The 126,345-nt window shown below is 48.9% G+C and overlaps 2 protein-coding genes and 1 non-coding gene across 5 annotated transcripts in view; all 3 read right to left on the bottom strand.

Annotated features, from left to right (window-relative positions):
• Nucleotides 1–1,462, bottom strand: part of psmc3 (proteasome 26S subunit, ATPase 3) — a 51,115-nt gene extending 49,653 nt beyond the window's left edge. Inside the window, exon 1 of one of the 2 annotated variants that reach the window (XM_038807321.1) lies at nt 1,245–1,462. In XM_038807321.1, the coding sequence (XP_038663249.1) occupies nt 1,245–1,310 (66 nt within the window). In that variant the 5' untranslated portion in view covers nt 1,311–1,462. Of the gene's footprint in view, nt 1–1,238 lie in introns of both variants that reach the window. The other variant, XM_038807320.1, reaches the window with a different exon arrangement.
• A 30,769-nt stretch (nt 1,463–32,231) lies between these two features.
• mtch2 (mitochondrial carrier homolog 2) lies at nt 32,232–105,977 on the bottom strand. Of its 2 annotated transcripts, none has more exons than XM_038807318.1 (13): nt 105,819–105,977; nt 85,068–85,152; nt 81,230–81,354; nt 69,906–69,932; nt 66,850–66,906; nt 50,799–50,856; nt 50,660–50,711; nt 49,004–49,063; nt 47,601–47,700; nt 44,180–44,227; nt 43,044–43,111; nt 41,817–41,892; nt 32,232–32,621 (listed from the first exon to the last, which is right to left on the bottom strand). In XM_038807318.1, exons 1-13 carry the CDS (start codon nt 105,903–105,905, stop codon nt 32,535–32,537), a joined length of 930 nt encoding a protein of 309 aa, XP_038663246.1. In that variant the 5' UTR covers nt 105,906–105,977; the 3' UTR covers nt 32,232–32,534. The 2 variants fall into 2 exon arrangements, with proteins under 2 accessions (XP_038663246.1, XP_038663247.1); XM_038807319.1 differs by having other exon boundaries at nt 81,248–81,354.
• Nucleotides 35,337–35,468, bottom strand: LOC119972027. The gene has a single exon (XR_005461966.1).
• Nucleotides 105,978–126,345: the final 20,368 nt, after the last annotated feature.

Genomic DNA, 126,345 nt, shown 5'->3' with positions numbered 1-126,345 from the left:
CTATCTATCTCTCCTCTCTCTATCTATCTATCTCTCCTCTCTATCTATCTATCTCTCCTCTCTCTATCTATCTATCTCTCCTCTCTCTATCTATCTATCTCTCCTCTCTCTATCTATCTATCTCTCCTCTCTCTATCTATCTATCTCTCCTCTCTCTATCTATCTATCTCTCCTCTCTCTATCTATCTATCTCTCCTCTCTCTATCTATCTATCTCTCCTCTCTCTATCTATCTATCTCTCCTCTCTCTATCTATCTATCTCTCCTCTCTCTATCTATCTATCTCTCCTCTCTCTATCTATCTATCTCTCCTCTCTCTATCTATCTATCTCTCCTCTCTCTATCTATCTATCTCTCCTCTCTCTATCTATCTATCTCTCCTCTCTCTATCTATCTCTCTCTCTCTATCTATCTATCTCTCCTCTCTCTATCTATCTATCTCTCCTCTCTCTATCTATCTATCTCTCCTCTCTCTATCTATCTATCTCTCCTCTCTCTATCTATCTATCTCTCCTCTCTCTATCTATCTATCTCTCCTCTCTCTATCTATCTATCTCTCCTCTCTCTATCTATCTATCTCTCCTCTCTCTATCTATCTATCTCTCCACTCTCTATCTATCTCTCCTCTCTCTATCTATCTCTCCTCTCTCTATCTATCTATCTCTCCTCTCTCTATCTATCTATCTCTCCTCTCTATCTATCTATCTCTCCTCTCTCTATCTATCTATCTCTCCTCTCTCTATCTATCTATCTCTCCTCTCTCTATCTATCTATCTCTCCTCTCTCCCCTCTCTATCTCTCCTCTCTCTATTCCCCCCTCTATCTCTCTCCTCTCTATTCCCCCTCTCTCTCTCTCTCTTCTATCTCTCCTCCCTCTCTATTCCCCCTCTCTATCTCTCCTCCTTCTCTATTCCCCCATCTCTCCTCCCTCCCTCTCTATTCCCCCTCTCTATTCCCCCTTCTATCTCTCCTCCCTCCCTCTCTATTTCCTTCCTCCTATCTCTCCTCCCTACCTCTCTATTTCCTCCCTCCATCTCCCCCTCTCTCTATCCCCCCACCCTCTATCTCTCCATCTCTCTATACCCCCCTGTCTCTCCTCCCTCTCTATTCCCCCTTTATCTCTCCTCCCTCTCTATTCCCCCCTCTCTATCTCCTCCCTCTATCTCTCCATCTCTCTATTCCCCCTCTATCTCTCCTCTCTATATTTCCCCCCTCTATCCCCTCCCTCCTCACTCTCACCTCTACCTCATCCCACACGGATCTGTCGTTCAAAGACGCCATTTTCCTGCCGCCGCCGTTGTTATCTTCCATTCCGATTCGCACTTTCACCACTCCCGCTGCGCAGCCGCACTATCACTGGGCCCCGTTGAATTGGATGGCTGTCGGCAGCGGAATTCTCTGCGGAACTGTATTACCCGACCCTGCCTGGCACAGCCTCCGCCGCCTTCAACTAAACCCACTTCTGGTCGCTGTCGAATCTGCGGCACCAAGCTTCACCCATTTGACCTGATGAATCACGTGGTGTCGGAAAGTGCTGAGTGTTGCTGCGGCCGCCGCCATCTTTGTGCTGGGCAAAGGCGCGGGGCATGACGGGAGGCGGCTGAGCTGTCAAATCAGCAAAGTGATGTTGCTATGCTCATGTAGGAAATTAGCAGCCAGTTTTCATATAGCAAGATGTACAAATCAGATAAATGATTAAATAGTCTACTTTGGGACATGTTGGTTAAAGGTTACGCATGAGACAAAGTATTCTTGTGTTTCCAAAATTAACTCCCTTTTGTTTTAACATAGACATAGATCGGTACAGCACAGAACAGGCCCTTCGGCCCTCGATGTTATGCCGAGCAATGATCACCCTACTCAAACCCACGTATCCACCCTATACCCGTAACCCAACAACCCCCCACACCCTTAACCTTACTTTTAAGGTCACTATGGGCAATTTAGCATGGCCAATCCACCTAACCCGCACATCTTTGGACTGTGGGAGGAAACCGGAGCACCCGGGGGAAACCCACGCACACACGGGGAGGACGTGCAGACTCCACACAGACAGTGACCCAGCCGGGAACCGAACCTGGGACCCTGGAGCTGTGAAGCATTTATGCTAACCACCATGCTACCGTGCTGCCCTCTGGGGTTAAAGATTCAGTAACTGGCTCCTGCAAAGGTAGAGGCAGCCTCATATCCAAGAAAAAAACAAGTTCAGGAGGCCCAAGAAGGTACATCCAAAAGAAGTTTAATTTGACAACAGAACGAAAGGCCACAATGTGGCTGATCCTGTTCACGCACCGCGGTCCCAGTGTGGGCCGGCTTTTATGTGGCAATTTCTATGAGCCCCAGTTAATGGAGCTCCGCCCACTAGCGGGGAAGCTCTTATTCCGCAAGCCCCCAAGTCTGTGTCCGAGAGATTATATCCCGCCCTGATCCCTGGCGTGCCATCGAATGGCACAGAAAACCCGATTAGGAAATATTTATTTTCCAAGTATCATGAATGTTGCCAGCACCTATATTAACACTGCAATGAGGTTACTGTGAAAAGCCCCTAGTCGTCACATTCCGGCACCTGTTCAGGTACACGGAGGGAGAATTCAGAATGTCCAATCCACCTAACAGCATGTCTTTCGGGACTTGTGGGAGGAAACCGGAGCACCTGGAGGAAAACCACGCAGACACAGGGAGAACGTGCAGACTTCGCATAGACAGTGACCCAAGCCGGGAAACAAACCTGGGGCCCTGGCACTGTGAAGCCATAGTGCTAGCCACTATGCTATCGTGCTGCCCATTGTCCCCATATGGGTGACGCGATGGCAGAGTTGTTGGCACTGCTGCCTCATGGCACCGACGACCCAGGATCGATCCCGGCCCTGGGTCACTATGAATGTGGCATTTCCACATTCTCCCTTTGCATGGGTCTTATCCCCAACAACCCAATGATGTGCAGAGTAGGTGGATTGGCCACGCTAAATTGACCCTTAATTGGATTTTCTTTTAAAAATAAATAAATAAATAGTTCCCATATTTTCCAATGGTACCGGATTGGCAGTCCATTCCCTTGTGGAAAACGGAAGGGGAGCAGTAATCAATAATAATAATCGTTATTGTCACAAGTAGGCTTACATTAACACTACAATAAAGTTACTGTGAAAAGCCGCTGGTCGCCACATTCCCGCACTTGTTCGGATACACAGTGGGAGAGTTCAGTATGTGCAATTCACCTAACAAGCACGTCTTTGGGGACTTAATGGAGGAAACCGGACCACCCGGAGGAAACCCATGCAGACACGAGGATAATGGCAATGCCCTCAAGCTGGTACCTTTACAGTCATTCCTCTCCATCCGCCCCGCATAGATTCCGTTCCTCTATGCCACCCCCGCACCGTTGCAATATTTGCCACCTAATAATATTAGGGTAATGCAAGACCCTCTGATTGTCTAGTCCTTTGTGAAAAAAAAATACTGATTTGCGGGGTCCTAGGGGCAGCAGGGTAGCATGGTGGTTAGCATAAATGCTTCACAGCTCCAGGGTCCCAGGTTCGATTCCCGGCTGGGTCACTGTCTGTGTGGAGTCTGCACGTCCTCCCCCTGTGTGCGTGGGTTTCCTCCGGGTGCTCCGGTTTCCTCCCACAGTCCAAAGATGTGTGGGTTAGGTGGATTGGCCATGCTAAATTGCCCGTAGTGTCCTAATAAAAAAAAAAGTAAGGTTAAGGGGGGGGGGGGGTTGTTGGGTTACGGGTATAGGGTGGATACGTGGGTTTGAGTAGGGTGATCATGGCTCGGCACAACATTGAGGGCCGAAGGGCCTGTTCTGTGCTGTACTGTTCTATGTTCTATGTACCTTCCCAATTAAAAATCTTTTAACTCCTGTAAAAAAAGGAAAGTGGAATGCACTGAAACAAAAACAGAAATATTAGGAGGATATTCACTTTAATCGACAGGATCCTTCAGTCAGCGGGGGGGGGGGGGGGGGGGGTTATCCCATCTCTTCGGGTCCTCCTTCAGTGCTCTAACCAGGACCCCAAAATTTAGCTTCTGTAATGAGACCCAGTCGTGGGCCACCCAGACTCCCAGGTAACGAAAGTTGGATTTTCCCAAAGCGATTGCTCAGGTCCGCTCCCCTTCCTGGGGGATTCACAATAAAAACATTTGCTTTTACTCAGGTTCAATCTGTACCCCGAAAAGGAGCCAAAACGCTCGAGCAGTTTCATTCCTCCCTCTCCTCCTGTTCCACTATCGGGAAGGCCAGACAATCTAAAAACCCGGACATTGAGGGCATCCTCTGGGGGTTCCGACTCATACAAGTGTTGGGATAACACAGGCTGCAACCCGATGCAGCTTTGACCAAAAGATAGTCCAGACTTTGAAGTAAGTTCAATGTGACTTATTGAACCATTAGCACAGTTCTCTATGAGTTCGACTCTCCTAATCTTGCTATAGTAACTCAGTCTAACTAACCAGTCTTCTCTAAGCCAGTGCTTCTCAAACTATCTGATGTGGCGTACCGACAGTTTTTTTTTCAATATGCCAGGGACCGGTGAGCGAAACAAGCCAATCCAGCTGGGGGTTCGGGAGGGGGGGGGGGGGGGGGGGGGGGAATGTGAACCCCCAAAAATATTTTTGAATCGCCCCCCCACCCCCCCCTCGAGGACAGAGCTTGGACCCCCCCCCCCCCGCTCAGCACGGCCCGAGGACGGAGCTTGGACCCCCCCCCCCCGCTCAGCACGGCCCGAGGACGCAACCCCCCCTCAGCACGGCCCGAGGACGGAACCCCCCCCCTCAGCACGGCCCGAGGACGCAACCCCCCCCTCAGCACGGCCCGAGGACGGAAACCCCCCCCCTCAGCACGGCCCGAGGACGGAAACCCCCCCCCCTCAGCACGGCCCGAGGACGCAACCCCCCCCCAGCACGGCCCGAGGACGCAACCCCCCCTCAGCATGGCCCGAGGACGCAATCCCCCCTCAGCACGGCCCGAGGACGTAACCCACCCCCCCAGCACGGCCCGAGGATGCAACCCCCCCTCCGCTCAGCACGAGGACGGAACCTTGGAACCCCCCCCCCGCCCCAGCTCAGCACTCACCTTTGCGCTGTATCAAGTGTGAAAGTGTTTCTTTTCTGGGAGTACACCACGTACCGGCAGACGACGGCTCGCGTACCGGCACCGGTACACGTGTAGAAGTGGATTTCATTTGGAACTTCGCTGATAGGGTTAATATAACAGTTCTGAAAAGCTCTGTGAAAGAGATGTCAACAGGTCAAGGGATGAAATAAAGGGAGTGTGTCTGACCGGCATCTGTGAAAGCAAAGATGTCAGAAGGTTATGGGATGGAATATAGGGAGTGTAGCTTGGCTCCATTTAATGGCCTGACCCGCATCTGTGAAAGCAGAGAAGTCAAAAAGGCAAAGAATGGAATGAATGGGAACCGTTACTTTATTGTAGAGATAACGTAATTAAGCTCGTTTGACCAGTTGGAACAAATAAACATTGAAATGTAAAAGGAAGGGCCTTGGAATGAGATAAGCCAGATGGCCATGGGATACAAAAACCTTTGTATTAATATTGATAGTGACTTGTGCTAATGATTATGTCAAAAATAACCTCCCGACCTCGAAGAATAATTCCATATATGTACATGTTCTGGATCCTTGCCAAATCATAGGTGTATCTAGGAATTTAAGGGGACCACCCCTAAGCTGTAAGATGTATAAAGATACCGTCCTTATTCTGGGATTTTGGCACTTCTCGAAGGTGGTTACCCGACTGCTTAGAGATTTGTCCCGGCCGTAAATAAACGAATATTCGTTACTGACGTGTTCGAGTGTTTTACTTCTGGACTGACGATCAGATACGTGAAAGCGCAATTCACACACGTACCACACTTTGAGAAGCACTGCTCTAAGCCACGTGGTGGGTGTTGTTGTGACTTTCTTTCCTATACTCTTTTCTCTGTCCTTTCTGTGGCTCTGTTCCAATTATGGCAATCAGTAAATTTATCTTCTTTCTATGTTATCTATGTTCTAATGCTTAGAGTCGCCAGGTATCGAATGATACCACCATAAGTTTCAACCGGCTATCGATCAAAGAGCCAAACACCAGTTTGTTAGTTCAAGGTCAAGGGTACTTTATTTACACACAATTAGTCATGCAACATAAACACTACTAGTTAACTACACCTATCGACTAAGACAAACTGTACTTAACTTCGGGCACGCGGCTTAGGTCAGAGAAACAGTGGCCGCTGTTCGATTCTGGAACTATCGAGTCTGTAGAAGTAACTGCTGCTCAGCTGGGCTCATCCGTCTGGTAGCGGACGTTGAACGTGGATTTGCTTCTGGTGTTGCTACCCTTGGAGATGGCCGTGACCGGGGTACCAGGACCAAGAGAGAGCGAACATATGGCGAACTCTTCTTCTTATACACAGGGATTTCCGCTCTTTTGGGCGGTCCTTCAATTTGTTCCCCACTAATTGGGTGATCCCTGATCACTCCGTTCGATTCCTTAACCAATAAGTGGGCGGGTGCCTGGATGGCTGGGCATGTCCCAAGTGGTCACTGACCCCGTTGTTTACATTTCCCTTGAACAGGGAGTGGCGCTGAAATGTCCGGGACTTTCCCGGTTGCTCGAGTACCAGTCCTTTGTTTTGGTGAAGATGGGCCATCAAATGCTAATCGGCCCCATCAAAATGCTAATTGGACGGAGTTTCAATACCGTCTGGATTTCTTGCTGCAAATATGCATTTCAGGCTCTGAGCCTGCCTGAATCTTGACTTGTCCATTTTACCCGCTAAGCTTTGCGAGTTTCTCTGTACCTAGTTGGAAGTGGCCATCCCAGATGGCTACAGTGTGAGGTTTCTGATCTGCCCCTGTCCTACTCTCTAAGTGTTGCCTGTGGTAGTGTCACCTCTGGGTGTCTTGACTGCCCATTGGTCGTGTCCTATTCTATGTGTGCATTAGCTGTATGTCTGCATGTCATGACATCTCTGGTGCTCCCTCTAGTGGTTACTTAGTCATAGCGTATTTACATTAACCCCTTGTGAATTTACAGTGATGCATATCACCACAACAGGTTCCGAGAGAAAGATTCAAACGTCCTGTTAACCTCGTTTGGGGTGAAGACCAGTTTACCTCTCCCATCCCTAACTTGCATAATTTCCCAAGAGGCCAACTGCCGTCTCAGTTGTAGCAAGCCCTCCACAAATATTGCATCAAGCGCACCATCCTGTCTGTGGCTAGGAGCCCAACCTCCACCTGCAGCTTCTTCCTGCTATGCAGCAATTCTGGTGTCCGATTGATCGAGTATTGACGGTCCACCTCTAAGATGGCATCCACCATCCTCTGCCTTTCTGCCCTTTCGCTCTTTTGCTTATGTGCTTTAAAGGAGATAATCTCCCTTCTAACAACCACCTTCAGTGCCTCATAGAGCATTCAAGGGCAAATCTCCTCACTCCTATTAAAACTCAAATATTCCTTGCTGACGGAAGAGATCCTCTCGCAAAACAGCGAAGTATCATACCTCCAAAGGGAGCACTGAGCAGAACCAAGCCAACCATCATACGTACATAGTGCAGGGCATGATCAGAGATCACCATTGCCAAGTATCCCAACTCCACCATCCCCGGCAGCAAGGACCTACCGACTACAAAATAGTCAATGCTAGAATAGGCCTTGCAGACCTGAGAGAAGAACGAGAAATCTCTCTCCCCAGGTGTAAAAATCTCCAAGGGTCATGAAGGGCAACAGAGCCTTCATCATCCCAGACGGTCTTAACACCTTAGACCTCGAATTATCCAGACGGAGGTCCAAAATGCAATTAAAATCCCCACCCGTGATCAGCTGGTGTGAATCCAAATCCGGGAGCAGCGACAGGAACCTTATTAAACAGGTTGTGTCATCTCAATTTTGAGCGTACACACTGACCAGTACAACCAGTGCACCAACTAACAGCCCACTGACCATGTCATAACTCCCATTCGGGTCAATCAAAATCCTCCTGCTGAAAAGGCTACCCTCCTGTTGATCAGGATCGCAGTCCCCCGGGCTATGCCATCGAACCCTGAATGAAACACTTGCCCCACCCAGCCCCTCCGGTAAATGGATCACCACATCAGCCCTCAAAGTTTTTTTTAATATAAATTTAAAGTACCCAATTAAGGTGCACGGTAGCACAGTGGTTAGCACTGTTGCTTCACAGTGCCAGGGTCCCAGCTGGGGTCACTGTCTGTGTGGCGCATGCCCGATCCACCTAACCTGCACATCTTTGAGTTGTGGGGGTGAGACCAACGCAGACAAGGGGAGAATGTGCAAACTCCACACAGTCAGTGGCGCGAGGTCGGGATCGCACTCAGGTCCTCTGCGCAGTGAGGCAGCAGTGCTAACCACTGCGCCATCGTGCCACTCAGCCCTCAAAGTCATAAGGTGCGTAAACACCCATAATCTCTCAACTGGGCCACTCAACCCTCTCACATTCCACATGCCCAGCCAAATGGAGGGACATCCACCCCTCTACCACTGGAGTCAGTCATTCCCGTCTCATGAGGTAGTCCAGCAACCCTTCAGGAAACGTCGACACTAGACCCACCCAAGATGGCCGCCAACTCCCCCAGTACAAATCGAAGAAGAAAAGTCACCTTCAGAGAACTAAATCTCCTTCCCCCCCGCCCTCACCCTCCCTGCTGTAATGTTCTTGTCGGAAGGCCTGATTTATATTACAAGAGCACTTGTAGCTAAAGCTATGAACAATTTATTAACATTAACTGTGGGTCAAATATATACAAAACAACAGATAAATAACAGTATGAACATGTACAAGCAACCTCTCTCTTCCAGCTCCGAAGTCAGTCTGAGGTCACCTGACTCTAACATTCACATTTTACTAATGAGACCCCTGTGGTTAGTCGGTGAATTATAACACAACCATGATGTCACTACATCTGTCGAACTCTTTGCCACAGAAGACTGTGGAGGCCAAATCACTGAGTGTCTTTAAGATAGAGATAGATAGGTTCTTGATTAATAAGGGGATCAGGGGTTATGGGGAGAAGGCAGGAGAATGGGGATGAGAAAATATCAGCCATGATTGAATGGCAGAGCAGATTCGATGGGCCGAGTGGCCTAATTCTGCTCCTATGTCTTATGGTTGATCTTCTCAAAGTTTAACCTTGCTGCACAGAACTTGTAGATTCAATGTTCTCCATGACATTGTCACACTCAGGAACTGCTGAACTATCTGACACTGCAGCTGACGTTGATTCTGACATAGATTCGTCATCCATCATGTTGTTGTGAAGGTCTTCTCTGGTTTTCAAGAACGCACATCTTCTTAAAACCAACCTTTCCGGACTTCGGTGGCGGTGATGTGCTGAGCGGACGCACATCAGGTGGCTCTCCTCCCAGTTGTACCCAACACAGTGAATTTCTTTGAATTTTTGTCCCAAAAAGCCATCTAAAACTCCCCCAAACATAAAAGGCACGAACAGCAGTGAGGGGGAAGGGAGATGCCGGAAAACAACAGTTCAAAGGGATGACGAGAAGGCAGAAGCAGAGGAAAGGGGCGGGAGCAATGGGCAGACGGACCAATGGCCCGACGCGGGGCGGAGGCCCAGGCGAACCAGGAGAGGGGAAGATCGGCGACCCGAATGGCAGAGCAGGAATGGACAATGACATACCCCCGCTACACCGGGGGGGGGGGGGGGGGGGTGCAGATGGAAGAGCGTTTTAAAATAGGAACTGACCGCTATGAAGGAAGCGATCAAGACAGAGTTCAAGGTGATGGTGACGGAAGTGACAGTCACCCTTCAGCGCATGAAAGACGGCCTGGGATGGAAGGTGGAGGCCCAGAGGAAGACCTGGAGAAGACATCGACGGACCAGAGCGACAGGATCGTGGCTCTGGAGGCCGAGGTGAAGAGGTTGGTGGTGGCCCAGGGAAACTTAAAAGGGAAGGTCAAGGACTAGGAGAACAGGTCCAGGCGGCAAAATGTCCACATTGTGGGTCTGCCAGAGGGGATTGAAGGAAGGGACCCAACGGGCTACATCACCAAAATGCTGGGCAACGTAGTCGAGAGGGAAAGCTTTCCAAACTCCCCAGAATTCGACAGGGCACAGAGGTTGCTCCGGCCTAAATCCAAAACTGGGAAGCAGCCCAGAGCGATAATTGCAAAGCTGCACCGATACCAGGACCGGGAAAAGATCCTGAGGTGGGCCCGACAGACCAGTCATGTTCGTGGGAAGGGCACAGAATGCGGGTCTATCAAGACATTGGGGTGGACCTGGCAAAAAAGAGGGCGATATTTAACAGAGCGATATCGGCGCTCTACAAAAATGGGGTAAGATTTGACATACTGTTCCCGGCTAAACTCTGGGTAACATACCAGGGGAAGGAATATTACTTCGGCACCCTGGCGTAAAAATGAACAACCTGGAGGGAGAACAGACGCGGCAGCGGTGAAGGCGGTAGGAGGGGGGGGAAAAAGAAACAGAAGAAAGGGAACGAAAGTGGAGGATGAACCAAAACAAGGACTGTAATGTGGACTGTATTTTTTGCGCAGGATTATGCTGCCTCGTTTTTGTTTCGAAGCTGGGAAACAGAGAGAAGGAAGTGAGAATAGAGGAAGCAGGTAAGGGGGCAAGGTAGGGGATGGAGACAGGTAGGCAGAATGGGGCCAGGACAAGATCAGCACAGGGAGGGGAGCCACCGTACTAGCAAGGAAGGTTAGCATGGGAAGGCAGGCAGTAAGGGAGGCCGAGGCACACCTCTCAAGGGAGAGGAAGCGAATGGCCAAAGGGGAGGGGACAGGGCAGAGAGGGAGAACACGGGGGGAGGGGAGATGGGGGCCAGGGAGGAGGGGACGGGGGGGGTGGGTATATGGGGACGGGGGGATGGGCAGAACAGAAAGGGAACAAAAAGACAGGAAAGGCTAAGTAGCGAGACAGACACAGGGCTCGGTGGGCATGGAACAGGGCGAGGAACCAAGATGGCACCGCAAGCAGCCACTCAGGAGGGCCCCAGGCAAAGAGAGCAGGGGCCCAACCCCATGCTGAGTGTGCCTTAATTAGAAAAAATGAATTGGTTACTCGAAATGTATTTTAAAAAAGGATATGTACCTCAAGTCGAAGCCTTGAAATGCTACTTCGGATAGTTGTCAGGAAATGTACGTCATGTTGAAGCCTCGTTAATGCTACACGAGTTATTTTTCAGGAACTGTACCTCATGTCGAAGCCTTGATTTAAAATAAAATTTATTGGAGGCATTTTCAAATATATACACAAGGAAGAAACAACACAAAAACCAACTGGGGCAACAGCAAACAACATCCTTACACACACCCCCAACCATCTCCTCCCCCCCCCCCCACACCCCCACTCAACTCTCTCCACCCTGCCCCCCCCCCCCCATTTTTAACCTTTAACCCAACCTGAATTTAAAATCGAAACCCCCCCACTGACAACTCAATACTCCTTAAAGAAGTCGATGAACAGCTTCCACCTCAAGGTGAACCCCTCCACTGCATCCTCATGGCGAACTTGACTTTCTCCAAGTGCAGGAACTTTACCAAATCACTCACCCTCAGCAGCACAATCCGTCTCCGGAGGCAAAGGCCAATACATAGGCCTCTCTCCCCGTCTGCACTCCTGGATCCTCCGAAACTCCAAATATCGCCACCTCCGGACCCGGAGCTACTGTTATCCCCAAAATCTTCGACATTATGGGCCAGAGTCTCCCGACTAAGTGTCGACGCCGGAGTGAAAACCGGAGTCCTTCACTCCGGCGTCGGAAGCCGCTCCTCGCTCCCTATTGTCCCACCTCTGGGGGGGCTAGGAGCGGCGCCGCGTCATTTACGCACGCCAGGCCTTGGCGCCACGTGAAAGCGGCGCTGTGTAAATTACGCGGCCGGCACCACGTAAATGTCACCAGCGCATGCGCGGTTGCGTCCTCCCCGCGGGCGCCCCACAAGACATGGAGGATTGATCTTGCGGTGGAGCAAAAGAGTGCGTCCTTTAGAGACGCTGGCCCGCCGATCGGTGGGCACCGATTGCGGGCCAGACCCCTTCTGAGCGCCACCCCGGTGCTCGATGAGATGAGATGAGACGTAGCCTTGCACACAATGAGAACGCATTAACCTTCCTCGAAGCCTCATTCTACACTCCAGCCCCCAGCACTCCCCCCAGCTCCTCCTCCCACTTCTGCCTAACCTCCTCCAAGCTCTTCAACAGCTCCTCATGTATCTCTGAGACCTTATCCTCTCCTATTTCCTCCCCAGACAGAGGTTTGTCCTGCAGCACCAGGGGTGACAGTGTCAGAAACAAAGGCACCTCCCTCCTCATAAAGTGTCTCACCTACAGATACCTGATCCCATTCCCCTCGGTCACTGACACGTTTCCTCCAGATTTGCAAACATCCCTCCAACAAATAAATCCCTAAAGTATTCTATCCCCACCTGCCGCCACCCCCGGAACCTCACATCCAACCCCACCGGAGAAAACCTTCAATTGTCGCCCACAGGGATACAGCCTCCATTCTAAAATGCTGCTGGCCCTGGTTTCACACCCTCAACACTGATATCACCACAGAGCTCGTGGAGTACCTGACCAGTGAGAAAGGTAGGGGCGCCAGCAATAGTGCCCTCACACTGCTCCCTTTACATGAGGTTGCTTCCATACTGACTGCTCCTCCACTGCCCATTTCCTAACCATTGCAATGTTTGCTGTCCAGTTTGCCGCAAGTTCAGCAATGTTAACCCAATAACCCCCTCCGCAAACTACCCACCCACACAAACCTCAAAATCATCCCATTAACCCTCCAAAGAAAGGACTTGGACAAAAGAGCGGGAGGTTTTGAAACACAAACAAAAACTTCAGCAACACCGTCACCTTTACCATCTAGGGCAGCACGGTGGCACAGTGGTTCGCACTGATGCCTCATAATAATAATCGCTTATTGTCACAAGTAGGCTTCAGTGAAGTTACTGTGAAAAGCCCCTAGTCGCCACATTCTGGCACCTGTTCAGGGAGGCCGGCACGGGAATTGAACCCGTGCTGCTGGCCTTGTTCTGCATTACAAGCCAGCTGTTTAGCCCACTGTGCTAAACCAGGGCCGAGGTCCCAGGTTCGATCCCGGCTCTGGGTCACTGTCCGTGTGGAGTTTGCACATTCTCCCTGTGTTTGCGTGGGTTTCAGCCCCACAACCCAAAGATGTGCAGAATAGGTGGATTGGCCACGCTAAATTGTCCTTAATTGGAAAAAATGAATTGGGTACTCTAAATTTCTAAAAGAAAATCTTTACCATCTGGACCCGAACGGCCTTTGGCAGTGGCAGCACATCCCACCTCTTAAAGTCCACCTTCACTTCACTCCCTCCACCAACCATGCCAAGTTCAACTTATGCAGCTGGGCCCATTGCTTCGGCATCTGAATCCCAAGGTAACAAACACCCGTTCCTACCAGCCAAAGTGGAAGCTCCCCAAACCCCTCCCCTCCCTGGGCATTAATTGGGAATTTCCTCACTTTTCCCTATGTTCAGCTTATACCCCGAAAAGAGGACAAATTCCTTCAAAATCCCCATGATCCTGTCAAAGCTCCCGACCAGATCCAAAATATACAACCAGCGATCATCTGCGTAGAAAGGAATTCTGTGCTCCACCACCCCTCCCTCACTCAATACCCCTCCACCCATCCCCTTGAGACCCTATGCGCCCTTACCAAGGGCTAAATCGCAAGGGCAAAGAGCAGCGGGGAGAGCAGACACCCCTGCCTCGTCTCCAGTGCAACCCACAGTACTCCGAGCTGACCTTGTTAATCCGAACACTCACCTTAGGCACCTTGTAGTAAATTCAAAACCAGTCCACAAAACCCTGCCCAAATCCAAACCGTCCCAGCATCTCGAATAAATGCGCCCACTCCACCCATTCAAAACCTTTCTTCACGTCCATCGCCACAACCACTTCTCGGCCCTCCAAGGAAATAATAATGACATTCAGTAACGTCCCCATCTGATCCTCACTTATCAGCCCCGGCACACAATCCTCTATCCACGTCAGTAACTTTGTCAGCAGCTTCGCATCTACAGTCGACAGTGAAATCAGGCGGTACGACCCACACTGCACTGTGTCCTTGTCTTTCTTTAAAATGAGTGATATCAAAGCTTGAGACAACGTGGAGGGGATGGGGCAGCTCTCCCCTCACCATCGACTCATTAGACATCTCGACTATCATAGGCCCCAGCTCCGACCCAAACGTCTTGTAGAACTCGGCTGGAGCCCAATCGGACCCGGGGCCTTCCCCGTCTGCATCGACCCCACGCAATCCATTACCTCCCTTAGCCCAATCGGGCCCCAAGTCCCTGCACCTCCGCCTCCACCACTCGCAGGAACTCCAGCCCATCCAAAACCCGCCTCATACACTCATTCCCACCACAGGAGGCTCCAAGCTAAACAATTTCCAATAAGAAGCCTTAAATATCCTATTCACTTCCTCAGGCTCTATTACCATCTCTCATACCCCCGCTATCTCTCATCCTCCTAATTTGCATCACCTGTCTCCTCAATTGATGCGCAAGCATCCTGCTGGCTTTCTTCCATATTCGTATCCTGCCCACCTGACCCAGCGCAGCTGCCCCATCGCCTTTCCCGTGGACACAAGTCCAAACTCCGTCTGGAGCTTCTGTCTCTGTCTATCCTTCAACAACTCCTCCACATGCGCCGCTGAGTACCTGCGGTCAACCCTCAGAATGGCCTCTGCCAACCTCACCCTCTCAGCCCGCTCCACCCTCTGCTTGTGCCCGGATCGAGATAAACTCCGTCTTTACCATCTCCTTCAGCGTCTCCCTCAAAGTGGAGGCAGAAACATTCCCCATCTTATTCTGCTCCACATAATTCAGGATAGTCACCCCTATCTATTCGCAAACCTCCTTATCCGCCAATAACCCCACATCCAAGCTCCACTGAGGTCGTTGGGTCTCCCTTTGCCACCTGAAAATCCACCCAATGTGGCTTGAGGTCAGACACCACGATCACGAATACTCCGATCCAACCACCCCTACTAACAGCACCTTGTCCAGGACAAAGAAATCAATCCTGATTTTTTCTCTATCTGCATATTAAAAGATGTTTGCAGGCTGCTTGATAACTTGAAAAGAAATAACTGTTTTCTGGAAGGAATTCAAACTGCTGTTTTGGAAAAGAAACAAGAGCATCCAAACCAGGTCTTGAGTTCTGTGTGCTTGGCCACACCTTTGAATAGGGGTTTCAGCTTTATGGGATGTTGTTATTAAATTGAAACAGTTAAAGGAAGTTAGTAAGTGTTATATATAGAATACTGTAGCTGTGTGGGGTATTTATGTTTGTAGTAGATAAAAATGCTTACTGTGTGTGTTTATAAAAAATCTTAACTAAATTTGTAGAATAAACTTTGTTTTTGATTAAAAGTGCTTAAGGCCTCTGCTAGAAACCACCTGAAAGGCAGGCCCCAGTGCTCACTGTAACCAAAATCAATAAACAGTTGTAGATCGGGTGAACTCCATGATATACTTTGGAGTTTTCTAAACCCTGGCCCATAACAAATTGGGGGCTAGTGGGATAAAAGTCTATCTTTCATGATTGGGTTGGCTTAGTGAACGTAAAGACAGTGAGGGGTGAGCATATTTGTATTTGCTTTTTACATGGTGTATTCCAGTTTAAGTAGGGAGTGTGTTGTGGACAATGGCTCTTTCAGAGGCTCAGAAGTTTTTGGGGGTGAAGAAGGTCACACGCAGTACCTTACAAACAGAGACTTAAAAAAATGGCTTTTAGATTTGGCAAAAGGCAGTTAACATTGACTGACAAAATACGAAAACACAAGGAAATTGCAGTGGTAGCTGAGCATTTAAAATTGCCTGAGACACAGTCAGAATAATTGGAAATGGCAAGAATTCAATTACAGGTCAAGCAGCTTGAACATGAAAAAGAATTATAGCAGCTTGAATACAAAATGAGGGATAAAGAAAGATTAGCCCTAGCAGAACAAAAAGAAAGAGAAAGGGAGATACAGATCAGGGGAAAATAAAAAGAGAGAGACTTTGAACTTGAGAAAATGGCCATGAAATGTGACAATCGGTTAAAATTGGTGGATGTAAAGAGAGACTTACAGTTTGAGGATAGTGATGAGGATAGTGAGAAAGAGCGTTATAGAACATAGAACATAGAACGATACAGCGCAGTACAGGCCCTTCGGCCCTCGATGTTGTACCGACATGGAAAAAAAAACTAAAGGCCATCTAACCTACACTATGCCCTTATCATCCATATGCTTATCCAATAAATTTTTAAATGCCCTCAATGTTGGCGAGTTCACTACTGTTGCAGGTAGGGCATTCCACGGCCTCACCACTCTTTGCGTAAAAAACCCACCTCTGACCTCTGTCCTATATCTATTACCCCTCAATTTAAGGCTATGTCCCCTCGTGCTAGCCACCTCCATCCGCGGGAGAAGGCTCTCGCTGTCCACCCTATCTAACCCTCTGATCATTTTGTATGCCTCTATTAAGTCACCTCTTAACCTTCTTCTCTCTAACGAAAACAACCTCAAGTCCATCAGCCTTTCCTCATAAGATTTTCCCTCCATACCAGGCAACATCCTGGTAAATCTCCTCTGCACCCGTTCCAAAGCTTCCACATCCTTCCTATAATGAGGCGACCAGAACTGTACGCAATACTCCAAATGCGGCCGTACTAGAGTTTTGTACAACTGCAACATGACCTCATGGCTCCGGAACTCAATCCCTCTACCAATAAAGGCCAACACACCATAGGCCTTCTTCACAACCCTATCAACCTGGGTGGCAACTTTCAGGGATCTATGGACATGGACACCGAGATCCCTCTGCTCATCCATACTACCAAGAATTTTACCATTAGCCAAATATTCCGCATTCCTGTTATTCTTTCCAAAGTGAATCACCTCACACTTCTCCACATTAAACTCCATTTGCCACCTCTCAGCCCAGGTCTGCAGCTTATCTATGTCCCTCTGTAACCTGCAACATCCTTCCGCACTGTCTACAACTCCACCGACTTTAGTGTCGTCTGCAAATTTACTCACCCATCCTTCTGCGCCCTCCTCTAGGTCATTTATAAAAATGACAAACAGCAACGGCCCCAGAACAGATCCTTGTGGTACGCCACTCGTACCTGAACTCCATTCTGAACATTTCCCATCAACTACCACTCTCTGTCTTCTTTCAACTAGCCAATTTCTGATCCACATCTCTAAATCACCCTCAATCCCCAGCCTCCGTATTTTCTGCAATAGCCGACCGTGGGTTTTTTTTTTTTAATTCAGACTTTATTTTAAAGAAAAAAAAAAATACATTTTCTGTACTGCTCAGAACTGTTTACAATCATCTAGTCTGCGAATAAGGTGCTTTGGTCCTCGTGACAATATTCGGCTCCAACTATTTAATTTCCATAAAAGCTCATTTCCTGCCAAGGACACAACATTGAAAAAAGACGAACAGAGGGCTTCACTTTGAAAAGTGAAATGCAGGAATTCGGACAGATAAAGAAGCAGCTTCATTGACGGCTGGAATGTGAATACGCGGACACTCCGCTAATCTGTACGGCGGATCCAGTGGGTCCGAGGAGGGGGGGGGTCAGGCCGCTCTCGCTGTTGGAGGCGGGAGATTAGCTCACCTATCCACTTGCCCACAGTTACTTCACGGACGACTTGAAAATGAGAACGACTGCAAAGAGCAAATCGGCTAGAGATTGCTTTCTCCCCCATCTCGTTGACTTAACAAATACGGAGTCGGCTTCTCACCAGACTTCCTCCATGCACCAGACAGCTGAACAGGGTCCACATGGCAACCACAGCTGACATGTTGGGGGGGGGGGGGGGGGGGGGGGGAGAAGAGAAATGAACCTTCACCTCCCATCCCTGCAACACAGCAATCTGAACATCTCAAACTGCTGCTTAACCTTCTCTCACAGGATCGCCTCCCTAACTGGGAAAAGATGCCAACCCAATAACCACAACACTCTTTATATATTAACCTCGATCTTGCACACAATCAAACCCTGTTTCACATCGTTTAATAATTCCACTGACTCGGTTCGAGTCTCCCCAATCCTGTTGACATCCCAGTGCAGCACATGAATTTAAAACTCTGCTTACACCAGAGAGATATCGACGGTCTCCCCCCCCCCCCCCCCCCCCCCCCGTTATAATCAAAGGCTTGGTGGGGATCTATTTAAATATGTCCAAGCATTGCCAAAGTTTGATGATAAGGAGGTAGAAGCCTTTTTTATTTCAATTGAGAAGATAGCTAAACAAATGAAATGACCACAGGACACGTAGATATTACTGATTCAAACAAAGCTGGTAGGGAGAGCTCGTGAAGTGTTTGCATCACTATCAGATATGAGGAGGTGAAAAAATACATCCTAGGTGCGTATGAACTAGTGCCTGAAGCCTACAGACAAAGAACCTGGTCAAACATACATGGAGTTTGAAAGAATCAAACAGAGTAATTTTGATAGGTGGACAAGGGCTTTGAAAATAGACCAAACGTATGAAGCTCTTAGAGAAATAATAATTTTGGAGGAGTTTAAAAATTCAATTCCTAATGTAGTGAGAACTCATGTGGAAGAGCAGAGGGTTGAAACTGTGAGATTAGCAGCAGAAATGGCGGATGATTATAAATTAGTTCATAAATCAAAGTTTGGTTTCCGACATCAGTTTCAGCCTGTGAGAGATAGAAACTGGGGAAAAGAGAAATACTCAAGTGGTAAAGGTGATCTGATGGGAGATAATAAGGAGAGTGTACCTAAGATTAAAAAAGAAATCCAGAAGGGTGGAAAAGAAATGAAAAGTTTCAAATGTTTTCACTGTAATAAACTAGGCCATGTAAAGTCACAGTGTTGGTGGTTGAAGAAAAGCACTGGGAAGGCTGATGTGGTAAAACAGGATAAGACAGTGGGGTTTGTTAAAGTGGTAAAGGAAAGCTCAAGTGAAGCGAAGGAGGTGCAAAAGATTGTACAGCCTGATCAAGAGGTGATTGATCAGAAGGGGCCGATCTTTTTAAATAATTTACCTGTGTGGTAAACTATAAAGTTTACTCATGTGTCAAGGAAAATTGAACGTCAGCAGTAAAAGGGGGGGGGGGGGGGGGGGGAGAAGGGGGGGGATGGGGAAAAGGGAGTGTGGAAGAAAACAGGAGGCATGGCAATGTTAGATAAGGAGTAAAACAATTTAAATCAACTGTGTACCATCCAGAATCGCAGGGAGTGTTGGAACAGTGGCATCAAACATTAAAGACAATGTTGAGGGCCTAATGTCAAGATTATTCAGAGGATTGGGATAAAGCAATTCCATTCGTACTGTTTGTAATTAGAGGTTGCACCTAATGAGTCAACCAAATTCAGTCCTTTTGAACTAATTTTTGGTCATGAGGTAAGGGAACCACTTAAATTGATTAAGGAAAAATTGGTGAGTGAGCAGTCAGAACTTACTTTATTGGATTAAGTGTCAAATTTCAGGGAACGATTAAATAGAGCAGGTGAATTGGCGAGCAAAAGGGGCAGCACGGTAGCATGGTGGTTAGCATAAATGCTTCACAGCTCCAGGGTCCCAGGTTCGATTCCCGGCTGGGTCACTGTCTGTGTGGAGTCTGCACGTCCTCCCCGTGTGTGCGTGGGTTTCCTCCGGGTGCTCCGGTTTCCTCCCACAGTCCAAAGATGTGCGAGTTAGGTGGATTGGCCATGCTAAATTGCCCGTAGTGTCCTAATAGTAAGGTTAAGGGGGGGAGTTGTTGGGTTACGGGTATAGGGTGGATACGGGGATAGGGTGGGTTTGAGTAGGGTGATCATTGCTCGGCACAACATCGAGGGCCGAAGGGCCTGTTCTGTGCTGTACTGTTCTATGTTCTATGTGTGTCATGTGAATATGCTTAAAAGGTACTTTGAAAGGGAAGGAGAGCAAAAGGAGGAGGTTTTAGTGATTCTAACTCAAAGTGAAAAAGCAAATCCAGATGACTCTGAATTTGACATTCCTCAAATTAAATTGGAAAATGAGAATGTTCTTAAAAATTGGGATAAATTGTTGAGTTACCTTCCAAACTGACCTAAAAAAGTTATTAATATCACATGGGCAAGTTTGTGGAGATAAGTTGGGAAGTACTAAAAAGGCTATACATGAGGTGGGAAATGCTGTTCCAAATAAACAGCATCCATATAGACTTAACCCTTTAAAATTGGCATAGGTTCAAAAAGAAATTGAAAGTATGAGTAAAAATGGCATAATTGAAGTGTGTTGCAGCCAATGGAACTCACCCATAGCGATGGTACCAAAACCAGACGGTACCCAACGGTTGTGTGTGGACTACAGAAAGGTTAATGCAGTTTCAAGAACAGACTCTTATCCTATTCCACATTTGGAGAATTGCATTGAGAAGTTGGGACAATCAGCTTTTATCACCAAACAGGATTTACTTAAAGGTCACTGGCAGGTACTGTTACCCGAAAGGGCGAAGGTGATTTCAGCTTTTGTGACTCCAGGTGGTATTTACCAATTCAACGTTATGCCATTTGGCATGAAAAACACCCCAGCCACATTTCAACGGTTAACTAACAAAGTTGTTTCAGTATTACCCAGTATTACGACGATCTGTAATTTTTAGTCAGACATGGAAAGATTTGAAGCATCTGATGGAGTTATTCGATTGACTTCAGAAGGTGGGTTTGGTGGTAAACCTCTCCAAAAGTGAATTTGGAAAAGCCCAAGTTATGTCCTTTGGCCATACAATCAGACAGGGACGAATGGTCCCACAGGATGTGAAAACAAAAGTTATTTGGGGAGTTTCCAATACCCTCAACATGATGGGGAATAATGTGATTTCTTGGCATGAGTGGATTCTACCCAAAATTTATGCTGAATTTTAGTAACGTGGTTGCTCCACTGACGGACCTACTGAGGAAACGTCGCAAATTCCAGTGGACAGTGAAGTGTCAACAGGCATTTGAAGGCCTAAAGGTTGTGTTAACCACTGCTCCTGTGTTGAAGAATTACAAGAGGCTTTGTGATTGGATTGAACTAAAGTACTCGACCTTAAAGAAAGATGTCGAGGCGTGGAGAAATAGATGGATCGTGCAGAGACCTTCTTGTTCAAAGGGACTGTCAATCGAGAAGGATTCCAGTTGCAGGAGTACGAAGAATTAAAATGGACTGTATTATTATCAATGTTTGTGTGTTTATTTTTGTTTCAAAAAACTTATATTTATTGTCAGTTGTTCTTATTGGAAAAGAGAAAAGGTGAAAAATAAAACCAACTTTGAAGTCGATGGTTTATTTTTTTTCTTGGGGCGAGGTGACATGGGAGTGTCTCTTTAAGAAATGTTTCTGTCTTATCACATGGCTTCAGTGATGTCATTGTGTGGGTGGAGCTGGACTGTGGCTCTGGTTGTTTTTACTGTTGTTTTGAGTTTGAACTGGTTTTGTTCTGCACAGGTTGAAAGAAGGTTTTTAATCTATCTGCATTTTAAAAGCTGTTTCCTGACTAATTAATAATTTGAAAAGAAATAAATGTTTTCTGGAAGAAATTCAAATCTGCTGTTTTGGAAATGAAACGAGCATCCATACCAGGTCTTGAGTGCTGTGTGCTGGGCCACCCCTTTGAAAAGGGTTTTCTGGTTTATGGGATCTTGTTATTAAATTGGAACAGTTAAAGGGGGGAATTTATTAAGGGTTACACATAGAGTACTGTAGCTATTTATGTTTGTAGTTGATAAAAATGCTTACGGTGTGTGTTTATAAAAATGTTAACTAAATTCATAGAATAAAGCTTGTTTTTGATTAAAAGTGCGTAAGGACTTCCGGTGGCGGCGATGCCTGAGTGAGCCGCACATTCGGTGGGCTCTCACTCCGGCGGGGCTTAGCAGCTGATTCCTCGCGATAGCGGGACCACGGGGGCGGCAAAAAGGCTGCCGTGAAAGAAGAGGAGAGCGGGCTGCAGCGGTTGGATTCGTGGGAGGCCAGCAGGTAGAGGAAGAAAGAGAGAGAGAGAGAGAGACGGAGGCAAGGAGGAAACTGACCTGAAGGGTAAGATGGCGGACCCACGGACCTTCCTTCCTCCAGGACAAGGAAAAAAAGTTTGGAGTCGCTGAAGAGGGACAGCTTGGACCCACTTCAGATGCCCAGAAGGTAAAATTTAAGGAGCTGGGCGAAGGAAGGCGGCAGCGAAGGCGCTGAGGAGCGGGCTGCGGCATATGGAACAGCGGGAGTCCAGAAGGCAGAAGAAGAAGGAGAAAAAGGGACAGAGACAAGGACCTGAAGAAAATTACCTGGGACCTAAGATGGCGGACACACGGACTCAGCAATCCAGCAGGCGCTGGATAACATGCTCCAGGTAATGAAATCCAGTTTTGAAGCGCTGAAGCGGGACAGCTTGGACCCAATCCAGAAAGCGGTGGATCAGCTGAACCAGAGGCTGGATGCACAGGATGTTAAAGTTAAGGAGCTGGGAGAGGCGGTGGAGGAGCAGGCGGATGCGCAGACGGTTGCAGCGCTAGAAGTTGACAGCCTGAAAGAGCGGCAGAGAAGACTGCTGGACAGAGTGGAGGAGCTGGAGAATAGAGTCCGCAGGAACAATCTGAGGATGGTCGGCCTCCCGGAGGGGGCTGAGGGAGCTGATGCTGCAGCGTTTGTAGAAGACCTGCTGAAGCAGTTGATGGGGGCCGAAGCCTTTCCGCGACCGCCGGAGCTGGAGGGGGCACACAGAGTGCAGGCAAGGCAGGGGCGGCCGGGCGGACCCCCCCGCCCGATGGTGATTAGGTTCCACAGGTTCGTGGACAAGGAGCGGGTGCTGCAGTGGGCAAAGAGCGCCAGGAGCAGCACGTGGAACAACAGTGTTCTCCGCATTTATCAGGACCTAAGCCAGGAGGTGGCTTGGCGGCGAGCAGCCTTTAAGAATGTCAAGGAGGTGCTGTTCAAGAAGCACGTGAAGTTTGGTCTGCTGTTCCCAGCTCGGCTATGGGTCACGCACCAGGGTCAACACCACTACTTCTCCGAGCCCGAAGAAGCGATGGATTTTGTGAGGGACCTGGGGCTGGTACCGAAAGGAGGCCCCAAGGACGCGAGTTAGGGCCCGAGGATTTTTGTGGGAAGGAACGCCGAATGTGCCTGGGCTGCTGCTCAACGGTTTGCTGGGCCAAAGGGGCCAAGCGGAACATTTGAGACTCTTTCCTTTGTTCATGGACATTGGTTTGGGGGGTTAACCCCCCCCCCCTTAAAAAATTTTTTGGGGGGGGGGTTTGTTGTCTCTCTTGTTTCTTGTGGGGTGGGGGGGGGGGGGCGTTGGGTATATATTTTTGTGCTTTTTCTCTTCTTTCTGTGTTTTTTTTTTCTGTTTGGTTTGTGCTTTTTGTGCAGCTCGCGGAAGACACTGGAGCCGGCTTGCCCCAGTGGGTGGGAGAGGGGGATGGGGCGCCGGGGAGTGGGGAGGAGGACGGGGAAACAATGGGAATGAGACAGGAAGCCGCCGGAGTGTTGAGTCACCGGGCTAGCAGATTGGCTAGTCAAGGGAGTCAGATGGGGGGGAAGTTACAGCCAGTAGATGGCAGGGGTGGGGGTATCGGGGGATGGGGTTAGGGGGTTGTTCTACTGACGGGAGAGGGACTTGAAATAGGCACTGGAAAGGAGGTCGAGGGTGGAGGCAGCCAAAGGGCGGGCCAGGAATGGCGCGACGCACGGGCCAGGGGCCGGCCCGAGAAAGGCTATGGCTGACCGGCGGGGTGGGGGGGGGGGGGGGGGGGGGTGGGATGTGCCCCCCGACCAGGCTGATCACCTGGAACGTCAAGGGACTGAATGGGCCGGTTAAGAGGGCGCGGGTGTTCGCGCACTTGTGGGCCCTGAGCGCGGACGTAATTATGTTGCAGGAGACACATCTGAAAGTGTCGGACCAGACCAGGCTAAGGAAGGGCTGGATTAGCCAGGTCTTCCACTCGGACTTGGACTCGAAGTCCAGAGGGGTGGCAATCATGATCAACAAGCGCGTGCAATTTGAGGCAGAGGGCATATCCGCAGACAGGGGGGGCAGATACCTGATGGTACGGGGCAGACTGGAGGGGAGAAGAGTGGTGCTGGTGAATATATATGCCCTGAACTGGGACGTGGACTTCATTAAAAGAGTGCTGGGTAAGATCCCGGACCTGGATTCTCGCAGGCTAATAATGGGAGGGGACTTGAACATGGTCGTTGACCCGACTTTGGATCGGTCGTGTCCCAGAACGGGTAGACTCTCAGCAATGGCAAGGGAGCTGAAAGGGTTTATGGAGCAAATGGGGGCAGTGGACCCCTGGAGAGATAGACAGCCAACAGGAAGGGGCTACTCGTTTTACTCGCACGTCCATAAAGTATATTCCAGGATAGATTTCTTTGTACTAAGCAGGGACTGTATGGGGAAGGTAAAGAACACGGAATACTCAGCAATTACCATTTCAGACCATGCCCTGCATTGGGTGGACCTGCAGTTAGGGGGAGGGAGCTATCAACGCCCGTAATGGAGGCTAGATATGGGACTGCTGTCGGAGGAGGGGATCTGCGAGAGGCTTCGGAAATGTATAAAAAATTACCTGCATGTAATGACACGGGGGAGGTCTCAGCGGCGACCCTGTGGGAGGCGCTAAAGGCAGTAGTGCGGGGGGAGCTTATTTCAATTGGGGACCACAGAGCCAAGGCAGACCGGGCAGAGATGGATAGATTGGTCAGGGAAATGGGTCGGATAGATGAAGAGCACGCGGAGTCCCCGGGGGAGGTTTTACTCAGGGAGAGGCAGAGACTACAGGCGGAACTGGGGGCACTATCCACGAGCAGGGCCGTGGAACAGCTTAGGAGGGCGAGGGGAGTGGTGTACAAAGGCTAGCAGACTGTTAGCGCAGCAGCTCCGGAGGAGGGAGGCGGCCAGGTAAATAGGTAGAGTGAGGGACGAGGGGGGTGCAAAGTGGAGGACCCGGCAGAATTGAATAGGGTATTCCGGGACTTCTATCGTAAGCTGTATACTTCGGAGCCACCGGAAGAACCGGAGGGGATGAAAAGGTTTCTGGACGGGTTAACATTCCCAACAGTTGGTGGGGGGCGAGTGGAAGAGCTGGGGGCCCCGATTAGAGTAGAAGAGGTATTGTGGGGCCTTAAGGCTATGCAGTCGGGGAAGTCCCCGGGGCCGGATGGATACCCAGTAGAGTTCTATAGGAAGTTCTCTGAGCTGGTGGGCCCGGTCTTGGCGAGGGTTTTCAATGAGGCAAGGGACAGAGGGACCCTGCCGCCGACAATGTCACAAGCCACCATATCTCTGATATTGAAGCGGGGTAAAGACCCAGAGGCATGCGGGTCCTACAGGCCAATCTCCCTGATTAATGTAGACGCCAAGCTCCTGGCAAAGGTACTGGCGGGTAGAATGTTGGACTGTGTACCGGAGGTGATTGGGGAGGATCAAACGGGGTTCATGAAAGGTAGGCAGCTGGCGGCCAATCTGAGGAGATTACTCAATGTGATAATGATGCCCCCGGCGGGTAGGGAGGTGGAGGTAGTGGTGGCAATGGACGCCGAGAAGGCCTTTGACCGGGTGGAGTGGGACTATCTATGGGAGGTGCTCGGACGGTTTGGGTTCGGGGAGGGATTGGATCAAATTATTATATCAGGCCCCGAGGGCCAGTGTCAGGACTAACAGAGAAGTGTTGGAGTACTTTAGGTTGTACCGAGGGACCAGACAGGGCTGGCCGCTCTCCCCGCTGCTGTTTGCGCTGGCCATAGAGCCGCTGGCGATTGCGCTGAGAGCCGCAGAGGGTTGGAAGGGGATGGTGAGGGGCGGGGTTGAACACAGGGTTTCTCTATATGCAGACGACCTGCTCCTGTACGTGTCGGACCCAGAGCAGAGTAGGAGGGAAAATATGGCGGGTAGTACCGGTGGGAGGGGAGTGGGCTTGTGCAATATGTTACGATGGAAGTATTGAAAGTACGTGGATGTTTGCACATTTTTGCCTTTTTTTGCTTTCTTTCTGATGATGTCTGTAACTGTTTATAAAGCCAAAAACTACCTCAATAAAAATTGTTTATTTAAAAAAAAAGTGCTTAAGGCCTCTCTCACCCCCTGGATTACCAGGTCATCCCGAAGATCGCTATCTCTTGGCTCGGGACCACCTCCACCCACAGCACCTCGGACACCATGTCCGCGAACCTCTGTGAGAACCCCTTCAACCTTGGACATGCCCAGAACATGTGAACATGATTCTTGGGCCTCCTCGCACACTGCCCACACCTATCCTCTAACCCCTCAATCTACTCAATCCTTGCTACCTGCATAAGTGCCCTATGTATTACTTTAACCGTACTAAAATCTACCCCCCACCATAACCAACCAATGTGAGTCCAGGTCAGGAATCTTCCATAACACCCGCCTCATAAAAACGACATAATCCCAATTCAGCGCATAGACGTTTAACAGAACCACAGACATCCCCTCCATGTTTCCACTAACCATTACTTATGTCCCCCACCCCTGCCCCCTGGAACGCCCACAGTGCTTCCCACCTCGAACACCATCCTCTTATTAACCAACACCTCCCCCCCTTCATATCTAGCCTCGAATTAAACACCTGACCCACCCATCCCTTCCTCAACCTCGTCTGCTCCCCTATCCTTAAGTGTGTATCCTGTGAAAAGGCCATGTCCATCTTCAGACTGCTCAGGTGCGCGAATACACAGGACCATTTGACCAGCCCCTCACATTCCACATGGTCAGCTTGGTCAGGGGGCACCCTGACCCTCCCCTGCTGATCAGCCATATCCTTTTTGCGCCAGACCCCAGTCCAGGTCACGCGACACTCCAAGCCCACCCTCGGATGTACGCCATCATTGATCCCTTTCCAAATGCGCCATACCAGTAACAGCCTTGTCAGCAACTCTCTCCCGCCCCTCCCACCCCAACAAAGAACCAGCCCCACCCACCCTGCGTATGCCTCCTGGCAACCCCATTTCACTACTGTTAACTAGTCCGCCCAGCTAGCATGGTGGCCCCTGCCCAAGACCTCTAACCTCCTACAGTTCCCCTCCCCCTCCAACCATACATCCCTAAAGAGTAACAAGAGATGCACTCACCATCATTGTGTCCCCATGAAAAACCCACCTTCCAAACAACCCACCGTCAAAAGCTTTAAACACACAAACTCCTCCAAAGTTCAATGTCCTCACACCTCCCATTCCATTGTCCCTCACAAACTCCTTTGCCTCTTGTGGTGTGCCGAGATCATACTCTCGATCCTGAAAGTGGAGGAGGCGGTGGGACAGCACGAGGAGCAGTTGGCCTGGTTGGTGGCTGAAATGAGAGTGATGCGGGATAGCCAGAAGAGGCTGAGAGAGAAGACGGAGGATTTGGAGAATCGCTCCAGAAAGCAAAACCTCAGGATTGTCGGGATGCCTGAAGGCATTGAAGGTGTGGAGACAAGCGTGTGTGTGGCTAAGGTACTGGAGAGATTGATGGGCCGCTGGAGGTTGACCAAAATGACCCACCGGCAGGCCAGGTACAATACTTCAAACATCACCCCCTTTTTAAAGAGGGCTGCTGTAGCATGGTTAAACACGGTTCTCCTCTTCGCCAGTTCTGCTTCCAGGTCCTGGTACACCTGCAGCTCGTTCCCTTTCCAAGTACATTTCCTGATCTACCTCGCCATCGAAGGATCTTTGCCTTGTCCAGAAAACGGTGCAACCACAACACCATCGCCCTCGGCGGCTCGCCCGCCTGATAAGTGCCAATCAAATGCCCACTGCCCCATCAATCTCTCCAGCACCTCAGCCACCAATGAGGCCAACTGCTCCTCGTGATCCGTCACCACCTCCTCCACTTTCTGGATCATCAGGCCCTGGGTTTCCAGCCTCTGCTCCACTCGCTTGATCCCCGACTTAATCGCTTCCACCACCTTGGCTAGGTCTTCCAGGGCCTTTCCTCTGCTGCCGAAACTTTTCATTGAGGAACTCTATCAGCTGCTTCGTCAACCATTGGGCAGGTAGAGCAGCCACCTTGCCCTCCGCCATCTTATCCTGTGGCGCACCACGAAGACTCTCCTGTTCCAGCAGCTCTTTTTTTCTCATTCCACTCCTAGTCTGTTGATCCATCCACCAGCCACACCAGAGGAGTAAAACCTTCCCCAGGCACCCCTCCACCTCTTGCTCTCAAATACTTCACCCTTCAGGCGGGGAAAAGCCAGAGAAATTCCACCTTGGGCGGGAGCCACCAAATGTACAACTGTTCACCCCATAGTCGCCATCGAAGTCCCCAGGTCCGGAATCTTTGTCAACACCTGCTTCAAAAGCTCCACATTGGGACATACTTATTGACCAGAGCCAGGGACTCCCCCTCCAACCTCCCACTCACCATCACAAATCTACCCCTAAGGACTGCCATTATACTTCCCACTTCAAAAGCCACTCTCTTATTAATCAACACTACCACCCCCCCCCCCACCCTCGTCTTCATGTTGAATGGAATACCTGCCCCACCCCCCCCCCACCCAGCCCTTCCTAAACCTCGTCTGGTCCCCTACCTTCAAATACGTCTCCTGAAGAAACACCACGTCCGCCTTCAAACCCCTTAAATGAGCGAAAACATGAGACCTGTTAATTGGCCCATTCAACCCCCGGACGTTTCAAGTAATCAACTGAGTCGGGGGGGGTGAGTCAGAGAGGCCCCTCCCCGATTAGCCAAAGCCAATATTTACCCAGCTCCATGCCTCGCTCATCCTCTGGGCCTCCCCTATATGTCTGCCGCCATCTCCCCTTAATCAACTGCACCAACTCCACCCATGCCAGCATCCCCCACCCCCCCAAAACAAAAAAATAAACAACTGACTCCAATCCCTCCCCCTCCACGGATTGTCCACCCATTGCACTCCCGTTAACTAGCCTGCCTGCTAGCATGGTGGCTTCTACTCAAGACAACTGTCTACCCCCGACTATCCCTCACCCACAATTTCCCCCCAAATAATTGAATACACTTACGTAATCCACACCCACACCAAGTACAACAGACCGCCCGGCGTACTCACCCGCATTTCACATACTGGCACCTGGTTCTGGTGTGCATCCCACAGCAAGCAGCACCCAGGACTTCATTCCTTTCCTGTAGAGGACCACCTTGACCCTGTTGAGCCCTGTCCTTGGTTTGACCAACTCCACAGCCAAGTCCTGATAGATACACACCATATTTCCTTCCCAGGTACATTCCCTGGTCTCCTTCGCCCACCTCAGAATCTTCTCTTTGCCCAGAAAATTATGCAACCGTGCCAAATAACCCAAGTAGTATTTAACCGGGCTTCGAAGACTTCCGGTGGCAGCCATGGAGTGAATGGTCACGCATTTGGTGGCTCCAGCTCGAGGTGGAATTGTTCGACCCTTTTCACCCTTAAAGGGGTGGTGTGGTGGTACAAAGTGCTGCTCCCCACCTTCGGTCCCAATGCCTTGTACTCCCAATCCACCTCAGGAGGCTTCTCAAATATCTTCCCTACATACTTTGTTGCCTGCACTTCTTCAATCCTCTCAGGCAGCCCCACAACCTGGAGATTCTGCCTCCTGAAGTGATTCTCCAGGTCCTCCACCTTCTTCCTCAGCCACTTCTGGCCCTTCACCACGAGCACCTTCTCCGCCTCCACATGACCAACCACTGACTCCTCCACCTACTGGAGTGTCAAACCCTGTGCCTCCAGCCTTTGCTCCTCTCTCTACAACCACCTTGATCAGCTCCGCTCCGCCACTGTAAGCAGGTCTTCCGAGGCTTCTTGCCTCCGCTGCTGGAAGTTGGCATTCAAAATATCCACCAATTGCTTGGTAGGGGCCACTGGGCCAGCAACAACGTCCCAGACCTCGCCACCATCTTTCCTCTGATGCACTTTGAAAGTCTTCCCAGCCAGATTCTTACTTGTTACACTCCTCATCTGATGAGCCATAAACCAGCCCCACCGGAGAATTCCTGTCTCTCACTGTTCATGAACTTTGCACCAGCAAACATCCCCTATGTCAGATGAAAAGGGTCAAACAATTCCACCTTGAGCAGGAGCAATCAAACGTGCGACCACTCACTCATCGCTGCCACCGGCAGTCTTCAAAGCCTTGTTAAATACTACTTGGGTTTTGTCAAGATCTGTACCTTAAGACTTCGAAGCCTTATTCATTGTACATGCCTTTATTGGGAACATCACGTACAAGCCTCGTTAATGCTACTAGTGTTCGTTGTTGGGAACTGTATCACACTCATGAACCTTGTTAATGTTACATGGGTCAGTTGTCAGGAACTGAACCTCATTTTGAAACCTCATTAATGCTACTTGGGCTATTTGTACAGAAGAAGGGCATGTGAATTCTTTGGTGTGGTCATTCGAAATGTGTACCACGAAGTACTCATCCTGTTTCAAGCCAAACCGTTTATGATTCTCACCTCCGATGACGGTCTAGTGTGACAGCACTGAAAGACTTTGCATGATGCCTTTGTGTGTTGCTCCCAATGCCTATTGTGGTGCGTAGCCCTCTATTCATCAGCGAATCCCCTCCTCCACATGATTCACAAATTATTTTTCCTCTGTATTTCATTTATTATTCCTCCTTTTAAAACCAGCTTTGTATAACCCGCTGCTGCTACTGTGTCTTTAAAATATGTTGCACAAGAAGACCTTTCCCCAACTGCTTAGCTTCTTTTTCCCCTCAATTCCCGAGTAGCCCTTTCCTGGTTGCTGGGCATTTGTATTTGAAAATCACAGATCACGTCATTATGTGCTTGCTGCCCCATTATTCCCATTCCTTGTAGAGGATCTGGTCTGTGTCATTGAGAAACAGGAGTTTGCAATAAGAATAATCACATGTCTGAAATGCCACTTCAAACCCTAATTTATATTCTCTCAATGGACATTGCTCATCATCTTCATGGAACTAATCTTTTTGTATGGAGTGGGCACTTAGTGACTGCTGATCTGCTTATATGGGTAGATGTAAACGATGATGGTATTGGTTCCTTGCAGACATAAATGAGGACTGTTCTCTAGCCCATTCCTCCCTTCCGACTCAGACTGTCATGTCAGCTTGAAGGGGAGCAAAATGCAAGCTCCAGGAAGTGCAGAAATTCTCTCCTTTGTACTGGAATCAAACATTTTAATTTGCTCACAATGTCATTTTTCTACACTGAACTTAGCAGGGTAACATTCATGGAACAAGCAAATGGTTTGGTGTGAGCAGACTCTGTACAGCATGGGGAGTAGTCACCGTCAGAATGACATTGTACAAAAAAGTGACGGTGCCGCATAAATCTAGACTTTCAACACACCTGCGTTACTGGTCTTTGTAGCACGGCCTCCTTTAGAGAGGAACCAGTGCAGAACTAGAGACTTACAGCACTACCCCCTGCTGGTAGTCAACAGTCTTTACAGAAAAGACTGTCTCAGGGGGGCGCCAAATATTCACAGCAGCTGGCTCCCCATCTGGTGCTGACTGATTTGTCTCGGTTACAAGATTAGGGGAGGGGAAAAAAGCAAATCAAATGACGCACAGAATTGAGGAAACGTATGTCCTGTCACACGGTCGGTCCAACAGGTACATGCACTGGCCGGCTCATTGCCGGTGACGATCACAATGGCCCAGGAGGAATGGTGGGCTGTGCCAAATTAGCCATTTGCAGACTGCGGTTGGTGTGAGGACCTTTGTTGGGAGTTGGGAGCCAGCGACGCCCCCAGTTCCTGGTCACATCCTGCTGGAGTGTGTCGGGACAAGATCAGACTTTACTGCAAAGCTCTCTCAGTCCAACAGCCAGTTAAAGTCATTGCCAGGGTCGGCCCAGGAAAATTGGACACTGTAGGGAGGTACACAATTTCTTCAATACTGTCCCCTCCTTCCCAGTGAGGGTGAGAGAAATGGGGAGAGCTTCGGGGCAAAGCTCCTCAGTGATCCCATCTCAACTCAATAGTTACCATTGATATCCTGGCTAGGCAGCAGTGAACACTGTAGAGCAGGCCCCCCCCCCCCCCCTATTAATTCACTCAAATTCTTAACAGCTGTTGTAGGACAGAAAAGATTTGAACAAACAGGACCGGGAATGTTAACCTGGGTTTCTCCTGGAAGTAGCAGGCATGTCCAAGACAGACTGACAATACTTCTTGAAGTGGATAGTGAGTAACTGACAACAGAGATGCTTTCTAACTCTTCTTTTCCCGGTGTGCTCACCAACACTAGGAATAGCAGGCAGGATTATTGAGATTTTATTGGAATGGTACTGGAAGAAGTGTGCTCCATTCCCAGAAACACGGCACTCAGAAAACCATCCCATCTCCTCCTCCCTCTCACAACAAAGACCACTCATTATATAAACCACTGGGAATTAAAATACTTTCCTCTTTAAATCAGATAATCTCATTCCATCATAAAATAACACATTGTGCCAGTGTGGATCAACAATACATCATTAAAAACTGCATGTACGTCATTGTAAACAGAATCATACAAATTAGACACCAGCTCCCACCCCATTCAGACTCATCAAGTGCATTTACACAAATCTCTTTTGGTCAGCCGCGTATATTCGTCCAGCTGGAGCCTTCCTGAAAAACAGACTGTTCCCTCGACTCAGGTTTCCCTGCAAGAGAGAGAAAAAAAAGCTTTTTAAAAAAATGTTTCAGGGAAAAGCTGCTCAAAAGAAACCGGGAGAGAGGAGCGGCAAGTAGCGACACAGATTCAATACGACCCTGGAGAGAGTAGAGTTAGATGGATGTCTGCTGCTGCTGGAATACTGAGCCAGCAATCTCAAATGCATCAGTGGTAAAGTCAATTCCGAAAACAAGACAAATGATGAAAAGTTACTTTCTGTTTCTCTCCACAGTCTCTGCCCGCCCTGAGTTTCTGCAGCATTTTGGGGTTTTTCTTTTCAACTTCCAGCACCCAAAGTATTTTGGTTCTGTGCCAATGCAGCAACAGGTGTAACAATACTTCTGTTTGGAACATAGTTTAACACTATCCCGTATCTCAGGTTTGACGTGCCTCTAACCGGTTATTCTTCATGTCAAACACAAGACAGCCAACAGTGGACATTCCAGCCTGAACATCTGGCACTGGAACTGACCCAGATTTACTGGCACTTTCTGGAGATGGACCAGAGGGACTCCTGGCTGATTTCCATCCCAACTGGACTACCCAATCAGCCAACAGCAGTAACCGAGGGACAAAGGAACTGCAGTATACCTACTGTCAACTCACTTCAGACCCGTGAACAGACAAGACAAAGGCCTGACTTTTCTGACCCAGTACCTCATGCTGCAAGCATCAACTGACAAAGAAGTTTCATAGAATTTACAGTGCAGAAGGAGGCCATTCAGTCCATCAAGTCTGCACAGGCCCTTGGAAAGAACACCCTACTTAATCCCACATCCCCACCCTATCTCCGTAACCCCATCTCACCTTTTTTGGACACAGAGGGCAATTGATCATGGCCAATCCACCTAACCTGCACATCTTTGGACTGTGGGAGGAAACTGGAGCACCCGGAGGAAACCCACGCAGACACAGGGTGAACGTGCAGACTCCGCACAGATAGTGAACCAGCTCGGAATCGAACCTGGGACCCTGGCGCTGTGAAGTAACAGTGCTAACCAGTGTGCTACCATGCAGCCCTAATATGGGGAGGGCCGAATATTAACACAGGTGCAAGGCCATTCAGGGATGATAGCAGGAAGCATTTCTACACACAGTGGAAATACAGAACGCCTCCAAAAAGCTTTTGAGGCTGGTTTTGCGAGGGTAGGATACTTGAAAATTTCAAATTGAATTCATTACATAGAACTATAGGAATGGTACAGTACATATATTTTTGTTCCTCAAGAATATTGAGTGTTAATTCCTCCCCATCATGTGCTAGGCTCAGTCTAATACAGTTTAAAGTGGTACACCGGGCACACATGACGGCGGCGAGGATGAGCAAGTTTTATGGGGTATGCATGTTTTGGGCATGCCCGAAGCTTGAAGGGTTCTGGCAGGAGTTTGCCAAGGCAATGTCCAAGGTGTTAGGAACACGGGTGGTGCCGAGTCCAGAGATGACGATCTTTGGAGTGTCAGAAGACCCGGGAGTGAAAGAGGCGGACGTTTTGGCCTTTGCCTCCATGGTAGCCCGGGGACGGATCCTGTTAATGTGGAGGGACTCGAAGCCAGAGTGTGGAGACATAGAACATACAGTGCAGAAGGAGGCCTTTGGCCCATCGAGTCTACACCGACCCACTTAAGCCCTCACTGCCACCCAATAACCCCTCCTAACCTTTTTGGTCACTAAGGCAATTTAGCATGGCCAATCCACCTAACCTGGACATCTTTGGACTGTGGGATGAAACCTGAGCACCCGGAGGAAACCCACGCAGACACGAGGAGAACGTGCAAACTCCGCACAGACAGTGACCCAGCGGGGAATCGAACCTGGGACCCTGGCGCTGTGAAGCCAGTGTTATCCACTTGTGCTACCGTGCTATCCCTACTTGGGTCAGTGACATGGCTGGGTTTCTCAAGCTGGAGAAAATAACGTTTGCCTTGAGGGGGTCAATGCTGGGGTTCTCTCAGAGGTCGCAGCCGTTCGTCGACTTTCTCGGTGAAAATTAAAATGTCAGCAGAAGCAGCATTCTGAAGGGGGGGGTAGGTGCAATATGGTTAAGGGATGTACAGAAGGGGTTGGGTGGGAAATATCTAGTTTACCTCATTGATATTTATGTTATTATTGTTTTGTTTGTCATTCTTATAAAAATTTTGGGCAAATGCTTCAATAAAAATATTTTTAAAAAGAATATTGATCGTCACGGAACCAAGGTGGGTAGATCGAGTTTGTGTACAGATCTGCCATCATCAAACTGAAGGGTGGAATAGGTGTGAGGAGCGAAATGGTTTCACGCCGCTTCCAATGTTTCTCAAACTGTTCGGAGGTATAAAGCCTCGTCTTGCTTGCTGTCACAAACACCATCCACCTACAGCATTCTCCAGTGCTGAAGCAGAGTGCTTTCATAGAATCCCGACAGTGCAGGAGGCTATTCAGCCCATCAAGTCTGCGCTGACTCTCTGAACAAGCACCCTACCCAAGCCCACTCTGCCCTATCCCCATAACCCCACCTACCTGCACATCCCTGGACATTAAAGGGCAATTTTATCATGGCCAATCCACCTAATCCGCACACCGTTGAACTGTGGGAGGAAACCCCCGATGGAAGGCCACGCAACATGGGAAGAACATGCAAACTCCACACAGTGACCCAATGGCGGAATCGAACCTGGGTCCCTGGCGCTGTGAGGCAGCAGTGCTAACCACTGTGCCTTGAGAAGGGATGTTGGGAACCATCGCACAGAAACCCTGGCAACTCCAGAGGGCTCGTCGGTGGGAACCATCTTTAATGTGTGTGGCACTTTCCAGCTACACCATATTAACTAGATGATGCAGCAACTGAGGAACAACCACATTGAGATACAGAGAAGAGGTCACAGCCTCATTCACAAATGTCTCTAACTTAGCAGGTCAGTTTGAACAAGCCAAATCATACATTGAGGCAGTAACTAAAGTGGAAGACAGAGAAATACCCATGGGTGTAGTTATATAGGAAATAGGAATAATAATCATTAACACTGCAATGACTGGAAAGGGATCCACAAATGGAACCTCACCAGCCTGACGGAGGAAGTTAAAAAGGACCGGCAAAGATGGAACACACTCCCGCTCTCCCTCGCGGGGAGAGTCCAGACGATCAAAATGAACGTACTGCCCAAGTTCCTCTTCCTGTTTAGATCCATTCCAATCTACATCCCCAAGGCCTTTTTCAAAGCGCTGGACAAACTTATCATGGCGTTCGTATGGGGGGGTAAAAATGCTAGGATCCCAAAGAAGGTCCTACAAAAAACAAAATCCAGGGGGGGGGCTAGCCCTCCCGAATCTACAATTTTACCACTGGGCGGCAACAGCCAAGCGTGTAAAGGGATGGATCCAGGAGCCAGAAGCTGAGTGGGTGCGTGCGGAGGAGGCCTCCTGCATGGGGACCTCCCTCCGGGCCCTCGCCACGGCAGTACTCCCATCCCCACCCAAAAAACACTCCAGCAGCCTAGTGGTGACAGCCACCCTCCAATCCTGGAATCAACTGCGGCAGCAATTTGGCCTGACCAAAATGTCGGACAAGGCTCCCATCTGCAACAACCATAGGTTCACACCAGCACTAACTGACGCCACCTTCAAAAGGTGGAGGCAGGACGGGGGGACACTGACAGTCAGGGACCTATACACGGACGACAGGATCGCAACACTGGACGAACTGACAGAAAAATTTCAGCTAGCTGGGGGGAACGAGCTACGGTACCTGCAGCTCAAAAACTTCCTAAGAAAGGAGACAAGGACGTACCCACAACCGCCATGACAGACTCTACTGGAAGACCTACTGGACGCAAGTATCCTAGAGAAAGGGAACTGTAGCGACATGTATGACCGACTGGTAGAAAGGGACGACACCGTACTGGACGCAACAAGGAAATGGGAGGACGACCTGGGGATAGAGATAGGGTGGGGACTCTGGAGCGAAGCACTGCATAGGGTCAACTCCACCTCCACGTGCACAAGGCTCAGCCTGACGCAACTAAAAGTGGTACATAGAGCCCACTTAACGAGAAACCGTATGAGCAGGTTCTTCCCGGAGGTGGAGGACAGATGTGAACGGTGCCAAAGAGGCCCGGCCAACCACGCCCACATGTTCTGGTCTTGCCCCAGACTTGTGGATTACTGGACAGCCTTCTTCGAGGCTATGTCCAAAGTGGTGGGGGTGAGGGTGGAGCCATGCCCGATAGTGGCGGTCTTCGGGGTTTCAGACCAGCCAGATCTATTCCTGGGGAGGAGGGCAGACGCCCTTGCCTTTGCCTCCCTGATCGCCCGCCGTAGAATCCTGTTTGGCTGGCGGTCAGCAGCACCGCCCAGAGCTGCAGACTGGCTGTCCAACCTCTCGGAATCTCTCCAAATGGAGAAAATCAAATTCGCCATCCGAGGGTCAGACGACGGCTTCCATAGAGCGTGGGAGCCATTCATGCAACTGTTCCGGGACCTGTTTGTGGCCAACGTACAAAAGGAAGAATAGCCGGGTGGCCAAGAATCGGGGGAAAATGGACGGGAATCGGGGGAAGGTAGCCCGGGGGGGGGGGGTTACGGGTTCGTTATGGGGGTTTGATGGCAAGCTAAGGCCCAAAACCAAACTATAAATAAATGCCTATAAACATGCGCCTCGGCCATATTGGGGAATGTAGAATATGTATGCTGGCTAAAGGGGGCGGCCACAATTGTTGTTATAAAGATGCTTACCTGTAAATATACATGTTAAATTTTTGTGTCTTCTTTTTTTTCTCTCTAACAATTTGTAACTTATCATATATAAAACATGAAAACTCAATAAAAAACATTAAAAAAAAAATTAACACTGCAATGAAGTTACTGTGAAAATCCCCTCTCGAGCCAGTTACACCATCCAATAAGATCATAGCCATTCAGAACTTACCCCCAGCTTCACTTCCCTACCTATTCTCCATCACCCTCGATTCCCCTATAGTTCAAAAACCTGTGCAGCTCCGCCCTGAAGATACACAACTCATAAAACAATGGAGAGCTAGATATCCAAATCTGTCAATGACAGAGCTCAGTTACATGATCAGGAGGGTGAAGAGGAGCTTTAAATTACAGTCATGGATTGATTAAATGGACAAGACTGTGGCAGACAGAGTTCAACACAAACAATTGGGAGATCATCTATTTTGCAGCAAAGAAAGTTAGATGCAAGTATTTATTTTAAACGGTGAAAAGCTAGGGGGAATATTTAGGGTTTTGTGTACAGACCATTGAAATGTAGCAGCCACGTACAAAGAGAAAGATTGGTCCATACAAAAGGAAATATAATCCTGCGGTTTAAGAGAGAGTGTCAAAGACCAGTGTCAGACATCAGTCACAGGGAATCTGACCGGAGCACCTGGAGGAAACCACAGAGACACGGGAGAAAGTGCAAACTCCACACATACAGTCACCCAAGGCTGGAGCTGAACCCGGGTTCCTGGTGCTGAGGCAGCAGAGCTAACCACTGTGCCACCGTGTTTGAGGAGTAATTCTTTTGACAGTGTAACTAGCAAAGTAGACAAGGGTGAACCAATCGATGTTGAAGGTTGGATTTTGAAAAGGCAAGATGTCAAGGAGTAACACAAACATAGGGCTCATGAGATTGGAGTTAGTATCACGGAACTGATTGAAAATTGGATAACGGGTAGAGAACAGGAAAAAACAGTCCATTCTCAGGATGGCAGTGTTAATAGTGGAGCGATGCAAGGTCCAGGCTTTGGCCTCCGCTATTAAAAATTAATTATCTCGCTAGTGTAATGTATTGACATTGGCGGATGGTGAAAGGTTAGGTGAGTTAAGCTGTGAGGGGGACGTGAGGAGTCTGCAAAGGGAAATCCTCCTTCCCATCTAATCGTACAGAGAGGAAACAAAGAACTCCACATCTTCCCACAAGTCAGTAAGTACATATGATTTTGTATCACAGGTACATAAAATTCCAATGCATTGGTTAAAAACACCGGTTTTCCTCATTCCCCCCTACCGATCGGAGATGTGCTAAATGAAGCAAACATGCTAATTATGAAATGTTGGGAGCCACAGCATTCTGAAATTCTGGACAGTGGAATTAGGAATGTGGTTTAGCACTAAACGTTCCTGATTGATACCAATGGACAGCCCCGAGTCTACCAAATGCTTGTAACATCCCTTGAAAGAGATACGATGGTTAAAAACCAACTTGATCCACAGATTCTGTGTTCCTTCCAGATCCACAAGTTCTTTATAATCCTAATTAGTGTCATAAGTAGGCTTACACTAACACAGCAATGAAGTTACTGTGAAAATCCCCTAGTCGCCACACTCCGGCATCTGTTCGGGTACACAGGGAGAATCCAGTGCATCTAATAGCACGTCTTTCAGGATTTGTGGGAGGAAACTGGAGCACTCGGAGGAATCCCGAATTCCTCAGCCAGGGGGAGAATGTGCAGACTCCACACAGACAGTGACCTAAGCTGGAATCCAACCAGGTCCTTGGCGCTGTGAAGCAACAATGCTAACCACTGTGCTATCATGCCGCCCATAAGACATGGAATTCTCGTCCTCATAGATACAACTGGACACCACATTCCTAAACCTCAGGACTCTCCAGTTATCTTGCAGTACTCAGGGATTTGTGCTCATTGCAATCTGCTTCAACTGCTAACATTCTTGAAAGCAGTCAGGTTTCTCCACCTCCTCCACTCTCAGGCCTTTATAGCTCCCCACTTTGATACCTTAGATCATTCTGATTCTTGACAATGTGACCAGAACTAAACTCGTGGTTCCGCCCAAGGCCTAATCAATCACTGGACCTCTCCCCACAAAGTTACAGATTCGGTTAACCACTTCAGCCCATTGACCTCATGATCCCAATTCCCCTTGGCCCAGCTGTCATATCTTCGAACTAACCAGTGTTACAGTTAGAATGGGTCACAGACACTACCTAACTCAACCTCGATCGCTATGTTCTTTTGTGTGAAGACAGAACTCAGGCACAATTCTAACTGATAAGCACAATGACTTTTTTTTAAAGTCAGAAAACAGACATTTTCCAACTTTTCCAATGTTGTCCAGCTTAGATCTGAGCTGAAACCTCTAATTACTACCCTTAGCTAGACTCTCCTGCGTCAATTTATCAGAGTTGTAATTTGCCAGCTTGTTAGGTTGGTGATGAAATGCTCATTACGTTGGGGCTCCTGGAGGAACCACTGGGATGAGAAGGGATGAATTGGCAGCTGGCACACTGAGCCCATGAAAACAGGCACCAAATATTCCGATAGCAGGTATTCCGATATTAGGAAGGTAAATCGATGTTGGCCTTTATTGCAAAGAGGATTTACATAGAATTTACAGTGCAGAAGGAGGCCATTCAGCCCATCGAGTCTGCACCAGCTCTTGGAAAGAGCACCCTACCCAAGGTCAACACCTCCACCCTATTCCCATAACCTAGTAACCCCACCCAATACTAAGGGCAATTTTGGACACTAAGGGCAATTTATCATGGCCAATCCACCTAACCTGCACATCTTTGGACTGTGGGAGGAAACCGGAGCACCCGGAGGAAACCCACGCACACACGGGGAGGATGTGCAGACTCCGCACAGACAGTGACCCAAGCCGGAATCGAACCTGGGACCCTGGAGCTGTGAAGCAATTGTGCTATCCACAATGGAGTGTGAAAGATAGGAAGACTTGCTATAACTGTACAGGGCATTAGTGAGACCACAACTGAGTACTGTGTATAGTTCTGGTTTCCTTACTTGCGGGATATACTTCAGAGAAGTATGATTCCTGGGATAAACGGTTTACTCTCTTGAAGAAAAGACAAGAGCAGCATGGGCCTATTCTCATTGGAGTTCAGAAAAAGGTGATCTTATTGAAACATCGGAGGGTGCGTGGCAGGGTAGATGCTGAGAGGAGGTTTCTTCTTGTTAGGGGGGCTGGAACCAGGGGGTACAGTTTAAAAGTTATGGGTCTCCCAGAGGGTGGTCAGTGTTTGGAATTCTCTTCCAGAGCAGTGGAGGCTGGCTCAGTGAATATATTGGAGGCGGAGTGAGACAGATTTGTGATTGACTAGGGAGAGAAGGATTATGGAAGACAGACAGGAAAGTGGAGTTAAAAGCACAATCAGATCACCCATGATCGAGGGGCCGAATGGCCTCCTAACCTCCTATTCCTGATACTATGTTCAGCTGGGCCCACTCCATAAGACCATAAAGACAAGACCAATATTAGGCCATTCAGCCCATTGAGTCCGCTCAGCCATTGAATCATGGTTGATACGTTTCTCATCCCATTTTCCTGCCTTCTCCCCATACCTCTGATCCCCTTATTATTCAAGTATCTATCCCTGTCTTAAAGACACTCAGTGATTTGGCCTCCACAGTCTTCTGCAGCAAAGAGTTCCACAGATTCACCCCCCGCTGGCTGGAAACACTTGCTTTCCAATGTAGCCAACTTACGGGCCAGGGAGCCGCCACACGGCGCCGGCGGCCACCACACAGCGCCGGCGGCCACCACACAGCGCCGGCGGCCACCACACAGCGCCGGCGGCCACCACACAGCGCCGGCGGCCACCACACAGCGCCGGCGGCCACCACACAGCGCCGGCGGCCACCACACAGCGCCGGCGGCCACCACACAGCGCCGGCGGCCACCACACAGCGCCGGCGGCCACCACACAGCGCCGGCGGCCACCACACAGCGCCGGCGGCCACCACACAGCGCCGGCGGCCACCACACAGCGCCGGCGGCCACCACACAGCGCCGGCGGCCCCCACACAGCGCCGGCGGCCACCACACAGCGCCGGCGGCCACCACACAGCGCCGGCGGCCACCACACAGCGCCGGCGGCCACCACACAGCGCCGGCGGCCACCACACAGCGCCGGCGGCCACCACACAGCGCCGGCGGCCACCACACAGCGCCGGCGGCCACCACACAGCGCCGGCGGCCACCACACAGCGCCGGCGGCCACCACACAGCGCCGGCGGCCACCACACAGCGCCGGCGGCCACCCCACAGCGCCGGCGGCCACCCCACAGCGCCGGCGGCCACCCCACAGCGCCGGCGGCCACCACACAGCGCCGGCGGCCACCACACAGCGCCGGCGGCCACCACACAGTAAATGCAGGTGGTTATAACAGACCAATAAGGCTTCCAATACAACCAGCAAATCAAACGAGTGAATGTACTCACCTCTCTGCTCAGCTGGCGCCAGCAGTCAACCCATGAAGTGTACACAGCTGCATAGGGAGGGAGACCACCAACCAGGCTAGGGAAAGACACACACATTGGACATTGAGTCAAAAACCAGCACATCCAGCGGGAAAAGCTGCAGAAACGCAGCTCAGAACCAGGAGGGTCAATGCTCTACGAGATGACGATGACTCCCCTTCTCTTCGGTTGCATATCAGGACTGTCACTCATTGGGACTGACTCTGATAGCTGTAGCTCTACAATCCCACTCCTTACTTCAATCCACAGCTGCTGGTATTGTCTCAACAGACTCGGCAGCCACACGTACACACTGGATGGGATACTCAAGGGTACACTGTACTCACTATACACTGGACGGAGTACTCCGGGTACACTGTACTCCATATACACTGGATGGAGTGCTCGAGGGTACATTATTCTCTATATACACTGGATGGAGTGTTCCGGGGTACACTGTACTCTATACACTGGATAGAGTATTCCAGGGTACACTGTACTCCATATACACTGGATGGAGTACTCCGGGGTACACTGTACTCTATATACACTGGTTGGAGTGCTCCGGGGTACACTGTACTCTATACACCGGATGGAGTACTCTGGGGTACATTGTTCTCTATATACACTGGACGGAGTACTCCGGGTACACTGTACTCTATATACACTGGATGGAGTGCTCGAGGGTACATTGTTCTCTATATACACTGGATGGAGTGTTCCGGGGTACACTGTACTCTATACACTGGATAGAGTATTCCAGGGTACACTGTACTCTACAAACACTGGATAGAGTGCTCGAAGGGTACATTGTTCTCTATATAAACTGGATGGAGTGCTCCGGGGTACATTGTACTCTATATACACTGGATGGAATGCTCCGGGGTACATTGTACTCTATATACACTGGGACAGTGTAGAGGGAACTTTACACCATCTGTATCTAATCCGTGTCCTGGGAGTGTTTGAAGGACAGTGTGGAGAGTGCTTTAACTTTGTATCTATTCTGGTGATGTTAGATGCTAAAACTAAGTGGCTGGGATGAAAGCATTTCATTTCCCAAGAATAACATCCTTGATTCTACGATCAAGAAATTCAGACACAGTTGAATTGTCTACAACTTGTGACTCTGCTTGTACCCACAGAAAGCACAGGATTTGCGTCTCACTTTGCACTGGGGACTGAGGACGAATTGAAAGTCTGACTCACCCACAGTTGTTGACCGCCATCAGATTGGAGACGAGTACAAAGGGATATGTCAGCATACTGGCTAGGAACTGTTCAGGAAAGGAATAGGCAGGCAGTGAATAAATGCTCATCACCAACAGTGATTGATTTTTAATTTTTGTTTCAACAGCGATTGTTTTAAGAAAGCATAGGTCGGACGGATTTAAAATGTTATGTTCCTGGCGCAGACCAGGCACAACAGCCCAGGTTCTTGCTGCCCTCAGCTTTAAATACTCAGGAGTTAACCTATAAATCCAGGTCCTTGTTGATTGCCAACCATCTCGAGCCTCTCGCTGTGCTTTGATTTAGTTATCCAAACCCACAGATGGAAGCAGAACATCAACCAATAGTGCTGGCACTCAGCGAGACCTGCAGGCATTTGTAGGACTGAACCCCCTTGTCTTTGGGTTGCAGTCTATGTCTCAGATTATTCATGACCTTGCCCCTTGCCTGAGGTGTGCTGATCCTCAAGTTAAATCACCACCAGTCAGCTCTCACCCTCAAAGGGGAAAGAAGCCTATGGCCATCTGGGACTGTGGCGACTTCACCTTTACCTATGCCTGACCAGGATTTATTCATGCAGTGGGCCCTAAAGCTAACAGATGCTGCTTGCTGTATTGGTTAAGATCAGTGTTAACACAGTGGGTAAGGTGCTGAATCTCAGAATTGTTCTGGTGCAGGAAGCTGCCCATTATGCCTGCACTGGCTGTGAATGAGCAACCCACCTCATGCCACCCCCTGCCTTTCCTCCAGACTCCAAAACATTCTTACTTTTCAGCTAACTGTCTAATACCCCAGTGAGTGCTTCAATTGAACCTGCCTCCACCACACTCTCAGGCAGTACAGTCGAAACGCTAACCACTCGCTGTGAAATTGTTTTCCTCACCATCACATTTGTTTCTTTTACAAATTACTTTAAATCAGTGTTGTCTTGTCTTTTAACCCCTTTACAAGTGGAAACACTCAAATCCCCTCGTCATTTTGAATACTTCTATCAAATCTCTTCTCAGCTTTTTCTCCGAAAAAATGAAACTGAGAAGTTTGGAGATGGCTCATGACTATGAGAGTGTGATTGCTGCAGCAAATAAATAAAAAGATAGAAGTTAAATAGAACTCACCCCAGTCACAGCTTGTGAGTAACTCCTCAATTCCCCAATTTGAGAGCCCTAAAACACATGATAATAGAAAGCAGTCAAACAACACTGTTCATAGCTCAACACACACTCCCACATTCCAACATGGAGGATTCCAGTCCTTAGAGCTGACACTGCAGATCCACACTCAGCAGCTGTCACTGGCTACTCCATACCATTCTCTCTTCCCCCCCCCCCCCCCCCCCCCCCCCCCCCCCCCCCCCCCCCCCCCCCGCTCAATGATCACCCTTTCCCTCCCCAGTGCTCGGTGACCTCCCCTCCACGGCCTGGTGAGCCCCCCGCCAACTCTCCCCCTCCCCAGTGCTTGGTGACCTCCCCTCCTCGACCCGGTGAGCCCCCCGCCATCTCTCCCCCGCCCCAGTGCTCGGTGACCTTCCCCCCTCGGTGCTCGGTGAGCCTCCCCCCCCCCCCATACCGCCCCAGTGCTCGGTGAGCTTCCCCCCCCCCCCACCCCCGTTGCTCGGTGACACGCACCCCCCCACCGCCCCAGTGTTCGGTGACACCCCCCACCCCCCCCAGTGCTCGGTGACACCCTCCTCCCATCCCAATGCTGGGTGTCCCCCTTCCTGAGATCTGTAGCACCTGAAGCCCCTTCCAGGAGCAGAATGTACCCCCTTCCCCCACCATTATAGTGCTTCCCCAACCATCCAACCCGGTTCTTGTCAATTGCCACTAGCAGCTGAGTTCTGGCCTGCCGCCCCACCCCGGTGGGTTCGAAGGAAAATGTGGTCTAACTGGGAGTTGTCTTGTCATTTCCTGTTTTGATCGCACATCTTGCTATTTTTCTTTGGAAGTCTTAAACAGTTTGAATCATTCCTTAATTCTCTGAAAGGTAACTGTCAATTACAGAGTGAAATCATTTTCAAACTACATCCAACTGCAGAAAGCTGCAGGCTGTAATGCTGACTGACTGTAATGTGAGGGCCAAGGACAGACCTGGAATGGGCCACAGCTCAGGGTAAGGAGACAGAAAGGGAATGTTTCAGTGTGTAGAGAGAGAGAGAGAGAGAGAGCGGTGGGGTGAGGCAGGGAATTGGAAAGGAGAGAGAGGGGGACTGGGAAAGAAGGGAGAGGGGGACTGGGAAAGAAGGGAGAGGGGGACTGGGAAAGGAGGGAGAGAGGGACAGGGAAAGGAGGGAGAGAAGGACTGGGAAAGGAGGGAGAGAGGGGGACTGGGAAAGGAGGGAGAGAGGGGGACTGGGAAAAGAGGGAGAGAGGGGGACTGGGAAAGGAGGGAGAGAGGGGGACTGGGAAAGGAGAGAGAGGGGGACTGGGAAAGGAGGGAGAGAGGGGGACTGGGAAAGGAGGGAGAGAGGGGGACTGGGAAAGGAGAGAGAGGGGGACTGGGAAAGGAGAGAGGGGGGACTGGGAAAGGAGGGAGAGAGGGGGGACTGGGAAAGGAGGGAGAGATGGGGACTGGGAAAGGAGAGAGAGGGGGACTGGGAAAGGAGAGTGAGGGGGACTGGGAAAGGAGAGAGAGGGGGACTGGGAAAGGAGAGAGAGGGGGGCTGGGAAAGGAGAGAGAGGGGGGCTGGGAAAGGAGAGAGAGGGGGACTGGGAAAGGAGAGAGAGGGGGACTGGGAAAGGAGAGAGAGGGGGACTGGGAAAGGAGAGAGAGGAGGACTGGGAAAGGAGAGAGAGGGGGACTGGGATAGGAGGGAGAGGGGGACTGGGAAAGGAGGGAGAGGAGGACTGGGAAAGGAGGGAGAGGGGGGACTGGGAAAGGAGGGCGAGGGGGGACTGGGAAAGGAGAGAAAGGGGGACTGGGAAAGGAGGGAGAGAGGGACTGGGAAAGGAGGGAGAGGGGGACTGGGAAAGGAGAGAGAGGGGGACTGGGAAAGGAGAGAGAGGGGGACTGGGAAAGGAGAGAGAGGGGGACTGGGAAAGGAGGGAGAGGGGGACTGGGAAAGGAGGGAGAGGGGGACTGGGAAAGGAGGGAGAGGGGGACTGGGAAAGGAGGGAGAGGGGGACTGGGAAAGGAGGGAGAGGGGGACTGGGAAAGGAGGGAGATGGGACTGGGAAAGGAGGGAGAGGGGGACTGGGAAAGGAGGGAGAGGGGGACTGGGAAAGGAGGGAGAGGGGGACTGGGAAAGGAGGGAGAGGGGGACTGGGAAAGGAGGGCGAGGGGGACTGGGAAAGGAGGGAGAGGGGGACTGGGAAAGGAGGGAGATGGGACTGGGAAAGGAGGGTGAGGGGGACTGGGAAAGGAGAGAGAGGGGGACTGGGAAAGGAGGGGGGGACTGGGAAAGGAGAGGGGGGGGGGCTGGGAAAGTGGAGAGAGGGACTGGGAAAGGAGGGAGAGGGGGACTTGGAAAGGAGAGAGGGGGACTGGGAAAGGAGAGAGAGGGGGACTGGGAAATGAGGGAGAGGGGGACTGGGAAATGAGGGAGAGGGGGACTGGGAAAGGAGGGAGAGAGGGGAGTGCGAAAGGAGGGAGAGGGGGACTGGGAAAGGAGGGAGAGGGGGTCTGGGAAAGGAGAGAGAGGGGAACTGGGAAAGGAGGGAGAGGGGGACTGGGAAAGGAGAGAGAGGGGGACTGGGAAAGGAGGGAGAGGGGGACTGGGAAAGGAGAGAGAGGGGGACTGGGAAAGGAGGGAGAGGGGGACTGGGAAAGGAGAGAGAGGAGGACTGGGAAAGGAGGGAGAGTGGGACTGGGAAAGGGGAGAGAAATTGGGACATGAGAGAGAGAGAGAGAGAAAGAAAGAGAAAGAGAGAGAGAGAGAGAGAGAGAGAAAGACGGGTTTAGAGAAAGACAGATGGGGAAAGGAGAGAGGCAGAGACAGACGCGCAAAAGCAAAGTGGGCACAATTTGGAGCTGGTTTCAGGAGTGCTGCTGCTGAGATACAGGAGCTGTGCTGCATAGGACTGGTTTGGATAATTTAGTCTTATCACATTTGAATGTGTCTAGTAATTCTGTTATATTCAGTGATTTATTTTATTTTGCCAGATATTCATGAAAGCATATTCCTGCACATGCACAGTGCAGTATTTCAACTTGTACACATCTCCGAAGGAGTTTAATTCCAGCTTTAACATCAATTATTATGGCAACCCAGGATTCACAAACAAGTTTTATTGCAAGTAGGTTTTACAGGAATGCAACCACAATTTATAGTGAAGACTTACTGTACCCTCCCTATGCTGCCCCATATACCCTTACCACCCATCTGCACCACAAACCCCTCTTACCCACCCTAACCCATAGACACCCTCATACCCACTCCACCACATACCTCTTCTGCAGCTAGTAGTCTGCCCCCCCACCAACTTGCTTCCTTCCTCCACTTACCCCCTTTCCCCCCATTCCAGTCTCCCAACCCTGCAGGCCTCCTCCTATCAACAGACTTTGACCTGGTGGGAGTTGCAGTATAATTCAGTGACTTACCTGGCTGGGGGGCTCTAGTGCGTAGGTGTTGATGATGTACGCCAGCATATTGCAAAGCCACAAGGAAATCATGTCACCCAAAAGCCGAGGAATGAGACCGCTGAAGGGGGAGACACAGTGCTGGGGTTAGAGGAATACACAGCAAGCCTCTGCAGACTAGAATTAGAGGGACTCACACCAACCAGCCCTCTCCAGGACAGAATTGGACAGACTCACATCTACACTCTCCCATGCTGCTTTGAGAGGGGTTCACACACTACAACACCACCCTTCAGTACTGTCGATGTGCTGCCTTTTAGACAAGGGCCCCAACCCCACCTCCATGGCCTACATTTATACATCAATCAACGTTAAACCAGATTAGCAAATTCATATTCTTGTTGTTTATGGGATCTTACAATGACTACATTTATTCCATTGGCTATAAAACACTTGTGAAATCTAAGTTTGTTTTTTTGGGAGTACAGGGTACTAAATAACTTTGATTTACAGCACCTTTAACATAATCAAGTGTTGTACAGTTTCCACCAATCAGCAACTGAAGCCACTAACAAACCTGGTGATTGTAATTATTGAGCAGCCAAAAAACAAAGTCATTGGGTATTTTTTTTAAATTACAAGTTAATTTTAACAGTATTGCAACCTCAGGTCTAGCGGGGCTGGAATTTACAGCACTTTAGCCCAGGATGCTGTTATACTGGTTTGGCAGACTTTGTCCTTATGTTAGTAGAGAGTCAGTTACAGCAATTCCAGCTCTAGATTTCATATCGATTTGGACTGTCACTGAATTTGTCCCCATAAATAAACTGCTGAGAAGCTTTCTAATCTTCTTGCTCTTTAGCTATGAGGAGAGGTTGGATAAACTCGGTTCATTCTCACTTGAAGGACGGAATTTGAGGGGCGACCTGATAGAAGTGTACAAAATTATGAGGTGTCTAGACAGAGTTGGAGACCCAGAAGTTTTTTCCCAGGGTGGAAGAGTCAATTGCTAGGGGACATAGGTTTAAGGTGCGAGGGGCAAAGTTCAGACGAGATGTGCGAGGGATGTTTTTTTTTAATATACAGAGGGTAGCGGGTGCCTGGAACTCACTGTCGAAGGAGGTAGTAGAAGCAGGTACGAAACAATGCTTGAGGGACATCTTGACAAATACACGAATAGGATGGGAACAGAGGGACATGGACCAAAAGGTTTTAGGTTAAACGGGCAGCATGGTCAGCCCAGGAGGGCTGAAGGGCCTGTTCCTGTGCTGTACTTTTTTGTTCTTTATGGGTATTTGGCTACAGGTACAGGCATCACATGGCCCTTCGAGGCTACATTCTAAATAACCTCTGACGTTGGCAGGCACAAGTGGTATACTTACTCCTCCAATTCTCAACACAGTCGCAGCTCAATTTATACTTACGCAAAAAAACCTAGAAAGCCCTCTTCCTTATAGATTGTTACTACAGAACTGAATATCCCACTGCCAAGACAAACAAAGAAAGAGCAAAGAATTACTCTTCAAAAAGAATCAACCATCGGCATTCTCAAGTTAATACAACACCTAAAGCTCAGATTTAGAGTTTTGAAAGCTGCATCGATTCAGGTTTATTGTGCACACAGCGTGTGTGAGACGTATAGCTGTGTGCAGAATAAACCATCTGAAACATTCTAACTGTATCTACACACATGCACCAGTACACAAAAAACTCTGTACTCATTCATCTGAACTCCGTGTAGACACACATGCACCAGTACACAACTCTCCATTCATTCATCTGAACACCAATTGTGTATTTACACATGCACCAGTATACAATAACTCTGCATATATTCATTTGAAAACCAACTATGCACACACTCATAACCAATACACAAAAACTCTCCACTCATTCATCTGAACACTGTGTACACACATGCACCAGTACAGCACACGATAAAGAAGGCTAATGGTATGTTGGCCTACATTGCGAGAGGATTAGAGTACAGCAGGGATGTCTTGCTGCAATTATACAGGGCCTTGTTGAGGCCACACCTGGAATAGCGTCTGCAGCTTTGGTCTCCTTATCCGAGGAAGGATGTTTTGCTCTAGAGGGAGCGCAGCGAAGTTTTACCAGACCCTGGGATGGCAGGATTGACATACAAGGAGATTGAATTGGTTAGGATTGAATGCTTAAGGGCAGCGTGGTGGCGCAGTGGTTAGCACAGTTCCCTCACGGTGCCGAGGTCCCAGGTTCGATCCCGGCTCTGGGTCATTGTCTGTGTGGAGTTTGGGCAGCACGGTAGCATGGTGGTTAGCATAAATGCTTCACAGCTCCAGGGTCCCAGGTTTAATTCCCGGCTGGGTCACTGTCTGTGTGGAGTCTGCACATCCTCCCCGTGTGTGCGTGGGTTTCCTCCGGGTACTCCGGTTTCCTCCCACAGTCCAAAGATGTGCGGGTTAGGTGGATTGGCCAGGCTAAATTGCCCGTAGTGTCCTAAAAAAGTAAGGTTAAGGGGGGGGTTGTTGGGTTACGGGTATAGGGTGGATACGTGGGTTTGAGTAGGGTGATAATTGCTCGGCACAACATCGAGGGCCGAAGGGCCTGTTCTGTGCTGTACTGTTCTATGTAACCCAAAGATGTGCAAGGTAGGTGGATTGGCCACGCCAAATAACCCCTTAATTGGAAAAAATGAATTGGGTACTCTAAATTTATTAATAAAAATTGTATTCATTGGAGTTCGGAAGAATGAGGGGAGATTTCATAGAAACCTATAAAACACTAACAGGACAAGACAGGGTAGATGCAGAAAGGGTATTCCCAATGGTGGGTATGTCCAGAACCAGAGGTCACAGTCTGAGGATACAGGGTAGACTGTTGCATGAGTGTGCACAGAGTGTTCAGATGAACCACTTGCGGGCATTTGACAAAACAAATCAAAATGGCCGCAAGTAGTTGTGTCAGTCGCACACACATTTCCAGCAGCCCCAATGGCCCTTCCTCTTTAGTACAGTTTAGTGCACTGGGAACTCCCTTGCACAATCCGACATGAGATGCCTTTGGTGGGTCATGGAAACTGGTCAAGTCTCTGCACTGACCTGTACTTGGTCTCACGGCCAATAAATTGTATCATGCATCGCAAGGTGATCACTGCAAGGAAACACAACAGATCAACACTTCAAGCTTGCACACTCGTGGAATACAACCAAAAGTTCAAAGGCAGCGGTTAACACTTACCGTGAAAAGGGTGAGTGACGATGGTGGCTGTGGAGCGAGCAATCATCTCCCTCATTGTCTGGGCACAAAGGAAATAGTCAACATTGCGAACGCTCAAGACACCAAGCCGAGTAACCCCTGCTGCCCCCCACAACCATCATGAGGGGATCATATAACCTCTTAACCTCTGCCCCAACACCAGCATGTGCTTAATAGGAGGGGCCCCCACTCTACATCTCACACAGTGCTGTACCACTGTGGGGACAGTGTAGAGGGGGCTTTACTCTGCATCTAACCCCATGCTGTACCTGTCCTGGGAGTATTGGATGAAGACAGTATAGAGGGAGCTTTACTCTGTATCTAACCCTGCGCTTTATCTGTTCTGGGAGTGTTAAATGGGGACAGTGTTGATGGAGCCTTATTTTGATCCAACCCCATGCTGTATATGCTCTGGGAGTGCTTGCTGGAGCAGTTGTTAGGAACTATGTAGAGCAGTTTAATTTATATTTAGTGTGCTTAGAAAGGCAAAACCTCGTTTTAGTTTTGTTTAACTGTTTTTATGAGCTGGGGAGTCTGGGGCTCTGTTTGAATACATGCATTGTTGATGAGGCTTTACAACTGTTGAAATGAATAAATGGATTACCAAGAGGTTAGTAGTTTAGCAAATTTTAAAAAACAAAGTAAAAAAAGTACATTAAAAAACAACAAAGTAAAATACTATGCTGTTGCCTAGCTGCAGCAGTCCAGAGACACACAGAGACTGGGAAACATATAGGGGCTATCAACCAGAGAGGAAAGGCAGACGGTCTAATCTCTCCAATAAGAAATCCTACAAGCCTGTTTGGTGAATGAGTTTAGGGAACTCGTGTCTGCTATGAAGTTAAGTAATAGTGAGTTTAGATTGTGGATTTTGGGTGTCTGAGAGACATATTACAGCTGAAGAAAAGCATCCAGTGAATGCTCAGCAGTCTACTGGAAGTAAACTGTTTGAAACTGAACTAATAGCAATAAACTTTGGTAGTGGTAAATCTTCACTGGGGTTTGGTGTCTGTCAGGGTATTGGAGAGATAAAAGGGTTACAGTTTAAATCTCGTATCTGCATTAAAACCTTTCCAACCTTTTTTTTTTCTTCTTTAATAAATATGTTTGTGTGCGTTAAAGTTAGACTGGCAGATTTCTTGTGAACGTATTCAGTAACTGACCTCCATGGTTTCTAAAATAAAACGAAGCTAGAATCTACCAATCCAGGTTTCACTCTGCGATCAGACTTGTCCAGTATTATCAGAACTGGGATCATAAAGTGGAACCTCTTTCGGGACTAAAAAACCTTTAATTTCAGTGGGATCTATGAATTCTTAAAGAAACGAGTGGAAGCATTGGACATAGGAACAGGATTTACATTGGTTGGAATTTAAAAAAGGCTTCACTGGTTGCTAAGACTTTTCTGGGGCAGCACGGTAGCACAAGTCATAGATTATCATAGAATTTACAGTGAAGGAGGCCATTCGGCCCATCGAGTCTGCACCGGCCCCCGGAAAGGGCACCCTACCCAAGGTGAACACCTCCACACTATCCCCATAACCCAGTACCCCACCCAACACTAGGGCAATTTTGGACACTAAGGGCAATTTATCATGGCCAATCCACCTAACCTGCACATCTTTGGACTGTGGGAGGAAACCGGAGCACCTGGAGGAAACCCATGCACACACAGGGAGAACGTGCAGACTCCGCACAGACAGTGACCCAAGCCGGAATCGAACCTGGGACCCTGGAGCTGTGAAGCAATTGTGCTATCCACAATGCTACTGTGCTGCCCACCAAGTGATTAGCACTGTGGCTTCACAGCGCCAGGGTCCTAGGTTAAATTCCCCGCTGGGTCACTGTCTGTGCGGAGTCTGCACGCTCTCCCCGTGTCTGCGTGGGTTTCCTCCGGGTACTCCGGTTTCCTCCCAGTCTAAAGACGTGCAGATTAGGTGGATTGGCCATGATAAATTACCCTTAGTGACTCAAAAAGGTTGGGAGGGGTTATTGGGTTACAGGGACAGGGTGGAAGTGAGGGCTTGAGTGGGTCAGTGCAGACTCGATGGGCCGAATGGCCTCCTTCTGCACTGTATGGTTTATGTTCTTTGTTCCCTGGGAGTAGAGATGATGCAAGAGTGGATTGACCTAGGTTAAACAGAGTTAGTAGATAAAGCAAAGGTAAAAATAAAAGCAGCATTTTGTAAGGATATGATTAAATGAATTACCCAGCATTTAGAATTAAAAGGAGAGACTTGAAAATGATGTATCACAGCTAGAGTTAGCAGAGGTTCCTTTGCAAATCAAGCAGCTTGAGATAGTGAGGTCAAAGCACTTAAACTGGAGTAAAAGGAAAGAGAAATGAAAATAAAACTTGAAAAAGAACAAAAGAAATGGAAATGACAAAGATTCTGCAGGTGGTGGCCATGGTGTGAGTGGACGCACACAGGGCAGCTCCTGCTCGAAGGCATAGGAAAGAGTTCTTTTTATCCGATATTGGGTGCAATTTTGACAAAAAGGTGTAGTTGAATGTCAGAGTAGTTTCCTCCGGGAGTGGTATGTCCACTGGTTACCAAACCCGACAGAAGGTGAGAGACCTGGCCAAGCAGTTGGAGGAAACCTGAGGCGCAGCAGCCAGTGGAAGGATGGCGGAGGGTGAAGGGCTTGTTCAAGTCGGAAAACCCCAGATGAAACAACTGATAGCTTTTATCAAGGAGGAGCTCTGCCAGCAGAGGCAGGAAATGTGGGAGGGTCGCCCGAGGGCCATCGAAGGGGCTGTGGCACCCCTGAAGAGCTCGATGAAGCAGGTGGATAAGTGTGTGGAGATGCAGGGGTCGCAGATCCGATGGATTGAAGGGGCGATCTCGGATCATAGCGATCGAATGGTGGCATTGGAGGCAGAGATGGGGCTCTTAGGAGACCTTTGCATGATGTTGAGGGAAAAGGTGGAGGAGCAGGAGAACAGTTCGAGAAGGCAGAGCTTGTAGATAGTGGGCCTGCCTGAAGGAGTGGAAGGTTCGAGTGCCACGGGGTGGGGGGGTGGATAAGGCTCTGAAGTGGACAGAGCACACAGGTCTCTGAGGCTGAAGCCCAGAGTTGGGGACGGTAGAGGGGATTGGAGGTGCAAGCCTCCGGTAAGACTGGGAACGTGGAACGTGTGCGGGCTCAATGGTCCAGTTAAAAGATCCTGGGTGTTTGCGTGCCTAAGGAGCGTGAAAGCGGAGGTGGTTTTTCTGCAGGAGACTCACCTCCGCGAGAAGGACCAGGTTAGGCATAGAAAGGGGTGGATCGGGCAGGTTTCCCCCATGGGGTTTGATTCAAATTTGCAGGAAGTGGCAATTTTGATGAGCATGATAACAGGGACCCGGTAGGGAGATACATGACTGTGAGTGGGGTATTGGAGGGGACGCCAGAGGTGTTGGTAAACGTGTATGCAACCAAATTGGGGTGATGTGGGTTTTATGAGGGGATTGCTGGCAGCAATCCTGGACTTGGCCACGCACCAGTTGGTTATGGGAGGAGATTTTAATTGTGTCCTGGAGCCGAAAGTGGATAGGTCGAGCCCAAGGTTGATGGATAGGGTATGAATGGTAAAGAAGCTGGGTGGGTTTATGGAAAGGATGGGTATGGTGGATCTGTGGTGTTTTAAGAACCCGGGGTGGGGGGGGGGGGGGGGGGGGGGGGGGGCAGGGAGTATTTTTTTCTTGTCACATGTCTAAAAGGTCTATTCCAGGTTTGACTATTTGAGTCGGGAGATTTGGGTTGGGGTGGAGGGAGCAGAGTACGTGGGGATAGTGATTTCGAACCATGCACCCCACTAGTTGGAAATTCGGCTTAGATCGGGACGGGAACAGAGGGCGGGGTGGAGGTTTGATTTGGGGTATTTGGTGGATGGAGGCTTTTGTGACAAGGTGCGGCCGGCAATTAAGGATTATGTGGAGTCGAATCAGAACGGGGAGGTGTCGGCGACCATTTTGTGGGAAGCGATAAAAGCAGTGATCCGGGGGTAGATTATCTAGTTCAAGGCTTAGGCGGATAGGGAAAGGAGGGAGGAATATGACCGGTTAATGAGCGAGATAATGGAGGTAGATAGGGAGCACAAGGGTGCCCATCACGGAGGGAGTGGCGAGGAGGAAGAAGTTACAGGGGCAATTTGAGAAGCTGACAATGGGAAGGGCGGTAGGGCAACTGCGTGGGGCAAGAAGGGTGCAATACGAGTATGGGGAGAAGGCGAGCCGCATGCTGGCACACCAGCTGCGGAGGCAGACGGCATCCAGGGAATTTTTGAAGATACAGACAGGGGCTGGGAATTGCACAGGACGGACCCAGGGCGAGAGGAGGTGGACATGGATGTTTTTTTAGACAAGCTGGAGTTTCCTCAGCTGGGGGAAGTAAAGAGGCAGGTATGGAGGAGCCCCTGGGGTTGAGGGAGGTACTGGATAGTATAAGGGGAATGAAGTCGGGGAAGGCGCCAGGGCTGGATGGATATCTGGCGGAATTTTATAAAGAGTTTGCGACGGACCTGGCACATCGTTTGGGGGCGTTTAACGAGGGGCTGGAGAAAGGTGACCTGCTGGAGACGATGACAATGATTACACTAATCCCGAAAAAGGGGAAGGACCTGGTGGAGTGTGGGTCATATAGGCCCATATCACTGTTGAATACAGGTGTGAAAGTGCTGGCTAAGTTGTTGGCGAGAAAGATGGAAGGTTGTGCCCTAGGGGTGGTTGCGGAGGACCAAACAGGCTTCATAAAGGGCAGGCAGCTCTGGAACAATATAAGGAGGTTGTTAAATGTAGTCATGAATCCGTTGTAAGCCCAGGTACCGGAGGCAGTGGTGTCCATGGATGTGGAGAAGGCATTTGACTGGATGGAGTGGCGTTAATTCGAGAATCGGAAAATGCAGGTTAAAATACGGAAACATTTTTAGTGGTCAGAATTGCATAGATGTGGTCAAGTTCTGCCAAACATGTGATACATGTCAGGTAGTATTGGGGAAACACCTGGTATTAATTAAACCTGCACCCTTAATTCCAATTCCAGCTTCTGAAGAACCATTTGGCAGAGTCTTAATAGATTGCATAGGACCCTTACCTAAAGTAAGAGGCGGATGCTAGTATATTTTAACAATTGTGGATTTTTCAATAAGATTTCCTGAGATAGTGCCTTTGGGGAAAGTTATGGCAAAAATGGTAGTGGAAAAGTTCGTTCAATTCTTCATAAGATATGGATTACCTAAGGAGGTACAATCAGATCAAAGCTCAAATTTTATGCTACAAGTATTCAAAAAAATAATGAACAGTTTGGGGAAAAACAATTTAAATCTTCAGCTGAACATTCATAATCTCTAATGAAGGGTTAAAATCACACAAGCTAAATTCTGAAAGACAGAAAACCAGTGATGAGAAACCATTTGCTTCAAACCAGACTGTCTACAGATATCATTCAAGGACCATTGCTGTATTAATTAAAGGGAGGCTGTCGTCTCTCAGCTTGCACACAAAAATTCAATTGATAATTATGCAGCTGCAGGTCATATGTGTCCACTGTGTCCACAAGGGACAACAGGAAGGGAGTATGGTACATCACTGGTCAGCCATATTTTAGTTATTAGAAACATAGATACATGTGTGTGCCTGGCAATATTATAATTAAGTATATCTGCCCAGAATATGATTGGTTAATTATACTCGTATGTTATACATTAAGTAATGCTAATTATGAGATGTGAATGGATACAGATAATTCCTATAGAAAATGTATTCTTTGATTGGTATATGTTAATTACTTGGAAGAATAGCAACGGAATAATTGCTGTATTTTCTTTGTTCGGCGAGCTGGTAAGCCACCTGGTGGATGTTTAGCTCCCCTGCTATAGCTTGAATAAAGTTTTTCTAACTGCAACTCCGCATCGCCGGTCAGTTGGGGAGTGGGGAACACTAGTCGAATAGCTGTTTGACTTCCGCAACATTTAGAAAGGTGGCATCCAACTTTGAAGACCATGATTAAAGCCCATTGTCAGGAATGTCCCAATTATTGGGATTCAGGAATGCCATTTCAAAAAAACAAAATCTAAAGAAGTGGCAATTTAGCATGGCCAATCCAACTACCCTGCACATCTTTGGGTTGTGTGGGTGAGACCCGCACAAACACGGGCAGAATGTGCAAACTCCACGCGGGCAGTGACCCGGGGCTGGGATCGAACCCGGGTCCTCAGCGCTGTGCGGCAACAGTGCTAATCACTGCACCACTGTGCTGCCCTAAGGAATGCCATTTTTATTGTTTGTCCACAGGATTCAGTCCTTTTGAACTGATACATAGGCATGAGGTGAGAGGACATCTTAAATTGAAGAAAAATGTATAAATAAAAGTACACTTTTGACAAATTTCTGGGAAAGAAAAACAAGTGAGAGTTGGCCAGAGCATTTGAAAATCACACTGAAGCTCAAAATTGTGGGATCGCTGGGAGACGAGGTGTTAGCGTCGTTACCCGTCTCTTGGTGAACTGTTAAAAGCGTGGCTCACAGGATCCGATCAAATCAAGAAGAAACTCAATGATGTAAAGGATATAGAGAGAATTCAAGACATGGGGAAAAGTCTGCTAGTGCATCATGTTAACATGTTAAAGTGATACTGCGTTGTAATGTTCTATGTTCTATATCAGGGCGATTCAAGAATGAATCAGAAGCCGAAAATGCTCAAGTTGACCCTTCAGTAATCAGACTGGAAAACACAGAAGTGCTTAAAAATTTAGATGTAATAATATGCTATCTTCTAGAAAACTGCTGAGTTTAATGTTTGTTACACAAACTCAATTTGTGTAAACAGACTATGGAAAACATCTTTGGCCATACACAATGTAGAGGTGTGTCACCAATAAACCCTTACGTACTAAACCAAGAGAGGTTAGCCCAAGAGGGAATCAAGCTCATGCGGATAATTACAATATTGACTGAGTTAGTACTAGTAGGAGCTTGCCCATTGTAATGGTATCAGAACAAGATGGGTTGCAACAACTATGCTGGGACCTTTGCTGCTCGTAGTATATATATATATATAAATATATTTTAAAAAATAATAAATTTAGATTACCCAATTATTTTTTCCAATTAAGGGGCAATTTAGCATGGCCAATCCACCTACTCTGCACATTTTTGGGTTGTGGGGGCGAAACCCACGCAGACATGGGGAGAATGTGCAAACTCCACACGGACAGTGACCCAGAGCCGGGATCGAACCTGGGACCTCAGCGCCGTGAAGCGGTTGTGCTAACCACTAGGCCACCGTGCTGCCCTACTCGTAGTATATATAAATGATTTGGAGGAAAATGTAACTGGTCTGATTAGTAAGTTTTCAGACGACACAAAGGTTGCTGGAATTGCGGATAGCGATGAGGACTGTCAGAGGATACAGCAGGATTTAGATCGTTTGGAGACTTGGGCGGAGAGATGGCAGATGGAGTTTAATCCGGACAAATGTGAGATAATGCATTTTGGAAGGTCTAATGCAGGTAGGGAATATACAGTGAATGGTAGAACCCTCAAGAGTATTGACAGTCAGAGAGATCTAGGTGTACAGGTCCACAGGTCACTGAAAGGGGCAACGCAGATGGAGATGGTAGTCAGGAAGGCATACAGCATGCTTGCCTTCATTGACCGGGGCATTGAGTATAAGAATTGGCAAGTCATGTTGCAGCTGTATAGAACCTTCGGCCACACTTGGAGTATAGTGTTCAATTCTGGTCGCCACACTACCAGAAGGCTGTGGAGACTTCAGAGAGGGTGCAGAAGAGATTTACCAGGATGTTGCCTGGTATGGAGGGCATTAGCTATGAGGAGCGGTTGAATAAACGCGGTTTGTTCTCACTGGAACGGCGGAGGTTGAGGGGCGACCTAATAGAGGTCTACAAAATTATGAGGGGCATGGACAGAGTGGATAGTCAGAGGCTTTTTCCCAGGGTAGAGGGGTCAATTACTAGGAGGCATAGGTTTAAGGTGCGAGGGGCAAGGTTTAGAGGAGTTGTACGAGGCAAGTTTTTTTTTACACTGAGGGTAGTGGGTGCCTGGAACTCGCTGCCAGAGGTGGTGGTGGAAGCAGGGACGATAGTGACATTTAAGGAGCATCTTGACAAATACATGAATAGGATGGGAATAGAGGGATACGGACCCAAGAAGTGTAGAAGATTGTAGTTTAGACAGGCACAGGCTTGGAGGACCGAAGGGCCTGTTCCTGTGCTGTACTTTTCTTTGTTTTTATGTATAGATTATCGCAATGTTAATTTGATCACAATGGTGGATTCATATCCAATTGCACGATTAGAAGATGCACGGAGAGGGTTTGTTACAAAAATGTATTTATTGAAGGGATATTGGCAAGTTCCATTGACCAACAGGGCATAGAAATATTAGGTTTGGTAACCTCAAGTCATGCCTTTCAGAATGAAGAATGTGCCAGCAACTTTTTAAAGATTAACCAACAAGGTAATTGAAGGCTTATGCAACTGTGTTGTATGTATTGATTATTTGATTGCATTCAGCTAAAACTGGGAGGAATATTTATAAGACAAACAAATTGCTTGATGAGTTACAAAGAGCCAATTTGGTAATAAATCTGGAAGCAAAAAGTGACTTAACTGGGCCACACTGTAGGACAAGGCCAAGACGCACCTAGAGAAGCAAAGATAAGGGCTTTCTCAGGGTTTCCAGTGCCCAAGGCAAACAAGAGATTTGGTGGTCGATGGTCGAGTGGAATCTATTGGAATTCAGTCCGATTTTCAGCATTGTCGTGGTTCCCCTGACAAGCTTGTTAAAGAAAGGCAAGGCAATTCAACAGGTGGGGGCTTCCAGTGACGGGGTGTGCCGAGTGGACGCGGGAAAGGTGGCTCACCTGGAAAATTGAAATGAGATACTTTTAGCCCCAAAATAGGCCGCTAAACCCAGGAAAGAAAATCCATCCTCCTCCAACACCAGCACAATGAACGAGATATGCCAGGCAACATTTTGAGGAGCCAGAAGGACGGCAGAATCAGTAAAAGCCTGGAGAGGGGGAATGAGGCAACGATGAACAGGCGGGCTAATGAGGAATTGGCCACACCCGAACGGAATGGGCCGCCAGAACTACACCCGATAAACTAATGGATGGGCCGCCGAACACAGGAGCTCCAATTGCACAGAGACGCCACCAAATTAGAAATGATGGCGGCGGGAGCGGAGGCACTGGTCCCCTTTCAAGCGGCACTGGCAAAGGCGGAACGGGGATTAGAGACACACAGGAGGCGCTGATCAGGGATCTGGAAAAGGCTGTGACTGACCAGAGCGACCGGATCGCCTCAATGGAGACTGAGATGGCAAGGTTGGTGGATACACAAGGAACACTGAAGGGGAAGGTCGAGAACCAGAAGAATCGGTCGTGCCATCAAAACCTCCGCATTGTGAGTCTACCAGAGGGTACTGAGGGCTGGAAACCTATGGGGCACATGGCCCAGATACTGGGAAAGTTGGTTGGAGGGAATAGCTTCTCCCAAGACCATAGAAGTGGACAGAGCCCACAGGACACTCCGACAAGGCCCAAAGCCGTGGAGCAGCCGTGGCCATCATCGTGAAACTGTACTGGTACCAAGACCAGGAAAAGATCCTGAACTGGCACACGGTCCCGTAAGTGGGATGGAAACTCGATCCCGTGTACCAGGACATTGGGACAGACCTGGCCAAGCACCAGGCGGAATTCAATGCAGCTAAGGTAGCTCTATGCAAGAGCAACATGCGGTTTGGGATGCTGTACCCAGCCAACTCAGGTGACTTTCCAGGGCAAGGAGTTCTACTGCACCACACCAGCAGAAGCAGAGAGTTTTGTGCACAGACACGGGCTGGGAAGGCAATGAACCCAAACTCTTATTTCTTCTGTTTAAAAAAAGAGACTAATTGCACGGTATAGATCTGCCCCGTCTTCAGTCTGACTAGGAGTTTCAGGAAGGAAGGGGCGAGAGTAGTAAGGTACAGAAAGGGGTGAGGAGGGGGAGAAATGCAACAGGTAGGGGTAGGTAAAGATTGCTTCGGGGTGGCGCATAGAGGGTGACCTAGCACTGAGAAGCACGGATGGGGGGGCAGATGGCATAACTCCCGATGGGGAGAGTGTGCCTGGCAGAAGATGGGGAGAAAACTCTAGGTGAGGAAAAAGTGGGGGGGCGAAATGGGGAGGAGAAACAGGGCCCCAGAGGAGAGTTCGAGAGGTGGGGAATAGAACGCTGGCTACGACAGATCACACATGGCGACAATGGAAACAATGGCACCGCAAACAGCCATCTAGGGAGGCCCTAAAACAAAGGGAAACTCCGGAGTGCAGGGGCACATCCACATGGCATCACAACAATGGTGGCCATCTTGGTTCGCCCCTGGACAAAAGGAAACCCTGGAATTCAGGGTCGCAGACAGATGGTGGGTAGTATGGCGACATCAGCCATCTTGGATTACCCCTGGAGGGCACGGGCGAAAATACTGTTGACCCGGTGGGGACGGGGAAGACGACTATGACGACGACAGAAACCCCCATCAGAATAGTCACCTGGCACGTCAGGGGACTTAACGGCCCCGTGAAAAGATCAAGAGTCTTCACCCTGAAGACTGAGTAAGAGCTGGGTAGGACAGACTTAGCAATCACACACTGGGTGAGGGCTCGAGGGGTGGCCATACCGCTCAATAAGAGGATAGCATTTACAGTGACGAGGACAGTTGCGGACCAAGGGGGACAGTACGTCATGGTTATAGGTATCCTGAAGTTTTTGTGCGGACGTTGGGGGCGGGGGCGGAGGAGAGAGTGAAGTTGGGGAAGCAGTACTTTCAAGGATAGTGTTCCACGATTGCAATCTCTGACAACGCTCAACACTGCATGGATGCGAGGTCGGAGATGGGCCGGGCACAAGGCCCCCCCCATGGAGGCTGACATGGCCCTCTTGGCCGATGAGGCATTTTGCAAACGGATATTACAGGCCACAAATGGGTACATTACCAACAACCAGAATGAGGAGGTCTCACCCTCCACATTCTGGGAGGCACTGAAGGCAATGATAAGGGGGGCAATGACTGTGCACAAGGCGTGCAAAGACAGGAAGGAGAGCCCGGGGGGCGTTTTACGAACAGTGACAAAGCCAGTGACCATCTGGCTCATGAGCTGAGAATGCAGGCAGCCATGAGGGAAATAGCTCAGGTTAAAGACAGAAGCGGTAGGCTAGTCGCTGCACTAGAAGAGATCAATAAAGCCGTTGCAAATTTCTACTGAGGGCTGTACAGTTCCGAGCCCCCAGAGGGGGACTCAAAGATAAGGCAGTTTCATGACAGACTGGACATGCTGGTTGTGGGGGAGGATAAGAGATGGGGCCTGGAAGCACCACTAGCCAAGTGGTGGATATCACCAACTCCATGCAGGCAGGGAAGGCGTCAGGGCCAGATGGGTCCCGGCAGACAAAACATTTGCTCCAGCACCAGCACTCACCCCGCACTTGCAGGAGATGTTCGCAGACTCACTGGAAACGGGCACCCTACCCCAAACACTGGCATAAGCCTCAATAACGCTAATATCCAAAAAGGACAAAGACCTGACGGAGTGCAAGTCCTACAGACCCATCTCACTACTTATCGTATATGCAAAGATCCTGACGAAAGCTTGGTGAAGCGACTGGAGAGCTGCATGTCAGAGACAGTCGCAGAGGATCAGATAGGCTTTGTCAAGGGCAGACAGTTAACGTGAACATCAGACGCCTGCTGAATGTGATAATAACCTCATCTGGGGAAGAGAACACCAGAAGTGATTATCTCCCTGGACACAGGCTGTTATTCGCATGCATCAGAATCCTCACCTTCCAAAAACTTTTTTTATTAGGGTATCCAATTCCATTTTTCCCAATTAAGGGCAATTTAGCATGGCCTATCCACCTACTGTGCACATCTTTAGGTTGTGGGGGTTAGACTCATGCTGACACGGTGAAAATGTGCAAACTCCACACGGACAGTGATCCAGGGCCGGGATCGAACCCGGGTCCTCAGTGCCATGAGGCAGCAGTACAAACCACTACCCTACCCTGCTCCTCTCACAATTTTAGCCAAGTTTCATACAAAGAATCTCAGACTACCTTGCTGCAGTTTAATGTGACTACTTTGAAAATAATTTATGTAGCAGGAAGATAAAAGATGCTTTATCAAGAGCAAAAATGGAGGAACAAAACTGTCGTGATCAAAATGGACTTGTGTAGAATATGGTTTATCTGGAAAGATCCTTGCGTATTTAATGCAAATACATCTTAATTGCTCGAGTAAAATCTGTGCAAGCAAAATAGAAATAGTCATAAGAGATAAAGAAAAATTTTCATTTTTATTCTGTGGACATTTGTTAGGAACTTATAGCTTTAATTTAGTTTTATATTTGTATTTTGTTTTAGGAAAGGTGAAACCTGGTTTTAGTCTGGTTCAGAGATGTTTGTGAGCTGGGTGCAGGAAGTCTGGGGCCTTGTTTATAAACATACATTTTTAATGAAGTTTTACAACTTTTGAAGTGAAGAGATGGGTTACCAAGTGCTTGGTAGTTGAGCAAACGAAATAAAACTTTGCTTCGCCTTGTGACAAGGGTCCAGATTCACAGAGAAATAGAGAGGGATTATCAGTTAGTTTGTGGACACCAAAGAGGAAAGGCAGAAGGTCGAATCTTTCTGATAAGAAATCCTGCAAGTCAACTGGGGATCTGAGTTTAGGGAACTCACCTTCTTGCTCTGTTTAGCACACTGGGCTAAATCTCTGGCTTTGAAAGCAGACCAAGGCAGGCCAGCAGCATGGTTCAATTCCCGTAACAGCCTCCCCGAACAGGCGCCGGAATGTGGCGACTAGGGGCTTTTCACAGTAACTTCATTGAAGCCTACTCGTGACAATAAGTGATTTTCATTTCATTTCAAATTGAAGCAACAGTGAATTTAGATTGTGGAGTTGAGTGCCTCAGGGAGAGAGCAGCAGAAGCATCTGGTGAATGCTCAGCGATGCACCAGAAGTAAATGGTTTCAAACTGAGCTCATCCATGCAAGGACCCTTGGTGTGGAGACAGTGGTAAATCCTCACTGGGATTTGGTGTCCATCAGCGTACTGCTGGTACAGAAGGAACAGTGCTGAGTGTAAAGCATTTTCTGGTGTTTGTATTGAAATTTCCCCAACTTTTTCATATGGTTCATTTTTCTTGTTTCATTCGCATTTTATTCCTTGTGCTAAAAGTACACTGGCAGATTTCTTGTGAACGCTTTCACTAACTAACCAGAGACTAACCAGTAACTCACGGTTTCTTTAAAAAAAAGTAAGGATCTAACATACCAGATTTTACTCTAGGATCTGACTTGTCCGGTATTAACATCAGCTGGGATGATGACCCATAGCAGAAGGAGCTTAACTCTGTATCTAACCCCGTGCTGTACCTGTCCTGGGTGTGTTTGATGGGGACAGTGTAGAGGGAGCTTTGCTCTGTATCTGACCCCGTGCTGTACCTGTCCAGGGAGTGTTTGATGGGGACAGTGTGGAGGGTCCTTTACTCTGTATCTAACCCCGTGCTGTACCTGTCCTGGGAGTGTTTGATGGGGACAGTGTAGACGGAGCTTTGCTCTGTATCTGATCCCGTGCTGTACCTGTCCAGGGAGCGTTTGATGGGGACAGTGTGGAGGGAGCTTTACTCTGTATCTAACCCGTGCTGTACCTGTTCTGGGAGTGTTTGATGGGGACAGTGGAGAGGGAGCTTTGCTCTGTATCTGATCCCGTGCTGTACATGTCCAGGGAGTGTTTGATGGGGACAGTGTAGAGGGTCCTTTACTCTGTATCTAACCCCGTGCTGTACCTGTCCTGGGAGTCTTTGATGGGGACAGCGTAGAGGGAGCTTTGCTCTGTATCTGATCCCATGCTGTACCTGTCCTGGGAGTGTCTGATGGGGCAGTGTAGAGGGAGCTTTCCTCTGTATCTAACCCTGTGCTGCACCTGTCCTGGGAGTGTTTGATGGGGCAGTGTAGAGAGAGCTTTCCTCTTTATGTGAAAGAAGGATTGCTCCTGACAGATTAACTAGGACACTGGGTGAACAGAATTAATGGACCAAATAGCCTCTTTCTTTAGTCTTCACACACATAAGGATTTTAATGTGACCAAGAGCAGAATTAGAGTAGTCAGTCTGACAGAGGACTGTCTACCTGCAGTGTCACAACAATATTTTCAGTCCTGATTTAAACCTGCTAAATCTGACCAGAGTCCTGCAGCAGGGAGAGAGTAGTCATTTCCTGGCAGCTGGAGCGAGTAGCTTACCTCCACCCTGTTAGATAGGTAGCTTACCTCCACCCTGTTAGATATGTAGCTTACCTCCACCCTGTTAGATAGGTAGCTTACCTCCACCCTGTTAGATATGTAGCTTACCTCCACCCCGTTAGATAGGTAGCTTACCTCCACAATGTTAGATAGGTAGCTTACCTCCACCCTGTTAGATAGGTAGCTTACCTCCACAATGTTAGATAGGTAGCTTACCTCCACCCTGTTAGATAGGTAGCTTACCTCCACCCTGTTATATAGGTAGCTTACCTCCACAATGTTAGATAGGTAGCTTACCTCCACCCTGTTAGATATGTAGCTTACCTCCACCCTGTTAGATAGGTAGCTTACCTCCACAATGTTAGATAGGTAGCTTACCTCCACAATGTTAGATAGGTAGCTTACCTCCACAATGTTAGATAGGTAGCTTACCTCCACAATGTTAGATAGGTAGCTTACCTCCACAATGTTAGATGTGTAGCTTACCTCCACCCTGTTAGATAGGTAGCTTACCTCCACCCTGTTAGATGTGTAGCTTACCTCCACCCTGTTAGATATGTAGCTTACCTCCACAATGTTAGATAGGTAGCTTACCTCCACAATGTTAGATATGTAGCTTACCTCCACCCTGTTAGATAGGTAGCTTACCTCCACCCTGTTAGATATGTAGCTTACCTCCACCCTGTTAGATAGGTAGCTTACCTCCACAATGTTAGATATGTAGCTTACCTCCACCCTGTTAGATAGGTAGCTTACCTCCACCCTGTTAGATAGGTAGCTTACCTCCACAATGTTAGATGTGTAGCTTACCTCCACCCTGTTAGATAGGTAGCTTACCTCCACCCTGTTAGATGTGTAGCTTACCTCCACCCTGTTAGATGTGTAGTTTACCTCCACCCTGTTAGATGTGTAGTTTACCTCCACCCTGTTAGATATGTAGCTTACCTCCACCCTGTTAGATGTGTAGCTTACCTCCACAATGTTAGATGTGTAGCTTACCTCCACCCTGTTAGATATGTAGCTTACCTCCACAATGTTAGATAGGTAGCTTACCTCCACAATGTTAGATAGGTAGCTTACCTCCACCCTGTTAGATGTGTAGCTTACCTCCACCCTGTTAGATGTGTAGCTTACCTCCACCCTGTTAGATATGTAGCTTACCTCCACCCTGTTAGATATGTAGCTTACCTCCACCCTGTTAGATATGTAGCTTACCTCCACAATGTTAGATAGGTAGTTTACCTCCACCCTGTTAGGTATGTAGCTTACCTCCACCCTGTTAGATATGTAGCTTACCTCCACCCTGTTAGATGTGTAGCTTACCTCCACCCTGTTAGATAGGTAGTTTACCTCCACCCTGTTAGATAGGTAGCTTACCTCCACCCTGTTAGATGTGTAGCTTACCTCCACCCTGTTAGATGTGTAGCTTACCTCCACCCTGTTAGATGTGTAGCTTACCTCCACCCTGTTAGATGTGTAGCTTACCTCCACCCTGTTAGATGTGTAGCTTACCTCCACCCTGTTAGATATGTAGCTTACCTTCACCCTGTTAGATGTGTAGCTTACCTCCACCCTGTTAGATGTGTAGCTTACCTCCACCCTGTTAGATGTGTAGCTTACCTCCACCCTGTTAGATATGTAGCTGTCTCCACCCTGTTAGATATGTAACTTATCTCCATCCTGTTAGATATGTAGCTGGAGTGAGTAGCTGGCTCCACCCTGTTAGATATGTAACTTACCTCGTCAAACACACGTTGCAGTGACGGCTCGTCCCCAATTTTCTCCATTTCTGTGCACTGCAAGTGAAGGTACAATATATGACTGTGGGGTTTGAAAACCTTGCACATAGACTTCTCTAATCTTGTCAACAGAGAATTCTTGAATCTGCAATTGGTTCACATCACACCAGTTGTCAACAGCCAAGGAAATCGGAGTAAAAAAGCACTTCAATGTGAGTTACAGATCGGAATTTAATCGAGGGGTTTGGGGTGGTTTATACATAGAATAACAGATACCCGGGAGTGAGTTACAGACTGGAATTGAATCAAGGGTTTTTTTTTGGGGGGGGGGGGGGGGGGTTAAATATAGAATAAGATATCTGGAAGTTAGTTACAGACTGGAGTCCAATCGAGGGGATGGGGTGGCTTATACATAGAATAAAGATGTATGGCATTAAGGGTAAAGTAGTAGCATGGATAGAGGATTGGTTAATTAATAGAAAGCAAAGAGTGGGGATTAATGGGTGTTTCTCTGGTTGGCAATCAGTAGCTAGTGGTGTCCCTCAGGGATCCGTGTTGGGCCCACAATTGTTCACAATTTACATAGATTATTTGGAGTTGGGGGCCAAGGGCAATGTGTCCAAGTTTGCAGATGACACTAAGGTGAGTGGTAAAGTGAAAAATGCAGAGGATACTGGAAGTCTGCAGAGGGATTTGGATAGGTTAAGTGAATGGGCTAGGGTCTGGCAGGTGGAATACAATGTTGACAAATGTGAGGTTATCCATTTTGGCAAGAATAACAGTAAACTGGATTATTATTTAAATGATAAAATATTAAAGCATGCAGCTGTGCAGTGAGACCTGGGTGTGCTAGTGCATGAGTCACAGAAAGTTGGTTTACAGGTGCAACAGGGTGATTAAGGCGGCAAATGGAATTTTGTCCTTCATTGCTAGAGGGATGGAGTTTAAGACTTTGGAGGTTATGCTACAATTGTATACGGTGTTAGTGAGGCCACACCTGGAGTAGTGTGTTCAGTTTTGGTCTCCTTACTTGAGAAAGGACGTACTGGCGCTGGAGGGTGTGCAGAGGAGATTCACTAGGTTAATCCCAGAGCTGAAGGGGTTGGATTACGAGGAAAGGTTGAGACTGGGACTGTACTCGTTGGAATTTAGAAGTATGAGGGGGGATCTTATAGAAACATATAAAATTATGAAGGGAATAGATAGGATAGATGTGGGCAGGTTGTTTCCACTGGCGGGTGAAAGCAGAACTAGGGGGCATAGCCTCAAAATAAGGGGAAGTAGATTTAGGACTGAGTTTAGGAGGAACTTCTTCACCCAAAGGGTTGTGAATCTATGGAATTCCTTGCCCAGTGAAGCAGTTGAGGCTTCTTCATTAAATGTTTTTAAGATAAAGATATATAGTTTTTTGAAGAATAAAGGGATTAAGGGTTATGGTGTTCGGGCCGGAAAGTGGAGCTGAGTCCACAAAAGATCAGCCATGATCTCATTGAATGGCGGAGCAGGCGCGAGGGGCCAGATGGTCTACTCCTGCTCCTAGTTATTATGTTCTTATGTAATAACAGACACCTGGGCGTGTGTTATAGACTGGAATCTAATCAAGGGGTTATTTATTTTCAGAATAATAGATACCCGGGAGTGAGTTACAGACTGGAATACAATCGAGGAATTTGGGTTGTTTAAATACAGAATAACAGACACCCAGGAGTGAGCTACAGACTGGAATCTAATTGAGGGGTTTGTATCATTTAAATATAGAATAACAGGGGTCACAGTATGATGCTTCAGGGTAAATCATTTCGGACAGAGATAAGGAGACATTTCTTCACACAAAGAGTGGTGAGCCTGTGGAATTCATTACCATAGGAAGTAGTTGATGCTAAAACTATGAATATATTCAAGAGGCGGCTAGATATTGCACTTGGGGAGAATGGGATCAAAGGATAGGGGGAGAAAGCAGGATTAGGCTATTGAGTTGGATGATCAGCCATGATCGTGATGAATGGCGGAACAGGCTCCAAAGGCCAAAAGGCCTCCTCCTGCTCCTATCTTCTCTGTATTTATGTACCAGATACTCAGGAGAATGGAATCTAATCGAGGAATTCAGGTTGATAAGAGTATCAGAGGGATTTGGGTGATTTATATATAGAATAACAGATCCTGAGAGTGAGTTAAAGACAGGAATCTAATAGAAGGGTTTCGGTTGGTTTATATATACAATACCAGATATCCAGAAGTTACAGGCTGAAATCTAATCAAGAGTTTTGGTGTGGTTTATGTACAGAACAGATACCCTGGAGGGAATTACTGACTGGAATGTAATCGAGGGATGTGGGTGTTTTTTTATATTGAATAACAGGTGCCTGGGTGTGAGTTACTGACTGGAATCCAATCGAGGTGTTCGGGTGGTTTATGTATAGAATAACAGACACCCAGGATCGAGTTACAGACTGGAATGTAATCGAGGGGTTCAGGTTGGTTTATATATAGAATAACAGATACTCAGGAGTGAGCTACAGACTTAAATCTAATCAAGGTGTTTGAGGTGGTTAAAATATAGAATAACAGATCCTGGGAGTGAGTTACAGATGGAATCTAATCAAGAAATTTTGGGTGGTTTATACTTAGGATACCAGATACCCAGGAGTGAGTTAGAAACTGGAATCTAATTGACCAACTTGTGTAGTTTATGTCAAAGAATTGATTCTGAAGCCTGTGCGATCATACTTGCTGAATTATATAACAGTGAAGATGACAATGATGAGCAGACCAGGTCAGGAAATTAAACAACAAATTTCTTCACCAACCAATAGGTGGAACAAACTACAAGCACAAGTGGTGAACAGGTAACTTTGAAATATTTTAGGACGATCCAGAACCAAACAAAATCCTCTTTTCACGGGCAATTAATTCACCAGTCACACCTTGCTGTCGTGTTTGTCCTGAAGACTGACCCTCACTCCCACAAAGGTTCTTCCAAACATCGACCTGCAAATGTTTATCTGCACTCTCTAGACTCACATTAGCAAGAGTTCAATTGTGAAGCAGACACTAACCTCATTTTCCTTCATGTCCTGATAGCTCTGAAACAAAAAAGAAACATGAACATCAGAGTCTGTAACAGTAGAGAGCGAGTGACATACAGAAATTGAAAGTCTGGAACAGTAGACAGTGAAATTGAGAGAGATTCTGTAACAGTAGCCAGTGAGTGACACAGGGAATCGAAAGAGAGCCTGTAACAGTAGTGAGTGTGGGACAGGGGAATTCAGAGTTTGTAATACTAGAGAGAGAGCGACACAGGGAATGGAGCTGTCTGTAAGGGTACAGAGAGAGTGACAAAGGGCAATAGAGAGAGTCTAATAGTAGAGCGAGTGACACAGGGGAATTGAGAGTCTGTGACAGTGGAGAGCAAGTGACAGGGGAATTAAGAGAGACCATGCAACAGTAGAGAAAAAGTGTGACAGAGAATTGAGAGAGTCTGTAATATTAGAGAGTGGGTTCCAGGGGAATTGAGAAGAACTGTAAAGGAACAGAGAGAGTGAAAGGGGAATAGAGCGAGTCTGTAACAGGAGAGAGCAAGTGACAGAGGGGAATTGAGAGAATCCATAACAGTAGAGAGTAAGTGATAGAGTGGAATTGAGAGAGTGTAATACAGTAGTAGAGAGCGAGTGACACAGGGGGATTGAGAGTCTAACAGCAGAGAGAGAGTGCCACAGGAATTGAGAGAGTCTGGAACAGTGAGAGAGGGTAATTGAGTGTCTGTAACAGTGGAGAGCAAGTGTCACAGGGAAATTGAGAGAGTCTGTAACAGTAGAGAGCGAATGACAGGGCAATTAAGAGAGTCTGTAACAGTAGAGAGCGAATAACACATGGCAATTAAGAGAGTGTCTGTAACAGTGGAGAGCAAGTGTCACAGGGGAATTAAGAGAGTCTGTAACAATAGAGAGCGAATGACACAGGGCAATTAAGAGAGTCTGTAACAGTAGAGAGCAAGTGACACGGGAATTAAGAGAGTCTGTAACAGTAGAGAGCGAATAACACATGAGAATTAAGAGTGTCTGTAACAGTGGAGAGTGAGTGACAACAGGGGAATTGAGAGAGTCTGTAACAGTGGAGAGTGAGTGACACAGGGGAATAGAGAGAGTCTGTAACAGTGGAGAGTGAGTGACACAGGGGAATAGAGACAGTGGAGAGCAAGTGTCACAGGGGAATTAAGAGAGTCTGTAACAATAGAGAGCGAATGACACAGGGCAATTAAGAGAGTCTGTAACAGTAGAGAGCAAGTGACACGGGAATTAAGAGAGTCTGTAACAGTAGAGAGCGAATAACACATGAGAATTAAGAGAGTCTGTAACAGTGGAGAGTGAGTGACACAGGGGAATAGAGAGAATCTGTAACAGTGGAGAGTGAGTGACACAGGGGAATTGAGAGAGTGTAACAGTGGAGAGTGAGTGACACGGGAATTGAGAGAGTCTGTAACAGTGGAGAGTGAGTGACACAGGGGAATAGAGAGTGTCTGTAACAGTGGAGAGTGAGTGACACAGGGGAATAGAGAGAGTCTGTAACAGTGGAGAGTGAGTGACACAGGGGAATAGAGAGAGTCTGCAACAGTGGAGAGTGAGTGACACAGGGGAATAGAGAGAGTCTGCAACAGTGGAGAGTGAGTGACACAGGGGAATAGAGAGAGTCTGTAACAGTGGAGAGTGAGTGACACAGGGGAATAGAGAGAGTCTGCAACAGTGGAGAGTGAGTGACACAGGGGAATAGAGAGAGTCTGCAACAGTGGAGAGTGAGTGACACAGGGGAATAGAGAGAGTCTGCAACAGTGGAGAGTGAGTGACACAGGGGAATAGAGAGAGTCTGTAACAGTGGAGAGTGAGTGACACAGGGGAATTGAGAGTCTGTAACAGTAGAGAGTGAGTGACACAGGGGAATAGAGAGAGTCTGTAACAGTAGAGAGTGAGTGACACAGGGGAATAGAGAGAGTCTGTAACAGTAGAGTGAGTGACACAGGGGAATTGAGAGAGTCTGCAACAGTGGAGAGTGAGTGACACAGGGGAATAGAGAGAGTCTGTAACAGTGGAGAGTGAGTGACACAGGGGAATAGAGAGTGTCTGTAACAGTGGAGAGTGAGTGACACAGGGGAATTAAGAGTGTCTGTAACAGTGGAGAGTGAGTGACACAGGGGAATTGAGAGAGTCTGTAACAGTGGAGAGTGAGTGACACAGGGGAATAGAGAGAGTGTCTGTAACAGTGGAGAGTGAGTGATAGAGGAGAATTGAGAGTCTGTAACAGTGGAGAGTGAGTGAAACAATTGAGAGTTTGTAATAGTAGAGTGAGTGATAGAGGGGAATTAAGAGCCTGTAATAGTGGAGTGTGAGACACAGGGGTATTGAGAGGGAGTCTGGAACATAGGGAACGAGTGACAGAGGGAAATTGAGAGACACAGAGGGATTGAGAGGGAGTCTATAACAGTAAAGAGTGAGTGATAGAGGGGAATTGAGAGTGTCTGTAATAGGTAGAGAGTGACACAGGGGGATTGAGAGGGAGTCTATAACTGTAAAGAGCGAGTGATAGAGGGGAATTGAGAGTGTCTGTAATAAGTAGAGAGTGACACAGGGGAATTGAGAGGGTGTCTGTAAGTGGAGAGCAAGTGGCATGGAGAATTGAGAGTCAGTGGGCAGGATTCTCCGACCCCCCCGCCGGGCCGGGGAATCGCCCGGGGGGGAGGGGGGGGGGGGGGGGGGGGGGGGGGGAGCGGCAGCGTGAATCCTGCCCCCGCCGTCCACCAAATTCTCCGGCACTGGAGATTCAGCTGGGCGGGAATCGCGCCATGCCAGTCACTCGCACCGGCCTCCTCAACGATTCTCCGGCCCACGATGGGCTGAAGTCCCGCTGGTTCTTTGCCAATCCCGCCGGCGTGGATCAGACTAGGTCCCTTACCATCAGGACCTGGTGGCGTGGGCGGGGTCCAGGGGGGCGAGGCGATCTGGCTCCGGGGCGTGCCCCCACGGTGGCCTGGCCCGCGATCGGGGCCCACCGATGCGCGGGCGGCCCTGTGCCGTGGGGGCACTCTTTTCCTACGCGTCGGCCGTGTCAGCCGACGTGATGGCCGACAAATAGGTGAAAACCACCCCCCCCCCCGGTGCATGCGCGGGGATGACGTCAGCAGTTGCTGACGCTCCCGCGCATGTGCGGACTCTCGCCGGCAGGCGGAGTCGTTCGGCCCCAGCTGCCGTGGCACCAAAGGCCTTCCACGCCAGCTGGTGGGGCGCAAACCACTCCGGTGCCGGCCTAGCCCCTGAAGGTGTGAAGGATTCCGCATCTTTGGGATGGGCCGACGTGGGAGTGGTTCACGCCACTCAGTCCCGCTGGGACCCCCGCCCCGCCAGGTACGGGAGAATCCTGCCCTGTAAAACTCAGTTGAAATGAAATGAAATGAAAATCGCTTATTGTCACGAGTAGGCTTCAATGAAGTTACTGTGAAAAGCCCCTAGTCGCCACATTCCGGCGCCTGTCCGGAGAGGCTGGTACGGGAATCGAACCGTGCTGCTGGCCTGCTTTAAAAGCCAGCGATTTAGCCCAGTGAGCTAAACCAACCAGTTGTACTGGAGTGCTGACTTCGGGCTATATTAGAGTGCTAAAGTGGGGGGTTTTGTGACTAAGGGAGTTCATTGAGGTGGTAGCAACCTTCTCCATTCATTTCCTACGTGACCTCAAAGAGCCTGGAGTTTGCAAACAGCGCAACTGACTGGTGAGTAAGTCTGGTGGGTAATTTTTAAACTAGACTGAATTGTAAGTCATTGTTTTAGCAAGGTCAGGGACTTAGTTGTTTCATTTTTTAAAAAACAAAATAGTCCTCTAAAGTTTTAAATCTAAAGTGTTTCATCGTGGCAGGAGAGCTCAAAGCCGTGGTTTGCTCCTGTGGAGTCTGTAACAGTGGACAGCAAGTGACATAGGGGGAATTGAGAGTCTGTAACACTGGAGACCAAGTGTCACAGGAAAAGTGTTTGCTCCAGGAACATTCAAGTCCCCAGGGCCAGCATGTGTGTCCAGTTGCAGCTCCTGGAAGCTCGGATTTCAGAACTGGAATGGTGGCTGGAGACACAGTGGACCATCCGCGAATCTGAGATTATTGTGGCTAGCGCGTTTAAGAGAGGTGGTCACGCCGCAGCTGAAGGGACTTGAGGAAGAAAGGGAACAAGTGACCACCAGGCAGTCCAAGTGAAACAGGCAGGTAATTCAGGAGTGCCCTGGAGTCTCACTCGCAAATCGGTATACTGTTTTGGAGGCTGATGAGGCTGGCTCCTCCAGGGTTCGCAGACAAAACCAAGCCTCTGGCATTACAAGCAGCCTGTCTGCAAAGGTGGGGGGAAAGAGAGGAAGAACAATAGTAAGAAGGGATTCTGTAGTCAGGGGAACAGTTAAGCGCTACTGTGGCCATGGCCTTTGTGCAGGGTGGAGGGTTTTAGATTCCTGGACCACTGAGACCATTCCTGGGGAAGCTGGGACATGTACAAGTGGGACAATCTACATCTGAACCAGAGAGGTACTAACATCCTTGCTGGCGGGGTGGCGAGTGCTGTTGGGAGGAGTTTAAACTAATTCGGCTGGGGAAGGGGACACAGACTGTCAGCAGAATAAGGACACAGCATAACTCAGAAAAGCCATCAAGCCAGAGGGAATATACCGGTAGTAAGTTTCAAGGGAGTAAAACAAGGCTGGATGGCCTCTATTTTAATCAGGTATTACAGGTAAAACAGAAGAGTTAAGGGCGAAGGTTGACACGTGGCATTGTGGTATAGTAGCCATCACGGGGACGTGGTTGAGAGAGGGGCAGGATTGGCAGCTCAACATCCCGTGATATAGAATCTTTAGGTAAGGCAGAAGATGCGGTAAAGGAGGACTGGGTAAAAGTGGAAGAGATATTGCATTATTAGTTAAGGAGTCAGCTACCGCAGGAAGGAGGGATGATATCTTGGAGAGGGCATCAAATGAAGCTTTGTAGGTCGAGCTTAGGAATAAAAAAGGGACAACCACATTTTTTAGGTGTTTATTATAGACTCCCAGATAGTCCGCGGGAAATTGAAGAGCAAATATGTGCACAATTCGCAGAGATATGTAAATTATATCAGGTGATTTCAACTTCTCTAACATTAACTGGGATTGCATTAAGGACTTAAAATGGAGTGGAGTTCTTAAAATGTGCACAGAAGAACCTTTTATTTTATTTTAAAATTTTTCCAATTAAGGGGAAATTTAACGTGGCCAATCCACCAACCCTACACATCTTTGGGTTGTGGGGGTGAGACCCACACAGATACAGGGAGAAGGTGCAAACTCCACACGGACTCCTTGGAGCCGGGATCGAACCCAGATTCTCAGCACCATGAGTCAGCAGCAGAACTCTTTAGCTCAATTATATAGAGGGTCCATCCAACAAGGGACAAAAGAACAAAGAAAAGTACAGCACAGCAACAGGCCCTTCGGCCCTCCAAGCCTGTGCCGACCATGCCTCCCGACTAAACTACAATCTTCTTCACTTCCTGGGTCCGTATCCCTCTATTCCCATCCTATTCGTGTATTTGTCAAAGTGCCCCTTAAATGTCACTATCGTCCCTGCTTCCACCACCACCTCTGGCAGAGAGTTCCAGGCACCCACTACCCTGTGTAAAAAAAACTTGCCACGTACATCTCCTCTAAACCTTGCCCCTCGCACCTTAAACCTATGCCCCCTAGTAATTGACCCCTCGACCCTGGGGAAAAGCCTCTGACTATCCACTCTGTCCATGCCCCTCATAATTTTGTAGACCTCCATCAGGTCGCCCCTCAACCTCCGTCGTTCCAGTGAGAACAAACTGAGTTTATTCAACCACTCCTCATAGCTAATGCCCTCCATACCAGGCAACAACCTGGTAAATCTCTTCTGCACCCTCTCTAACGCCTCCACATCCTTTTGGTAGTGTGGCGACCAGAATTGAACACCATATTCCAAGTGTGACCTAACTAAGGTTCTATACAGCTGCAACATGACTTGCCAATTCTTATACTCAATGCCCGGGCCAATGAAGGCAAGCATGCCGTTTGCCTTCTCAACTACCTTCTCCACCTGTGTTGGCCCTTTCAGTGACCTGTGGACCTGTACACCTAGATCTGTCTGACTTTCAATACTCTTGAGGGTTTTACCATTCACTGTATATTCCCTACCTGCATTAGACCTTCCAAAATGCATTTGTCCGGATTAAACTCCATCTGCCATCTCTCCGCCCGTCTCCAAACAATCTAAATCCTTCTGTATCCTCTTACAGTCCTCATCGCTACCCGCAATTCCACCAACCTTTGTGTCGTCTGAAAACTTACTAATCAGACTAGTTACATTTTCCTCCAAATCATTTATATATACTACGAACAGCAAAGGTCCCAGCACTGATCCCTGTGGAACACCACTAGTCACAGCCCTCCAATTAGAAAAGCACCCTTCCTTTGCTACTCTCTGCCTTCTATGACCTAGCCAGTTCTGTATTCACCTTGCAAGCTCACCCCTGATCCCGTACCAGCCTCCCCGAACAGGCGGCGGAATGTGGCGACTAGGGGCTTTTCACAGTTACTTCATTTGAAGGCTACTTGTGACAATAAGCGATTTTCATTTCATTTTTAATTCATTTCATTTCACCTTTTGCACCAGTCTACCTTGTCAAAGGCCTTACTGAAGTCCATATAGACAACATCCACTGCCCTACTGCATCAATCATCTTTGTGACCTCTTCGAAAAACTCTATCAAGTTAGTGAGACACGACCTCCCCTTCACAAATGAGTGCTGCCTCTCACTAATACGTCCATTTGCTTCCAAATGGGTGCAGATCTTGTCTCGAAGAATTCTCTCTAGTAATTTCCCTACCACTGATGTAAAGCTCACCGGCCTGTAGTTCCCTGAATTATCCTTGCTACCCTTCTGAAACCAAGGGACACATTGGCTATTCTCCAGTCCTCCTGGACATCACCTGAAGACAGTGAGGATCCAAAGGTTTTGTCAAGGCCTCAGCAATTTCCTCTCTAGCCTCCTTCAGTATTCTGGGGTAGATCCCATCACGCCCTGGGGACTTATCTACCGTAATATTTTTCAAGATGCCCAACACCTCGTCTTTTTGGATATCAATGTGACCCAGGCTATCTACATACCCTTCTCCAGACTCAACATCCACCAATTCCTTCGCTTTGGTGAATACTTATGCAAAGTATTCATTTAATACCTCGCCCATTTCCTCTGGCTTCACACATAGATTCCCTCTCCTGTCCTTCAGTGGGCCAACCCGTTCCCTGGCTACTCTCTTGCTTTTTATGTACGTGTAAAAAGCCGTGGGATTTTCCTTAACCCCATTTGCCAATGACTTTTCGTGACCCCTACTAGCCCTCCTGACTCCTTGCTTAAGTTCCTTCCTACTTTCCTTATATTCCTCCACATGGTACAATTTAAGTTTCTTATAGACAAAGAAATAGTCACGGTGCAAAAAAAAAAGGTTTTGGATTGGGGAAAGAGTGGATTTTAGTAAAATAAAGTAGGATCTGGCCAAGGTAGACTGGAAAGAGTTGTGGGAAAATCTACAGAAGAGTATTGGGGGAGTTCAAAAAGTAAATGGGCTGACATGTTCCCTCTTGGGTAATGGGAAGGAGTAACAAGCCCAGAGAACCATGTATGACAGAGACATTCAGGATGCGATAAGAAGGGAAAGAGAGGTTTTAGCAAATTCAAGGGGAGCAAATCAACGGAGGCATCAGTGGAGTACAGAAAGTGCAGGATGGAACTTAAGGGAGCAATTGGGAGAGAAAAGAGGGGATATGAGGAAGTTCTGGCTGGTAAAAGTAGGGAAAATCCAAGATATTCTATAAGTATATCAACAGGAAGAAAATAACCAAGGAAAGAGTAGGGGCCATTAGGGAGAATGAGGAGGTAGATATGTAACCCAGGGAGAGACTGAGAGGTTCTTGAGCAAAGATGTTGTGGGAGGCGGGGGAGGAAATTACAGGGGCTCGGACCCAAATTTTTAATTCATCACTGGTTATAGGGGATGTGCCAGAGGACTGGATAACAGGTAAGGTGGTCCCACTATTTCAGAAAGGTTGTCGAGATAAGCCAGGGAACTGCAAACTAGTGAGTCTCATGTCAGTGGTAGGGGAACTATTGGAGAAAATTCTGAAGGAGAATCTCTATCGCCACTTGGAGGCAAAGTTTGATCAGGAATAGTCAGCGTGGCTTTGTCAGAGGGAAGCCATGCCTAACAAATTTGATTGAATTATTGAGCATGTGACCAGGTGTGTAAATCAGGATAGTGCAGTTGATGTAGTTTACATGGATTTCAGCAAAGTCTTCAACAAGGTCCCAAATGGGAGACTTAAGGCGGCAAATGCAAATGTGATATAGGGTAACTTGATGTAGTGGATTCAAAATTGGCTTAGCTGTAGTACAGAGGGCGATGACAGACGGCTGCTTTAGTGGGTGGAAGCCTGTGTCCAGTGGTGTACCACAGGGATCTGTTGCTTATCATAGAATTTACAGTGCAGGAGGCCATTCGGCCCATCGAGTCTGCTCCGGCCCTTGGAAAGAGCATCCGACTTAAGCCCACGCCTCCAGCCTACCCCTATAACTCCACCTAACCTTTTTGGACACCAAGGGCAATTTATCATAACCAATCCACCTAACCTGCACATCTTGGACTGTGGGAGGAAACCGGAGCACCCGGAGGAAACCCACGCAGACACGGGGAGAACGTGCAGACTCCGCACAGACAGTGACCCAAGCCGGGAATCGACTGACCAGGCGGTTAACAGTGAGGTTGAGAGTCTTGGGTTACAGTAAGATGTGGACGGGATGGTCAAATGGGCAGAAAAGTCACCCTGAAAAGAGAGATGATGATACACTTTGGAAAGAGTAATTTGACAATAGCCTGACAATGGGAAGTTCTGAGGAACAAAGGGACCTTGGAATGTTTGCCAATAGGTCTCTGAATAGGATGGTGAAAAAGGCATATGGGACACTGACTTTATCAATTGAGGCATAGGTTACAAACGCAGGGAGGTCATGTAGAGTTCAATAGAACTTTGGTTAGGCCACAGCTGGAGTGCTGTGCAATTGTGTCGCCACATGAAAGGAAGCATATGATTGCACTGGAGGCGATTCACCAGGTTGTTGCCTGGGATGGAACTTTTAAGTTATGAAGAGAGGTTGGATAGGCTTGGGTTGTTTTCGCTGGAACAATGAAGACTGCGGAGCAACCTAATTGAGGTGTACAAGATTATGAGGAACATGGATAGGGTGCAGCTGTTCCCTTGTTAAAGGGTCAGTTACGGATGTTCACGGTGAGGGGCAGGAGGTTGAGAGAGGATTTGAGGAAATACTGTGAAGGTCTGGAATGCACTTCCTGGGAGGGTGGTAGTGGAAGGTTGCCTCACACGCTTTACAAAGTACCTGGATGAGCACATGGCAGTTATAACATTCAAGGCTATGGGCCAAGTGCTGGCAAATCGGATTAGGTAGGCAGGTCAGGTGTATTTCATGTGTCGGTGCAGATTCGATGGGCCGAAGGGTCTCTTCTGGACAGTATTGTTCTGTGAACAGTAGAGAGTGAGTGATATGGGGAATTGAGAGTCTGTAATAATAGAGAGGGAGTGACAGAGGACAAGTGAGAGAGTCTGTAACATTGGAGAGAGATGTGGAGATGCCGCCGTTGGACTGCGTTGGTGAGCACAGTAAGAAGTCTTACAACACCAGATTAAAGTCCAACAGTTTGGTTCAAATTGCTAGCTTTCGGAGCACTGCTCCTTCCTCAGGTGAATAAAGAGGTAGGTTCCAGAAACACACACACACACATATACATACATATATATATATGTATATATAGACAAAGGCAAAGGTGCAAGACAATACTGTGAATGCGAGCATTTGTAGGTAATTAAGACTTTGCAGCTCCTTGCATAATCACCGAACAGAAATTTATAGCCAAGTTCCGCACACGAGTGCGGCCTCAACTGGGACCTTGGATTCATGTCGCATTACATTCATCCCCCACCATCTGGCCTGGGCTAGTGAAGTCCTACCAACTGTCCTGGCTTGAGACAATTCACACCTCTTTAACCTGGGGTTACCCCTCTCTCTGGATCTGTAAAGATTTAATTACCTGCAAATGCTCGCATTCAAAGCATTGTCTTGCATCTTTGACTTTGTCTTTATAAATGTTTCTGGAACATACCTCTTTATTCACCTGAGGAAGGAGCAGTGCTCCGAAAGCTAGTGATTTGAAACAAACCGGTTGGACTTTAACCTGGTGTTGTAAGACTTCTTACATTAGAGAGAGAGAGAGTGACACAAGGGAATTGAGCGAGAGGGGCTTTAACAATAGAGAGCGAGTGACTCGGGGGCAGGGGAGGAGAGAGATAAAGGCATTGCAAAGAGCGGCGGAGCACTAGAACTGTTGCCTTGTAAGGAGGAAGATTTAAACAAATAACATCGGGCAGCACGGTAGCATAGTGGTTATCACAATTGCTTCACAGCTCCAGGGTCCCAGGTTTGATTCCCAGCTTGGGTCACTATCTGTGCGGACGTAATTCCTGTGTGTGTGCGTGGGTTTCCTTTGGGTGATCCGGTTTCCTCGCACAGTCCAACGAAGTGTGCAGGTTAGGTGGATTGACAATGCTAAATTGCCCTTGGTGTCCAAAATTGGGGTTTCTGGGTTATGGAGGTAGGGTGCTCTTTCCAAGAGCCGGTGCAGACTCGATAGGCCAAATGGTCTTCTTCTGTACTGTAAATTCTATGAAATTTTCAGTTCTTAATATATCCGTCTCTTTTAAAATGAGAATGGGAGCCAGTAGAAGAACACTCAATCATTCAACAGAGTAGGTAGAATACTATGAACATCTATCAATAGAAAGCTTTGATCACTCACCGATCCACCCAGCTCAGATATGAAACTTCTGAGCAATCCGTTGTCCACAGCCATGCTGCCCGGACCACTTTGCAGCCCCCACCCCATGCCGACTCTTGTGTATAGGTTTAATGGGTACCGGTTTCTCTCTCAAACTGTGCTTTACCAGACTCCAGAGCATGTTTCCTCAGCTAGCACAACACTGTCTCATCACTCTGGACCCAGAGCATCACACTGTGTCTGCTCTAAAACTGCTTTCTAAAGGTACACAGCCAGCCAGTGTCCCTGTCCTTCTGCTCATCCTTTCCCGAGGAGGGAATTCTCTAAATCCCCCCTTGGCCACCACATGTCCGGCAGACAGTTCACTGGATGATTACTCCATTACCCGCGAGATGACTGACACACAATTTATGGGGAATCAATGTTTGGCCTTCGCTAACTTGAATAAAATAGTTCAGTTCACCGTGGATCCAGCAGCTACCTGCAGCACTCTGCCATGTACAAGTGTCCCAATGGCTCCTGCGCACAAACGAGGTGTTAGTCCTTTAAACAGACCTCGTTTTCCATCGATTTTCACAATGTGCTTGGCTGCAGGAGAAATGGGAGTAATATTTCAATTAGGTTCAATCTTTTAAATTAAGTTAACAGTGAATGTTAATTAATACAGTAATGTTCTACTATTGTTTAATGTCCGCTGCCCAACCATCTTCAGCTGCTTCATCATTGACCGCCCTTCCATCATATAGTCAGAAGTGGGAGGTTTGCTCATAATTTAAATCGCATAATGTTAAGATACTGAAGCAGTCCACGCCCAAATACAGCAAGACTTGAACAACATTCAGACTTGGGCTGACAAGTGGCAAGTAACATTCGTGCCACACAAGTACCAGACAATTCCCATCTCCAACAAGAGAGATTCGAACCATCTGTCTTTGACATCCAAGCACAATACTGTCATGTGAGAGTACCTTTAAGAAATGGGTGCGTATATAAGTATCTGTAGTGAGAGTACCTTTAAGAAATTAGTGTTTATAAATGGGTGTGTGTATATAAGTATCTGTAGTGAGAGTACCTTTAAGAAATGTATGTTTATTACTGCAGTGATGTCAGAGACTGGGTGGAGCTGGGCTGTCAGCTTTTTACTTTCATTTTAGGCTATTTGCTGCAGGGTGTGTTTTAGTTTCGTTTTCAGAGCTGGATAGCTGCAGTCACAGCCAAAAGGTGTATTAGAGTCTCTCTGTAATCTAAAGACTGTAAATCGATCCTGGTGATTTAAAACTAATAACAGTAGTGACTTTAACCTGATGTGCTTCTGGTAAAAGTTGTTTTAAGTCTTATGGATTTTAAAAGGAAAGCTTAAAGGATTACTTTGTGTTGTATTCTTTGGGGGTTGTATTTGAATTAATGGTTGCTAAGATGTTCACTGTATGTTTTACAAAGGTTAACTTGAGTTCATAGAATAAACATTGTTTTGCTTAAAAAAAACGTTTCAATTTCTGCTGTACCATACCTGTAGAGTGGGCCGGGTGCTCCCCATACCACAATCTAGTAAGAGTTGTGGGTCAGGTGAACTCCATGATACACTTTGGGGTTCTCTAAACCCTGGCCCATAACAAATTAGGGGCTTGAAGGGGATAAAAATCTATCTATTGGTTTTGCTTAGTGAACTTAGACAGTAATGGGTGAGCATATTGAGGTTGTTTTTCAGGTGTGGTATTTCAGTTTAAGTAGGGAGTGTGATGTGGACAATGGCTCTTTCAGAGGCTCAGAAGTTTTTGGGGGTGGAGACGGTCACACGCAGTACCTTACGGACAGAGACTAAAAGCAGGCTGTTAGATTTGGCAAAATGTTGCAGTTAACATTACCTGACAAAATGCGAAAAGGTGAGGTAATTATGGTGGTGGCTAAGCATTTAAAGTTGCCTGAGATACAGATGACTCATTGGAACTGGCAAAAAATTCAGTTCCAAATTAAACAAATGGAACACGAGAAAGAACTAAAGCAGCTTGAATACGAAAGAGAGGAAAAAGAGAGAAAGGGAGATACAGATCAGGGAAAAAGATAGAGAGAGTTTGAACTTCAGAAAATGGCCATGAAACATGAGTCAGTTAAAATTGGCAGACGTAAAGGGAAACGTACAGTTGGAAGATAGTGATGAGGATAGTGAGAAAGAGCGTCAGAGTCGAAGGCTTGGTGGGAATCTATTTAAATATGTCCAAGCATTGCCAAGGTTTGACGAGAAGGAGGTAGAAGCTTTTTTCATTTCATTTGAGAAGGTAGCTAAGCAAATGAATTGGCCACAGGACATGCGAGTATTACTGATTCAAACAAAGCTGGTAGGTAGGGCTTGTGAAGTGTTTGCATTACTACCAGAGGAGGTATCTGGGACATATGAGGAGGTGAAAAAATCCATCTTAGGTGCATATGAACTATTGCCTGAAGCCTACAGACAAACGTTTAGAAATTTAAGGAAAGAACCCGGTCAAACATACATGGAGTTTGAAAGGATCCATGATAGGTGGATAAGGGCTTTGAAAATAGACCAAACGTATGAAACTCAGAGAAATTATACTTTTGGAGGAGTTTAAAAATTCAATTCCAGATATAGTGAGAACTCATGTGGAAGAACGAGGGTTAAAACTGCGAGATTAGCAGCAGAATGATTATGAATTAATTCATAAACCAAAGCTTGGTTTCCGACATCAGTTTCAGCCTGTGAGGGATAGAAACTGGGGACATGAGAAATACTCAAGTGGTAAAGGTAAAGGGGATCTGATGGGAGATAATGAGAGTGTACCTCAGATTAAAAAAGAAATCCAGAAGGGTGGAAAAGAAATGAAAAGTTTCAAATGTTTTCACTGTAATAAAGTAAGCCATGTAAAGTCACAGTGTTGGTGGTTGAAGAAAAGCACTGGGAAGGCTGATGTGGTAAAAGAGGATAAGACAGTGGGGTTTGTTCAAGTGGTAAAGGAAAGTGAAGCGAAGGAGGTGCAAAAGATTGTACAGCCTGATCAAGAGGTGATTGATAAGTAGGTGCCAGATCTCTTTAAAGAATTTACTTGTGTGGGTAAAGTTTACTCATGTGTATCAGGAGCAGGTAAAGAAGTCACAATTTTGAGAGATACGGGAGCTAGTCAATCTTGAATGATAAGAGGTGAGGAGTTATGTAGTTTGGGAAGAACGTTGCTAGAAAAGGTGGTAATATGTGGAATTAAGGATGAGAGGAGTAGTGTTCAATTATATAGGGTAAGGTTGGAAAGGTCAGTGAAGAGTGGTGAAGTGGTAGTAGGAGTAATAGAGAAACTATCTTGTCCAGGAATACAGTTTATCTTGGGTAATAATATAGCTGGATCGCAGATGGGAGTGATGACTACTGTAAATCAATCCTGGTGATTTGAAACTAATATCAATAGTGACTTTAATATGATGTGCTTCTGGTAAAAGGTATTTTGAGTGTTATGGATGTGAAAAGGAAAGCTGAAAGGATTACTTAGTGTTGTATTCTTTGGGGGTTGTATTTGAATTAATGGTTGCTAAGATGTTCGCTGTTTTAAAAAGACTTGACTTCATAGAATAAACATTGTTTTGCTTTAAAAAATACTTTTGCATTTCTGCTGTACCATACCTATAGAGTCGGCTGTGTGCTGTCCATACCACAATCTATTAAAAGTTGTGGGTCAGGTGAACACCATGATACACTTTGGGGTTCTCTAAACCCTGGCCCATAACAATACCCTCATTCAGGACACAGCAGTCCACTTTGATTGGCACCCCATCCACCAGCTTAAACATTCACCACTGACGCACAGTTGAAACAGCATGTCCCATGTGCAAGCTGTACCACAGATACTCACCAACGCCCCTGCATCGGCATCTTCTAAACCTCATTGAAAATGCATGTATACAAACAGAGACCCAGGATTCCCATCACCCAGCTCACAAAAACCTCAAGAAAACTAAAGCCAGGCTTAACTTTTCTCAACAAAGTACACTTAAACATACAGCTATACATCATTCGTAACTATTCCATCAAACACTCCCAGGACATGTACAGCACGGGGTTAGATACAGAGTAAAGCTTCCTCTAGACTGTCTCAAACACTCCTCGGCACATAGTACAGCCGTTTAGGCACAGAGTAAAGTTCCTGCCACAGATTCCATCAAGCACTCCAAAGCACAGCTATGGTACAGATTGACTGGCAGTGGCTTGGTAGCTAATATTGTGTTATCTCTGAACTGTCTTGGGCACAATCAGACATTAAGCACTAGAAAACAGCATTCTGTATTGATTCAGTACCTACCGTATGTAAAAAGACCGGGCAGCTGGAGAACTGGTCGCCTGAAGATGTTGCGACCCATAACTGGAGCAATGGGTTCATGGCCAACCTAGAATGAAGTGAAAAATAACTTGTTCAAGTTGGATCACAAAACCTAATTGATGGAGTGTTTCACCTCGCTGCCCATGGGCTGGGTGTGGCACTTACACAGTGGAATGATTAGAGAGTCGGTGTTTGACTGCGTGCGATTAGCAGTCCACCCTCTCAGAACAGCAAAGATTCTACGCCATTTCTCAAAGAGGCGGCAGTGGGTCTGTCCTTGTGTACCAGCCAATATTTATGTCAATTATAAACTAAAGAAAACAAAAGCAAACTGGAGATGCTGGAAATCTGAAAGAGAGAGAGAAAAAATGCTGAAAGCACTCAGCATGTTAGGCAGCATCTATGGAGAGAGAAATAGTGAAGGTTTCAGATCAGCAACCCTTCATTCGGTCAGCAAATAATGATAGGACAAGTGAAGATGATGTGACCAGAGGAGGTGTGAACAGAAGAACTGAAAACACCAATTATCGGTCCTTATCACAGTGCTGTGTGTGAGATCTTGCTGTGTAGAAATTGGCTGCCCATTTTTTCAATTTAACAGTAATTACACTTTAAATGTACTGAAAAGGGACTCTAATTCAGTCACTTTTAAAGTCAGGGTCGCGGCCCGCATGGTGGGTCACGAGCGGCTGTCAGGAGGGTCGCGGAGCCATGCATTGCAGCGTTCCTGATCACGGGAAGTAGTGCTGCAGCAACCGGCTTTTAAAAATGCCGGCCACGACCGGCTTTCAGAATGCCGGCCATGCTGCGCAGGCGTTCCTGCTCATCGGTGCGCAGGCCTGGAGCCCAGCGACAAAGACCACCTCCTTCTGATGTAAGCATGCTGAGCCAGGAGCAGATTTAAAACTTGATGCAGTCTGCCTGCCTGAAGCAACGGCAGAAAGCAGGTCACGCGCCCCATATGCTGACATCATGTGTTCTGGGTGCAAGAAAGATTCCTCCACCTTGCAGCTGCCAGCAGGGCTGGTGTGAGCTCCAAGGCTTCTGGTGAACAACCCATGACGAAGAAGCTGAAAATAGGAACAAAGCAGCATAAAGATGATTACTTGAGGTATGGGTTATTCATTGTGCCACTGCAAATCAGGATTCAAAGTTTGTGCGTGTTACATGCAGGGACGGACTAGAAAATTAAAGATTAAAACCCTCAAAACTTCAAATGCATTTGAGGACAAACCTTTTTTATTTTTCAACGGATGCAGTGAGATCTTAAATCATCAGCTGAAGTCATTATCAGAAATGTAACATTGAATAACAAAGCAACTGGGATCGTGAGGATCAAGTAGGCTTACCTGTCACATTAAAGGCAAGTGAAAACGGTGGCTTGCGAAGGTTGGTCGGTTGGTAAAAATGGGTCCTGGGCAAAAAAGTTTGAAAACCACTGCTCTAAATTACTATGGGATGCTTTGAGATATGAACACAAGTAGGCCATTTGGCCCCTTGAACCTGATCTATTTAATATCATGGCTGATCTGTTTGTATTGAGTTTCACATTCCCATCCACCCCTGATAATCTCCGATTCTTGTTAGGCAAGAGAATCAGTGTTAATAATATTCAGTGACTCCATTTCCACCTCCTTCTGAGGCAAAGTTCCAAAGTTGCACAACCCTCAGAAATAAATTCTCATCTCTGTCCTAAAGGGGGAACCCCTAATTTTAAAACAGTGCCCCCTCGTTCAGGACTCACCCGCAAGAGCAAATATCCTTACCATATCCACCACGTCAACACCATTCAGGGTCTTCACGACTTAATCGTCATCCCTCACTCTGCTAAACTCCAGTAGAAAGAAGCCCAGTCTGCCTAACCTTTCAGATACTAATCTAGTAATATTTCTCTGAACCACCTCCAATGAATTTCCCTTCCGAAATGATGAGAGTTAAACTGCACACAGTAGTCGAGATGTGGTCTCACCAATGCCTTGTATAACTGAAGCTGATCCTTACTTGGATGTGATTGTGAAAGGTTCTTTCCAAAGGCACGTTTTTTCCCTGTGCACAATTGTGGAACAGCTAACCACAGAATGAATACTGAGCCAGCTTCGTGGCTGCTGGCACCAAACTGAGTGAGACACCCTGACAAACAGCAGCTTAAAATAGCCCAGTCACAAAGTGCGAAGACTGACACTTACTTTCTTTCCCCCGTAATTACTTTGTACAGTGCTTTTAACCAAGAGCAGGTCCCACCCGAGCCAAGCGGTGTTCCTGGCTCCAGCTGGACCGCTAATTATATGCTGCTCATTCTCTCCCTTTCACCTCATTGTTCCCTCCAATAATGCAGCATAAACAGCCCTGACCCCGAGTCACAGGTCATAATTGGCCAATTCCAAATTCACACCTGTGACTGGATATTATCCAGAGTGACTGCACAGACATCACCTGCTCTCCTCAAGGCGCTGTCACATTCTTCAAAGACATTCCCCGACAATCGAGTCCCCACTACTTCACACAGATGATGTGGAGATGCCGGCGTTGGACTGGGGCGAGCACAGTAAGAAGTCTTACAACACCAGGTTAAAGTCCAACAGGTTTCTTTCAAACAAATGCAAATGCTCGCATTCCAAGCATTGTCCGGCATCTCTGACTTGGTCTATATAAATGTTTCTGGATCATACCTCTCCATTCACCTGAGGAAGGAGCTGTGCTCCGAAAGCTCGTGTTTGAAACAAACCTGTTGGACTTTAACCTGGTTGTGTAAGACTTCTCACACAGGTGACCCATTCTGTATTCTGGGCACATTCCAAGCGTGAGCTTTGGTAGCCAGGAGGAATCAGAATCCCTACAGTGCAGAAGGAGGCCATTCGGCCTATCGAGTCTGCACCGACCCTCTGAAAGAGCATCCTACCTAGGCTCACGCCCCTGCCCTATGCCCGTAACTCCACGGGGAGAAAGTGAAAACTCCACACAGACAGTCATCCGAAGTCGGAATTGAACCCGGGTCCCTGGTGCTGTGAGGCAGCAGTGCTAACCACTGTGCCACCTTGTGGAGGGTTGTCACGATTGAGCTGGATCACATCTACACCAATGTCCTCACCCTGGTGCAACTTGCATGAAACGATTGTAGGTTGGTCATGTCCCTACCCTAGGATGCTGAGGCTCACTGAAGTGCACCAACTACTGACAGAGATCACTAACCCGGCACAAGTCACGGGTGAAAATTGTAGCTGAGTTATGGAAAGCTAGGACTGCACTCTCAACCTGCCATAAAAATCCATTGAGACTCGAAGTCAATTGAAACGGTTAAACTGAATTGATCGGACCTTTCTGACATAAAGGCATTCAGTGTTATTGAATGATGTTTCAGTGAAGGTAAAGAGCAATTATGATCATGAACAGATTAAAGGGACTGAGCGGTTTCCTCCACGCCTATATCTTTCTCTGGTATTTTCAGGGGAACTGGTCAAAGCAGACACTTTAAATACACATTCAAAGAATGGTGATCAAGGTGTACAAAATTATGAGCGACATAGATAGGGTAGGTAGGAAGAAACCTTTCCCCTCAGTAGAGGGGTCAATAACCAGGGGACAGAGATTTAAGGTAAGGGGTGTAGCCACCTGGGTTGGCCACTTCCTGATTCCAAAATGGATGCCCGCTAAGAATGCAGGGAAATTCAGCCAGGCACAGGGAAAAAAGCAAGTGCAAGGTTTCCTGTGTATTAAGACTTGCAAAAACCCAGACAGAACCGAAACCAGCGACCATCTGCATATTAATGAGCGATCCCCAGGAACAATTGGATACATTAAAGTAATCGAGACCAAACCAGACTCCTCGGCGCCAGCAGGAGCCAAGACAAAGGAAGGTCAACGGACACATAGGAACCGGCCAGCGATCAGGGAACAGCTCCAGTATTGGAGAAATCGATCAGAACGATTGGGACTTAGTCCAATCAATTGGAACCAGGTACGGGGTCCACCCAAAAGGGCGCGAAACCCCTGGGGACTATAAAACAGAGTCCTCAAGTTCAATTCGTCCTTCTTGGCAGGGTCTCTCAGCAGCTCGAAACAACTCTTGACTGTGACTCTCAATGAGAGACCTGCCTAGCAGCTGCACCAACCAAGTAAGTCTCCAGTCAACGCACGCTACAAGATAGGCGCTCCTCGCTACTAGTCCATACCAGCTTGAAACCTGCAGCCTCAGAATCGAATGAAAGGCCATTGTTCCCCTGACCTGGTGGGCCATTTCCAAAGCTAAGTACAGGCCTTTTAGTGTTAGAGCAAGTCTAGTAAGTAGAGTTTTATGCTTGAGTAGTGATTGACTGTGTATAATAAATATGTTTTGATTTGAAACTTACTAACTGGTGTATTGCATTATTGATCAGCACTTGGCTTTGAACCTCGTGGTGGTATCATAAAGATACCTGGCGACTCTAGAGCAAAGGTTATAAAACAGAGCAATTAAGTAAAGCACAATTAGCAACATTTATTGGCGAACTCTGACAGGACTCGACTTAGAAGTGGCCCCCCCACTCCGAGAGAACCCAAAAATTTGAATTAGAATCCAATTGGGAACAGAAATAACCATAAGTGTTCAAGCAGTTCTGATCAATCCTCCAGAATTCGGAAGTATTTTAATGCATGCGTACTAACAGGGATATAAGGTAAAACTGATAGTTTTTCGCAACAAAATCTGTCGGGAGTTTGTATTCCGGAAATTAGCGAAAGCCGAACCCGTGTTTGCAGCATCGCTTTATTACCCCTTGTTCCAAATTTAAAGAGAACCCACAGACATAGAGAAATGGCAATGAAGGCAATGGAACGCCTTATGAACCCACAAGAATTCGTGGTCGCAGCGACCAGTAGATTAGGACAGTGTCCCGTTTGGGAAGTTGAGATTAGAAAATACCTCAAAGGGAAGGGATGGCCCCTTTGGAGTGACTTTTGTGCGAATGAGGAAACAGGTCCCAGAAGTATAGGACATACTTGGTGGGAGAACCTGACCGAAATCCATAAGAGGAGCTTAGGGAAAGCTCGCAAGCCGATGGCAATCGTGTCCAGTCTGGCACAATTGCGAGGCACAAAGGTGGTTGTTCGGACGCTCCGCAAAGAGATAGAAGAGAGACATCGAATTAGTAAAGTCGATGTTAGTGAGATCGAGAAAGAGAATGCAGAATTAAGAAGGAAGTTGGCAGCGAAAGACAGAGAGGTGGATGATGCCAAGAGAGCACACCAGTCTTGTCTGGCGAACCTAAGCAGCTTCCAGACCCAATATGATAAGGCCTATCGGGACACACACGTGCAGTCCTGGTAAAAGAGACAGAGAAACAGGTAGAGGCATTGAAAAAGCAATGCAGCGATCTAAAAGCAGCATTACAAGCACTCCATGCTTCCACCACGGAGCAGAGACAAAGCTCAGTAGATCACGCAAAGTGCCTGAAGCAGATTGCAGAACTGCAGTCTCTGCTTTCAGTCCAAAACGGATTCCAAAGCACATTTGGATCCCAATTAGGTGAGGAAAACGGCCCTGATTGGCAAGAACTAAATGAAACCGCACATAGATATGTACAGGGAACATGTGCGCAAGAAAAGCCCCAAAAAAGAGCACCCCAACCCCCCACAGAGCAGATAGATCACACACCCATGAATCCGGTAACTACCCACCGCAGAGCCGCACCAGACGGAGACGCGGAATTCCTTTATACGACCCCCTTAACTGTGACCCAATTACGGGACGCATGCAAAAAGATCACACCGTTCCTCCCCACCTCAGACCCCCACCAATTCTTTGCTAGAGTTAAGTAGCAGGCGACCATATACGGCCTGGATGAGCGAGAGCAAGTGAAGCTCACAGTTTTGAGCCTAGACCATTCCATTGTAGCAGCCCTTCCCGACCCACAGAATGTAGGAGGAGGCACTCTTGCAGAAATGCACACGGCGATCCTAGATGCGATCAGTTACAATAGAGGTGACCCAGTAGAAGGTCTGAATAAGTGCAGGCAGAAGAAAACAGAACACCCCACAGTGTTTGCTGGACGCCTGTGGATCCATTTTACAGCGTATTCGGAAACTTAAACCGTGCCCATTTGATCCCAGAAGACACGGCCAAATGGACCCGAACCCTGATCTCTCATGCCACAGAGGCAGGACAGAGAGCTTGTGTGAATTATGACCCATCAGAAGAGGCCCACAACGAAAAATGGTTTTAAAAAGGTTGTCCCGCGCTTGGGAGCAATCCGTGTTAGCACCCGTTCAGACCAGGCAGACATCAACGGAACTGACTGACGGTGTTCGGGCTCCCCAACTTGGGTCTGCAACACCCTTTGGGATAGGTCCGGCCGACCGGTCGTTGCAGCAAGAGTACGTGGACAGCCCATTGAATTTCTTTGGGACACAAGAGGGTCCCGCACCACACTTAATTCCTCCACCATATTCCAGAAAGACACGTGGCCCACTACAGACACCATCACCCTCAGCGGCTTTACAGGCCACTGACAGCAGGGACTTATCACAGTCCCATGTCTACATTCAGATAGGCAATATCACTACCAAATACCCTTCGTTTTAGTCGACCTACCCCACACAGCGGAACACATTTTGGGAATTGATTTTATGAGCTCCCACAACCTGTCATTCGATCCAGTGAACAAATGTGTCTGGAAAATGGCAAAGACAGCAAGAGCCCCCACAGCGCTCACAGTAGATGACTATGCTAACATGATTAGCACAGTCGGCGAATACTGGTTTGACCCGACTACAATTAGCAAAGGCAAACAGGTTAGAATCATAGAATTTACAGTGCAGAAGGAGGCCATTTGGCCCATCGAGTCTGCACCGGCTCTTGGAAAGAGCACCCTACCCAAGGTCAACACCTCCCCTATCCCAATAACCCAGTAACCCCACCCAACACTAAGGGCAATTTTGGACACTAAGGGCAATCTATCATGGCCAATCCACCTAACCTGCACATCTTTGGACTGTGGGAGGAAACCGGAGCACCCGGAGGAAACCCACGCACACACGGGGAGGATGTGCAGACTCCGCACAGACAGTGACCCAAGCCAGAATCGAACCTGGGACACTGGAGCTGTGAAGCCATTGTGCTATCCACAATGCTACCGTGCTGCCCTTAGGGCAGTTCTGCAGAAAAACAGGGCAGCATTTGCAAGTCATAAACACGACTGTGGCATGATGGGTGGTTCGGTTCAGATGGATTTCCCCAAGAGGCAGAGGGAGAAATCTCAAAAGTAATTGACAGCTTATTAGAACAGGGCGTACTTAGATCAGTAGCCTCCACTAATAATGCCCCGATTTGGCCAGTAAGAAAACCCGATGGATCATGGCGACTGACCATCGATTACCAGGAACTTAACAAAGTCACCCCAGCCGCAGCCCCCACTGTAGCCACAAGTCCCGAGACCATGCTCAAACAGGGACGCCACTCACGATATTTTACGGTTTTAGACATCAGTAATGGATTCTGGTCCATTCCATTGGCAAAAGCGTGCCAGTACAAATTTGCCTTCACTTTCAAAGGTCAGCAATATGATGTGGAGATGCCTTCCGCAAGGATTCCACAACTCCCCCTCCATTTTCCACCGACAGCTGGCAAATGGTTTATCAAAATTTTCTCGCCCCGAATGTCTGGTCCAGTATGTAGACGACCTGTTACTGCAGACAGACACAAAGGCAGAGCACATCTCGCTTCTGTCAGAACTCCTAGGACTCCTACAGCAGATTGGATGCAAAGTGAACCCCAAGAAGGCCCAAATTTTGGAAGACAAATTGGTATATTTGAGAACGATTATCACGCACGGTAAATGTGAGATCGAGCATAAAAGGATTGACTCGATTGCCAAATTGCCCCTTCCCCAGAATGTATTAGCCCTCCGGTCGTTTTTAGGACTGGTTGGCTTCTGCCGAAACCACAGACGGTTTCGCCACCAAAGCAGCGCCCCTCTCCGACCTCCTAAAGAAGAAAGCTCCTTGGGAATGGCTTCCGCAGCATACGGATGCCGTGGATGCTTTAAAACGCGCACTCATCGCAGCCCCCGCACTACAAGTTCCAGACCCACTTTCCCCCTAGGCTATTGAGGTAGCTAGCACAGATCGCACCCTTTCGGCCGTGCTCCTACAGGAACGGCACGAAGAGTTAAGACCCGTGGCATAAGCATCAAGAGTTTTAGATCCTGTGGAGCAAGGATTTTCTGCCTGTGAAAGGCACGAGCTCGCAGTTTTCTGGGCAGTTCAGTATTTTTCATATATAACCAGACTTAACCCCATCACAATCCTCACGGAACACATCCCCACACAACTTTTACTAGACGGACGACTTAAGGACGGCAGTCAGCCAGATCCGAGCAGCCAGATGGACCCTTCTTTTGCAGGGACAGGACATCACTGTTAAAAGGACTAAAACCCACACTTTCCTAGCCGACAACCTACAGTACACAGGCACCCCCATAAATGTGAGATTATCTCACCACACCACAACACAGGCCCCTTTATCGCAAAAACACCTCCCAAGAAGTTAGGTAGTTCACCCCAGGGACCCCAGCACACAGACATGTGCGCACCCCTGAGAATATATGTGGACGGTTCTTCCACTGTATTAGATGGAAAACGCACAACAGGATGCGGAATTTATGTAGAGGACGCGCAGGGACGCGCCCTAGAGGAAATTTCATTAAAGCTACCAGGACACTTAGGCTCGCAGGCAGAACTGGCAGCCATTGCATATATAGTAGATCACCCAGGTTCGTTCCCCAGCCCAGCAGACATATACTCGGACAGCCTCTATGTCTGCAACAGCCTAACAGAATTCCTACCCCTGTGGGAAGCAAGAGGATTTGTTTCCGCAGACGGGAAACCCCGCCCATCAGCCCCATTACTCCGACATATTTTAGAACAAGCAAAGGACAGGACATTTGGAATTATAAAAGTTAAGTCACCACCGTTCATCCCCACCTGGAAATGTAAAAGCTGACGCACTTGCTAAAGCAGGTTCCAGGCATGGTTATTTTTGGAACCCCCCCCCCCCCCCCCCCCCCCCAAAAGCGCCCCTGTGAACGCAGTTCAGGTCTCACAGACAAATATCGAAGATTTAGTGCAGGCCCAGAAGCAAGATGGAAATCTCCGGGAGATTTTAAAAGGTAACTTCCCAGCCCCATATAACAAGTTTAAAAATGCACTGACCACACATGACGGTGTGATCCTGAAAGACACTCTTTATGTGGTTCCTGAACAGGACAGGAATCAGCTCATTTGTTTGTTCCATGATAGTCATGGGCATCAGGGAATTGATCCCACTACAGCCCACCTCAGGCAGCTCTGTTGGTGGCCAAATTTAAAGGAAGACATCGCCCACTATGTTGAGAATTGCCTTATCTGTGCCCAAAACAATCCGGACAGGTATGCGAAAAAAGCTCAACTCAGCCACACCCGCCCCATTAATGGCCCCTGGACTAACCTCCAGATTGATTTCATAGGACCCTTGCCCCCTTGCAGAAATGGTTATAAATATGTGTTGGTAGTTATAGACACGTTTACGAAATGGGTAGAGGCATTCCCATCAAGGACAAACATGGCAAAGACCACAGCTAAAATTCTGACCCACCACATCTTTACGAGATGGGGACTCCCCCGCAGCATTGAATCCGACCAAGGCTCCCATTTTACGGGACGTGTAATGAAAAACGTCCTATAGTTGATATTTGACATCAGCCAAAAATTCCACATCACATACCACCCCCAGTCAAATGGTATCGTGGAACAAATGAATTGGCCCTAAAAGCAACTCTCAGAAAAATGGTCCAACAAAACAACACCACTTGGGACCCAGTTCTCCCTTTTGCACTAATGTTTTTGCGTAACACTGTTTCCACATCCACAGGTTACACCCCCCACACGTTACACCCCCACACTTATGACCGGACGCCCCATGAAAGGCACAGAATTTTTGTTAGGACTTGACTTGACCAGCCCCGAAGTGATGGCCCTCACCCACGAGAACGCAGTGAGACAATTAGTAGAGAATGTAAAAACGGCTCAGCTGGCAGCCGCAGTAAAACTAGACACCAGGAAGAAACAGAGCAAGGCGTGTTTCGACAAGACAGTGCATGCAACTGAGTTTGATGTAGGACAGCAGGTTATGCTCTCCATTTACAACCCCAGCACATTCCTGTCACCCAAGTATTCAGGTCCGTACTCCATTGCGGACAAAGTAAGCCCCTCCGTTTATAAAGTTACGTACCCCAATGGAAAGACTGCGTGGTTTCATATAAACCAGCTCAAGGCATATGGCTCGCAGTCTAACCATGCACACCACGTCATGCTCGACGCAGCAGAACACCTCGCCCCGCCCACGGGAAACGTATGCCTACCCTCCCCCAGCAGGACCAGCCCATCCACGGACTCGACCTCGACTCCGCCCCGACTCTAGACTCCGCCCCGGAACACCCACAAGCAGCAGCAGAGACAGCGACAGTGACACAGACTTCAGCCACAGCACACCTCCCTACTTTTCCCCTGTAACAGGCCCCACACCCAGCGAATCTGAACACGATTCGAGTGATCCCTTCCTGGTCACATTCCTTAACAACCCACACCCACCACCACCACCACCGCCCTACGATGACGACCCCGACTCCATTTCCACAGAACAAGACACATGTATTTGGCACCATGACAATTCGTACAGGAACGACGAGATGGACCCCAAGTCACATCACGCAGCTTTGGCAACCCTTCTCCATACAAGAGTATGGCATCCGGGAGAAGAGGATGACATTGAGTCTGACTCCCAAAACGAGAATCCCTATGCGACCCTGTTCGCAACAGATAACTGAGGTGTCCAGATGATGTTAATAAGGAACCGCTTGAGAGAAACGGTGTCCTTTCTGATGGAACCTGCACGATATTCGTTGCATGTTTGTTTGTATGTGTTTGTCAAATGTTCTTTGTTTGCATTTAAACAGCCTTCCACAGCCCCACGCCAAATTTGTCCGCAGAAACCTATGAGAACTTGCCAGAGACGATCTCATAATTGCTCTTCTAATTTGACGGCACGCTTATCAGCCGAAACCACTGAGAACTTGCCAGCACCCAATTCGTAGCTGCTCTTCTGGTTTGGCGGTAGAGACACTACTGCAACCCACCACGATGACTACATTCTTGCCCATTCTTGCCGGTTACTCAGGCAGTGGAGAAACGGCAGTGGTTCCCGCCCTGTCTGAGGACCCCCCTCTGGTCAGCCAAGCTCGGGTACAGCGCAGCCCGCCCTACCCGGGGATTCCATCCAACTCTTACCCGTCGCGGCCCATACGCAACTCATTTTGGCTCTTTTGGTTCAAAAGTTGTGTTTTGTTTTAAGGTAACCCTTCGGTTGCTACCCCTCCTGCTATTTACATCCTCAAACATTTGGAGGGTAAATCGCAGAGATTGCGAGACGGCTCGCACTGTTTCAGTATTTTTAAGTATGTCTGGTCCTGAAATTCGGTTTTTTTTAAAAAAACGAGGGAGTCACAGATGGTGACCAATTATAATGGGTAATTGGCACTAAAGGACAGACCTGCTAACGTACAAGATATTAAACAAGATAATACAGAAATTATGCTTGTATCCACAGAATTCCAGAAGCTCCAGGAAGAGAAGGAAATGAGAAAAGAGAAAGATGAAGACAACCTCCATCTTTGTTGCTGTAGTTATACGATGTATTTGGTTGTGCGCAAATGCGAACCCCCTCACCCCCCCTCCACAGGCCGTCAATGATTCACTCCCCCATAGCACCCAGAGCCCAGTAACAACCAACGATACCCCAACCTGGTGTGATAGGCTCATAACATGGTATGTAGTTGAATCACTTCTGGCATTGGCAATACTCTGCAGCATCATGCAGACTATCCGCATGAAGAAATGGCAAAGGAGAGCCTACCACTCTCGCACCCCGGTATACAGGATGAGATCCCCTATTTTCGGTTTCCACCAGGCCCCCGAACCCCTTGAGATTTAATAAAGAACTTTTGTTTTGTTTGTGCGTCATTTGTAAATATAGAAATGTGTTTCGTTCGTGACTATAAGGTTGTAAAACTCTGTGCTTGACCGCCAAGCCAGAGGAAAATGTGAATGCTGCCATTATATTTTGTACTGTTAGGAAGTTAGTATGTTTGGATGATTTAAGAGAGAGTAGTTTATTGAGGATAGTTAGAGGTTCCAGTTCTTGGTTTGTAATGCATGTCCCTTTATGACATAGCACCACTTAGAATTGTTAGTTAAAATTTTTATTGCATAAGTTATGGTCAGTGTAGAGGCCAAGGAAGAGTGCTCGCTGGGTCAGGGAATGAAGACACCGCAGTAATGTGATCCTTCACGCTTCGCGTTGAGGATCACAAGGAGGGAGTGTAGCCACCTTGGTTGGCCACTTCCTGATTCCAAAATGGATCCCGCTAAGAATGCAGGGAAATTCAGCCAGGCACAGGGAAACAAGCAGGTGCAAGGTTTCCTGTGTATTAAGACTTGCAAAAACCCAGACAGAACCAAAACCAGCGATCATCTTCATACTAATGAGCGATCCCCAGAAACAATTGGATACATTAAAGTAATCGAGACCAAACCAGACTCCACGGCGCCAGCAGGAGCCAAGACAAAGGAAGGTCAATGGACACATAGGAACCGCCCAGCGATCAGGGAACAGCTCCAGTATTGGAGAAATCGATCAGAACGATTGGGACTTAGTCCAATCAATTGGAACCAGGTACGGGGTCCACCCAAAAGGGCGCAAAACCCCTGGGGACTATAAAACAGAGTCCTCAAGTTCAATTCGTCCTCCTTGGCAGGGTCTCTCAGCAGCTCGAAACAACTCTTGACCGTGACTCTCAACGAGAGACCTGCCTAGCAGCTACACCAACCAAGTAAGTCTCCAGTCCACGCACGCTATGAGATAGGCGCTCCTCGCTACTAGTCCATACCAGCTTGAAGCCTGCAGCCTCAGAATCGAACAAAAGGTCATTGTTCCCCTGACCTGGTGGGCCATTTCCAAAGCTAAGTACAGGCCTTTTAGTGTTAGAGCAAGTCTAGTAAGTAGAGTTTTATGCATGAGTATTGATTGACTGTGTATAATAAATGTGTTTTGATTTGAAACTTACTAACTGGTGTATTGAATTGTTGATCAGCACTTGGCTTTGAACCCCGTGGTGGTATCATAAAGATACCTGGCGACTCTAGAGCAAAGGTTATAAAACAGAGTAATTAAGTAAAGCACAATTAGCAACAGGGGCAGGAGATTTAGATGGGATTTGAGGAAATTATTTTCATCCAGAGGGTGGTTTGAAATGTAAATCTCTCCCTGACAGGGTGGTGGAGGCAGAAACAATGTTAGGCATTTAGATGAGCGCTTGGAATACCATAAGCATACAAAGCTACAGACCAAGTGCTGGGAAATGGGGCTAGAATAGGAAGGTGCTTGATGGCCGGCACAGACACGAAAGGCCTCCTTGTGTGCTGTAAAGTTGACTATTACAGCACAGAAGATGGCATTTGACTAACATATCCATGCTAGTTCCCCGAAGGAACAATTCACGTCCAGCTACTCCCAGCATCCTCTGCCCACATCCCCACTCAATTCTTCCTTTTCAGATAGTGAGAAACTGCAGAAAGATTTAAAGCATAAAGAGGCCACTCTGCCTATTCACCCCCACCCCACCCTCATTTGATGTAGTCAACTTGGACTTCAGCCAGGCTTTTGATAAGGTCCCACATGGGAGCATGATAGTGAAGAGTCAATGGGATCCAAGGAAATTTGTAAAATTGGATCCAGAATTGGTTGAGTTGCAGGAAGCAGAGGGTGATGACCAAGGGGTGTTTTTCTGACTGGAAGCCTATGTCCAGTGGGGTCCCGCAGGGATCAGTGCTGGAGCCCTTACTGTTTGTGGTTTATATAAATGATTTAGATATGTAGGTGTCTAGGGCGGGCATGAACTAGATGGACCGAATGGCCTCGTTCTGTGCTATAACTTTTCTACGGTTCTACAGGAGGATTGATCAGTATGTTCGCGGATGATACGAAAATTGATGGGGTGCTAAATAGTGAGCCTTAGATTACACGAGGATATAGACAGGCTAGTCAGATGGGCTGATAGGTGGTAAATGGAATTCAATCCGGATAAGTGTGAGTTGATGCACTTGGCAGGACAAACAATGCAAGGGAATACATGATGAACAACAAGACCCAGGGAATCACCGAAGATCAGAGGGACCTTGATGTCCTTAAGGTAGCAAAGCAGGTGGATACAATAGTTAAGGAGGCATATGCTATACTTACCTTTAGTAGCCGAGGTACAGAGTTTGAGAGCAGGAAGGTTATGCTGGAACTGTATAAAACATTGGTTAGGCCACAGCTAGAGTAGAGCAGAGTGCAGTTCTGGAATCCACATTATCCAGTCCGAAGATGTATCCGAAGATGTACAGGTTAGGTGGATTGGCCATGCTAAATTGTCCTTAGTGTCCAAAAAGGTTAGGTGGGGTAACTGGGTTACAGGGATAGCGTGGAGGTGTGGGCTTCGGTAAGGTGCTCTTCCTAAGGTCCGATGCAGAATCGATGGGCTGAATGGCCTCCTTCTGCACTGTAAATTCTATGAAAATTCTTTGTCGGTTGATGCTTGCACCATGGGGTACTGGGTCAGAGAAGTCAGGCCTCTGTCTTGTCTGTTCACAGGTCTCCTTCTGCACTGTAAATTCTATATCTATGATAACCTCCTTGCTCTTGTATTCTACACCTCAGCTAAGAAACAAAAAGATTTCATCTGCCTTCTTCACCACCTTATCGACCTGTCCTGTTACCTTCAGGGATCTGTACAGATTCATTCTGTGGGCAGCATGGTAGCATATTGGTTAGCACAACTGCTTCACGGCTCCAGGATCCCAGGTTCAATTCCCCGCTTGGGTCACTGTCTGTGCGGAGTCTACACGTTCTCCCCGTGTCTGCGTGGGTTTCCTCCGGGTGCTCTGGTTTCCTCCCACAGTCCAAAGATGTGCAGGTTAGGTGGATTGGCCATGATAAATTGCCCTTAGTGTTCAAAAAAAGGTTGGTAAGGTTACGGGGAGGGTGGAGGTGTGGGCTTGGGTAAGGTGCTCTTTCCAAGGGCCATGGCAGACTCGATGGGCCGAATGGCCTCCTTCTGCACTGCAAATTCTATGATCTATGATTCTAAGTTCCTTCATTTCCTCTACACCTCTCCGTTTACTCGCATTTATTGTGTAATCCTTGCCTTGTTTGACCTCCTCAAATGCATCACCTCACAATTTTCTGGGTTGAATTCCATTTGCCACTTTTCTGGGCACCTGACCAGTTCATTTATACCTTCCTGCAGTTGTCAGAAATCCTCCTCTCTATATACCACGCGACATGTTTATGTGTTGTTTGCAAACATCTTGATCATGCCACCTACATTTACATCAAAACCATTTCTACTATAAAAAGCAAGAGTACTAAGTCCTGCTGAACCCACTTGAAATTATTTCAGTGAAATGTTTGATCTATTTTACAGGTGTTAAATATTCAGAGTAAATGCAGAATGAAAATGGCTAAATCAAACTGGTGCAGTTTGTAGCAGTGTAAATTACTAGTTGGATTATATAATTTTTCGCATGTGCTTTTACTACATCTTATTTGTAAATAAATCCAAATCATAGTTAAGCCTGTTTGAAAGTCTAACGGTGTGATATTTTCCAATCTGCCACAAGACGAAAGGTTGTCTTAGGAGTGATTTGCTGAGCTTAACTGCTGGGCCCAAATACAATATTTCAGCTTTGCTCAAATCAAAAGATATGGGGATCAGTCTGTCTGTGGAAGTGACTAGGGTACTAACTCTGGATGAATGGAACATCTTCTACTATGTACACGCTACAGGCTAAAGCAATTTCTTGCCCTGCTGTTGGTGCTATTTTTGTTGCCCTTGGGTTCACTTTTGTTTTACTGGGTAAAATAATAAAAAACACTTGTACGGAGAAAAAGATGCAACTTTCTAACTACAGTAAATACAACCCTGGTGTGACTCTGGGACATTTACTTGCGTCAACATTTTGTTAAATTACATGTGAGGCTCCTGTGGTTTTACAGCTAGCATTAAATAAATCCTCGATGGTCATGGGGAGGTGCTGAACTGAGGACCATCACGCCGTGACAGGGCGGGGAATTACACCTCTCTGGGAGGCTCATTCACAGGGTGTCGCAGCTGGTTTTTCAGGTGGCATTTGGAGAAGGTTGAAGTTGATATATTGGAAAGGGGCAGAAAATTAAGCCAAGGACATAACTGTGACTGGACTCAAAAATGCATGAATACACCAGAAAATGAACTCGCTGGCTCTGGTGTGACGAGATTGATACAATATAGTGCTGTGCTTCATTTGATAGGAAGGCCAAGCAAGGGGCCAGACCCCACAGGCAAGACACTGATGATGAGAGGGGTACATTATTAAGTGAGATGCTCCTCCAGTCTCAGGTGACAGTGTAGATGAAGAAAGGCACTTGTAGCATTGATGATCTTACATGGATAAGATTACTGAGAACATACACATCACAGGCACTGTTAACGATCAAGACTCAAAACTCTAATCCCGATTAGATTGAAAAGATGTTAATTTTTTAGCAGATAACAATAAATAGCAAACGACAGTGGTAACAGAAAGTGCAGGAGCAGGAACATTTTGAAAGGATAGGAAGTTTTCACTCCATGCGCCTCAACACTGCCTGCAACTATTTTTGCATACACTCATACCTACAATCATCTCTTCTTTAATCTTTCAGCCGAAAGCAAAAAAAAAGTTAGGCTTTTCTTTTCTTGGAACAGTCCCACTAAAATAACCAGGAATATCTAGAACTAAATTTAAATTCCATTGGGATGTGCAACCATCAAGGAGGAGACTTCAGGAGGCAAATGTGTGAGGTGTGAGAGGGGAGGGAGGGCCAGGGATCATATGATATCAGGAAAGGGAGGGAAGAAACACAGGGCTTAATAAAAGGCAGGAAAGCAAAAAACAGCAGACAGGGAGCCTGGATAGAAAGAGGCAAAGATGTTGATGGTTCTGCTTGCAGTTGTTTGGCTCTGCCTGTGTCCTGGAGCCGAGCTGGGGCCGAGTGCACTCCGAGAGCGCCGGGGTCTCGTTGACATGGCCATGACCTTGTGGTGTTATCGTTCCAAACTGGGAATTCCCCTCCTCAAGCTCCACAACTACGGCTGCTATTGTGGCACCGGTGGCTCGAGCAGGCCGGTCGATCAGGTAGACCAGTGCTGCTTCCTACACGACTGCTGTTATTACCACACCAGAGTGACCCTGGGCTGTCACAGTCACGTCAAATGGAGCCTGTACAACTTCACATGCAAGAGGGCCCAGACAGAGTGTAAAGGGAGGACCGTGTGTAGCCGGATGTCATGCGAGTGCGACAGGGCCTTGGCCGAGTGTTTGTCCAGGGCTAAGCCCAGCGACCTGCACTACTTCTACAAGACAAGGTTCTGCAAGGAGAACAAATCTGTCTGCCCAGCCATCTTCCCCAACTCCACTACCATCATGTACTGGATTAAACAAGGCAACTGAAGCCTGGGCTACCTGCATCACAGGCAACAGCAGCATTGTTCCACACACACACTGGACCTCAAACTGCAGTGGTACACCACACTGGAGATCAGTTACTCAAAGGACTGCTGCATCAGCCACAGCTGGGGACTGACTACTAAAGCACAATCTAGCCTGGCATACGTGACTTTAAAACAGAAAGTGCCAGCACCAAGGAGGTACCAATTTACACAAAGTACAGGGTTCTTTAAGATAGCTTATTATGTTACTGCACAATTTTTATCTTGTAAGTAAAAATAAATGAAATATATTTAGTGAGTGTACCATCCAAATGGCTTAAAGCACTGCCTTGTGTCACAGTGACTTGTGAATACTGCTCGTGAATGGGGGACAGGAGCAACCCAGTTGCAGTACCTCTTCACTATCCACTCACCTCAATGCAAAAGATACTTGATAATATTACGGTTAAATTATATACCAGAATACACAATCGGCAAACCCAAAGAGGCACTTCGGAGTGTTGGTGGGCAGGCGACACAGATTTGTTAATGGCCAGAGAGCGAAGAAATAAAGCAGTATATCAAACACGAATATCACAGCATCACCACAGATTTTTTGAGTACAGGGTGCAAAGGGGGAAGTCCGTAAACAAAGTGCAGGCCGGGCACTGTGTCCCATACATTCACTGTCTCTCACTCAGCTATGAGCGGGATCAGCACTTGGGATACAGTAGGCCCGGCTCTTCAGGAGGGAGGGAGGGGGGGGGTCTCTCTGGATCTACGGGGAGGGGCTCTGTCCTGCTCAATGGGGGGGGGGGGGGGGCTGACCGGCTCTACTGTGAAGGGGGGGGGGGCGGGCGGTCAGGCTCTACTGTGAAGGGGGGGGGGGTCTGCCCAACTCTACGGGGAGGGGACGGGGGTCTGCCCAACTCTACGGGGAGGGGACGGGGGTCTGCCCAACTCTACGGGGAGGGGACGGGGGTCTGCCCAACTCTACGGGGAGGGGACGGGGGACTGCCCAACTCTACGGGGAGGGGACGGGGGTCTGCCCAACTCTACGGGGAGGGGACGGGGGTCTGCCCAACTCTACGGGGAGGGGACGGGGGTCTGCCCAACTCTACGGGGAGGGGACGGGGGTCTGCCCAACTCTACGGGGAGGGGACGGGGGTCTGCCCAACTCTACGGGGAGGGGCTCTGTCCTGCTCAATGGGGGGGGGGGGGGGGGGGGGGGCTGACCGGCTCTACTGTGAAGGGCGGGGGGCGGGCGGTCAGGCTCCACTGTGAAGGGGGGGGGGGGTCTGCCCAACTCTACGGGGAGGGGACGGGGGTCTGCCCAACTCTACGGGGAGGGGACGGGGGTCTGCCCAACTCTACGGGGAGGGGACGGGGGTCTGCCCAACTCTACGGGGAGGGGACGGGGGTCTGCCCAACTCTACGGGGAGGGGACGGGGGTCTGCCCAACTCTACGGGGAGGGGACGGGGGTCTGCCCAACTCTACGGGGAGGGGACGGGGGTCTGCCCAACTCTACGGGGAGGGGACGGGGGTCTGCCCAACTCTACGGGGAGGGGCTCTGTCCTGCTCAATGGGGGGGGGGGGCTGACCGGCTCTACTGTGAAGGGCGGGGGGCGGGCGGTCAGGCTCCACTGTGAAGGGGGGGGGGGGGGGGGGGGGTCTGCCCATCTCTACGGGGAGGGGACGGGGGTCTGCCCAACTCTACGGGGAGGGGACGGGGGTCTCCCCAACTCTACGGGGAGGGGACGGGGGTCTGCCCAACTCTACGGGGAGGGGACGGGGGTCTGCCCAACTCTACGGGGAGGGGACGGGGGTCTGCCCAACTCTACGGGGAGGGGAGGGGGGTCTTCCCAACTCTACGGGGAGGGGACGGGGGTCTGCCCAACTCTACGGGGAAGGGACGGGGGTCTGCCCAACTCTACGGGGAGGGGACGGGGGTCTGCCCAACTCTACGGGGAGGGGACGGGGGTCTGCCCAACTCTACGGGGAGGGGACGGGGGTCTGCCCAACTCTACGGGGAGGGGACGGGGGTCTGCCCAACTCTACGGGGAGGGGACGGGGGTCTGCCCAACTCTACGGGGAGGGGACGGGGGTCTGCCCAACTCTACGGGGAGGGGACGGGGGTCTGCCCAACTCTACGGGGAGGGGACGGGGGTCTGCCCAACTCTACGGGGAGGGGACGGGGGTCTGCCCAACTCTACGGGGAGGGGACGGGGGTCTGCCCAACTCTACGGGGAGGGGACGGGGGTCTTCCCAACTCTACGGGGAGGGGACGGGGGTCTGCCCAACTCTACGGGGAGGGGACGGGGGTCTGCCCAACTCTACGGGGAGGGGACGGGGGTCTGCCCAACTCTACGGGGAGGGGACGGGGGTCTGCCCAACTCTACGGGGAGGGGACGGGGGTCTGCCCAACTCTACGGGGAGGGGACGGGGGGTCTGCCCAACTCTACGGGGAGGGGGGGGGTCTGGCCCTCTCAATGGGGCAGGGGGGGGTCTGGCCCTCTCAATGGGGCAGGGGGGTGTGGCCCTCTCTATGGGGAAGGGGGGTCTGGCCCTCTCTATGGGGAAGGGGGGTCTTGCCCTCTCTATGGGGAAGGGGGGTCTGGCCCTCTCTATGGGGAGGGAGAATGGCCCTCTTTATGGGGAAGGGGGGTCTGGCCCTTTCTATGGGGAGGGAGAATGGCCCTCTCTATGGGGAAGGGGGGTCTGGCCCTCTCTATGGGGAGGGAGAATGGCCCTCTCTATGGGGGGGGGGGGGGGAAGAATGGCCCTCTCTATGGGGAGGGAGAATGGCCCTCTCTATGGGGGGGGGGGGGTGAGAATGGCCCTCTCTATGGGGAGGAGAGAATGGCCCTCTCTATGGGGGGGGGGGGGGGGGACTGGCCCTCTCTATGGGGGGGGGGGGGTGGAGAATGGCCCTCTCTATGGGGAGGAGAGAATGGCCCTGTCTATGGGGGGGGGGGGGGGGTGGGGGGGACTGACCCTCTCTATGGGGGGGGGGACTGGCCCTCTCTATGGGGAGGGGGGGGGGGGGGAGTCTGTACCTCTCTATCGGGAAGCGGGGGGGGGGGGTCCGTCCCTCTCTATTGGGAGGGGCGGTCGCGCTCTCTCCCTGGGTAAGTCTCTTGCTTTCGGGGACAGGATATCTCAGCGACGCGGCCTCACCTGGATCAACACCTTGACGAACATGAGCGGGTGCGATAGAACCGTCAGCCCCGCTCCCAGATAGAGCTGGCTCCAGGTGTCCGCCATTGTGAACCCAGAACACACCACGCGGAACCGGAAATAGACACAGAGGGCGGAGCCTCAGAGAGTGTCTGTGTACAGACACAGATAGAGTACACACACAGAGAGAATATACAGTGTGTCCAGACACAGATATAGAGCACACACACAGAGAGTACACAGTGTGTCCAGACACAGATATAGAGTACACACACACACAGAGAATATACAGTGTGTACAGACAGAGATATAGAGTACACACACACACAGAATATACAGTGTGTCCAGACACAGATATAGAGTATACACACACAGAGAGTACACAGTGTGTACAGACAGATATAGAGTACACACACACACACAGAATATACAGTGTGTCCAGACACAGATATAGAGTACACACACACAGAGAGAATATACAGTGTGTACAGACAGAGATATAGAGTACACACACACAGAGAATATACAGTGTGTACAGACAGAGATATAGAGTACACACACACACAGAGAATATACAGTGTGTCCAGACACAGATATAGAGTATACACACACATAGAGTACACAGTGTGTCCAGACACTGATATAATATACAGTGTGTACAGACAGAGATATAGAGTACACACACACACAGAGAATATACAGTGTGTCCAGACACAGATATAGAGTATACACACACAGAGAGTACACAGTGTGTACAGACAGAGATATAGAGAACACACACACACAGAGAATATACAGTGTGTCCAGACACAGATATAGAGTATACACACACAGAGAGTACACAGTGTGTACAGACAGAGATATAGAGTACACACACACACACAGAATATACAGTGTGTCCAGACACAGATATAGAGTACACACGCACAGAGAGTACACAGTGTGTCCAGACAGAGATATAGAGTACACACACACACAGAGTACACAGTGTGTCCAGACACAGATATAATATAGTGTGTACAGACAGAGATATAGAGTACACACACACACAGAGAATATACAGTGTATCCAGACACAGATATAGAGTATACACACACAGAGAGTACACAGTGTGTACAGACAGAGATATAGAGTACACACACACACACAGAATATACAGTGTGTCCAGACACAGATATAGAGTACACACGCACAGAGAGTACACAGTGTGTCCAGACAGAGATATAGAGTACACACACACACAGAGTACACAGTGTGTCCAGACACAGATATAGAGTACACACACACAGAGTACACAGTGTGTACAGACAGAGATATAGAGTACACACATACAGAGAGTACATAGTGTGTCCAGACACAGATATAGAGTACACACACACACAGAGTACACAGTGTGTACAGACAGAGATATAGAGTACACACATACAGAGAGTACATAGTGTGTCCAGACACAGATATAGAGTATACACACACAGAGTACACAGTGTGTACAGAGATATAGAGTACACACACACAGAGTACAGTGTGTACAGACAGAGATATAGAGTACACACACACACACTGAGTACACAGTGTGTCCAGACACAGATATAGAGTACACACACACACAGAGTACACAGTGTGTACAGATATAGAGTACACACACAGATAAAGAGTACACACACACAGAGTGTACACAGTGTGTACAGACAGAGATATAGAGCACACAGAGTACACAGTGTGTACAGACAGATATAGAGTACACACACACAGAGTACACAGTGTGTACAGAGATATAGAGTACAGAGAGAGAGAGAGTACACCGTGTGTACAGACAGATATAGAGTACACAGAGAGAGAGTACACAGTGTATAAAGAGATATAGAGTACACACACACAGAGAGTACACAGAGAAATTGTACAGAGTGTATGGATAGAGTGTACAGAGAGAGAGTGAGTGTGTGTATGTACAGAGAGTGCACAGAGAGAGAGAGTGTACACAGTCTGCGTAGAGAGACAGAGAGAGAGAGTATATGCAGAGAGAGTGCACACAGAGTGTGGACAGAGCGAGAGAGAGTGTGGATAGAGTGCACAAACAGAGATTGTGTGTACAGAGTGAGAAAGAGAGTATGTACACAGAGAGAATGTGCACAAAGTGGTAGTCACCACTAGTAGTATATTACATGTATTACGGCACTGCCTGTATATTAGAGGTACAAGGGTAAATCCCTGCCTGTTGGCTCCGCCCAGTAGTTGGCGTATAAATGTGTGTGCTCTCCTGTGCTGCAGCCATTCTGGTTCCAACTACAGGAGGCACCACATCTTTGCTCAATAAAGCCTCGATTTTTCCACTATTCTCATCTTTGTGGTAATTGATAGTGCATCAATTTATTGAGCAAAATTTTTTAAACGATGGATCTCCGCATCAAGCCTGATCGCCTGCAGCTGAGCCCTCAAGCAGCCAACGCTACGTCCACCTTTGAGCACTGGCTAGCCTGCTTCGAAAGCTACCTCCGAACATCCGCTGAGCAACCCTCGGACTTGCAGAAGCTTCAAGTCCTTTATTCATGGGTGAGCCCTGATATTTTACCCCTCATCCAGGATGCACCCACCTACTCCACAGCGATGGAGCTCCTGAAGGGACATTACGTTCGACCAGTAAATCAAGTATACGCCAGGCACCTCAAGGCCACGAGACAGCAACTCAATGGATGATTTCTGGTGTGCCCTGCACATCCTAGGAAGAACTGTGACTGCCAGGCAGTTTCGGCAGTCCTACACACAGAACTTTTAATTAGAGACGCTTACGTCACGGGCATGAGGTCTGCGTACGTCCGCCAGCGGCTACTGGAAGGGGGTACGTTGATCTTGCAGGAACTAGGCAGCTCGCGAACTCGTTAGAAGTGGCCTCCCGTAACATTCAGTCCTACGCCCCCGACCGCGCGGCACCCTCGTGGGCCCCACCAGCTGCTGACTCCAGCTCACCGCAAGCCTGCGTCATGCGGCAGCCAGCCAACTCTGGGGGGGGGCCAAGTCTTATTTTTGCGGGCAAAACAAACACCCCGGGCAGTGCTGCCCGGTGCAGAGCGCGACCTGCAACGGATGTGGGAAGAAAGGAGACTGCGCTTCTGTTTGCCAGGCCCGGTCGGTCGCCATTGTTTCCAGGCACCCTGCACCCCCCACGTGCGACCCAGGGTCGCCGCCATTTTCCCCTTAGCAAGCCACGTGCAGCCCATGGGCAATGCCACCGTTGATGCTGCCCACCATGTGCGCCCCGTGGGTGCCGCCATCTTTGGCGCCATTTTGGATGGCGCCTCAGGACCCCTGCTCGTCTGGCCGTTCATCGCCTGCCGCTACCTCCATCATCACTGACCAGCCCGGGACCTCCCAGCATCTGCCGCAGCTCCCCTCTATCACCCTGGATCAGTCCCGGCCCCGCAACCTCGTGACCGCAGCGACGATGGTGAAGACTGATGGGCACGAGACGACCTGCCTTTTTGACTCCGGGAGCACAGAGAGCTTCATCCACCCCACTACGGTAAGGTGCTGTTCCCTCCCAGTACACCCCGTCACCCAGAAAATCTCCCGGATCCCATTCTGTGGAAATCCGGGGGTACTGCATCGCGACCCTCACCATCCAAGGCATAGAGTTCAACAACTTCCGGCTCTACGTCCTCCCCCACCTCTGCGCTGCCCTGTTACTCGGCCTGGTTTCCAGTGCCATCTCTAAAGCCTAACTTTAAAATTCGGCGGAACCCCGCCTCACCGTCTGCGGCCTTACGCCCCTTAAGGTCGATCCACCTTCCCTGTTTGCGAACCTCACCCTGGATTGCAAACCCAACGCCACCAGGAGCAGATGGTACAGTGCCCAGGACAGGACCTTCATCAGGTCGGAGGTCCAACGGCTTCTGCAGGAAGGGGTCATTGAGGCCAGCAACAGCCTCTGGAGAGCTCAAGTGGTGGTAGTGAAGACTGGGGAGAAGCACAGGATGGTCATTGACTATAATCATCAATCGGTACACGCAGCTCGACGTGTACCCCTTCCCACGCATATCTGACATGGTCAATCAGATTGCGCAGTATCGAATCTTTTCCACAGCGGACTTGAAGTCTGGCTACCACCAGCTCCCCATCATCCCGGAGGACCGCCAATACACTGTGTTCGAAGGAGATGGCTGCCTCTATCACTTCCTTAGGGTTCCCTTCTGCGTCACTCATGGGGTCTTGGTCTTCCAGCGAGGGATGGACTGAATGATTGACCAGTACGGACTGTGGACCTTCCCGTACCTAGATAACGTCACCATCTGAAGCCATGATCAGCAGGATCATGACGCAAACCTCCAAAAATTCTTCCAGACCGCCAACTCCTTAATCTCACACACAATAAGGAGAAATGAGGGTTCCGCACCAACCGCTTAGCTATCCTTGGCTATGTCGTGGAAAATGGAGTCCTAGGGCCCGACCCTGGCCGCATGCGTTCCCTCCTGGAACTCCCCCTCCCCCACTGCCGCAAGGCCCTGAAACAATGCCTGGGGTTTTTCTCCTATTACGCTCAGTGGGTCCCTAATTATGCAGACAAGGCCTGCCCACTCATTCAGTCCACAGTTTTCCCCCTGGCAGCTGAGGCCAGCCAGGCCTTCAACCGCATCAAGGCAGACATCGCCAAGGCCACGATGCATGCGGTCGACCAGACCCTCCCCTTTCAGGTGGAGAGTGATGCATCGGAAGTCGCTCTGGCCGCCACCCTTAACCAGGCTGGCAGGCCCGTGGCCTTCTTTTCCCGCACCCTCCATGCCTCCGAAATTCGGCACTCCTCTGTCGAAAAGGAGGCCCAAGCCATTGTGGAAGCTGTGCGACATTGGAGGCATTACCTGGCCGGCAGGAGATTCACTCTCTTCACTGACCAACGGTCGGTTACCTTTATGTTTAATAATACACAGCGGGGCAAGATTAAAAATAACAAGCTCTTGAGGCGGAGGATCGAGCTCTCCACCTATAATTATGAGATCTTGTATCGCCCGGGGAAGCTCAACGAGCTCCCTGATGCCCTATCCCGCGGTACATGTGCCAGCGCACATGTGGACTGACTCCAGGCTCTCCACCATAACCTCTGCGACCTGGGAGTCACCCGGTTCTTCCATTTCATCAAGGCCCGCAACCTGCCCTACTCCATTGAGGAGGTCAGGACCATCACCAGAGACTGCCATGTCCGCGCAGAGTGCAAGCCGCACTTCTACCGGCCAGATAGATCGCACCTGGTGAAGGCCTCCCACCCCCTTTGAAAGCCTCAGCGTGGCCTTCAAAGGGCTCCTCCCCTCCACCAACCGTAACACGTATTTCCTGAATGTGATTGGTGAGTACTCCCGGTTCCCTTTCGCCATCCCATGCCCCGATATGACTTCTGCCACAGTAACCAAAGCCCTGCACAGCATCTTCACTCTGTTCGGTTTCCCCAACTACGTCCACGGTGATCGGGGATCCTCCTTCATGAGCGATGAGCTGCATCAGCAAAGGCATCGCCTCGAGCAGGACAACCAGCTACAACCCCTGGGGAAACGGGCAGGTGGAGAGGGAGAACGGGACGGTCTGGAAGGCCGTCCTGCTGGCCCTGCGGTCTAAAGATCTCCCGGTCTCCCGCTGGCAGGATGTCCTCCTCGACCCGTTCCACTCCATCCATTCACTCCTCTGGACCGCGACTAATGAGACCCCTCACGAACATGTGTTTGCCTTCCCCATGAAGTCCACCTCCAGGGTCTTTCTCCCAACGTGGCTGACAGCTCCTGGACCCGTCCTCCTTCGGAAGTATGTGCGGACCCATAAGTTGGACCCCTTGGTCGAAAAGTTCCACCACTTACATGCAAACCCGCAGTACGCCTACGTGGCAAACCCCGACGGGCACCAGGACACAGTCCCCCACCGGGACCTGGCAACTGCTGGATCCCCACCCACGGCCCCCGACCCGACACCTGCCCTGCACCCCCCCCCCCTCCGGTTGCCTCATTCACCCCTGTGCCACTCACCCTCGCTCCAGCGAACCTCAACGCAGCCCCCGCCCCAGCAGGATCCGCCCCCTCGCTGGATCCACTAAGGGGTGACGAAGACGAGGACAACACGCTCCCGGAGTCACAGGTGACCAGGTCGGCGCCCACATCACCACCAGGACTGAGGTGATCGCAGAGGAGGGTCAAGGCCCCCGACAGACTTAATTTGTAATGTTTTCCACCACCCCCCGCTGGACTCTTAATTTTAACAGGGGATGAATGTGGTAGTCACCACTATTAGTATATTACATGTATTATGGCACTGCCCTGTAGCCACCGAAGTTGGCCATTCCCGAAATACAAAATGGAGGAATGCAAAGCATACAGGTTAAAATGGACAATGTTTGCAGCACCAGCAGGCTGCACCAAGCAAATGTGGATTCTGTCTACCAAGAGAGCAGACAGCACCGAAACGAACATTCTGCATGCTAATGAGGCAATCTCCGGGATAGTTAACATAGTAATGGAACAATCCCAGGGACAATGGACACAAATGGGGAAGTAACTGCAACAATGTATGAGAAACCAGACATCCCGGCACCATGGGGATCCGAAAACAAAGCACCTGAAAGCCCGCCCAGTAGCCAAGGAACAGCCTCAGTATTGGGGGATTCAAACATATCGATTGGGAAGAGACCCAATCGATTCCGAGCGGGTAAAGGGGTCCGCCCAAAGGGGTGCGGATCCCTGGGACCTATAAAAGACAGGTCCCACACTTAGTTCGTTCTTCTGAACCAACCCTCCTCTCCTTGACCAGCCCTCCTCTCTGGACCAGCATTTCGACCAGCTTTTGCCAAGAAGACCTTGAACGAGAGAGAGAGGAGAGGTTTGGGACAGCAGCCGCCAGTAAGTAAGTCTCACAATGTTCGCTATCAGAGATAGACACTCCTGACCCCTTTTTAACCCGTACCACCCTGAAGTCTTCAGACCAGAGCAGAGCAAAAGGCCTTGTCCCCTGATCCGGCAGTTCCTTCGAGATAAGTATTTGTTTATTTAGCGGTAGGAATAGTTTAATCCTCTTAGCTTGTGCATGGGTAGGATTATAATTGTATTATAATAAACTCAGTTGTTTGAACGTACTAATTGGGGTATGGTTTTATTGATTTGAACTTGACCTTGAAACTTGTGGCGGTATCTTAATGATACCTGGTGACTCCAGAGCTAAGTAATGAAACAGAGCCAAATTGAGTGTTAAGCACACTCACCCAGAACGAGCAACAGCCCGTATATTAGAGGTACAAGGGTAAATCCCTGCCTGCTGGTTCCGTTCAGTAGGCGGCATATAAATGTGTGTGTTCGCCGGCGCTGCAGCCATTCTGGTTCCAGCTACAGGAGGCACCACATCTTTGCTCAATAAAGCCTCGATTGTTCCACTACTCTCGTGTTTGTGGTAATTGATAGTGCATCACACAGGGAGAGAGTACAACGTTTCTGTGTACAGAGAGAGTGTGTGTGTACACAGAGATAGTGATAGTGTGCGTACAGAGAGAGTGTACACTGAGAGAGAGAGAGTGCACAGAGAGAGTGTGTGTGTATAGAGAGTGTGTACAGAAATAGTGTGTGTGTACAGAGAGTGTGTGTGCACAGTGTGGTTGTACACTGTGTGTGTGTGTGTGTGTGTGTGTACTGAGAGACTGCGTGTACACAGAGAGAGTGTATAAACAGAGTGTGTGTACAGAGATAAATAGTGTGTACAGAGAAAGTGTACACCAAGAGCGAAAGAGAGTATGGACACAGAGAGTACAGAGAGTGTGCGAGAGTACGGAGTGTGCGAGAGTACAGTGAGAGAGAGAGTATAATAATCTTTATTATTGTCACAAGTGGGCTTATATTAACACTGCAATGAAGTTACTGTGAAAATCCCCAGTCACAGAGAGAATCTTCAGAATGTCCAATTCACCTAACATCACGTCTTTCGGGACTTGTGGGATGAAACTGGAGCACCCAGAGGAAAACCACTCAGCCATGGGAAGAATGTGCAGACTCCACACAGACAGTGACCCAGGCTGGGAATCGAACCTGGGACCCTGGCACTGTGAAGTAACAGTGCTAACCACTGTGGTACCGACAGAGAGAGAGAATACAGAGAGAGAGTACAGGGAGTGAGAGTACAGCAAGAGAGAGTACAGAGTAGAGAGTCAGAGAATACAGTGTGAGAGAGTAGTGTGAGTACAGAGAGAGAGTACAAAGAGAGAGAGTAAACAGAGTACAGAGAGAGTTCAGAGGGAAAGTACTGAGAGACAACAGAGAGTGAGAGAGCACAGGGAGAGAGCACAGGAAGAGAGTATGACAATCCAGATTCTTTTGCTGTCAGTCTGGGCTCAATAAAATTTGAGACGAGTTTGCAGGTATCAATTATTGTTTATTTTAACCAGCTAGCTGGGGTGACTCACTCTATTGGGAGAGCAGAACACCACCAGTCTCCTGCCTCTTCAACAGCCAGAGTGCCGGACAAAAGGAAAAACATCTCATTTCATATACATTCAAGTTGCATCAAGTTTCACATACATACGACCAAGTAAGGCAACGGTACAAATGCAAAGCTCCCATAGGCTTTCCCCACATTCCTTAACCTGGCCTGAGGCCCCTTTTCCCAGTATCCTTGGCGACAAAGAAATGGTCTTAGTGACTGCCCATCCCCCTCTTCCTGCCTTGAATCCCAGTTGATGTTTAAAAGTCCCCTAGCCTAACTCCTTATTCTACTGCAGTAAAATGTTACTCCTAACTTGGCCTAACTACCCATTATGCCTTTTTGTTCATTTCCTCAAGTACAGAGGGAGAGAGTACAGAGAGAGAGATACAGAGAGGTAGAGTAAAAGACTGTATAAGAGAATGGGCGGAATTCTCTGCTCCCGTGGAAAATCGAGAAGGCCGTTGTGAACTCGGCCGAGTTTCACGACGGCCTCGGAGGCCGCTCCTCTCACCTTATTCACCCCCACCCGGGGGGCTAGGGGCAGCGCTCCGTTATTCTCGGCCGCCGGGCCTTGTCACTGGCGTCAAGGCCCGGCGCCCCGAGAATGACGCAGCCGGCGCGCCAAATGGCGTCAGCCGCGAATGAGCGGGATGGCCAACGCCAACCCGCGCATGTGCGGTTGCCGTCTTCCCCTCCGCCGCCCCGCAAGACGTGGCGGCTTGATCTTGCGGGGTGGTGGAGGGGAAAGAGTGCGTCCCTCTGAGACGCCGGCCCGATGATCGGTGGGCACCGATCGCGGGCCAGTCCCCTCCCAAGCACGCCCGTGGTGCACACTCCCCTCTCCGCCCCCCACAAGCGTCAAACCAGCGTTTGGCACCAGGTTCACGACGGCAGCGACCCGGTGTGGTTGCTGCCGTCGTGAACTGGTCGCGAATGGCAGGCTGTTCGGCCCATCCGGGTCGGAGAATCGGCGGTCGCCGTGAAAAACGGCGAGCGGCGATTCTCCAAGCAGGGGGGGTGGGAGAATCGCAGAGGGGCACCAGGGGGGCATGTCGTGAGTGTTGGCCGGCCCTCCCGTGATTCTCCCACCCGGCGTGGGGAGCGGAGAACCGCGCCCAGAGTGTAGAGAGAGTACAGAGGAGAGAGAGTGCAGAGTGAGAGAGTACAGAGGAGAGAGAGTATAGAGTGAGAGAGTATAGAGAGGGAGAGTAGACCTATAAGACAGAAGAAAGAATTAGGCCACTCGGCCCATCGAGTCTGCTCCGCCATTTTTCTCATCCCATTCTCCTGCCTTCTCTCATAACCCCTGATCCCCTTATTAATTAAAAACCAATCTATCTCTGTCTTAAAGCACTCAGTGATTTGACCTCCACAACCTTCTGTGGCAAAGAGTTCCACAGATTCACCACCCTCTGGCTGAAGAAATTCCTCCTCATCTCTGTTTGAAAGGATCGTGCCTTTAATCTGAGTTTGTGACCTCTGGTTCTAGTTTTTCCTACAAGTGGAAACATCCTCTCCACGTCCACCCTATCCAGGCTTCACAGTATCCTGTAAGTTTCAATAAGATCCCCCCTCATCCTTCTAACCTCCGAATACAGACCCAGAGTCCTGAACCGTTCCTCATACAACACGTTCTTCATTCTAGGGACCATTCTTGTGAACCTCCTCTGGACCCTTTCCAAGGCCAGCACATCCTTCCTTAGATACAGGGCCCAAAACTGCTCACAATACTCCAAATGGGGTCTGACCAGAGCCTTATACAGCCTCAGAAGTACATCCCTGCTCTTGTATTCTGGCCCTCTCGACATGAATGCTAACATTGCATTTGCCTTCCTAACTGCCGTGTGGTGAACGTATTGCATTAACCATTCACCATGTATGTAACTGTATCACGCTGTTGCCCATGTTGGCTCCACCTATGGACCATTGTACGATATTAACTGGAATGTATCATGTTGGTGCCCTTTGTGGTCTCCGCCCCGGCTCCACCCCTTGAGGGGAGGTATAAAGAGCAGTAGCCCTGTAGGCGGCTTTCACTAGCAGAGCAGTCGCAGGCAGGCACTGTTCTAGTCGATCAAAGCCCCGGTTACTTTTACTCCTTGTTTTGCGTGAATTGATGGTCGCACTGAATCTGCACGCTAGCCTGAAGAGAATCTTGAACAAGGACTCCCAAGTCCCTTTGCGCTTCTGATTTCCAAAGCATTTCTCCATTTAGAAAATAGTCTATGACTAAATTCCTCCTTCCAAAGTGCATAACCTCACACTTTTCCACATTGTATTTCATTTGCCACTTCATTGCCCATTCTCCTAGATTGTCCAAATCCTTCTGCAGCCCCCCTGCTTCCTCAATACTACCTGTCCCTCTACATATCTTTGTATCATCTACTAACTTAGCAACAGTACTTTCAGTTCCTTCTTCCAAATCATTAATGTATATTGTGAAAAGTTGTGATCCCAGCACCACCCCTTGAGGCACACCACTAGCCACCGGCTGCCATCCTGAAAAAGACCCCTTTATCCCCATTCTCTGCCTTCTGCCAGTCGGCCAATCCTCTATCCATGCCAGGATCTTACCCTTAACACCATGGGCTCTTAACATATTTAACAGTCTCCTCTTCGGCACCTTGTCAAAGGCCTAATGAAAATCAAAATAGATCACGTCTGTGGTGAATGTGATTCGCACTATATATAGTTGCCAATATCACTCCATGTATATATGTCCGTTATCTACCCGTTGTAAGATCAATGCTATATATAGTTGCCAATATAACTCCGTGTATATATGTTCACTATCCACCATTGTAAGTGCAGTTGCACTATCCGACCACCAGAGGGGTGTCGCTCCGGGAGTACGCGAGAGTTTGTACTGGGCTCCTCCCTTGGCTCCGCCCAGGACTCCTCTCCCTGGGACCGATGTATAAAGATCAGTGCCTTAGAGCCAGCCTGCAGTCATTTGGAGTTCAACGACGAATAGGCTGGCTCTGTTGTTTGTGTATTAAAGCCTCTGTTCAGATCCAACTACACGTGTTCGCTGAATTGATGGTTCCATCAATTTAATACACTTAAGAAGCTGCCGAAGTAAAGCATGGAATCCGCTCTAAAACCAGGACGTCTAGAACTCGATCCGCAGGATGCAGAGGCAAAAGAAACCTTCTGCCACTGGCTGAAATGTTTTAAGACCTACCTGGCCGAGATCAGCATCGCTGAAACTACGGAGGAACAAAAGCTCAGCCTACTGCACGCGGGGGTAAGCCACAGAATTTCCACACAATTAAATCCAGCCGGTTCCTACACCGCTGCGCTGGCGATTTTGGACAAAATGTATATTAGGCCCATGAACAAGGTTTTTGCCCGCCATGTGTTCACGACTCGCCGACAACGGTCTACTGAAACTTTAGCTGAATTTGCACACGAGTTGAACAATCTCTCAAATGACTGCAATTACCAGGCCGTAACCGCGGCCGAACATAGGGAGCTTGCTGTGTGGGACATTTTTGTAGCGGGCCTTCGATCTAACTATGTACACCAGAGACTATTAGAAAATGGGGCCCAGGGCTTAGAGACTACCGTAGAGGCTGCTATCACGATGGAAGTTTCCTTCCGCAGCCTCAACTCGTTTCCCGCGGACCCCGCTAACCCCGCATGGGCCCCCGACCTGAGGACCCCCCAAGCCTGTGCCGCAAGGCCCCCCAGCTATCGCGCTGCCACAGCCGGTCGCCCTACTGTCCCAGTCAACTACTCAAGCTATCCAGCTGCTCCAGATAATTACTCAGCTCCCCCAGCCAGCTACTCAGCTCGCCAAACCAGTTATTCAACTGCTCCAGCCTGCCACGATTCAGCTCCCCAAACCAGTTATTCAACTGCTCCAGCCTGCCACTATTCAGCTCCCCAAACCAGTTATTCAACTGCTCCAGCCTGCCACTTCTGTGGACAAAGCCAGCACCCGCGGCAGCACTGCTCAGCCTGATCCGCGACCTGCAGCAGGTGCGGGAAGAAAGGCCACTATGCTAGAGTGTGCCTCGGCAGAAGGGCCCCAGCCCTCAACACCCCAACAATCCAAAAACATCGCCCCCGACACCAGCAGCCCCGCGGGGCCCGAAACGCTGCGGGCTATGCTCAGGCTCTGCCCCCTCCCGCCACGTGCGATCCATGGGGGCCGCCATCTTGGCAAACCTCCACCATGCGGCCGGCCACGTGCGATTCATGGGGGCCGCCATCTTGGACGTCATCTTCATCACCACCCGCCACGTGCAATCCACAGGCCCTAGCTGCATCCCCAGACTCAAACAGCTCATCGGAGGAGTACGACCTCCCTGGGCAGTCACCACATGGCCCGCAACTCAGCGCAGTGTTCCTGCATCAAGCTCACCAGAACGCAGCGGCATCTACTCGACAGGACGCCCGATCGGAAGAATTCGACTCCCCCGGCACCCTCCACGCGGCCTGCACCTCAACGAGGTCACCCTTGATCAATCTCGCCCCAAGCATCTGAGAAATTCGTGACAGAGGTCCAGATCAACGGGTACAACACGTCGTGCCTCTTCGACTCCGGGAGCACAGAGAGCTTCATACACCCAGAGCTGGTAAGACGCTGTTCCCTCCCTATTTATCCCGTCAACCAAACTATTGCCCTCGCTTCGGGCTCCCATTCCATCCAAATCCAAGGCCGCACTACAGCAACGCTAACGATTTGAGGCGTTAGCTATTCCAAATTTAAACTGTATGTCTTGCCCGACCTCTGCCCGCCACTCCTCTTAGGCTTGGATTTCCAATGTAACCTCAAAAGTCTCACCCTCAGCTTCGGCGGGCCCCTGCCCCTACTCACTATCTGCAGCCTCGCCACGCTGCGCATCGCCCCCCCCCTCCTCTCTTCGCCAACCTCACCCCGGATTGCAAACCGGTAGCCACCCGCAGGAGGCGGTACAGCCTGCAGGATGGGGTATTTATCAGAACGGAGGTCCGAAGGCTGCTCAGTGAGGGGATCATAGAGGCCAGTAACAGTCCCTGGAGAGCTCAGGCGGTGGTCGTCAAGATGGGGGAAAAATTTAAAATGACAAAATTCTTCGGTGGAGGATTGAACTCTCCACCTAAAATTACGATATCAAATATCGACCGGGGAAGCTCAACGAGCCCTCGGATGCCCTATCCCGTGGGACATGCGCCAGCGCGCAGATCAGCCGCCTAAAAGCCATCCACGATGACCTCTGCCACCCAGGCGTCACCCGGCCCGTCCACTACATCACAGCCCGAAACCTGCCTTTTTCCAACGAGGAGGTAAGAGCGGTCACCAGGGACTGCCCGATCTGTGCGGAGTGCAAACCGCACTTCTATAGACCAGACAGGGCCCACCTGGTCAAGGCTTCTAGGCCCGTTGAACGCCTTGCGATCGATTTCAAAGGGCCACTCCCCTCCACTAACAAAAACATTTACTTCCTTAACATTATTGACGAGTTCTCCCGATTCCCCTTCGCCATCCCATGCCCCGATATGACCTCCCACACAGTCATTAGGGCCCTGCATAGTGTCTTCACCCTGTTCGGTTTCCCCAGCTACGTGCACAGCGACCGGGGTTCGTCCTTTATGAGCGACGAGTTGCGTCAGTACCTGCTCGACAAGGGCATCGCCTCGAGCAGGACTACCAGTTACAACCCCAGGGGGAACGGACAGGTGGAGAGGGAGAACGCGACGGTCTGGAAGACCGTCCTACTGACCCTGCGGTCCAGGAATCTCCCAGTCTCCCATTGGCAGGAAGTCCTCCTTGATGCGCTCCATGCAATTAGATCCCTCCTGTGTACAGCTACCAACCAAACCTCCCATGAGCGGCTCTTCATTTTTTCCAGGCGTACTAATACAGGCGTCTCACTTCCGGCGTGGCTGAGGACACCAGGCCCGGTTCTCCTAAGGAAGCACGTCAGGGCGCACAAAACCGATCCCATTGTTGAAAAAGTGCGCCTGCTTCATTCAAACCCACAGTACGCATTTGTTGAGTTCCCGGACGGTCGCCAGGACACAGTATCCCTCCGGGACCTGGCACCCGCTGGATCCAGCCCCCCATCTACCCCCACCGAGGAACTCCTTTCCCCGTTCCCTATGCGACCGCTCCCTTGCATCCCCGATTCTGCGAGCTCACCCCACCAGTCCCGAGCGCCAGCACCAGCCCGCCCCCCGCGTCCCCATTCGACCAGGAGGTGCATGAAGCTCGGACAAGACTCGCCCCGGAGCCGGCAACCGTAGCCCAGACCTCGACGCCCGCCCAGCCACCGCAAGAGGCTGCAACCCCGGTGCTCCGCAGATCAAAACGGACAATTCGTCCACCGGACAGACTAACTCTTTGAGCCATCACCCCCGCCGGACTTGATTTTTTTAACAGGGGGTGAATATGATTCACACTATATATAGTTGCCAATATCACTCCATGTATATATGTTCGTTATCTACCCGTTGTAGAATCAATGCTGTATATAGTTGCCAATATCACTCCATGTATATATGTTCGTTATCTACCCGTTGTAGAATCAATGCTGTATATAGTTGCCAATATAACTCCGTGTATATATGTTCACTATCCACCATTGTAAGTGCAGTTGCACTATCTGACCACCAGGGGGTGTCGCTCTGGGAGTACGCGAGAGTTTGTACTGGGCTCCTCCCTTGGCTCCGCCCAGGACTCCTCCCCCTGGGACTGATGTATGAAGATCAGTGTCTCAGAGCCAGCCTGCAGTCATCTGGAGTTCAACGACGAATAGGCTGGCTCTGTTGTAAGTGTATTAAAGCCTCTGTTCAGATCCAACTGCACGTGTTCGCTGAATTGATGTACTTTTACTCCTTGTTTCGTGTGAATTGATGGTCGCACTGAATCTGCACGCTAACCTGAAGAGAATCTTGAACAAGGACTCCCAAGTCCCTTTGCGCTTCTGATTTCCAAAGCATTTCTCCATTTAGAAAATAGTTTATGACTAAATTCCTCCTTCCAAAGTGCATAACCTCACACTTTTCCACATTGTATTTCATTTGCCACTTCATTGCCCATTCTCCTAGATTGTCCAAATCCTTCTGCAGCCCCCCTGCTTCCTCAATACTACCTATCCCTCTACATATCTTTGTATCATCTACTAACTTAGCAACAGTACTTTCAGTTCCTTCTTCCAAATCATTAATGTATATTGTGAAAAGTTGTGATCCCAGCACCACCCCTTGAGGCACACCACTAGCCACCGGCTGCCATCCTGAAAAAGACCCCTTTATCCCCATTCTCTGCCTTCTGCCAGTCGGCCAATCCTCTCTCCATGCCAGGATCTTACCCTTAACACCATGGGCTCTTAACATATTTAACAGTCTCCTATTCGGCACCTTGTCAAAGGCCTACTGAAAATCAAAATAGATCAAGTCCACTGGTTCTCCTTTGTCTAAATTCCTTATGACCTCCTCAAAGAACTCTACAGATTTATCAGACATGGCCTCCCTTAGACAAAGCCATGCTGCTCAGTCCTATTTTATCATGCACTTCCAAATACTCTGCAATCTCATCTTAAATAACGGACCCTAAAATCTTACCAGTGACCGAAGTCAGTCTAACCGCCTATAATTTCCCATCTTCTGCCTCCCTCCCTTCTTAAACACGGGTGTTTGTTACATTAGCCACTTTCCAGTCCTCTGGATCCTTCCTGCCGCCAGTGATTCCTGAAAGATCACCACCAATGCCTACACAATCTCCTCAGCTATCTCTTTTAGGACCCTGGGGTGTAGTCCATCCGGTCTAAGTGATTTATCCACCTTCAGACCTTTCAGTTTCCCCAGAACCTTCTCCTTAGTGATGGCCACTGCACTCACCTCTGACCCCTGATTCTCCTGGAGCTCTGGCATCCCACTGGTGCCTTCCACCGTGAAGACTGATGTAAAGTAACTATTCAGTTCTTCTGCCATTTCTTTGTTTCCTATTATTACTTCACCAGCCACATTTTCCAGTGGTTCCAATGTCTATTTTTGCATCTCTCTTACCTTTTATACTTTGGAAAAAAGTCTACCTATCTTCTTTTATATTACTAGCTAGCTTGCACTCATACTTCATCTTCTCCCCCCTTATTGCTTTTTCAGTTGTCTTCTGCTCGCTTTTAAAGGCTTCCAAATCCTCTGGCTTCCCACTAATCCTCACCACTTTGTCTACTTTTTCCTTCGCCATTATGCTGTCCTTGATGTCCCTCATCAGCCATGGATGCCTTGTCCTCCCCTTGCCATGTTTCCTCCTCCTTGTGATGAATTTCTGTTGTGCCTCCCGAATAACCCCCAAAAACCCCTGCCATTGCTGATCCACTGTCTTCCCTGCTCAGCTCCTTTCCAATCAACTCTGGCCAGCTCCTCCCTCATGTCTTTGTAGTTACCCTTATTTAATTGTAATACCGTTACATCTGACTCCAGTTTATCCCTCTCAAACTGCAGGGTAAATTCTAACATATTGTGGTCACTGTTCTCTAAGGGATCCTTCATCTTAAGTTCCCTAATCAAATCTGCCTCATTACACATCAAATCCAGAATTGCCTGTTCCCTAGTAGGATCTGTCACAAGTTGCTCCAAAAAAAACATCGCTGAGACATTCCACAAATTCCTATTCTTGGGATCCACGATCAACCTGATTTTCCCAGTCTACCTGCATTTTGAAGACCGCCATTATTATTGTTTTATTGCATTTTTTATATGCCTTTTCTATCTCCTGATTTATTTTCTGCCCCACATCCAGCGCCGGCCCTAGGGTTGCTGGCGCCCCGGGCAAGCTGAACTTCGGCGCCCTGGGGGGGGGCGGGGCCGAGGGGGGGGGCCGAGGGGGGGGGCGGGGGGGGGGGGGGAGCGAGGGGGGTGGCGGGGCCGAGGGGGGGCGGACCCGAGGGGGGCGGACCCGAGGGGGGGGGACCCGAGAGGGGGGCGGACCCAAGGGGGGGGGCGGGGGGGACCGAGGGGGGGGAACCAAGGGGGGGGGGCAGACCGAGGGGGGGGGGGGTGGGGGGAGCGGACCGAGCGGGGGGGCCGCCCTGGGGGAGGGCGGCCACCGCGCATGCGCTGGTTGGCACCTGCCCAACTGCGCATGCGCGGGACCCGAGTCTCTGGCGCCCCCTAGCACATGGCGCCCCGGGCGACTGCCCGATTTGCCGGTGCCTTGAGCCGGCCCTGCCCACATCCTGACTACTGCTAGGGGGCCTGTACATAACTCCCATCAGGATCTTTTTACCTTTGCGATTCCTCAACTCTACCCACAGAGATTCACTGCCTTCTGATTTAACTTCATTCCTTAGTAACAATGCAACCATCTTGCCCATCTGCCTGTCCTTTCGATTGGACACATATCCTTGTATATTTAGATCACAGCCCTGATCCCCTTGCAGCCACGTCTCTGTGATGCCCACAACATCATACTGGCCAATTTCAATGTGTGCAACAAGCTGATTTACCTTGTTCCGTATACTGCACACGTTAAGGTACAACACCCTCAGTCCTGCATTGACCACCTGCCTTTTCATAGATGTCACCTTTTTTGCTCTGCCTGAGGGCGATGTTGTTCTGTGCAGAGGGATAGTGTCTGTACAGAAAGAGTCTGTATGCAGGGATAGTGTGTGTGTATGGGGAGTTAGGGTGTGTGTGTATACAAGGGGATAGGGCGTGTGTGTGTACAGGGGGATAGAGTGTGTGTACTGGGGAATAGTGAGTATACAATGGGTTGTGTGTGTGTACAGAAGGATTGTGTACAAGGTATATGGGGATCGTGTGTGTAACAGGAATAGTGTGTGTACAGGGGAAGTTGTACGTACATGGTGATAGTTTGTGTGTACAGGAGGATACTGTGTGTGTACAGGGGCTAGTGTGTAGTACAGGGGATAGTGTGTAGTATAGGAAATAGCGTGTGCAGGGGGATAGTGTGTGTGTACAGGGGGATAGTGTGTGTGTCCAGGGGATAGTGTGTGTATACAGGGGGATAGTGTGTGTGTGTACAGGGGGATAATGTGTGTATACCGGGGGATAGAGTGTGTATACAGGGGGATAGTGTGTGTATACAGGGGGATAGTGTGTGTATACAGGGGGATAATGTGTGTATACCGGGGGATAGAGTGTGTATACGGGGGATAGTGTGTGTATACAGGGGGATAGTGTGTGTATACAGGGGGATAATGTGTGTATACCGGGGGATAGAGTGTGTATACAGGGGGATAGTGTGTGTATACGGGGGATAGTGTGTGTATACAGGGGGATAGTGTGTGTGTCCAGGGGATAGTGTGTGTATACAGGGGGATAGTGTGTGTGTGTACAGGGGGATAATGTGTGTATACCGGGGGATAGAGTGTGTATACAGGGGGATAGTGTGTGTATACGGGGGATAGTGTGTATATACAGGGGGATAGTTTGTGTATACAGGGGGATATTGTGTGTATACAGAGGGATAGTGTGTGTATACAGGGGAATAGTGTGTATATCCAGGGGGATAGTGTGTGTATACAGGAGATAGTGTGTATATCCAGGGGGATCGTGTGTGCATACAGGGGGATATTGTGTGTATATCCAGGTGGATAGTGTGTGTATATCCAGGGGGATAGTGTGTGTATACAGGGGGATAGTGTGTGTGTACAAGGGGATAGTGTGTGTATACAGGGGGATAGAGTGTGTATATCTAGGGGGATAGTGTGTGTATACAGGGGGATAGTGTGTGTATATCCAGGGGGATAGTGTGTGTATACAGGGGGATAGTGTGTGTATACAGGGGGATAGAGTGTGTATACAGGGGGATAGTGTGTGTATACAGGGGGATAGTGTGTGTATATCCAGGGGGATAGTGTGTGTGTACAGGGGATAGTGTGTGTATACAGGGGGATAGTGTGTGTATACAGGGGGATAGTGTGTGTATATCCTGGGGGATAGTGTGTGTATACAGGGGGATAGTGTGTGTATATCCAGGGGGATAGTGTGTGTATACAGGGGGATAGTGTGTGTATACAGGGGGATAGTGTGTGTATACAGGGGATAGTGTGTGTATACAGGGGGATAGTGTGTGTATACAGGGGGATAGTGTGTGTATACAGGGGGATAGTGTGTGTATACAGGGGGATAGAGTGTGTATACAGGGGGATAGTGTGTGTATATCCAGGGGGATAGTGTGTGTATACAGGGGGATAGAGTGTGTATACAGGGGGATAGTGTGTGTATACAGGGGGATAGTGTGTGTATACAGGGGGATAGTGTGTATACAGGGGGATAGTGTGTGTATACAGGGGGATAGTGTGTGTATATCCAGGGGGATAGTGTGTGTATACAGGGGGATAGTGTGTATACAGGGGGATAGTGTGTGTAAAAAGGGGGATAGTGTGTGTATACAGGGGGATAGTGTGTGTATATCCAGGGGGATAGTGTGTGTATACAGGGGGATAGTGTGTGTAAAAAGGGGGATAGTGTGTGTATACAGGGGGATAGTGTGTGTATACAGGGGGATAGTGTGTGTAAAAAGGGGGATAGTGTGTGTATACAGGGGGATAGTGTGTGTATACAGGGGGATATTGTGTATATATCCATGGGGATAGTGTGTGTGTGCAGATGAGTAGTGTGTGTGTGTATACAGGGGATAGTGTGTGTATACAGGGGATAGTGTGTGTATATCCAGGGGGACATTGTGTGTATATCCAGGGGGATAGTGTGTGTATACAGGGGGATAGTGTGTGTATACAGGGGGATAGTGTGTGTATACAGGGGATATTGTGTGTATATCCAGGGGGATAGTGTGTGTGTGCAGATGAGTAGTGTGTGTGTGTGTGTATACAGGTGATAGTGTGTGTATATCCAGGGGGATAGTGTGTGTGTGTGTATGTGTGTGTATACAGGGGATAGTGTGTGTATACAGGGGGATAGTGTGTGTATACAGGGGGATATTGTGTGTATATCCAGGGGGATAGTGTGTGTGTGCAGATGAGTAGTGTGTGTGTGTGTGTGTATACAGGTGATAGTGTGTGTATATCCAGGGGGATAGTGTGTGTATATCCAGGGGGATAGTGTGTGTATATCCAGGGGGATAGTGTGTGTATATCCAGGGGGACATTGTGTGTATATCCAGGGGGATAGTGTG

Source organism: Scyliorhinus canicula, chromosome 9 (assembly GCF_902713615.1).
Source record: "Scyliorhinus canicula chromosome 9, sScyCan1.1, whole genome shotgun sequence".
NCBI lineage: Eukaryota > Metazoa > Chordata > Chondrichthyes > Carcharhiniformes > Scyliorhinidae > Scyliorhinus > Scyliorhinus canicula.
Note: the sequence above shows the minus strand (reverse complement) of the source record. Positions and strands in the feature narration are given on the sequence as shown.

Coding starts and splice junctions, on each gene's coding strand:
- mtch2 (XM_038807318.1), bottom strand. CDS start 105,905: ATGGCGGACACCTGGAGCCAGCTCTATCTGGGAGCGGGGCTGACGGTT. Junction 43,112..44,179: donor ACTCACAAGCTGTGACTGGG/GTGAGTTCTATT, acceptor TTTCCTGAACAG/TTCCTAGCCAGTATGCTGAC. Junction 32,622..41,816: donor GGCGCCAGCTGAGCAGAGAG/GTGAGTACATTC, acceptor TCTCTCTTGCAG/GGAAACCTGAGTCGAGGGAA.